General features: G+C 35.8%; 13 protein-coding genes and 2 pseudogenes across 24 annotated transcripts; 8 read left to right on the plus strand and 7 right to left on the minus strand.

The window, feature by feature from the left end:
• The first annotated feature begins 265 nt into the window (after positions 1-265).
• LOC108989164 (transcription factor TGA2.2-like) lies at positions 266-7,781 on the plus strand. 4 transcript variants are annotated; one of them, XM_018962685.2, is made up of 11 exons: positions 266-476; positions 1,826-1,929; positions 2,420-2,496; positions 2,616-2,813; positions 3,094-3,165; positions 3,253-3,312; positions 4,131-4,208; positions 4,455-4,506; positions 5,512-5,783; positions 6,590-6,838; positions 7,211-7,781. In XM_018962685.2, the coding sequence occupies exons 1-11, from the start codon at positions 400-402 to the stop codon at positions 7,355-7,357; spliced, it is 1,386 nt and encodes a 461-aa protein (XP_018818230.1). In that variant the 5' UTR covers positions 266-399; the 3' UTR covers positions 7,358-7,781. The 4 variants fall into 4 exon arrangements, with proteins under 4 accessions (XP_018818230.1, XP_035546344.1, XP_035546345.1 ...); XM_035690451.1 differs by having other exon boundaries at positions 269-517; positions 7,211-7,726; XM_018962694.2 differs by having other exon boundaries at positions 338-443; positions 7,211-7,726.
• A 2,178-nt stretch (positions 7,782-9,959) lies between these two features.
• On the minus strand, positions 9,960-13,696 carry LOC108989188 (peptidyl-prolyl cis-trans isomerase CYP22). Of its 2 annotated transcripts, XR_004801597.1 has the most exons (8): positions 13,464-13,696; positions 13,343-13,366; positions 13,080-13,167; positions 12,180-12,272; positions 11,585-11,617; positions 10,893-10,949; positions 10,283-10,462; positions 9,960-10,152 (listed from the first exon to the last, which is right to left on the minus strand). XR_004801597.1 is itself a non-coding variant. In XM_018962725.2 (7 exons), exons 1-7 carry the CDS (start codon positions 13,622-13,624, stop codon positions 10,352-10,354), a joined length of 567 nt encoding a protein of 188 aa, XP_018818270.1. In that variant the 5' UTR covers positions 13,625-13,696; the 3' UTR covers positions 10,187-10,351. The 2 variants fall into 2 exon arrangements, 1 of the variants encoding a protein (XP_018818270.1); XM_018962725.2 differs by lacking the exon at positions 9,960-10,152 and having other exon boundaries at positions 10,187-10,462.
• A 987-nt stretch (positions 13,697-14,683) lies between these two features.
• Positions 14,684-20,708, minus strand: LOC108989177 (probable LRR receptor-like serine/threonine-protein kinase At3g47570). 2 transcript variants are annotated; one of them, XM_035690450.1, is made up of 3 exons: positions 17,903-20,708; positions 15,876-15,935; positions 14,684-15,189 (listed from the first exon to the last, which is right to left on the minus strand). In XM_035690450.1, the coding sequence occupies exons 1-3, from the start codon at positions 20,568-20,570 to the stop codon at positions 14,753-14,755; spliced, it is 3,165 nt and encodes a 1,054-aa protein (XP_035546343.1). In that variant the 5' UTR covers positions 20,571-20,708; the 3' UTR covers positions 14,684-14,752. The 2 variants fall into 2 exon arrangements, with proteins under 2 accessions (XP_035546343.1, XP_018818259.1); XM_018962714.2 differs by lacking the exon at positions 15,876-15,935 and having other exon boundaries at positions 14,840-15,186; positions 17,967-20,708.
• A 3,511-nt stretch (positions 20,709-24,219) lies between these two features.
• LOC108989198 (3'-5' exoribonuclease 1-like) lies at positions 24,220-29,802 on the plus strand. Its single transcript, XM_018962735.2, has 5 exons — positions 24,220-24,345; positions 24,483-24,566; positions 26,979-27,571; positions 28,631-28,806; positions 28,897-29,802. The coding sequence occupies exons 2-5, from the start codon at positions 24,545-24,547 to the stop codon at positions 29,348-29,350; spliced, it is 1,245 nt and encodes a 414-aa protein (XP_018818280.1). The 5' UTR covers positions 24,220-24,345; positions 24,483-24,544; the 3' UTR covers positions 29,351-29,802.
• Positions 29,803-32,044: 2,242 nt separating this feature from the next.
• Positions 32,045-39,886, minus strand: LOC108989206 (retinoblastoma-related protein-like). Of its 3 annotated transcripts, none has more exons than XM_018962755.2 (19): positions 39,696-39,886; positions 39,082-39,253; positions 38,881-38,982; positions 38,646-38,788; positions 38,461-38,557; positions 38,286-38,332; positions 37,616-37,814; positions 37,119-37,185; positions 36,762-36,941; positions 36,462-36,655; positions 35,463-36,342; positions 35,002-35,158; positions 34,805-34,877; positions 34,209-34,385; positions 34,002-34,121; positions 33,782-33,923; positions 33,561-33,673; positions 32,516-32,631; positions 32,045-32,418 (listed from the first exon to the last, which is right to left on the minus strand). In XM_018962755.2, exons 2-19 carry the CDS (start codon positions 39,178-39,180, stop codon positions 32,268-32,270), a joined length of 3,057 nt encoding a protein of 1,018 aa, XP_018818300.1. In that variant the 5' UTR covers positions 39,181-39,253; positions 39,696-39,886; the 3' UTR covers positions 32,045-32,267. The 3 variants fall into 3 exon arrangements, with proteins under 3 accessions (XP_018818300.1, XP_018818290.1, XP_018818293.1); XM_018962745.2 differs by having other exon boundaries at positions 38,646-38,794; XM_018962748.2 differs by having other exon boundaries at positions 38,646-38,794; positions 39,082-39,333.
• A 543-nt stretch (positions 39,887-40,429) lies between these two features.
• On the plus strand, positions 40,430-48,602 carry LOC108989243 (annotated as a pseudogene).
• Positions 48,603-49,096: 494 nt separating this feature from the next.
• Positions 49,097-53,322, minus strand: LOC108989225 (cilia- and flagella-associated protein 20). Of its 2 annotated transcripts, none has more exons than XM_018962781.2 (6): positions 53,191-53,322; positions 51,956-52,019; positions 51,789-51,820; positions 50,969-51,210; positions 49,508-49,744; positions 49,097-49,388 (listed from the first exon to the last, which is right to left on the minus strand). In XM_018962781.2, the coding sequence occupies exons 2-6, from the start codon at positions 52,006-52,008 to the stop codon at positions 49,380-49,382; spliced, it is 573 nt and encodes a 190-aa protein (XP_018818326.1). In that variant the 5' UTR covers positions 52,009-52,019; positions 53,191-53,322; the 3' UTR covers positions 49,097-49,379. The 2 variants fall into 2 exon arrangements, with proteins under 2 accessions (XP_018818326.1, XP_018818311.1); XM_018962766.2 differs by having other exon boundaries at positions 53,166-53,275.
• A 1,946-nt stretch (positions 53,323-55,268) lies between these two features.
• On the plus strand, positions 55,269-60,401 carry LOC108989290 (protein LNK3-like). Of its 2 annotated transcripts, none has more exons than XM_018962859.2 (6): positions 55,269-55,425; positions 56,266-56,673; positions 57,065-57,323; positions 58,872-58,988; positions 59,079-59,227; positions 59,699-60,401. In XM_018962859.2, the coding sequence occupies exons 2-6, from the start codon at positions 56,621-56,623 to the stop codon at positions 60,057-60,059; spliced, it is 939 nt and encodes a 312-aa protein (XP_018818404.1). In that variant the 5' UTR covers positions 55,269-55,425; positions 56,266-56,620; the 3' UTR covers positions 60,060-60,401. The 2 variants fall into 2 exon arrangements, with proteins under 2 accessions (XP_018818404.1, XP_018818397.1); XM_018962852.1 differs by having other exon boundaries at positions 56,266-56,633.
• Positions 60,402-61,916: 1,515 nt separating this feature from the next.
• Positions 61,917-62,714, plus strand: LOC108987410 (protein MIZU-KUSSEI 1). The gene has a single exon (XM_018960320.2). It carries the CDS (start codon positions 61,917-61,919, stop codon positions 62,712-62,714), a length of 798 nt encoding a protein of 265 aa, XP_018815865.1.
• A 1,624-nt stretch (positions 62,715-64,338) lies between these two features.
• LOC108989266 (pentatricopeptide repeat-containing protein At1g80270, mitochondrial-like) lies at positions 64,339-70,107 on the plus strand. Its single transcript, XM_018962817.2, has 4 exons — positions 64,339-64,532; positions 64,678-65,236; positions 66,292-67,544; positions 69,325-70,107. Exons 1-3 carry the CDS (start codon positions 64,498-64,500, stop codon positions 67,540-67,542), a joined length of 1,845 nt encoding a protein of 614 aa, XP_018818362.1. The 5' UTR covers positions 64,339-64,497; the 3' UTR covers positions 67,543-67,544; positions 69,325-70,107.
• LOC108989248 (DNA-directed RNA polymerase III subunit 2) lies at positions 68,554-113,517 on the minus strand. Of its 3 annotated transcripts, XM_018962804.2 has the most exons (39): positions 113,335-113,517; positions 113,090-113,195; positions 112,656-112,777; positions 112,269-112,361; positions 111,664-111,736; positions 111,450-111,540; positions 111,280-111,332; positions 109,053-109,117; positions 106,806-106,911; positions 106,568-106,678; positions 105,766-105,828; positions 104,825-104,863; positions 104,536-104,586; positions 104,320-104,418; positions 96,443-96,502; positions 96,248-96,340; positions 95,341-95,442; positions 94,285-94,395; positions 94,013-94,129; positions 88,694-88,810; positions 88,535-88,615; positions 87,081-87,185; positions 86,920-87,000; positions 86,693-86,824; positions 86,505-86,549; positions 85,751-85,828; positions 85,544-85,683; positions 85,326-85,416; positions 84,845-84,969; positions 84,629-84,764; positions 84,412-84,542; positions 83,744-83,869; positions 83,603-83,658; positions 82,946-83,016; positions 81,331-81,415; positions 81,141-81,244; positions 80,507-80,635; positions 79,574-79,663; positions 68,554-68,610 (listed from the first exon to the last, which is right to left on the minus strand). In XM_018962804.2, the coding sequence occupies exons 1-38, from the start codon at positions 113,382-113,384 to the stop codon at positions 79,613-79,615; spliced, it is 3,489 nt and encodes a 1,162-aa protein (XP_018818349.1). In that variant the 5' UTR covers positions 113,385-113,517; the 3' UTR covers positions 68,554-68,610; positions 79,574-79,612. The 3 variants fall into 3 exon arrangements, with proteins under 3 accessions (XP_018818349.1, XP_018818342.1, XP_018818353.1); XM_018962797.2 differs by lacking the exon at positions 68,554-68,610 and having other exon boundaries at positions 79,449-79,663; XM_018962808.2 differs by lacking the exons at positions 68,554-68,610; positions 79,574-79,663; positions 80,507-80,635; positions 81,141-81,244; positions 81,331-81,415 and having other exon boundaries at positions 82,948-83,016; positions 83,603-83,653.
• Positions 69,907-72,347, plus strand: LOC108987418 (annotated as a pseudogene).
• On the plus strand, positions 75,321-78,888 carry LOC108989282 (pentatricopeptide repeat-containing protein At1g80270, mitochondrial-like). The gene is made up of 4 exons (XM_018962841.2): positions 75,321-75,404; positions 75,611-75,699; positions 75,845-76,403; positions 77,463-78,888. The coding sequence occupies exons 2-4, from the start codon at positions 75,665-75,667 to the stop codon at positions 78,711-78,713; spliced, it is 1,845 nt and encodes a 614-aa protein (XP_018818386.1). The 5' UTR covers positions 75,321-75,404; positions 75,611-75,664; the 3' UTR covers positions 78,714-78,888.
• An 853-nt stretch (positions 113,518-114,370) lies between the features above and the next one.
• LOC108989304 (probable choline kinase 2) lies at positions 114,371-118,944 on the minus strand. The gene is made up of 8 exons (XM_018962865.2): positions 118,743-118,944; positions 117,584-118,021; positions 116,873-116,994; positions 116,544-116,739; positions 115,916-116,033; positions 115,716-115,763; positions 115,245-115,345; positions 114,371-114,734 (listed from the first exon to the last, which is right to left on the minus strand). Exons 2-8 carry the CDS (start codon positions 117,935-117,937, stop codon positions 114,594-114,596), a joined length of 1,080 nt encoding a protein of 359 aa, XP_018818410.1. The 5' UTR covers positions 117,938-118,021; positions 118,743-118,944; the 3' UTR covers positions 114,371-114,593.
• Positions 118,945-122,774: 3,830 nt separating this feature from the next.
• On the minus strand, positions 122,775-126,191 carry LOC108989314 (protein MAINTENANCE OF PSII UNDER HIGH LIGHT 1). The gene is made up of 3 exons (XM_018962872.2): positions 125,786-126,191; positions 124,739-124,873; positions 122,775-123,327 (listed from the first exon to the last, which is right to left on the minus strand). The coding sequence occupies exons 1-3, from the start codon at positions 125,963-125,965 to the stop codon at positions 122,986-122,988; spliced, it is 657 nt and encodes a 218-aa protein (XP_018818417.1). The 5' UTR covers positions 125,966-126,191; the 3' UTR covers positions 122,775-122,985.
• Positions 126,192-142,126: the final 15,935 nt, after the last annotated feature.

The following is a 142,126-nucleotide window of genomic DNA, read 5'->3' on the forward strand; positions in this document are numbered from 1 at the left end:
ATTATTAACTGTTGTCAGGGCCAAAGCATCAACAACCTGGTATTGTATGCGTGGGAAAATCTGGAGCAGGAAACATCATCAGTAGTTGATTATGAAACTAACCGCAGAGAAGCAGAACTCCCTTACTGACAGTAAGCTGTAACTTAGATTGGCTGTATTCTTACTGTGTCAGTGTCTCTGACACAGTAATCGAGAAGAAAACGCTGTGAAAATATTTAGAAATCATTAGGAAAAAAGAAAAGAAAAAAGAAATTCATGTCAAAGCACTAAGCATTAGAAGAAAGAAAGCAAATAAAAAATAATTAGTCATCGGTAAGTGGAAGATTTCCCCAAAGAAGACGTCTTGAGATTGGAATTATCCAAACGTGGCTGCTCTATTTTCCTCTCTCACTTAACCCAATGATATACAGACCCCAACCATCGTATCATCGTCAAAATCCCAGGTGGGTTTGGTTCAAACTTCGCTGTAATTCGAGGTAGTACTGATATTTCCTGCTCAAACTTCGCTGTAATTCGAGTGAGTACCGATTTTTCCTGCTCAAATTACTGCGCAACTTAAGAGTGGGATGATTTTGATCTTCTTAAGGGTTTTATTTTTTTTATTTTATTTCCGAGGATTTGAGCATTTGGATACTGTTGAGTTGAGCTCAGATTAGTCTTCAAATAGCTGAAATTGTTCGAGAGCTTTCACAGAAACTTTCCAGGATGAATTGAAAGCAAAATTATCACAGATAACACAAGTCTAAATTTTAAGATTTATGTTTATACTGCATAAGTTAATCATTCAAAGCATTTCGAGTACTGGTTTTCATATTCTGCATAAGTTCTTAACCTAAATCTGCTATTCTCCCATATTGTTTCTTGAAACATCCTATTTCTTTTGAAAAAGGTTTCATTTTAGATCTTCTCTTGAGCATTCGTTTACTTTCCAATTCCTGTTAACCATAGATTTTTGAGGGTGGGCGTCCAGATTTCCAAACTTTTTTTGCCATTACTTTGGGGTAACAGGTTTCCCTAACATAAAATATGTTGGGCTTGGCTTGGGTTTAGCTGGCTTGACTGGAAACCATTTAACGACAATTACTATGATTGTAGGTCGTGGAGTACCATCACCCTAAATTTGCATGTTTTATTGTCTGGTGTGCAATTCTATTTTTTTTTTTTTAATAATGAATAAGAGATTTTATTACCAAGAATAGCCTACACATGAAGTATACAAAAGAAATACCTACTACACTCTAGAAGCGGGAAAAAAGACTAGTACAGATTCAGTACATAATCATCGTCATTCCTTACAAAAATCTTAGCCCACAAGCACAAAGTAGAAAAGAAAAAATTCTCAAGTTCACCGAAAGAACACTCATTGTCTTCAAAACATCTCCCATTCCTTTCCAGCCAAAGACACCACATCAAACACAAAGGAATCATATTCCATCTGGCAGCTACAAATTTCCTTCCCTCAAAACCTCATTCCATAAAGACTTTGCCACCTCACAATGAAGAAAGAGATGATTTACAGATTCACCATCCTTCTTGCACATGACACACCAACCAGCAATACGCAAACCACGTTTTCTAAGGTTATCTGTGGTCAAAACTTTCCCTAGAGCAACCACCCAACTGAAAGTAAAAAGGAAAACTCTTTTGATTGACCAATCCTTGCTTTCTTTCAAAAATCTTCTTTCCATTTGTGTAGTTAGATCAAAAGGATTTCTCTAGGGTTCTAGTTCTGGAGGGATTTTGAGATTATAGCATCTCGAGATGACATTAGTACAGCATTTTGGGGTACAACTTGGGTGGCTATAATTTGGAGAATAATTTTCAGTTGCACAAAGGGAAATTCAATACATTCTTCTCGCATTTCTGATTTTGGGGGGATTGATCAATCAGTTGGATTTCACTTGGAGGATGCTGCTGACCTGACTGGAAGTAAGTATTTAGTAACCAAACTCCAATGTTTAGGAGCAAGCATACTTGGTTGTATCATTTCATCTGCAACACCATGACAACTGTTCTGTATGTGGTGGTTCTTAGTGGCACTTTTTTTCTTCAGATACCTTATCTAAAATATCAAGTATAACTGTAGATACCATGTCTGATAGCTCAATTACAACTTAAGATATCTTATTTAAATCACTTGACGGGCATTTATGTGTAGGAGGAATGATGAACCTAAACCCTATCAATCAATATACTGCTTGTAACTAAGAAAAAAATATCCTAAGATATACTAGTTGCAACTAATATAGGGCTGGTTAACGTTTCGCATAGCCATGAGCATTCCTAGAGTAGATTTGATTGTATTTCAAATTTTCCCTTATTCCGATTGAGTACAATTAAAATTATCAATCAGTTTCTCCCTCCCTCCCTCCCTCTCTCATTCTTCTGAGAAGGAACCTTGCATGATGTGTTAATACAGATACCGTGATTCGTTCGACAAGAGTAAGTGGGCAAGCAGTTGCATCCTATGCCCTTCATATTGGCACTTCCGATAAGGCGAGATATTTTATCCCTTAAAGTTGAAAACTTTCTCATTTGGTGATTTAGATCACTTGTAGTAGTTTTTTTTTTTTTTTATGTATTCTATCTATGTGTTTTTCTTTTGGCCAAAGCAGTCACCAAGTTCACTTGATATAAATCCATTTGCTTTCCAAGTGGAGCATCAGAGGTTGCCATTAGAAAAGGGTCAACCATCAAATCAGGTTTCTATATCAAGCGGTCATCTAGAGAACAGGGAAGAGCCTGCAATGGCTGATGCAAGTCCCGGGACTGATATCTCAACAGATGTGGATACAGATGACAAGAATCAGAGGGTGATGTTTTGTTCACCTCCTCTCTTGATATGTTATTCTTTACCTTTTCACTTTGAAAAATTTCACTGCATTATCTTATACATTCTGCATAGGGCTCTAATTGGCTGGTACCAAATATTAAGGATCATGTTTCGCAAGTGTTTATGGTTCCCAGTTTAGATACTTCTTTGTGCTCCTGTTTCACGAACAGAAGTATTCTTCTTTTGAAATTATTGGAAAATCCGGCAGATGATAATCAATATTGGTGGCATTTTGACTATTAATTTCTCATTTTCTGCAGTTTGATGGCCAATCTCTTGGTAATGTAGCTTCTGATTCCAGTGACAGATCAAAGGATAAATCAGATCAGAAGGTCATATGAATTAAATTATGTACATGGATTATATATGTGCCGTTTCACGCAGGGATTCATGATCTTTTGATTGATTACACTTTACAGACTCTCCGCAGGCTTGCTCAAAATCGGGAGGCTGCAAGAAAAAGCCGATTGAGGAAAAAAGTATGGGATTATATACAGTGTTGTTGTACTGCTTTTTTTGGGCAGTTAATTTCCAGCATGTAATTTCATTAGTTCCAAGCTTTATAAAGACCTAGTTCATTTACATCATTGTGAAATCTCTTCTTCACAAAACAATCACGCTGTTTCTCAGTTTTTTTCCTATCAGATTGCAGTTTATTCCTGGAATTTGGGCTTCTTAATATTCATTGATGCACATGCATGCTCGCGTGTACACACGCACACACGTTATATGATCTCAAACTCTAATGCATTGCATTTGGGAAATCCTATTCATCTCAAGTCTGTAAGGAGAGACAAATATAACCTTCATTTATAGTAAGTAATGTTTTGTTACTTGCAACTTGGAAGTAGCCTTTATGTGCAACATGCTTGCAAGTTTTTTAAGATTGTTTTTTTTTTTTTATAAGTAAAAATATTATATATATCAATAGGAGTAATCAAGTACACTGGACGTATACAAGAAAACACCTAGCCCATACTAGAGAGCTCCTAAAGACCCAAAAAGCTCGTGAAAAACTACCCAAAATACACCAAGCCTGAATTGGAATAAAAACACACATCCCCAACCCCAACCCCTTGTTTCCCGTAAGACTAATACTCCACCCGGAACTCCGTCTATTAGAATGTCTTCATGATGCCCTCCCTTTAGTCTTCCCTCGACCCCTTTTTTATGATTGTTACCTCTACCACCTAAACGTAAATCATGTTCCTACCATTTTTCCATGAAGCACAATTATTGCATATATCAACTAGTTTCTATGAGTGCCCTTCATTAAATTGCATCCATCTTGGTGCAGGCATATGTCCAACAGCTGGAGAGTAGTCGTTTGAAGCTGACCCAACTAGAGCAGGAGCTTCAACGAGCAAGACAGCAGGTTAGTCTGGGTTATCTTTTTTCATGATCAGATTGCCTAGTTTTGGCTTTATTTTGTGGTGATTAATCTCCTTGATAGATGTGGATAGCTTCTGTATCTGTTCATTTCTTTTTGATAACTTTTCGGCCCCACCTTTGGATTAGTTGGTAAAGGGGTAGGTTGGGTTGTGGTCAGTCTTAGGTTCGCCTTACCAACCAAACAAGAAAAAAAGACTTACATTTTCTCTTCTTTTTTTCTCTCCTGTAGGGAATTTTCATATCAAGCTCGGGAGACCAAGCCCATTCAATGAGTGGAAATGGTATTCCTTTCTTCAACTTGATTATTCCCCCTCATGCGTGGTTCTGTTTACACATTTTTCATTGGAACTAAGTTAGATTGGTTCGTGATGGTTGTGTGAGAGTCCCCAGTTTGTTGGAACAACAAATTCAGGAACTTAGCTATCTTGTATAATGATACTAAAACTTGGAATGACATTAAGCCGATGACTTTTCTTTTTATTCATATATTTGACAATTTTTATGTTAGTTGATGTATTCTGTGAATGCACTTAAAATAGAACTATCTTTTCAGTATGTGTGGGATAAGAGTCATTTGTTGCAAATTTTCATTGAAGTTTGTTAGATTTATTCGTGTGCTTAGTTGAGAAAAAAATACTGGTATAGTCCTTGCTTTCCTCTTTGTTTTAGAGGTAATGTACTTCTTGTGCCATTTTTTCCCCACTTAGAGTCTGTGCAAGCTCCCACCCACTAAAACAATGAAGCATTGCTTTTTGTGTTTGTTGGCTTCTCTAGTGTATCACGTTTGGATGTGTATGTGCGATGGAGAGGTAGTAGGCAACTGTTGGTCATGAAATTGTGGTGATTATGGTCAATGTAGTTGTGATGATGGTGCTGGCTGCGACATTGCAACTTGCAAGTATGAGATTGCGTTATGGCAATGTTGGAAATTCTTGGGCTCATAAATACAGAGAAAATTGGGGGAGGCATAAGGAGAGGGGAGGGGGAATTAGCACCCCTGAAATCTTTTAAATTGTTGGCAATTTCATTTAGCTCTCCTCCATTGCTTTCATTAGTCTCTAATTAGTCTATGTAAAAATTCCTTCTTGGGTGATTAATTTTGTTATGCATAACCATTGCCACCTTTTGCATTGTCAAAATATGGATTTTAAACCAGATATGTCTATGTGCACATTTGCAGTCAGAGCCTATGATGTAGTGTATCTGTCTTCGAATATGATCCCCTTTCTCTTGGTTAAGTTTCATCATGTGAACGAGATTATCAAGTTAGCTGTGTCCTTTTACAGGGGCAATGGCATTTGATGTAGAATATGGGCGGTGGCTGGAAGAGCAAAATCGGCAAATTAATGAACTGAGATCAGCAGTCAATTCTCATGCAAGTGATACGGAGCTACGAATTATTGTTGATAATATCTTGGCACACTACGATGAGATTTTTAGGCAGAAGGGCATCGCAGCTAAGGCTGATGTTTTCCATTTGTTGTCTGGCATGTGGAAAACACCTGCTGAGAGGTGTTTCTTGTGGCTTGGTGGGGTCCGATCTTCTGAGCTCTTGAAGGTGAGGTTATTTTGATGTTTTGATGGTTTTCATTAGGGTTAGTTCTGGAACATTTACTAGAATTGGAGAAGTCAATATGGTAATTGTAATCTTACCCCGGAAAAGGGAATGGTAAAAACCTTAGCGTATATTCATTTACGCTCCTCACAATTATTATAATTCAACTGCTCTATCTGTTATGATCTTCTCACAATTATAGTGTAAGTTTTATGTCAACCAATTAGTTATGCATTTCTTGGATTCAGTTTGGTTGTTTACAGAATTCTGCCTCTTTAACCATTGATACTTTTTGCCAAATAAGAAAAAAAAATTGATGCTACAGTTATATGTAGGCCTGAAACTGCACGTAATGGCTTAAGATTTTTTATATCGAATGTGTTCATCTTTTATACGGCCATAATTTAAGCTTTTAAGCATTATCAAGAGTGTTGGCTCAGTCTTGATATCTTTAGTTTTTCAGATATTCACTTTATTATCTTTGGTGTATTTTCCAAAATAGGGGCTTTATTCATGTTGTTTGTCACTTTATTTGTATATATTTCATGAGAAATTCTACAAGGAAGCCTTACACCACACACCTCCACCTACCAACATGTGATTTTTCATTTTTTCCCTTATATATTAATGCTTAAATATGTGTGTGTTTAAATAGAAGGACAAAAATGACAAATCACATGGAGGTGTGTGGTGTAAGGCTTCCTTGTAGAATAACTCATATTTCATGGATGTTTTGTTGTGTCTCACCTCCAAACCACTTAAGCTTTGCCCCCCCCTAACATAATTGAAATTACTGATTTTGGTTGCAGCTTCTTCTGAATCAATTGGAGCCTCTAACAGAGCAGCAACTAGTAGGCATTACCAACTTGCAGCAGTCTTCGCAACAGGCGGAAGATGCATTATCTCAAGGGATGGAGGCATTGCAACAATCCCTTTCTGAGACACTATCCAGTGGGTCTCTTGGTTCCTCAGGTTCATCTGGGAACGTTGCAAACTACATGGGACAAATGGCAATGGCCATGGGGAAGCTAGGGACCCTTGAGGGGTTCATTCGCCAGGTATTTTCTGCTTCTTCTTTTTGTTTTCGTTCTCTCCCTTCTTACCTACTGCTTAAACTCAAAATTCTGTCATGACCGAATCTTGTAAGTTCTTTTCTGTGCTACAGTTTTGGCTGTCATTGCCTAGAAACCAATTAGTTTTTTTTGTACGTACTTCACTCCAAAAACTGGACGTGGGAATGTTAGAAATTAGAGCAGTTAGAAGTTTTTCAAATTTCAAATTTCTGTTTATTCATGTTTTTCGTAGGAAAAATACCTATCTTCTCTTATATTTTTGGTGAAGTTTGAAGTTCTACATATATTTATTGTTGTCCAACCTTTTCATGTATTTTCTTTTCTTCCTTTTTCTCTTGGGTGAGTTATTGTCAACAGGCTGACAATCTCCGGCAACAAACGCTGCAACAAATGCACCGGATATTGACAACACGCCAATCAGCCCGTGCTCTCCTTGCAATACATGACTATTTCTCCCGGCTACGTGCTCTTAGTTCCCTCTGGCTTGCCCGCCCAAGAGAGTGAACACCTTCTGCTTCACCAACGCTGACTGGTAAAATTATGGATCCTGAAAAATGAAAAAAAAAAGAGAAAAATCTCACTACAATTGACTCTCTGATCCAGTACTGGGGATATACTCGGCCATCATTACAGTTTTTCTTTTCTAGAATTTTCCTGTGTTGTAGTCTTAGAACTCCTGCCTATCATTGATATTAGTGTTCCGTTGTCCATCATGTTCACAATCATATCATCTAGAAATGGTATGGTCGGATCGGATGAGCTGCATGTATCTTGTTTGTTGTCAATAATAATGTTATTGTTTAATTCCATGTAACCGAGCATTTTCAAATGAGTATGAAGTAGTCTTGAGCCATGACCAGTTTGACTGCTTTCTATTGATGAGACTCAATTTGGTTTCAATAAAATTGGGATATTCGTGTTTCTGTTATAATTCTTTGTAATCATTGAATCTAAATTACAATGACTTTGAGTTGTTGTGCCAAAATAGTGTTTTAAGAATGAGAAATGCTATAATCATAAAATTTATAAAATAATATGACTTATGTTAGATCTATTTTATAATTTAATGTATTATATTAAATTACGTTAATTTATAAATTTATTTTTATAATATCTCTTCGTGATTAAATATTTCTCCTCCAGAATTCGAGTGTAATGACAAACAATGAGCTCTGTAGGTGGATGGCTGAATTTCAGCCTCCATTTTTCATATGCAACGTGTAGGAAAGTAGGAGCTTTGGCTACTACTTTATTTGTGGAGCCCACATCCAATGGGAAAGGAAGCGCATTTGTTGAAGAGTAAAGATTCAGAAGTAGTTGCCCTTGTAAAAGTTCTTGAGAAAGTAGGAGATGCCATGGTCCTTGGTGCCCAAGTCCTCCACAAGCCATTGACGATCCACACCATTTAAATAAATTGATGTGATTTTTTGAAATTCGTTAAATTTATTTTATAATAAAAATAATTTTATAAATTTACATATTATATTAAATTATATCAATTTATATACTTACTTTTCTGTAATCTTTTTATATCTCAAGCATTTTTCTTTATTATATATACGAGGTTCACGGGTGAGACTTTTTCAGTTCATAATTCTTACAATGACATCTTACCTACTGTGAAGCACTATCTAAATTGTTTAAAACAATCAAAATTATGGACTCCATATGAAAAGATGTGCAAATTATTCAAGCATGCTCCATACCCCACCATCTAGTCAAGCACAGAATAAATTATTCAGTCAAAGTTATCAACTCTATTACATAAAATATAAAAGGTGGATTACTTTCAACTTCAAGAAAGAAGCTTCAAAATCCCACTTGGAACTTAATCCGAGGAACAGTCGAACCACCAAAGTTCAGATAATATTTGTTAGAGGTTCATGAAACTTTCAAGCTTGTGGTAAGTACCAATTTGCTTTTCATATCAAGCCAAGGGCATCTTCTCGAGTGCATAAACCCTGAATGACTCGTGTCTCTGTGCCACGGTGAAACTTCAGATGTTTGGGAAGTCATTCAGGGACCATTTTAACCAGCGAGGTCCCTATAATTTCTGTGGGCAGTACCTAGATTTCTCAAAACTCAAGGAAAAGATCCATACTCCTAGAACAATACCACATAAGATGTCTCCAACACCATTGATGCCATTTCTCCACAACATGAGAAACTATGGACAGCAAAGTAGTATGTTGGAAAGCGGATTGTTGTATACCCTTATAAGGAATGTGGCCCGTCTTCCAAGTATGGGAGAATTTGCCTTCCAACGCCACATTCCATAAGCTAAGCACTTATCAAAGAGGGAAAAAAACACTCTTTGAGCTTTAAAAAACACCTTGGGTGAAAGAATGCGGATGCTTCAAATGCCTACTAGGAGTAAGGGTTCGAAAACTAACTGAGATTAGTAAGCAGCAATGGACTCTCGCTAGAATTCTAGGAAGATCTGTTGTAACTTCTTCGACAATGAATAGAATAACATCTGCTTACTCGCAATCCAAGGAGGTCTTTAAGAAGAAGAAACGCCAAAATCTACACTTTTATGTTCCAACCAAAGTATAAAGCTTCAAAGGCTAGTTTGGGTAGTAGATGAGAATTCTCCACTACTATTTATTATTTTATTATTATTTTTCGCATACTTTTCACTACTATTCAATATTCTATCATTATTATTTCACTATTATTCGTAGAATATCTAAGGTCACCTTACTAAACACAACCTAAGTATCAAATATAATTACTGAGGCCTTGTACTCGTTCTTGGACTGTGACAAACTGCTGGTGCTGGTTTCTGTTACCACAATTGAAGAGATCTATCATACAAGAACAGCTGCTGATCATGGGTTTTCATCACCATACCAGTGAGAAGTGATAGCCACCAAATTGGGTTTTACGTTGAACTATGAATGGAAGTTTATGTTATCTATTCTTTAACTCTTTTATAATTATTTTACAACTTATTTTATAATCAACCGATTTCATTGTACCATTTCATATCATCTCAATTTCACATAAGAACCCTCTATTCGAAGTAGAGGTGGAAAATAATTACAAAAAAGTTGCAAATTTATCATTTTCCATAAATTAAACTAAAAAGGCAAAACCATTATTAGACAAAGATGCCATGCAGTGGCCATGGAGGGTCAATCCCAAGTGCATGGAGTCAAAAGAATAGTTCATTGGAAAAAAAATGGTTATGTCGGACTTTTATCCAAGCCACTTCAAGATCCCACTCATGTAGAACCAGCATTGGATAATAGAATAACCCCCACAGAGCCAGAGGACAAAGGACAAAAACATTCTATCTGCACACACAAATAGGATTGAGACGTCTATAGCTGAGTGAAGAAAAAACCATTTAGCAGAAACGTGATATTGAGATTGATAACATGTTTTCCATTAATTGAAGGAAATCACTATTGATAATGTTCTCACTTGATTTGGAGAATCAGCTCTCTATGGGTTGTGGAGATAATTTATGTTAGGCATGTTTCTCAACTAAGTTTACATTTCCCCACACTCAGCAATAATACATGCGAGCTTAGGCCGGTTGTTGGGTCCCGTAGCCACATTCTCAATCTTCCTGACAACCAAAAGACCATCTCCGAGTACTCTCTGCATAGAAATTGACAAAAGTAAATAACATGCCAAAAAGACTATTCCATCTGGGAAAGCAGCCAAAAAAAAAAATACAACAAAAAATGTTTTGTCCATCGCAACAGAAAATAACGACTCCAACTTATACACAAAGAAAAGATCAATCATTTAAAAGTTTGAAAGCAATTGATAAGTGTTCCATGAAGATCTGAACGGGGTAACCGAACCACTAGATCTTGGGTGTGTTTGTCTAGTTCTTGGGTTAACTAAAATCATTCCAGTTTTCAGATCAGATCAGTCCTAATACAGATGCCAAGTACCTTGATTCACTTCAATAGCATGCCAAACTGACCCAACCAACAATAGGGAACACTCAATTATTGTGTGCAATTTTGGTATTTTTCATGAATAAATTGTACAACAAAATTCAGCAAGAGTTAGAGCATACCCCAAATACAACGTGCTTATTGTCAAGCCAGTCGCATTTTGCACAAGTGATAAAGAACTGCAGTAAATGAGAATTTTAGTCAACACAAAATACAACAGTTAACAGCAAAAAAAATTAGGAAAACTTCAACGGAACTCATATGAACATAAGTCAGTCTCCTGTTACTTTGAACATCAATGAAGGGGTAATGGGGCGACAGGTTTAAACTCAAATTGTGTGCCCATAATACCAAATATGCAGGCACCAACACATATAACATGAGATAAAGAATACTTGATCAAGAGATAGAAGGACTTCCTAGTTCGGTTACATCCTTTCTAAGACTAAAAAACTAAGGTAGAGGGGCCTACAAAATTAGTAACTTCAGTGGTAAGGCTGTCAATAAAATAATCTTACTGAAATAATATCAAAACACCCATTTTATGAAGTACCCATACCGGCATGCTTGCTATAATTTGTATTTTGTAAAGGTGATCTACCCAACCCTTGAGCGGGGGCAGGGCTGGTTTCTAGTTCCCCATCTCAACCCACCTAAATGAATCCCATACTTGGCAGGTAACTGAAGTGGGGCCAATTATTGCTGCACATCATATTATGGCCCAAAAAGATGTCCCTGCGTGCGTGCGTGCATGCATGTGTGTGCGTGTGTGTGAGAGAGAGAGAGAGAGAGAGAGATGAAGTTGATGAATGACCTGACTACCATTAGAATTTGGCCCGCTATTTGCCTGCAGAAAGAGGAGGAAAAAAGATTATCCTTCTTAGCATCTTGAATACGCTTATATCATAACAAAATTTTGTACTAAATTCATGGAAAGAACATGAGGTTTCGTAAAGATATCAGCTCATACACAAGCAAATTGTAAGAGCTTATTTCCATTAGCCAACTCTCCTCTAATCCTGTTATAATGAAGTCTACTGAATTCTTTACAAGCCTCACAAAATTCGATGAATTAAATCAACTTTAAATTATAGTATAGTTTAGCTGTTTAGCATGAGAGTCTATATAAAGTAGATATTATAAGAGAATTCATAGGAAGTTCTCCAGACAGCATCATCAGTGTCCCAACAAAAGCGGCAAATATGTTTATGTCCTCACAAGTGTGCGTTTTATTTGTTAATGTATTGGGAAGCTGTTTTCATACAAGTCCAGGATGCAAGCCATAGATGCTATCCCAAATCTCTAAAGATAATAAGTTACAGCTAAGATTATGAACACTCCAAGAACACAGGAAAGGCACAGCCAATAGTTTATCATGGCATATAATTTTCAACAAGACAGACACATACCATTGATAACAGACCAGGACCAGTGTGTTTGGCAACAAAATTTTCATCATCAAACTTATGTCCGTAGATGGAAATACATCCACTACCATCACCCTGCAAAGAATACTGTAGTAATAAGAATTGCACATACTGATAAAAAAAAAAAAAAGAATTGCATGACTATAAAACAGGTCTCAGTATTATTCATGTGATAAAATAGTATATGATTGTAGAAGTAGAATTTTTAAGGATTACAGGTGCAGGCGTGTCTGTGCGTGCAGGTGTAGATGGATAAGTGCTACAGCAGGAAAAGCCTTTTATCAGGCTCGCTAGTTTCCTAAGGAACTGCTCCAGCAGCTTTGAAACCTTAGTTCTAGCAACAGGAGTCTTAATGCAATATCCTTGTACTGGTCTAGTGGATGTGTTGTTATATAATAACAGGATAGCAAATAAAGGTGCGTTAGTAAAGTGTGGCTGGTATGACTCTATCAATAGTTCCTCTCCTTTCTATCTCTGTCTCTCAATCAACACTTGAGCATCCCTCACTCAAAAGAAAGAAGGGCTTTTATTGGACATATGTCACGAAATACCCAATCCTCTAAAAGACTAGCCCACTCTCTTCCTGACCCAACTGACCAGACAATTCTCACGCTTCAAATGAGAAATTGTGCTTTCAATCTTGTTCTCAGCTCCAGTTCCCTTTGTCTTTCGGAGATTCCTCAGCTTCAAATGTGTTCGTGTTCGTGTTCGTGCATGGTAGTGTAATTGTATCACCATATAGGATGTAAAGAGAGAAACAGATCAAATACTCAAAATACTTGGTGTAACCCATTTTACCATCAGAAATATACGAAATCTTAAACAAAAATGATAGGACTTTGTAGACTTGTTACATTTTTAACAAATGAGGGTGCTACCGACCTTTAAGAAGTCACCAGCCTGAATCATGAAATCCTTAATCACTCTATGGAACTGGCATCCCTTGTAACCCACAGGCAACCCGGCTTTCCTGCCAATTTAGCCCCACTTAAGCTAATATTTTATATAAAATCCGAAATTGAAACGAGTAAACTATAAACCCAATAACCAGGTTCATGCATATGATATATATATATATATATATATATATAGAGAGAGAGAGAGAGAGAGAGAGAGAGGGAGAGTGAAATTTACACTATTTTTACCTGTACTCGCCGGTGCAGAACTGCCTGCGGGGTAACACAAAAATACAAAGTAAATTCATTTTAGTAAACTTAAGCAAAAGGACCATAAGAGAGGGAAAGTGTGAGGGGGAAGTGGCAAGACCTGAAATTTTCTGCGGTTTTGGGAGCGATATCGGCGAAGAGCTCCATCTTGATGCGGCCGGCGGGGATGTTGCCGATGGTTATGTCAAAGAATACGATTGGGTTCTTCGGGTTCGGCGGCCGCACTTGCCACTCCACCGTGTTCCCTCCTCCTGACGCCATCAATGTCAAACGAGCAGCTTCTTACTCCTGCTAATTGATTTTCCTTTCCCTCTTCTCAGGTTGGAGTCTTATGGATGGCGTGGTTATGCGTATATTTGAAGCAAATGGTGTGGGCTTCGGCTCGGCCCAATTTATCATATCGTTTATCAAAATAATTTCTATCGACTTATTTATTGTTTTTTATGGCATTTGATTTTTACATCAACTACTTAAATATAAATTAATTTGAAACATATCGAATTATTTAAAATGAATTATATCAATCAATGTGATAAAAAAAAAATGATATTTACAATTCTAAAATATGTAGTTCTCACGTAATACTCCATTTAAAATAAGTAGGTAAATTTGGAACCTAGATAAAAAAATTATTTTTTAATTGTGATCCATTTTTTTTTTAAATAGAATACGTGGAGACTGTATGATCCAAAATTGTATATAACATTATCTCATAAAAAATGATAAAATTCTAAGATAGAAAATTACAAAAATAAAGATAAAAAAAAAATCAAATCAATATAAGTATAAAGGAAACTCTAGTGAAATATGTTTCAAAATTATGTCACTAAATTATTACTTTTTATGTAGGCTTATATCTACTAATTGAATCTATGGAAAATTAAACAAGAAGATAGTAGTAAGTTTTTAAGAGTAATGTTAGATACAATTTTAAAATGTGCAAGTCGTGGGCACTTTTTGGGTCTAGATTTACTAACAATTTTCAAAAAGTAATGCTAGATATAATTGCGTAATGCTACATACAGTCGTTGAATGCGTAAGGACTGCATAATCGTTTTGAAAAAAAAGTAGGATCTACTATTAAAAAAATATTTTTTTTTATGATTTATTTATTTATTTTTAAATCACACAATATTTACGTACTCTACGACTGTAAATATCATTTCTCATTTATTAATATAAATATGATACTCATATTTACTGCACATATTTGTTCCTTTTTTCTTCCGATCAAATATATCGTCTTACATATATACTTCTTTCTTCTTGTGTATTAGGATTGCAATCCCTCCCTATTTCTCTAAAGAAATTGAACTACTTACAAAAAAGAAAATACGTGGCAATAGAAAAGTATAACAAATTCTTTTTTTTTCTAAGCAAAAGGAATTGCTAATCAATCGACCCTTTAGTTCTTTCTCTATGCGTAGTGCGTATACCAATTCCAAGAAGTTTTTCTCGGATCGAATGCAACTCGGCCAAGACATCCTTGATATTCATCCTTTCTTTTGGAAGTTCCATGGAACAAGCTACTCCGACCCCAAGTATCAAACTCAAGCATTCTTGGATGTTGGAACTTGTAATTTGACTCTGGTCGGGAGCATCATCCGATCTTGACGCTCCATGATCTTCTCTTTCCCAAAGAAGAACAGGATCAACAACATCAACCAGTCGTTCAGGCAGAGCTGCCTTGACAAATTCATGCAGCAAAAAGCCATCCTTGAACATGTCATCCGTTGGCCTTTTACCGGTGAACATCTCCAACAAGAGTATGCCATAACTGTAAACATCTCCATTTTTTGACACCTCATTTCCCATTCCGTACTCTGTACATTCATACACAACATATTTTGTTTTCTAATCACTGTTTTGTACTTCTAGTTAAAAAAAAAAATCGAAAATATAATCTTGGAATTTGGAATGGTCGTCTTAGGACGATCAGGGAATTGAATTAAAGAACTGGAGATGGAAGGAAAAAAAATGAGATCTAAGAAAAGAAAATACCAGAATTTAGTGTGGTTTGGTTGTATAGTCATCAAATATCTATGATCAGTTGTATATATAGTCTATGATGACATATAAACCAAGATCAACAGTATCAACAATGTTTGTTTCTTGTTCTTTTCTTGGTAGCTCGATGGGAAGAAGACCTTGTTAAAACTCAATCTTCATGATTTTTGTCATCTGTTTATACTGGTTGGTATGGTGGTTGCTGTTATGGATGGATTTACATGCTTCTTTGCATTGGTTGGTTATTGTTCTGGCTTGGTTATGCCTTTCTGTATCTTGTGATGCCTTTGTTATGGTTGCATCTATGTTTCTGTGAACCTCCATTTGCTTTTTAAGTTGGTGTAATTTGTGGCCAATGATAAGCCTTTGTCATTTGGTGTTCTAAACTACCAGGGATCTATCCTAACTAGTATTTTAGAACACAAACTGAAAATACTAATGCTCAATTTGCATAGTCAAAAAAATATCTTGATTTATTTCAAGCTAAATTGAAAATACTCATCTGGAGGAGCATAACCCACTGTTCCTCTTACTCCAATGGAGCTTGATTGATCAATTGAATAATCTTGAGTGATCATACGCCTTTTCCATATCTATGATCACTCAATGGTAGGATTACTCCATATCTTGGTTTTGGTGAGAGGTGGAGGTCATGGATCAGATGGTGTATTTCTACGGTACGGTTCTCGGTGTTGATTAATGGTAGCCCAGCGGGTTTCTTCCCAAGCTCTCGTGGTTTGAGACAGGGGGATCCGTTATCTCCTTTACTTTTTGTCATTGTTATGGAGGCACTGAGTAGGATGATCTCAGCCTTAGTGTCTAATGGTTCCATCAGTGGATTCCAGATTGGAGCACCGAGTAGGGGGATTACAATTGTTTCACACTTGTTGTTTGCAGATGATACGCTTATCATGTGCGAGGCTGATCACGCTCAGTTGAGGGCGGTGAAGGCTTTGCTGCTGTGTTTTGAAGCAGTATCTGGCTTGAAGGTGAATTATGATAAATCCGAGTTGGTACCGATTGGAGAAGTTCAAGATATAAGGACTTTGACGGGCATTATGGGGTGTAAAATTGCGTCTTTACCTATGACTTACTTGGGATTGCCGATGGGTATAGCTCCGAAATCTCGTTTGATATGGGATACAGTGATTGAAAAAGTAGAGAAGAGATTAGCAGGGTGGAAGAGAATGTATTTGTCGAAAGGGGGTCGGACTACTTTAATCAAAAGCACACTTTCCAACCTCCCTACTTACTTTTTATCCTTATTCTCTATACCGGCAAGTGTGGCGGGTAGACTTGAGAAGTTACAGAGAGACTTTTTGTGGGAGGGCTTGGGAGATGAGTTTAGATTCCACTTAGTTAAGTGGGAGATGGTATGTCGGCCTATCTCCAATGGCGGTTTGGGTGTCAGAAATTTGAGAGTTTTTAATCGGGCTTTACTAGGCAAATGGTTATGGAGGTATACCAAGGAACCAGAGGCCTTATGGAAGACTGTGATTGCAAGCAAATATGGTGATCTAGGGGAGGGGTGGTGTTCCAGAGAAGTTAGAGGAACAGCGGGTAAGGGGTTATGGAAATACATTAGAAGAGGATGGGAGGTTTTCCAGCGTTACACTAGATTGCACTTGGGGACAGGTGCCAAGATCAGATTTTGGAAGGATGCATGGTGTAATACCAGTGTTTTACTCGATCTGTTCCCGTCTCTTTTCTTGATTGCAAGTAACAAAGAGGCCACAGTGGCGGAGGTTATGGAAGTCTCAGTATCAGGTAGAAACATTCACTGGAACATTAATTTCAACCGGGCGGCACAGGACTGGGAGATGGAAAGTTTTGCAGAATTCTATAGCCTCTTATATTCTGTTAGACCGAATATCCAGCAGGAAGATGAGTTGTGGTGGCATCCTGCAGGAAAAGGGGTATTCTCAGCTCGCTCTTTTTATAAGGTTCTCACACAAGAACCAGAGGTACAGTTTCCTTGGAGAAAGCTTTGGCGTCATAAGGCTCCTCCCAAAGTCTCTTTCTTTGTGTGGACAGCGTCTTTGGGGAAGATCCTCACTACGGATAATCTAAGAAAGAGGAGGATAATTATTGTAGATTGGTGTTGTATGTGTAAAAGTGGGGGTGAGTCGGTAAATCATTTACTTTTACACTGTGAGGTAGCTAAGGCTATTTGGGACTCGGTGTTTATAAGGATGGATATGGCGTGGGTGATGCCGGAAACAGTTTTGGATGTATTGGCTTGCTGGAATTCTATCCGTGGGGTGAAACAGATTAAAGCAGTATGGAAGATGATCCCTATCTGTATTATGCGGTGTCTATGGCAGGAACGAAATGAGAGGACTTTTGAAGACAAAGAGAGATCTGTGGAGGAGCTTATATTGTTATTTTTTAGAACTCTTTGTACTTGGGCCATAGCTGTAGACTTTAATGGCATAGACTTTCACGAATTCCTAGTTTCCAATATGCCTACATAAACAGGGCATTTTCTTTGTATCGTGTTACTTTGGTGATTTAATAAAGTCTTATTTTTACTTATCAAAAAAAAATAATCTTGAGTGATATCAATAAGGAATCTTGCCAAGCCAAAGTCACCTACGTGTGCAGTCATTTCTTCATCGAGAAGAACATTGCCTGGTTTGAGATCACAGTGAAGGATCGGTGTAGCACAATGGTGGTGAAGATATTCCATAGCACTAGCAATATCAATGGCGATATCTAGCCTTTGAAGGAGACTCAAACTCTGTTGTTTTCTAGAAGCCTCGTTTGTTCTTGGGGTTGGGTGCAACCACTCATCTAGGTTGCCGTTTACCATGAACTCATACACCAAAGCCTGGAAATCATGACCTTGATAGTCAACACTTGAACAAACTGTAAGTACCTTCACAAGATTCCGATGCCTAATATTTCTCAAAGCCTCACATTCAGCAATGAAACTCTTTGAAGCTCCATGGCGCAAAAGGTTGAGGACCTTGACAGCAATTGTAGATGTACCCTGATCAAGAATTCCTTTGTACACAGATCCAAAACTACCCACACCAATTAAATTAGCCGAGGAGAACCCATCAGTAGCTTTTAGGAGACTTTGGTAAGATACATTCAAAAGCAAATTTTCTGAGTTTTTTGGACTATTTTCTTTTCTTTTCTTTTTTAAAGAAATAAGTAGACACAACAGAACCAAAGTTACTCCAAGAAGTCCAGAAAGTATAGAGATTATCAACTTCAAGGTAAGGGTCAACTTCTGTCTCTTCTTAGATTTTTCATGTTTACATATAGGAAGCTGAAACTCAGTTATGCCACCACAGAGCTCACCATTTCCCTTAACTGAAGTTTCACTTGCGTTACTGAAAACACCCCGTGTTGGTACCTCCCCTCTAAAATGGTTGTAAGAGAGATCCAATATATGCAGGAAGTTGAGATGTTCCAAAAAATTTGGAACTTCTCCAGACAAATTGTTGTTAGAAAGATCTAAAAGTTCAATGCCTCTTAATGATTCAAATGATGAAGGAATGGATCCCTGGAAGAAGTTTTTTCTCATGGCAAGAACTTCTAGTTTTACACAGCTGCCAAGACTTGCTGGGATTTCACCGAATAACTTATTTGCAGAAATAATTAAACTTTCTAGATTTTTCAAGTTTCCTATTTCCATGGGGAGAATACCTGTAAATAGGTTCTCAGACAAGTCCATACCAATTGGTGAGAATGAGAGACCCATGACTTGTGGGGGTATTACACCACTGAGCTTGTTCCTAGAAAGAACCAAATACAGCAAATTTTGGCACTTGGCTAGGCTTGGAGGGATTCGACCACGAAGATTATTCCCTCCTAAATACAATTCCATCAACAATGTTAAGTTTCCTAAAGAGGGTGGAATGTTTCCCGAGTGATTGTTTGCAGATAAATCCAAAATTCTTAACTTCTCAAGATATCCGATCTCAGAGGGAATATTACCTGAGATTGTGTTCTCGGCCATCTCCAGCGTCTCCAAGTTGATGAGATTTCCTATACCTTTAGGAATGCTTCCAAATATTCTATTATGTCGTAGAAGCAATCTGCTAAGAGTAGTTGAGAAGTTGCCAATGCAATTAGGTAACACACCGCCAAGTTTATTGGAACCTATAGCCAATATGCTGAGATCCGTGGCATTCATTAGAGAGCAAAGAAAACTCAAGTCATTTCCTCCACTATTTCCAAGAAGATTGGAGTGAATGACAAATCTCTGAAGTCTGTACAGCATTTCCAAAGAAGGGACTTTCCCAGTGAGTTTATTTGACTGCATTTTCAGGTCATATAGATGGGATGCATTAGCTATCGAAACAGGGATAGATCCAGTAAATTGATTGACGAAAATGTTAAAACTTTTGAGATTGGGTAAGGTGACGCCCAAGTCCCAAGGAAGACTCCCTTGTATTCTGTTGTCTCCTACATCAAAGACTGTGATAGAAGAGAGATTAAAAATTGATCGAGGGAATGTACCAGAAAACCTATTTGAACCCAAACTTAAAAAAGTTAATTTCTTTAGCTGGTCAAAAGAATCCGGAATACTTCCACCCAATTCATTAAAAACAACATCCAATGCTTCAAGAGATGATAAGTTTCCGAAAGAAGATGGGATACTTCCTGTTAGTTCATTATTGTAAATATAAAACCATCGAAGCTTGGACAAGGAGGCAAGCTCTGCTGGGATTTCTCCAACCAACTGATTATAATGAACTCCCATGTAGATGAGGTTGGTGCAGACGGATATATTGCTAGGAATTTGGCCGCTGAGACTGTTTTTGCCTAATTCCAAGACTTGCAGTCTGCGCAAAAGGCCGACTTCTGGAGGGATTATATGAATAAAACTGTTGTTTGAGAGGTTTAGTTCTGTGAGGAAACTCAAATTTCCTACTTGTGGTGATATGAAGCCCCCTAGACTTTGGAATTGAAGGTCCAACTTTGTGACCCTCTGATGTTGCCGACGGCCACATGAAACCCCTTGCCACCGGCAGAAGTGAATGCTATCATTCCAGGAGCTCAAAACGCCAAGTGGGTCATGTACCTTGGCCTTGAAGTCCAGCAAGGCCAATCTGTCCGTCTCGTTGCCTCCGCCAACCACAAAGGTGATCAACGAGCCAAAACACCATAGGAAAACAAAAGCAAGCATAATGCGAAAAGATGAGGATGCATGCGGAGGAGCCAATGTAAGGCAAAAAAGTCTCATCAATATGGCTGAAGAACGGCCTTTAGAAGCTCAAAAGTTATATAACAGAAAGTTCTTGGCAGGAATTGGGGGTGAAAATTGAAGACCCCAGGCCGGTATTATCAAATTTGCTCAGTTGTAATGGAGGTAGCATCAGAAAGAAACATGCAAGAAAGAGCTTGGATAGGTAAAATCTCAAACTGTTTCTTTTGTACTGTTCAAACTTCAGAGTCATAAAGCAGGCAGGTGCTGGTTGAATCAACAATTCAATAGAAAAGTCTTTCTGATGCTACACATTTTGGCTTGTATGGGAATATAACTAGTCAGAGAAATCATACTTAACGTGAAAGTTTGTAAGATAAGTTGCCCTTTTTATTCACCGCGGCCGCCACCCAACACAACTTGTGATCTTTTATCATTTTCTATATAAAAAATGAGATTTTTTTTTTTTAATTGAGTACTGTTTGTTTTACCTTTATAAATGTAAGAATTTATGTAAGAAAGTAAAAAATAACAGTCATTTCTAATGAACCTTTTTAAACTTTAATTACAAAGGGAATAAATAATACTTGTCAAAGATTCTTTAATATGGACAAGTTTGGGGGGTGAGATAAAAATTTTATGTTTTATTTTAATGTTTAAAATATTATATTTTAGTATTATTATTGTATTAGGATTTGAAAAAAATTAAATTAGGATTTGAAAAAGTTGAATTGTTTATTATATTTTATATAGAAAATTAAAAAATATATAATGATAAAATGAGATGAGATAAAAATTTTATGTCTCATCCCACTCCTAAATCTGCCTATAGTCAAATTGATTTTCTTTTTAAAATACAAAAGATCTCACTCCGCATTCTTATCCATTCTAAGTTGATCTAAAAATATATATAATATAGATAATATTTTTTAAAAAATATTTAAATATATTTAGACCATATGATTTGACCTTTGAATCTATTGAATCAATATGAATCTGACTCGATTAATGTCATGTCATATTCGAGTTGACCCAAATTCACCCAAATCATTTTGTACACAACCTTAACTCTATTTTTTCTTGTTGTGTTCACGAAATTTTGTGTCAAATACTATAACCCTACATGAATGTCATTTCAACTATACTTATAAAAACAAAATGTCATTTCAACTATGTCCAAGTTGATTGCTACCATAGAAACTTATGGATTCTACAGTTTATAATATCGTGTAATATCGTGGTGGTCTAGCTCTAACCATGCATGCATGCATATATAGAGTTTTGTTAGATACAAGCGAGTTCGTGTACCATATCACGTACTAATAATTTTTTTTTATTTAAAAAAAATGAAAAAAAAAATTTGTGAGAGAAGAAGAAAATCTCCTATATCATAAAAATTATTTTTATCTTTAATTCACATCGTTTCGTTAAACATATGTATCACATATCAATATTGATACACGAATTGATGTACAAACTTACTTGCAATAAGATTTTTCCATATATATATATATAATAATTATTAGTAATAGCGTACTTTAATTATCAATCAAAGGCAGCCCTGTGCACCTTTGTTGACAAAAAACTTTCTCCAGGTCTCAATCTCAGCACCTATGTCATCTTCGTGCAAACTCTAGTTACTAGCGATCAAGGCTGAGAGGGTGATTTTTTTCTTACGTAAATTGTTGGCACTAGTATTACATTTTGTCTCTGTATTTTAAAAAAGTTACAAAGGTTTGTATTATTCAATGTTTTGAATACCATGTTGGTGATTATTTTGATCGAAACATTAAAATGAAATATTTCAATACCTACACCGTTTCGGATACCGTTTCAAAATAATTTATATATGAATAAATTATATTTTAAAATAATAGTTTATATATGAAGAAATTATATATATATAAATTATAAATAGTCTGATCTGAATTAAGAATTAAAAAACGAAACTATACCATTTTCTATACCCGCTACGCCATAGAAACGGTATATTTCAACCGTACTAACTAGTATGATATGAAATTCAAAACTTTGGTATTATCTCTAAATATGTTGTCATTGGGTCTTCTCCATGTAAATATATGTTATAATTCAAAGTGACATACATGATCCATTAATCTTCAAGGATAATAAATTCTACCCAAAAGTTACCATCCATTGATACATCTTTTCTCTTACCATACTCTGTAAGTGTACATAGATAATATATAAATTATATATTTTTGGAAGTCTTCTTATTTAAGTCTCGTTTGAACAGTGAGATGAAATGAGATGAGATAAAAGTTTAAAATTAAATAAAATATTATTAGAATATTATTTATTAATATTATTATTGTTTTAAGACTTGAAAAAGTCGATTTGTTTATTATATTTTATGTAAAAATTTAAAAAAATTATAATGATGAATGAGATGAGATGAAATCGTGTTTGTATCCAAAAGAGACTTTACTCATTAAACTCAACAGTAATATGTTTATTTTTTATTTTTTTATAATTATTCAAAGTCTCACGAGATATATTTAAGTAAATTGCATAACTCATTTTTGAATAATTTTATAAGCTTTTTGTGTATCCATAGAAGGGTCTATATATACATATTAAAGACAAATTGGAGTACATATATTTTTAGATTTATTTTTTTAATTACATTTTAAGTATTAACACCAGTATAACATAAAAAATTAGAGTAATTTTATATATAACCGTGAAGTGCGTAATCGTCGCGTAATCGCTTTGAAAAAGAGTAGGGTCTACAATTAAAAAATTAATTTTTTTTATGTGGATCCCATATTTTATTTATTTTTTTCAAAACGATTACGCGGCAGTTACGCAATTCACGGTTGTAAGTATTTTTTCTCAAAAAATTAATACATCTATCGTCTCAAACAAAAAAGAAAACAAAAATAACGGCCAGGATATCAGGAGTTGCATTTACGTAAGAGCGGATATGTTAGGTCCCACCGTTGATATCCATTAAGACCGGAACACGTATAACTGACAAACTGCCTAGGACACTGAAAACCAAATCACCCAATCCAAAGGTCAGCAAAACAAACGACACGTGTTGTCTCAAAACAAAGTAGAGTTTTTTCTGTCTTGCGTGGGGCCCAATCTTCTCCCAATTCTTTCTTTCCTTTTTGTGGGGCCGAGAAACATAAACTGATAAAAGATCTGGGTGTTGCACAGAAATAAATAATATATATACATTAGGCTTATTACCTTTTATTTACTATTCTTATTATTTTATTTTTATTTTTATTAACATCCTTAATTATTAAAAAAATATAAAATTTTATTAATAATCATTTTTTTAATTATTAAATAAAAAAAAATAAATAGTAAATAAATGGTACGAATTAATAAATCTATCATTATCTAATATTTTAAATATAAAAAAATTTTATAAAATAAATTTATAAAATAACATAGTTTAATATAATATGTTAATTGGACAAAATATTGCATAAATTAATGATAAAACTTATAAGTGTGACATACATATATGCAAAATTGAGTATTTTTAAAGTGAGATGCAATCAAGTTTATCATTTTTTTATTATTATTTTTGTGACTAATAATTCAAATTTTATTATTTTAATTAAAGTATTATAAGTAGTTAGACTCTGAAAGTATTTATATTAGGTTAGTATTATTATGTACATAAAATTAAGGAAATTAAAAATAATTATTTCTTTTAATTTTTTTTCCTACAACAACAAAATAGAAGACCTTATTTGCAGAAGGAAACTGCTCATCCCCTCCGTTTTATTTTATCTTTCTCGCACTCTTCCTCTCACCTCCCCGGAGAGACAAGGTCCTCTCTCTTGCTGTCACATTCTTTTTTTCTCCCTTCTGATTTCTACATACCCATATGTATGCTTGTATTATATTCAATATGTGCGTATGCGGGTGATGTTTATCTTTCCAATTCTGTTTGTGGGATTTGTGTAGGTGGGTATTTATTGAGTAAGATCTGATGTACTTTCCGGTGGATCTCGCCTCTACGCAAGATCATGATGGCCCTTGAAACTAAAGGTATGCATTTATTTTTTATTTTTTAAAATTAATTTTGGTTGTTGATCTGACGGTTACTAGGTCGGTTCTGTAAAGTGTTATGGTGGTGTTTTTGATCGGTTTTAATTAATTCTTTTACGATGTTGTTTGATTGTTTTATTTGGTTGCATGTTCTTTTGAATTTCATTAGGAATCACTAGTCTGTGTTTGATAAAAAGGAATCTCTCACTCTCTGTGACGTTGTTTGAATTTTAATTAGCGAGGGGAATGTGGAAAATAGTTGTGATCTGGGTCTTGAGTTCTGAGTCCCTATGAGAGAATTCAAGTCAGTTTTGGGTTTAAATTTACGAGTTAGCTGCTTAAGTATGCATGGCAGTGGACTCTGAGAAACATATTCAAGTGTTGAATTGAGATGTGGAAGCTATGGGATAACAAGTTTTTCTTTATTCGTTCTTTTTTAGAATGTGAGATTTGAGCTTAAGCCCTAACCCAATCGCTATAAATGAGGCATATGTGGTGACTTGGAAATTTTCAAGGTGGATGTAATATTAAATAGTTCAAATAGTTGTGAGTTTCTAAATAAATAAGATAATTTTAATTAATGATCAAAGAAAAGATTAGATAGCATAATCACACCTAGTAATAGGCATCATCCAACCAAGCCCATAGAGGCTGAAACAGCTCTCCATAATGTCCTAGCCACCTGCAATGGAGTAGAAGATCCACACATTCTCAATTCCCACACTTCTTGCACATACAACACAATTCTATAACCATTACATGTCTCTTCCTTAGGTTGCCGTCAAGGGAGCCTTGCTTTTCCAAATGGTCTTCTATGGAAAATTAATATTGTTGTGGGGGACTAATCCCCTTTATTTTTTTTTGGGGGGGTGGAGGCAAGAGGTGAAATATCATTTGGTGAGTTGGGCTAAGATGCGTTCTCCGATCTTCAAGCGTGGATTGAGGTTTCGGAATATGCTAATGTTTAATCTTGCATTATTGGGGAAATGAATCTGGCATTACTAGAATGACGGAGAGGCTTTATGGAAAGTGGTAGAAGATTACAAATATGTATGTCTCTGGGGTTGATGGTGTTCTAATGAGGTCCAAGGGCCTCATGGGGTGGGGCTATGGAAGATATAAGGAAAAATTGGGGGGATTTTATAAAAACATCATAGTTGAGGTGAAATATGGATCCAGAATCAAGTTTCGGCTCCATCTATGGTGTGGTGACAGGGCCCTCAAGGAAGTTTTCCCCAGTGTTTATAGTGTTTCTTGTAACAAGGATGCTTCAGCAACAATCAATTTGGAGATTCATATTGATTCCATTCAATGGAATATATGCTTCATTAGAGCAGCTCAAGATTGGGAGGTGGATGCGTTTAGTGGACTTTTTAATTTGTTGAATTTTGCTAGATTGCAGAGAGAAGGTGGAAAAGATTCTCTGGGCCCCATCAAAAAAAGGAATGTTCAGTGTTCGTTCCTTCTGTAATACCTTTATTGTTCTTTATATTAATCCATTTCTATGTGAGAATATTTGGAGGACAATGCTTCCCTTGAGAGCTGCATTCTTTGCTCGGATGTGCTCTTTAGGGGAGATTCTTACCATGGAAAATCTAGGGAGAAACACATCAGGATGATCGATTGGTGTTTTGTGTGTAAGAGGAGTGGGGAGTTTGGTGATCATCTTCTACTTCATTGCTAGACTGCAAATGCAATGTGGAGTGACGCTTTTAGTTGGATTGGTTTGGCTTGGGTCATACCTAGAGATTCGTTAAATCTACATGACTTTCTTCTATCTATATCTTCTTTTGGATAGGCGTCTCCTTTGTATACTTTATGTGTGTTTGTTTTGCACTTATTAATGGAGAATTATTACTTGTTAAAAAGAAAAGACTGATGCCTTATAGGAGCAGCTTGTAGTTTAGGTTTTTTTACCTTTTCAAATAAAGCATCAATTCACTGTTGGTGTGACTAAATACCTTGGATTGAATGACGAACTTGAAGCGTAAATGAGAGCGGGTTTTGGTGGTGATTCCTAGCTGGTGGCTGCAAAGCCCTGTAAATTCTCTCTCCAAAATGGACTGAATGATGACCCTGAAGCATAAATGAAAGCCTGGTTTTTAGAGTGTCGTTTGGCATCCAAGATGGCCACACGATTATGCTTGCAAAGAAATGATGGTGTTTCTAAATAAATTTTGATATTTCTCTTAATGGGATTTTAATTGTAGTTTTCTGTGGATCCTAATCTTAGTAGAATTTCCTTTCATAGCCATGACATTTGCTTGAACTAGAAAACACATTGGTTATTTAGGCTTCATGGTGCAATTTATATTATGTACATACAGCCATGATTTTACTGATAAAAAAAAAAAACATACAGCCATGATTGCCACACTAATAACATGCTCGCTGCTTCCCATTTTACTGCAGAAACTATGCAAAGGAACTGTGAGGCATCCTTAAAATGCCTCCAGAGCCCGGGAGTCCCTTACAAACTGCAGTGTAATGGGAATTCTGTAGATGGATTTTCAGAGCTTAAAGATAAAATAAGCCCTCACCAAGGTGGGGATGTTGAACCAGACCGCCCATTGGGTTGCGAGTTTCCTGAGCCACCTAATGATCTTTACAACAAGCCAACCTACCAGCATGATTTTGGCAAATGGTCAACCTTCCATTTTGATTCTCAAAAGGTGCAGCGGTGCCACATTAACACTTTTGAGAGCCAGTTTTACCCATTCCCTGTGGAGAATCAGTTTCAATATGTTCCATTTAATAGGATTGCTCAAGGTCACCCCTATGATTTCCAATTTCAAGATTTTCAGTATTTTGTGGTCATAGATTTTGAGGCGACCTGCGATAAAGATAGAAATCCTCACCCACAAGAGATAATTGAGTTTCCATCTGTTATCGTGAGTAGTTTAACTGGCCAGCTGGAAGCATGTTTTCAGACATATGTGCGACCAACTTGCAATCAACACTTGAGTGATTTCTGCAAGGGTCTAACTGGTATCCAGCAAATTCAGGTTTGTTCTGAACTCAGTTTACCTACAATTATAGAAAGGAAATATGGTACATGGATTGATCAGTTGCAGTTTACAGTAGATTATTTTAGTGGTACTCAAGAAGTGGGCTCCCCCATCTCCCCCAAATTGTGATGCTAATTTATATTTTTTCTTAGTATAGTCAGCTTTAGTTTGCTTTACACTTTATGAAGGAGATTTCTACTTCAGACTTGTATAGCTATCTTTGTTTGTCTCTAAGTTGTGGATTTTAGCATCTGAAAATATGACAGATGGTTAAGGTATGTTTGGTTTTGTATTGGGATTTGTGAAAGTCGATATAGGTGGAGTTAAAAACATTATGGGACTGTATGCTGATCAGGCCTCCTGAGAAACCTATGTTGGTGGTATCAGCATTAGGTTATGGCCTCTTCTCAATCATGGTTTTTCATGATGAATTGTAAATTTAATCTTTTTTATCTGCACCTAAAAGAATAGTTGAAAAGGAGGAGACTCCACAATCAAAGCATTCGGTTGAGACGTATAATCCCTTAAGAACATCAAAGTTGTGCTTGTGTTTGTGTGCATTATTGAGTGTATATGCCTGTATGGGATTTAGAGACACACGAGAAGGAATAGATCTAAACTGTGCTTATATGGACATAAATGCATAGATCTAATTTTTTTTTTAACAAAATCTGAGTATAAACCAAGAATACCATCTTACTAAACTCAATTCAACTAAGCCTCCCAACTGAATGGGGTCAGCTGTAAGTAAATTAGTTTTATAATTTGAATTACATAAAAAAAATATGATAGGAAATGGCAATTTTTTGAACTTGGATCATAATTACTGAGAGAAGTATCTGAATTGAAACTGATGGAATATGTGACTATATATGGATGAACGTACAAAAAAAAAATATATGGATGAGTTGGAGGCGTGTATGAGAACCACACTGAATTTCTCGATCTATACAATGGTGTTATAACCATGATTATTAATAGTTAATATTTGTTTTTGTCTTAAAAACTTGGACCATTTAGATTTAATATTGTTCTGACCATATTGTTCGGTGCCAGGTGGACAGAGGTGTTACTTTAAGTGAGGCTCTCCTTAGGCATGACAAATGGCTTGAGAAGAAGGGGATTAAGAGCACTAATTTTGCTGTGGTGACATGGTCAAATTGGGATTGTAGGGTGATGCTGGAATCTGAGTGTCGATTTAAGAAGATTAGAAAGCCTCCTTATTTTAACCGGTAAAATAACAGATAATGAAAATACTGTTATTTTGAAATCCCTACGTCTGGATATAATCTGGTCTGATTTCTGTGTTGATCTTTTGTTAGATGGATCAACTTAAAGGTTCCTTTCCATGAGGTTTTTGGTGGTGTGAGGTGCAATCTTAAGGAGGCGGTTGAGATGGCAGGCTTGGTATGGCAGGGCCGTGCTCACTGTGGCCTGGATGATGCGAAAAACACTGCTCGCCTACTTGCGCTCCTCATGCGCAGGGGTTTTAAATTCTCCATTACAAACTCTCTGATGTGGCAGACTACTGACCGCTCATTGATGTGGAAGCAGTCCCCAGAGCCCCTGTCCTTCTCCCCTCATCAGCCACAGAAACCAAAGGATATTCATATTCCTGTTTTCCCCTATCACCCTTATTGTTTCTGTGGGGTGAAGAGCAGCAGAGGAATGGTCCAGAAGCCGGGGCCAAAGCAAGGGAGCATCTTCTTTGGGTGTGGAAATTGGACTTCCACTAGAGGAGCCCTCTGCCATTACTTCGAATGGGTTGCTACCTGAATGGGAGTATGAGAAGACTTCTCTCAATCTCCCCACATGTTATCCTAAGTCTTCATAAAATGTTTTCTGTAAAAATTAAAAAAAAAAAAAAAAAGGGATAGATTTAATGGGTTGTCTCCTAGTAAAGCAAGTATGCCTTAGGTGCTTGGTGAGGTTTCTGCTTCTTACAGTATACATATAAATAGTTGGCTCATTTGCTTAATATTGTGTCTGCTATAGACCAAGTAGTCTTCTAAGGAAAGGGAGCTTCAACCTGTAAAGCTGACTTACTGTTGACTGGAGAACAGCTCGGAATGCAAGGATGGGTAGTTAGGATGGTGCTTTTACATGCTCTGGCATGCTAAGTTTATCTTAAATAATTTGTGAGATAGAGACACTTATCTGAATGCATTTTTAATTGGAATCAGTAGATTTGCACGGCCTGGTCTGCTGATTTCATTTGTTTGATATTAGTTTCCTGTTGCAGTTTTCTAGTTTGGATACCAAAATCATCTCAACCATCTCATCTCATCTCATTATTACAATTTTCACAAATTTTCACATAAAAAAAAATAAACAATTCAATTTTTTCAAATTTCATCTAAAATTATTTCATCTCATCTTACTATCCAAACTCTAGTTCTTGTCTCATAGATCCAGTTTTCTCTCCTTGGCTCATTCAGGAGCCCTCGACTTAAGAGGTGCCTAATGTTGAAATAGTTTGTGAATAATAGTGAGATAGTTTGAGTTATGTTTTATGAAATTTTGGAAAATGAGAAAAAAAATTGAATAAAAATTATTATAAAGTTAAAATATTGTTAAAATATAATTTTTTAATATGATTTTTTCTTGAAAATTTGAAAAAATTGAATTATTTTTTTATTTTTTGTTTGAAAGTTTAAGAAAGTTATAATGATTAGTTTGAAATAGTTGTAATGATTGATTTGAAAATATTTGTGTTTAAGTAATGTTTGAAAATTAGATGAGTTGAGAATTTTGGGATGAAACCTTTTTTCAAAAAGTCCGGTTCGGGCAAACGATCATCGTTTGTTTTCAGAGATGAGATGAGATGAGTTGAGATTAAAATTAAAAAGTTGAATAAAATATTGTCAGAATATATTTTTTAATATTATTGTTGTTTTGGGATTTGAAAAAGTTGAATTGTTTATTTTATTTTGTGTGGGGATTTGAAAAAGTTGTAATGAAGATGTGAGATGAGATGAGATGAGATGAGATGTTTTTGAAAAACAAACAAGGCGTTAATCTTTAACTGTTTGGATACAATAAATATTTCATCTCATTTAATTATTATAACTTTTTCAAAATTCTACACAAAATATAATAAACAATTCAACTTTTTCAAATCTCAAAATAATAATAATATTAAAAAGTAATATTTTGATAATATTTTATTCAACTTTTAAATTCATCTCATCTCAACTCATTATCCAAATTGTATCTAAATCTAAATCAAACCATACTATGTTTACATTCCACCAATTTGTGTTCAGAGTGGAAATAACTGTACTCTCTCTCTCCTCTCTCACTCATTATCCAAGAACTCAATAGTCCATGGTGCGCAGCCCAGTCAAATATATCTGAGATAAACGTTTTTACTACAAATTCAAGGGATATGAAATAATTTATTTGAAAAGGTTGAAGAAGTTTCTTTTAGTCAAAAATCTTTTAGGTGCAATTTGGATAATAAATTGAGATAAATTAAAATGAAAATTGAAAATTGAATAAAATATTATTAGAATATTATTATTATTTTGAAATTTTAAAAAAATTAAATTATTTATTATATTGTGTGAAAATTTAAAAAAATTATAACGTTAAGATGAGATGAAATGAAACACTTATTGTATTCAAATGGAGCCGTCTTTGCAGGGGTTTACCAAAAATTGCTGGGTACAAAAGTCATCACATACAGATTTAAGATGTCACATATAAATAATTAAATCTCATTCTCATTAATTTTTGAGATAAGAGATAGTTTAATACAGAATGGTATACATGTTTTGAATTCGAAACTAAACTCTACATTCACCTAATTGAATTAAATATTCTCTATATTGGTCTCACTCGTAAAATTAAGAAAAAATTTGACCCATTCGTAAAATTAAAGAAGAGTATGACCCACACGTGATGAAAGTTAAGATATAATATAAATATTAAAATCCATCTCTTCAATTTTGAGCAAGACACTACCACAATTAAACTTATGTCATCCCATCCCATTGGAGTTGGCTCAAGTGGTAAAGGCTTTGAGCTTGGGGATATGCTTCTTTCAAGTCTAAGGTTCAAATTCCCTTAATGCAAATAATCTCTTAGGACCATCAAACTGAAAATTTTCTTTTGAATTACCCGAGGTGCACTTACAGAAAATTTCTTGCCGAGGGTCTATGCACTCCCGGGATTAGTCAGGATGCTAGGATGCTATTCCTGGACACCCTATGCCAATAAAAAAAATACTTATTTCACCCTACGCATATTTGGAATGGCCGAAATCACACCCTCAGTTACATATCCAGCGGAAACCCCAACGATACATATGGTTACACCTCCCAAGACAACCGGGGAAGAGAGGTAGAAAACAAGATTAATGAAGAACTCCGAAGAGAAGTAGAAAACAAGATTAATGACGAACTCCGATGCAGGTGATAATATCAATGTATAGGCACAGGCGGAAGATCAATAAGGACTTGAAACAACTATAAGAACCAAACAATTTTATAAAATTAGTCAGTCAGAGCCAACTACATTTTTTAAAGCTCCATATCTACCTACCTATATGTGCAAATGGGGTGGTGGCAGCCATTCCTAAACCGCTCATACCACACACCTATGTCACAAGCTTAAAACAAGTGTAGATTAAAATATATAAAGAATGAGAGAAGAACTTGAATTTACATATAGGGTCATCATGACCACCAGATTAGGAGTCGGGTTGCTCAGTTTTCAGCGGTGCACCTGATGAGGATGTGCAACTCCCATTCTGAAGGTATAGGCTGTTGGCCACCATAGAATCACTAACCAACCCAACATCAACATCATCGAAGTTAAGGGTGCCTCTAAACTTTCGGGTGCTGCAGGAAAAAAGCAATGCAGATGAAGATAAGTACAAGGAGGGAAAAAGAGAAAAGGCCAAACCTCAGAAGTTGGAAGGCATGTAGAAAAGCATACCCATTCAAGCGGTTATTGATGGCACTCAGGTCTTTTGAAGGGCTCTGATATGCATGAGTGCTCTCTCCAACGCAAGCATAGTAACTTTTTGAGCTATGTGAGATTAGAGCATCCATCTGTACAAATATTCAAAGCTTAATTTTGGAATGAGGAATTGATAAGTAGATCCGCAGATACGAAGAACCTAACTTTAACTTAAGAACTGAGCACTCCACTAATTCAACTTGTTTTGATGCCAAGTTCATGCATTGAGATCATCATCTCAATCTTTTTTCAATCACATCAAATATATCATGGAGCCACCCAAAAACCCATAGCAAAACCAAATAAGCAACTCATATACAAGGTTATAAAAATAACACCTGCTCAGAAAAGGCCAAGACCATGGTTGAAATCTATAAACTCATGTAATTTGGTACTGAGTTAAATTTGTTTGCATGATGTTTTTAAAGGCATCATTCTTTGGTGAACATTCAAGCAACAAGTTTGACAAATGTATCAAGTGATTATCTGTGTGTGCATGTGTATAGAAAAACTGATAAGAAAACTGGTAGAACTCTCAGAGCAAAATTAGGTGAAACATCAAAGTCACCTTTACAGGAAGAGGGCTTTTTAGTTGTGTTTTATTTGTCTTGTATTTTTCACGGAAAACTAGGCAAATAATTGGATGAAAAAAAAAATTCGGAGAAATAATTTTTTTTTTGAGATCTAAAGATGTTAGGATTGAAATTGAAAACTTTTTGTGCAAAACTTTGAAACTTTCTTTGTATCCAAATATGCCAGGTTCCATCAAATTGAAAATGTAACGGACTTGCATTACTCTGATGGAGATACGTACTAAATCAACCCACAAATGGGATCCCGCATAAAATAAAACAAGCATACTTCAAATATCTAAAATAATTTCACATAACACGTGAAGATCCAAATTCTTTTTTGTCCTTTGCTCTAGTAGGCTTGTAAGTATGTGACATTGACTAATTTGAAAATGAAGAGGTAAAGGAGCAAAGCCCATAAATATGAACACTAACAAAAACACAAGTACCTTTGATGATCGCAATGGAGAGACATATACATTGTGTGCTGCTGATACTTTCTTAGGGGACATATCAGGGAGACTTGGAAAAGGAGACATTTTAGGTGATCCAGGACATTGAGCTAATCAGCCAGAAAAGAGAGAAGAAGCATATCAGGTAATGGCTAGCACGATGCAAATTGCAATTGATGAGCATGATGATAATATATAAATTCGCAACAAAAGCATACCATCGTTATTGTTGACTTCAGGAACTCGGTTAGTTTTTGTAGTTGCTCCAGCAGGGCTAAGCTCAACCAGCAGAGGCTTTACAGCAGGAACAAAGATTTTATTGTAAAATGTAATGATATCAACATGTTCCTGTGATGTTCTCTGTTTCCAAACCACTCAGTGTTAAAACTTTATCCAGAAGACTTGACTGACAGTTAAATAGAGATTAGGTGACAGTACCCCATTGTGCCGTGCTGATGACCAATCAACAAACACACTGCGGAAAACTTGTGGTTTACATTGTGGTTGTTTGCTATAGTTGTAAATAATTTCCCTAAAGGTCAGGGCGAGTTGAGATATCTGCACTCCAGAACATGGCAAGAGTGAGAAAAAAGGAAAAGGATTGAACAGCATCCCAAAAACTCTCACAAGTTCGTCATAGCAAACCTTTGCAACTCCATAGAAACAACAAAGGATGATCTGGTCAATGTGACGGTTAAAAAATAGAGATGTCCGCTGACTTAGGATTTGTTGAAAAATAGAGTAGACATTCTCTCTGATCTGCTGAGATAGTTGTAGCCTTTCAACCATACCATTGATTCTGACAGCTGCCAACTTAGTTATCTAGAAATCACATGTACAATATGTAACTGTTAATGCAACTAAAAAGACAAAGCAACCGAATCCTAACTAAATCCACAAAGTGAGGTGAGATGGAAAACAAGTACAATTCATGACAGGAACAGATGTTTACCACTTTACTTCATTTGTTAAATTACAAAAATAGTACGTTTGACCACATATACAGCACAAAGAAATGGGGGAAAAAGCACTACAGAATAAATCCACCTCAGGATTGGTCTCCAATATCCTCATTGTACAAACAAATATCCACAACAGTTTGATCTATATATCATCTACACGAAGAATTATAATCCTAACACAGAAAAGCTTCAAATTGGATGGCTCCAAGCAACCAAAACCTTACATAATACATCCAACAGAAAAATGCAAAAGTGATTCCTCATAAATGTGCCTAATACCTTGCTAAAGAATATATTGATTCCAGTTTCGGCACACGTCTCCCCTCCACCACCTGGATTTGGCCGTGTTGGACTGCACACATGAATATCCAAAGGCAGAATCCCAAGTTAAAGAAGAGCTATAAAAACGAAAAGATGAAAATAAATTAGATCCATCAGTTCTCGTCTTCCAAGACTACATCTACATCAAATAGTACCTAGCAAATGCAGACTGCAAAGCAGGGGGTGTTAGCTTCAATTTAATGTTGTTCAGGAGGCGATCCTTGACGGGTGATGTAAAGGAATTCCGCTCTACTAATACACTTCGGTAATCTGTGCACGGTCTTTTTGGAGACCTGATATCCCCATTCTGACCTGAATAGCAATAGCAATACAGTATATATTAATTAAATCAGAATCACATTTTGTTTCAACAAAATAAAGCTATTCCAACTACTTCTATGCATGCCCCCATGCATCTTAGCTTTGTAGTTAGGGCATATATATAATGGACAGACGTCATGAGTTTAAAACCTGTATTTGCCAAAACTACTCTGCCAGCCCATAATGGCTACCATGGTTTAACACTCCATTCATAGTACAACCTTTTTTTATGTCAAATAACCTATGCATTGCACATAATTATTTATGTGATTTTGAACAGTCGACAAATCATTACCTAGTGAAGTCTCATGTTTCTGCAAAGAAGCCACGGGAGGTACCCCTCCGCAAGAAAATTTATTATGCATGGAAATTGCATCTAAAGATGGCATCGGTTCTGCCATTAACCCAGGACGATTTATTTCTGCAGAGAGACTAGGCCTTGCAACTATCAAAGAATTATACATTGAGGAACCCTTTTCCCACACCATGCTCTCCAAAAGTCGTTCTTCCAATGAGTTTAGATGTCGCCTCAATTCTCTCGGGAGGGATTCCTCATGTCTAATGAAACTCTCTATGACCTTGCTAAGATCAAAAGATGTAATGCCGGTCCTCTCCAACACTGCAGGAAACAACATTGTGACAGTCTTATGTGTTGCTAGAACAAGTTCGGCAGAACAGGCAAGCATACATCTATGGAACCTCTCATTAGTTAACAAAGAGGTCAAATTATTTGCGTGAAGTATTTGGGCCTCTGCTCTACACATTGCTTCCAATACCCTATAATATAATTTGAGTGCTTCATGTTTTCTTTGTTCTTCCCAGATGTTGTCCATGAGGTTTGCGCTTTGAAGATTTCCAGTCACACAGCGCTCTCCCAGACCACTGTTTGGAAATATAGCCTGCAATATTACTTGTGCCCTGTATGCAACATCCTCAGTTACATCCCTATCACATGATGCCAGGAAACGCTCCAGCTCTACTGAGGGTTGTGATGGAAGTGGAGAGATGACAGTCCTAAGCCACTTTGCAGTTGTCATTGCTGTGCTTACAGGTGTAGCTGCCATCTTTGAACTAGCACCACCAAGAATACCACTTGCATAAGATGCAGGAGAGCACTGTGGAGAGAATTGACTAGTAATTGTTTTGGCTGGTGATGCTATTGAATCAAATTCTCTCTGTAAAAGAACAAATATCAATATCAACTATTTTTCTTCAGTACACAATAGAAACGGTAACAAATATTTGCACCACTACAATGACTTTAAATAATGCACATTCTTCACAGAAAACATACCTTGACACCACTCACGTTCACAGCACCTCCAGACAAGCTTCCAGAAACAAGTTTGATGTCCTCATCATTAATGAACACCCTTTCATCCAGTTCGCCCTTGCTACGAATAGCATCATCATAATTCCTTTCCAAATTACCTAAACTGGATGATAAGGATGAGTCCTCCAGTAGGTCTTCAAAATATGTCAAACCATCTGCACAAGTATTGAGATTTTAGGAATATAAATAAATGAAACTCGGTAACCTATTCTTATAATCAGTAATTATAGAATATCTATCTGCAAGGAAATTTTCAATAACCTGTATCAATGTTCTCCAAGTTTTTGCTTCTGCACTCAGATGCTGGACGTGGTGTTTTCTTCAAAATATCCACTATTATATTATTGGCCTTTTCCATTGTTTTTCTCAATTCATGTTCAGAGGTATCAAAAATGTTGCAAAGTGATGCAAGGATATCCACCTTTGTCCCATCTTTCTTAACTGAACCACATATTAATAGAATCAGCACAAATGAAGAATGCCAAAGTCAAACTCCTCCAAAATTTAAGGAAAAAAGGGTCTAAATAACCATGAACAATGTAATAAAAGGACCGCTGTTCTAGAAAAAAAGAGAACATTTAATGAATATGCCAAAAGAGCAAAAAAATAAAAAATTACCAAAACGTTGATTATCATGGATATTGAAGTTTCTGAAGCGAACAGGAACATGAATAATTAAGATAGCCTGTCACAGATTTCAAAAAAGGCCGTGAGAGAATATTCTTAATGAAATTGCTATTATCTTTATTACTAGACAATAATATTGTTCTTCTCTTTACTACTAAATGTCTTCTAAATGTTCAAGGTAACGTGTGTGGATGAAAGAATATTATCAATGTGGTGAAACTGCCAATTCATAATGTATGATATGTTAATTGTTTTTTCCTGCCTTTCAGATTGTGTGAAATTGCCAATTCGTAGTGTATGATACGTTAATGTTTAACTTTCATAATTTTCAGATTGTCCTTCAAGTTCTGAACTTATTGCACCAACCATTTCTCATCATTTGAAAAATAAAAAAAGAAAAGCAAAACATGTTGTGCCCATAACCAGACCACTGTTGCAACACTTAATTAAGCAAGCAAGAAATTAATTAATGCAAGAATGTAACTCACCAATACAGAAACCAAACCGTTTGTGCAGGTCACCAAGTCCTTAAAACGGCTGAACACATGTACACGGAGTGCCAAAAACAGCAACCATCCAAACCGATGGTAGTCTGAGACATAACCAGATACACTGGTAACAGCTGACTGCTTATCAACATTTGCTTCATTTGTGACGAACAAATCCCGGTACACACGTACGTAGTGCCTTGTATCATTGTTTCATGAGACATTTATGTATATAAGTAATAAATGTGTCAAATTATCAAGAGATGACACTGAAAGTGCAGTTTCTTATTGCCTTGATAAGAATCAAATGAAGTGCAATTGCTTATTGCAAAAAATTCTAATGTGACGTCAGAGTCATGTTATAAAGATAATCTACAATGCATACCTCCCTTGCCTGGACATGTTTTAGCAGACATTTACAACTAGCAATTAGATTAGTATAGTTTACTTTAACTGAATATTGATGTAACATCACTAGTGATCTCTCTACTTTCTCAAGTACAGCATATTCCACCCCAGATTGTCTAAAAATTCACAAAGCTCTAGTGGTAAATAGCTTTTGTTCAGTTCAATTATTTATTTAAAAGAACTTTCCAAGTAGTTGATAATGCATTAGATACCAAAGACATCTTTTGAAGAAAAAAGAAAAGATACAGGAGAAGATACCCACTTGCTAAGAAGACTCAAGTGCACAAAATCAGCCTGCAACTCCTTCGCCTGATTCGACAAAAATGAATACAGAACCATTAAAAAGTTCAATGAAATAAAGGAATAACTATACAGAATAGAAGCATATCGACATGACCCTCTTAAAATATGAGCATAATTCTTTATCACATTAATACCTCGAGTCTGTTCTCCCAATCTGCACCATATAAATTACTCAAAATTGGACCGACCTTAACAAGGAAATGCGGAAGCTCCTTGAAGAAGTCCACAATGCTGCGAAACAAAAAATAGGATGCTGATAATCAAAGAAAGCAATCGATCACCAACACTAAAAATAAAAACTGTGAGACTAAAGTCGTACGTCAGCTTTGCTGCTCTCAGTATCCGACATAAGGTAAACCTATTATCATCAGACCCTCGCTGCTCGCTATCTCCATTCTTCTCGCTTAGCCTTTTCACAGAATATAAAACAAATGCAAACCAAAACCTTTCTGCTTCTTCAGGCTGGCACTGATAAACACAATTCTGTTAATGTCACATAACAATCTTTCTTCCTTGCAACTTCCACGTGAACAAGAAAAATTAACAGAATATACCGTTCCATTTCCAATAACTGAACTATTAGTCAGCAGAGGTTTGGTTTCTTTCAACAGCTTCATAGCTTTGGTACAAATGATCTCATCCAATGACAGTCCATTCTGTCACCAAAACCCATATTTAATTCACAGGAAACCGACTCTTGAAAAATAAAAAAGAAATCAAAATGAAACTGCAAATAACACAAACAAAATCAAGACCTTGCAGAACTCTGTGAATCGAGCTTCAGCGGGGTCCATATTGCCGCTACTGGAATGCAAAATTGTAGCTGTTGCGTGCGAAAGTTTAGCGTCTTCCATCTTCTCTAATCTAGTTCGACTTGTCCAAACCCTGGCCGACCCAATCTAAGCCAATGATGCACCAAGCTCAAACCTTAAAAAAAAATCTCTATTTTCAGTTTTGATTTAACGCAAACTTTGGACTTCCGAATTTCCTTCAATCAATCTGAAAACCTACTAACGCAAACCAAAAACTTGAAAGTCAAACACACAAACCAAATTTGCAAATACCAGTAATGAAATATCGAATAACAGCAATTAACGTAAAGTTAATATAACGTATAGAAAGAAATTCTCTTTGCTTTCTCCGGGAAAAAAGCTACAGCAGAATTTGCTTCCGAAATACAAGGCAATTACTTTCAAATTGTTAAAAACAAAGACAAATATGGCATTGTTGCTTTTGTTTGAAATAATTCACACTAAAAAAACAGCTAGTGCAAGAACTTGAACAAACAACAAGGCTGAGATCTCAATTGAAAAACATAAAAATCAAATTCGACAAAAGAAATAAAAGGACAAAAAAGAGAAAAGCTTACGACTTTCGCCTGGCTTATCTCTCTTCCCAAGCGAATAAACCCTACAGATCAAGAGAAGAAACCCGAGAAACAACGGCGTTTCTCGTTAGATCCAGAGCTAATCAGAGAAGGTTCTGAGCTCTGAAACCTATCTTTCTTTCTCTGTCTCTCTCTCTCTCTTACTCTTCTATTAGGAGTTCTTTTTGGGGAAACCCTGCTTGAGGTAGCGCGGGAAAAACAGCATGGCCATGCGCATCGTCGTCATCATCATCCCCGACACAGGGCACATGCAATAGGAGTTCGACACGTCACGGAGTTTAGCTTTTTTTTACCGCCAAAATTTAACGCCGTTACGGGATTTCCTTGGGCAGTGAAGATCTGGCTGATTCTGGCTTGAAAGTCGGCCTGACGTTACGTGCGGTAACTAACGGAAGAGTAATGTTAGGTACGGAGTGCATTAATCAGTATAATTTTTTTAGAAAAAGTTATATTTACTATTTATTATTAAAAATTTAATTCTATTTCACATAAATTTTGTATTTATTTAATTAAAAAAATTGTATAATATTTACATATTTTAATAGTTATAGAATATTTAAATACAATATAATTCTTTCAAAAAAATTAAAAAACTAATTTATTTCATATAAATTTTATATTTATTTATTTTTTAAAAAATTATATAATATTTACGTATATCATTTATCTGCCGTCCTAGCTTCGGTAAACCAAACAAAACGGCCCAGCACGCACTTGTGTCCCCGTGGAAGCGTCGGAAATCCCGCGCACAACCAGATCTTCAACGTCCAAGGAAATCCCGTAACGGCGTTAAAATTTGGCGGTAAAAAAACCTAACTCCGTGACGTGTCGAACCCTATTGCATGTGCCATGTGTCGGGCATGATCATGACCATGGCCATCCTGTTTTTCCCGCGCGGCCACACGTAAAGAGAGAGAGAGAGAGAGAGAGAGTGGGGGAAGAGAGTATAGGATTCAGAGCTCAGAGCCTTCTCCGGTCACGTCTGGATCCAACAAAAAAGGCCATCATCTCTCGGGTTTCTTCACCTGTTCTGTAGGGTTAGTGGGGGAGCTTGGGACTTGGGAGAAGAGATCAGAGAGCCAAAAGTCGTAAGCTTTTTTTTTTTTTCTTGTTCTTTTTTTTTTTTCAATTTGATTTTTGTTTGTTGAGATCTCAGTCCTGCTGATTGCTAATATTCGTTCTTGTTCATGCGAATTGTTTGAAAAAAAAAAGTAAAAGAAAAAAGAAACCATGCTCTATTTGTTCCTATTTTTAACAATTTTGAGGCATTTGCATTTTTTTAGGAAAGTTTGCTCTTTTTTTTTCCAGAGAAAGAAAAGATAAGTACTTTCGATATGTCAAATTTAATAATTGTTGTTTTTAGATATTCCATTTCTGGTCTTTTGTGAATTTGGTCTGTGCTTCGAAATTCAGATTGTCGCGGAACTTACATCGTTTTGGTGTGTTTAATGATATGTGTGGCCTTGCTTTATACATAATCTTTGAGCTTAATTAGTTCCATATTTGTTTCCTTTCAGCAATGACTTCAGTCAATGTACGCTCACTGCTTCTCTTTTCCGCAATTTTTCGTGTCATTCTAATCGTCTATGGAGAATGGCAAGATAGTCATATGGAGGTTAGATACATAGGATGTTGATTACCTTGTCTTTTCTGATGCTGCTGCTTTAATGGCTTCAGGAGATTCCCCTTACAAAAGAATGGCATATCGTTACTTTCCTTTGCTCGCTTTCGTGCTCATTCCAAATACAATCATTCATAGATCATGGGGGAAATTTCTCTTCTCAGCTTCTGGTATTGAACTTCGCTCTTCATAATTATATGCCTAAAGGGTGTGTGATTTGTAGAAATGTCCTTTGGCTGGTCTCAAATTTTTTGCCTTTTAGATATCAAAGCAAAAGGATATCACATGCTGGCTATGAAATTGGACATGGATTGAGGCTGCTAGCATATATGCGTTTTTTTTCATAGATTTTATCATTTCCTTTTTCTCCTTTTGTTGTCCTGAATCAGTATAGTATTACTCTCCATCGTGTTTTTCCCTCTCTTACATAAATCCATGTGCCACAAATAAAGAGTTTGGTGAAAGGATTTTCGCACTAAACAATATGTTTATGGTCATGTTTCAGATTTACTTGTGGGCTTGTTTATCCGATCTATTTGAAAGCTACTCAGGGTGCCTGACAATATATGCACCTATTCTGTAATGGTATGGCTCCTCGATCCATTTACCTTCACCATTGGAACCCGTGGGAACTGTGAGCCCATTGTTTGTGCCTTGATTCTATGGATCATTATCTGTGTTATGAATGGTATATATTCTACTTCCATTTCATTAGATTGCACCATGGTGTTTGCTACAAAGATGCCAGATTGTTAAGTTTCTGAATTTGTGTATTGACTGCTCAAAAGTGGTTAAGGGGCACTTACATGTCTGTGTGCCGGCAATATATATTAGAATAAAGAAACTTTAAATATTTCAAGGAACAATTCGTCTCAGCATGTCTTTGGGTGAGAATTCGGTTGTCTATAAACAAAACACTTGAGTCTCCCCTCCCCCTTTCCATTTTGTTTCACTAGATGCCATTTCGAGAGTTAAGTTGTTTTGAACTTGTAAATTAACGTAGGCATAAAGGTATATGTTACTGTTTCTGGGGATTCTAATTGTAGTCAATTTCAGATATAGGTGGAGAAGAAAGCAGAATGCTGGGGTTAAATGAGGAAAGTGTTTTGAGGATGTTAGTTGGCTTGGAGGAGAAGGTTGGCAGCGTGTTAGATGAAATCAGCTACCTAAAACGCTGCGTTAAGGGTAAGGCTGAGCTGACGGAGGTGGTGGGCCGTAAGGATGGGCCTGGAATGGGTCACGGCAGTGTGTTGGGCCTAGGCAAGAAGGCCGCAGGCCCTGTGAACGGCAGTGAGTTGGGCCTTGGCAAGGTTCAGGCCGCAGGCCCTATGAAGGCCTGGAGGGCGGTGGCTCCAGTTGGGTCGGGGAAATCTATCGGACCTGAGATATCGGATCAGAGACGGAACTTGCCGATAAGCCCATTACCGGTAACCCTGCCCGCACAGAAGTGGCCGACGACCTCGGTCGACCACTCTGGTGTGATGGTAACGAAGCTCCGACGGGAAATACCTCTGAGTCCGAGAAATACCTCTGAGTCGATAGCGGTAGAGAGTCCGAGAAATACCTCTGAGTCCTTGTCTCCAGGGATCTTGGCGGAGAATGGGCCTTCGGAGCTAAGCATGGTGGTCGAAGATACTATAGCTGTGCACGAGCAGCCTGGTCCGTGGGAAAGTGAGAAGTCCTTACGGGGTGAGGAGGTTACGCGGGAAATTTCTGATGAGGTTCCGTATGTTTCTCCACTGTTGGTGATGAGTAATCCTGATGAGATAATTTCTGGGAATGATATTCCTTTTAATAATATGGTTTTAAGTGGCGAAACAAATAAGTTGGGTGTTTCAGAATTGATTTTGTTCCCTAATAACAGTATGGGGGAGGAGGGGGCTCTTACTCCTCTATGTACACTCCCTCCCAGTGATTATGGGAGTTGTTCGACGAATTGGATTTTTAAAAAGGTAGAGGAGTTACAGAAAATTTTTGGGTCTCTTTTGGAGCTTATGAGGAACAATTTATGGCCCTCCTTGTGGCTATTGAAGCTAGTCGTTCGAAATTAGCTACAAAACAAGATAGGGAACTTAAACGCTTAACATGCTCCATCAATTATGATGTTAAGGATGGAAGTAGTGGAAGGGTTAGATCAAAAGGGAGGGGAAAGTTAAGTTTTAATGAAGCCTAAGATTGTTTCTTGGAATGTAAGGGGTCTCAATGATAGGGACAAACGTCTTAGTATCAAAGCTTTATTGAGATTGTGGAAGGGTGATGTGATATGTTTGCAAGAAACAAAGTTGGGTTTTATTGATAGAAGATTGGTGCGTAGTATTTGGGGATGTTCTTACATGGGTTGGTCCTATTTGGCTTCTCAGGGAGCATCAGGTGGTGTGTTATTAATGTGGGATAAAAGAGTGGTTGAGGCGATTGAGGAATGTGTTGGAGAGTTCTCAGTGTCGGTGTTATTCAAAAATGTGAGCGACGGGTGGATTTGGGCTTTTGCAGGGTCTTATGGTCCCAACATAGATAGAGATAGACGACGGTTGTGGGAGGAGTTGGCGGGAATACACTCTTTATGGGATGTGCCGTGGTGCATGGGGGGTGATTTTAACATTATTCGTTTTCCTAGTGAACGATCGGGGCATCATCGACACACTCAGGCCATGGTGGAATTCTTTGAGTTCATCTTTGATATGGATCTTATGGACCTCCCTTTGGTGGGGGGTGAGTACACTTGGTCTAACGACCGTGCTTGGTCGAAGTTGGATAGATTCCTTGTCTCGCCGCTATGGGAAGCCCACTATCCAGAAGTAAGTCAGAAAAGGTTAGCTAGAGTCAATTCAGACCATTTTCCCATTCTTTTAGATTGTGGGGGCATTCACGGGGGTCGCCGGTATTTCAAGTTTGAGAATATGTGGCTTAAGGTGAACGGGTTTGTAGAGATGGTGAGAACTTGGTGGACTTCGTACCAGGTTAGTGGCACTCCGAGTTTTATTCTTGCAGGAAAGCTGAAGGCTCTAAAGCAAGACCTGAAGAAATGGAACTTGGAAGTTTTTGGTCACACTGACAATCAAAAGTCTATTTTGTTGGAGGAGTTGCAGGAATTTGAGGATAAGGAATTATTGGGAAGGGCCTCTGATGAGGAGTTATTGAGAAAAGTAACGGTTGTGGCAGAGTTGGAAAGGGTTTTATTGTTAGAAGAGACTTCATGGCGACAAAAATCTAGAGCCCTTTGGTTGAAAGAGGGTGACAGGTGTACGAAGTTTTTTCACAAAATGGCTAATTCTCATCGACGTAATAATGCGATTGAGCTGTTACATTCAGGTACTCAGGTGCTATCTTCTTCCGATGATTTAGAAAGTCATATTGCACAATATTATGAGACTCTTCTTACCGAATCAGCAACTTGGAGGCCGAAGCTTGATGACTTACCGTTTGAGGCAATTGATCCGCAGCTTGTGAGTGTCTTGGAGAGACCCTTTGAGGAAGATGAGATTTTCAAGGTCATATCTGGTATGGCTAAGGACAAAGCGCCGGGTCCGGATGGTTTCTCAATGGGTTTCTTCCAAACTTGTTGGGATGTGGTGAAAGGTGATATCTTGCGGGTGTTCAGTGAATTTCATGCTTATCAAAAGTTTGAAAAATCACTTAATGCGACCTTTATTGCACTCATTCCTAAGAAATATGGGGCGTTGAATATTGAAGATTTTCGCCCAATAAGTTTGGTTAGCAGTGTCTATAAGATTATTTCTAAGGTCCTTGCTAATCGGCTCAGTCCAGTACTGGAAAATATTATCTCCAAGCCTCAGAATGCTTTTATTCGTGGGAGATATATACTTGATTCGGTGCTCATTGCAAATGAGTGTTTGGATGCTAGATTGAGGGAGGGAAGTCCAGGTATTCTTTGCAAGCTAGACATGGAGAAGGCTTATGATCATGTGAACTGGGATTTCCTTTTGTATTTGTTGAAGAGGTGTGGTTTTGGAGATAGGTGGATTTCTTGGATGCGTTATTGTATTTCAACGGCCCGATTTTCAGTGCTAGTTAATGGCACTCCTGCTGGCTTTTTTTATAACTCGAGGGGATTGCGACAGGGTGATCCGTTATCTCCCTTTCTTTTTGTCTGGCTTTTTTATCTGGTTTTCAAGTGGGAAATGGCTCTAGTAGCCCTTGTATCATTTCACATCTCCTTTTTGCAGACAACACTGTTGTTTTGTGAAGCGGATAGGAGTCAGGTCCAAACTTTGCGTGCATTACTACTTTGTTTTGAAGCAATATCAGGGCTCAAGGTGAAGCTTCACAAGTCTGAGTTGGTTCCGGTGGGTGTGGTCCCTAATATACGCAATCTAGCAAGTCTTCTGGGTTGCAGGGTGTCCTCGTTCCCAATGAAATATCTGGGTCTTCCGTTAGGTGCTACTTTCAAGAGTAGAGCTATATGGGATGGGGTGGTAGAGAAGATAGAGAAAAGATTGGCTGGATGGAAAATGGTGTATCTATTGAAAGGGGGTCGTCTCACTCTTATCAAGAGTACCCTCACAAACCTTCCCACTTATTTTTTATCTCTTTTTCTTATGCCTGCAGGGGTCGGGAATAGAATTGAGAAACTCTTTAAGGCATTTCTATGGGGAGGCTTAGGGGAGGAGAAGAAAATTCATTTGGTTAATTGGAAGACAGTATGTTCTCCAGTTGAGTACCGGGGGGTTGGGTGTGTGTAATTTGAGAACTTTTAATAAAGTGTTGTTGGAGAAATGGCTTTGGAGATATCATGTGGAAGGGGGTTTGTGGAGGGAAACTATAGATGCTAAATAGGTGTTGCTTGGGGTGGTTGGTGTTCTAAAGAAGTGAGAGGGGGGCATGGAGTGGGGCTATGGAAGTTTATAAGGAATGGGTGGATTAGTTTTGTAAATCATATTCGTTTTGTCGCAGGTGAGGGTAACCGAATCAGTTTTTGGCGGGATGTGTGGTGTGGAGAACATGCATTGGAAAGGGTGTTTCCAGCTTTATATCGTATTGCAGTTAATAAGGAGGTTTCTGTGGCGGATGTGCGATTATTTGCTCATGGTTCGCATCAATGGAATATTCTATTTAATAGAGATATTCATGATTGGGAATTATCTATGGTTTCAGATTTTTTCAGCTTGCTACATTCTGTAGGGTCTACTATGGTGCAACATGATAGCTTGAAATGGAGGTTCCAGGATCACAAGAAATTCACAGTAAATGCGTATTACAAAATTTTGATTTCACAGGACCATACCTCATTCCCTTGGAGGAACATCTGGAGGTCTCGCGTGCCCTCTAGAGTTGCTTTCTTTGTTTGGAATGCCGCCCTTGGGAAGATCTTGACCACGGACAATTTGAGGAAGAGAGGATGTGTTGTGCTGGATTGGTGTTATATGTGTAGAAAGAATGGAGAATCGGTAGATCATCTTTTACTACATTGTGAGGTAGCAAGAGGGTTGTGGGATGAGATTTTTCGACGGGTCGGTGTGGCTTGGGTAATGCCTAGGAGAGTGGTGGAGTTGATGGGTTGTTGGAGAAAATTGCAGGGCAGTCATCAAGTGGCAGCAGTTAGGAGAATGATTCCGTTGTGTATTATGTGGTGTATTTGGACAGAAAGGAATATGCGATGCTTTGAAGACAAGGAACGAACAATGATGGAGCTGAATAATTTTTTTCTGCATACTTTATTGCTTTGGTTTTCAGCTATTGTATTAAATGGGGATGATATTCATGAATTATTATCTTTAGTTCATCACTCATAGAATGTATTTAGGTGTTCAACAGTATACTTCCTGTGTACTAGGTACATGCCTATTTCATTCACATCAATAAAGTTTATCTCTTACTTATCAAAAAAAAGATATAGGATTCATAAGATATTTTTGAAGAATGTTGGGATTACCCTCCTATAATGGCTTGAAAGATTAGGATGAGAAGTAACCCTTGATGTCTAATGGCGACCATACATGAATCCTAAAGGCTTTGTAGTGTTTATTTGGGAGAGGAGAGGCAGGACAGGAAATGGCAGTGAGAAAGCTAAGGTTTGAAGATCTCTTTTCCACAGTTTGGTCGATTGGAGGTAAAAGATAGGATGCGGATGGTATTAGTTTCCAGGGCTGTCATTCTGTTGCCATCCAAATTTGTTTGGAAATGGAAGGACAAGAAAGGATCAACTCTGTTGCAATTACTTCTATGGCCTTTGACATTTCTACTTCTTAACCAGAGATGCATGTTCTATGAGGCTATAAAAGTCTATAAACTTAAAATGGTACTCTGTTTTCTCTTGTATTTAGGAACTGAAACAAACAATAGCCAGAGGCTTCTTCACTTTTCCTTCCTTTCCTTGCATACAATAATTTTTTTTTCTCTTCCCCTTCCCCTTTCCCTTTGATTACCAAACACAATGTTTTGTGGAGGCGGGTTGGGGTGGGGAATCTTTTTTCAACAAAGAGGGCAGTACCCCATGATTTTATTAAAAAACCCTCACTTATGGTAGAAGAATTTTGTGGTTTCAAATCCAAATACCTCGGCGGTTACATATGAGCAAAATAAGCTTCATCTTTACCTGGGATCTATTTCTTTATATCAGAAAGCTTGGTCTGAGGCCTTTGATGGTTACTTGGCACATTGTTTAATTTGTGGATCGAATAAATTTTTGTCTTCATGTAGAAAAAATTCTATATGTTTGCTTCCTACACTCCTGATGGTTGAATGTTTCTGGTTTACAGGTGATGTGTTACAAGCTGCATTTTGGTACGGGCTTGTTGTCCATTTTAGAATTTATCCCATCATCTATTCACTTCCTGTTATCCTTGTTCTTGATCCACACTTGTTCCATTCTGGTCAGAAGCCAGTCGTTAGTAATTGGACTGGCTAGTCAAGGAAAGTCAACCCGCAGCTGAACGGATGTGACCTATAACTACAATATAAGGCAAGAGATTTACGTTTGGGTTGATATCTGGGATTGTTTTCCTCTCTTTCACTGGTCTTTTCTTCTACTTAGATGGGTGGGATTTCTTACATGAGGCACTGCTGTACCATCTTACTCGTACAGATCCAAGACCAATTTCTGATCTACTTCTATCGCATATATCTCCATTATGAAAATGAGATTTCCTTGCTGGAAAAGCTCCTCTCTTTTTAGCCTCAGTTTATGGTACAACTGGTTTTCATTTTCTGCTTTGCGCAGGACTTGCTATTCTGTTTTTTTGTGCAGACGGTGGCCTTTGTAGCATGTTAATTGATTTCTAAATACATGTTTTATACTTATTTTGGTGGAACCTTGTGATACTTCCTTTTATTTTCTTTACCTTTGGATTTGAATGCCACCTAGTATTTCCCTTGACTAAATTTGACTTCTGTAAAGTTATCTAGCATAAAAAACAGAGCTTCAAAAGTCACATGCATGATCCTCACATAATTGTTGGATGTGTTGCACCAATTGTCTGGGCAGGCAATCATGTCCAACGTTGGGGATATTGACCGGACTTGGCTTACAAAGATAACCAGGATAAGCTAGAAAAAAGCTTTGAAAAGGATCAAATTTAGCGTACACTCTTTCAAATTCAGAGTCTTCTTCGTTGGTCAGATGTCCTAAATTTGAAAAAAAGTTTCTGATGTTAACGAAGCATCTAAAATAAATGCTAATAAGATATGGACTTCTCTCTAGTGGGCAATGGTCACCTAGCACATGCCGGAGGCGTTTGTTTCTCTACATTTCAATGCCAAGGGTTGAAACCTAGATTAGTGAATCCATTGGCACAAGCCACCAAAGTGTAAAAATTCTTTAAATGTACACGTGGTAGAATGCCACTAGAACATTAACAAAGATAAGCAAGGGAATTCAGACTTAAAATTCCAAACGTATAGCATGCACATGATCAATCCAACTCATGCTCCTATATTCAGATACGGCAGGTAAGCTCTATCTGTGGATCATCTTATAAAGATAGATAAGAGGAGATTAATTGGCAGTAAAAATGGTACATAATATAGATCTCAAAATCCAACTCTTTCCGCTATAACCGCTTGTGGAGCCTCTCCTGTCGTGAAATTTGTCATGCTTTCTGCAATATGATCATTAAATAAAAACTGTCGATTTCAAAAAGAAATAAGAAGGTACAAAACGTACATATCATATTCTATAAAAAAAAATAGTGAGAGCATATAATTGATTAGTTATTACCTGCATGGGCAGATACAACTTAAACTCTGGTGGGAGCTCTTCCTCTGAGTATAGGCGGTCGGAGAAATATATCCTCCTCAGGCGGCAGTTTGCATGAACCTGAACACGCAAAGTCTCGACATAGTTGGTCCCATAGGCTCTCCTGGTAAAATCAGCTAGATTCAACTGAATTTGATTCCAGCCCTCGTCCATCCTCAGTGGCATGGTGCAGATATATGGTTTCACTCGAGTGACAGCCTACAAAAATAAAGAAAATAAGCACTCCACATACTTAGATTTATTAAATAACATACATACTTTATTACAGATGGGAGCTCTACATCACCAAGCCAGGATGTTACAATTAGCATTCAGAGTCGAACCATTTAATAATGAATTTATGAAAAGAAATCCACATATATATTTCCACATATACTCGCAATAAGTCCATGCTTCCCAGATGATATGCAGCAAACACCAATATTGAGTGCCTTCATAAATTTCCATGCTTCCTAGGAGCTACCTCTAAAAACAATAATGAATTATTTACCAAAACTGTTCATTGTCCAACATCTACATCCAAGTTGCAGGAGAAAAAAATAACACAGCGGTTAATGCAACCATTAAAATTTAGATCACAGAAGACAACTTCAAAATGCTGCCTAGGAAATCCTATTTAAATTATGTTTTTCCAAGTGGGTGAATCCACTAACCCCATCATGCAATCTCCAACTAATGAACAAATGGTTTAGCTATGTGATAACAACAATGTTCCAGTAAATTTAAACGTCAATAAATCTCAGCACGATCTTAAAATCTTCCCATTCCTCACTCACCGACAATCCAAGCTCGAGGTAAACCTAGACACCTTAGGTCTCACCAAATTAAAATGAATGGACCAATTAACATTTCTCAAGATACTCTCTCCATACAACTAACATATCACTTCAAACAGCATAAAATATAGTACTAGTCTCATATCTTATTATCTAGAAAAGGTAACAAATTCATATACAGAGAGTAAGGATGATTATATAATTAAATATGACGAGAACTGCCAAACTTAGAGATGGAGATGAAATATAACATTGCCAATTCCATGACCCTCTCAAATGGTCCATAGGCCTCCCGGTATGAAATAGGGTATACTATATGAACTGGAGAGGTTTAATGTCACCAAGTTCACAACATGACTACCAAAATCAATTTGTAATGCCAAAATACTACATTAGCTACATCTAGATATTAGCTCAAGGGTAAATCGTTACAACTGAACTAACGATACATATTTTGTACTAATTATTCTTATCACTAACAACTATTTCTTCAGAACAATTATAAACAAAAGTGGTCACATCTTACCAAAATCTTCTCCAGAATGGACAACGTACAAGCAAAGGCAAATAAAGAAGAAGGGGTAGGGGTTGGGGAGGCTATATGGAGAAATAAATAAACCGCAAAAACATGGGCAGACTTACACACTTGAAAATTAGAAGCTCGGAAACGCCGCCTGACATTCTTATCATCCAAAACTTGAATCTCAAATGTAAAATATTTCTTTAGATTCTTCACAATCACGACCAAAAATGGTAGTTTTATACCAAGTGTTGCAGATGGGTCAGCTGGGCATGTGATGTATGTGGATTGTATATTTGATCCAACTATTTCGAGGACATTGGATTGTATGTCTTCATCCTGCAGTCGCTTTACATGGCCATTGACAACTGAAAAAAAAAAAACAACACAGATGGTGCACTTGGCATATTAAACTGAAGAAAAGAAAAAGGTGCTCACCAGCAGATGACAAGTGATCCTAGGAGCCAAATTAAAGGCCTCATGAATAGCGAACTTCAAAGAAAAAATCTTAAAATAACTACCACTCCAAACTCATTAATATGCACAAGAAAATATCATGCCTTCAGACACTTGGCATACCAAAAAAAAATGTAAAGGAAACAATGATGCAATGCAAATCTCATCGAAAAATTATGCATGGAATGTTTTCTAACAGTAGAAGGAAAAGATATCAACCAAAGCCACATCTTATACCACCCACTAGCCTAGTGGTCAAGTGAAGAGCTTGTGAGCTGTAGACAGAAACATCGTGGGTTCAATTTCACAAGAGCAGTTCTCTTGGATTACCTCAATTCGTTTACTCCCTAAGTGTGGATCTGAATAATAGCCTTGCCTTGGTGACATCTATGTCATTAAAAAAAAGCTACAACTCCCACTAAATTTCAGCTTGCAACCCACAAAAAGCTAAAAATATCTTAGAACATAAAACTTAGCAAAACCCACCCACCTTCTTTGTCCCATATCTGTAAAGGTTTGCTCCTGTAATATCAAACAAAGGAAGAGCTTCAGAATCAAAATTTCAGCATAAAAACTTTAATTTGGATAACAAGAGTTTCTTTTAATCAGTAATTTGGATAACGAGACATCAAATAAAGAAACAAGAAAGCAACGTACCCAAGGCTGTATAGAATGGACAAAAATCCAGACTGGAACGTGTTCTTAAACATTTTCACTTGATCTGCAATGAAAATATTAAAAATGTAGAAGTGCACATACACAGCCAAAATACCGATGTGTGAAGTTCTTTGATGAGATAACGAATTGATTCAAAACAAATCTAAAAAATATAACAAAAGTGCTTCTCAAGCTTATACAAATTTGGAAGGCACATCATTACAATGTGCCAAATCACAACTTTCAAGTATCAAAACTTTTTCTGCAAACATTCATGCGTTACTCTTTCCATAACAGTGTCGAGCCTTTAAAACCCAAACATTATAGAACACACTTATAATTGCGTGTGGCCACAAATACCGAGTGTCATTGTATGAAAATCCCACAAATCTCAACATGAGGATACAATTACATATTGGCGTTCCATGTCTAATATAAGCACAAAATTACATGCGCTTTGAGTTTCTTTGTTTATAAATGTTAAAACCAAAATGAGAACCGTATGTATAAAGATTTAAGCATGGGTCTAAAATGGCGACTCTCCACCCTTTTTCCAATAAATAAAGCTGCACCCTTTACGGTCCAAGATTATGTAAAATATAACCATCCATCGCTGGAGTTAGTTTGAGCATCAATTCCAGATACTATAGCAAAAAAAATATGGTTTCTCCTCATATGATAGATTTCCCTGTCTCTACCTACATGAACAGATCTTCAATGAAACAAAGCGAGCCATCAACCACACCACAAGTTGAAAGATCACAAGCTATAACTAGAGCTAGTTGATGTACTAGAAAAATAAAAAATGGCATAACTAGAACTAGTTGATGTGGTGATAAAATAAAATAAAACCCCACTACCAAGACGTTCTAATAAGTGTATCAACAAAATAATCCAAGCTTAATAAAAAAACTGCGCGTATTCTTTTGTTAGAAGACTATTCACAACCGGAAAGTATAAAAAGTTACGAAATACTATAGAGATTGTTCAAATTGGATACGTAACATAAATAAGAAAAATGGAGGGGAAAACTATGAGATTTTGAGAAAAAAATCCAAACATTGTTTGTAAAGAACAGATTATAATCATTCAAACCCAAGTTTCATCAATCCGTCGATGGAAACCTAGCTGCTACATGCAAAAACTTGATATGCAAGGCGTAAGAGAATATGTAACAGGCGAAAAGAAAGAGAGAGACGAACTGAATTACATAAATGTAAGGTGAAATCATGTACCAGCTTGTTTGATTCCCAGTAAAAGACTTTATCGGGAAAGAGTGCCGCGGGGTTTGGTTGGAGACGAGAGAGAGAGAAAGAGAGAGAGAGAGAGAGTTTTTCTTTTTGAAAAGGCTCACTGGAAACTAGCATGGGCTGGGGCGGGCTTCCCTGGTTTTTGGGCCTCCTTAAAAAAAACCAAAAAAAATGAATTAGTTAAAGTTTTATTTTTGGGCTTATAGACCAACGACTGATCTTGATAATAAGATAAGATAAGATAAGATAATTATAAATAAAATAAAATAAATATTATTAAAATATTATTTTTAAAATTATTAATCCAAACCAATCCTAATTTTACTTTGAAAGTCCAAGTAAGCATAACAATGCACTCCCCATAAAGAAAAGTTGTAGCTATAAAAGAAAATTTATAATTTAACTAATGTATTTTATAAAGTATATTCATGTAAGAAATATTTTTTAAAATTTTTTCTTGATTAAAAAACTTTCTTATAAAATAAAATAACGTACAACTTTTATTTTACGAAACATTTATAATAGAGTAATAATAAATATAAGTTTCAAATAGATAAATTTCATGCATTCTCTTTATAAAAAAAAATAGATCGCATTAAAATATAATAAGTTTTTTATACTTTTTTTAAATAGGGTTTACTTTGTTACAAAAGGATTTTAAGACACTTGTCTATTTTAAATTTGTACAAATCATTCATATTTCTTATAATTGAAAACATTAACATACTAATTATTTCATGTGCATGTGACCCCAATCAGATGATATGCAAAATTGATTATTAGTTCTTGATCTCCTTTTTTTTTTTTCACAAACATATACGCTTTTTACACTGTGAATATCATAAAATCTAATTTGTAAAAAAAAAAAAATTCAACTTTTTTTTTTATAAATTTAATATTATTAGATAATGTGAATGATATAAGTAACTTTTGGACACTAATTTGCAAATAAAATATCTCTTAAAATTGGTTTGGTGGGCGATCATGATGAGTGGTATATGATTTTGTACCAAAACATAAGTGTCGGTCGTATAAAAACAAAATGCCCACGTGTCATACTTACGTGTGTATATGATCTTCATCTAATGCAGTGCGGGTCCCAAATAAAATGTCTAGGCTTGTCTGAATTGAGACACAAAATTTTTATTTTATTTTATTATTATAAATTTATGAAATTTTTATATAAAATATAATAAATAATTTAATTTTTTTAAATTTTAAAATAATAATAATATTAAAAAATAAAATTTTAAACTTTTATCTAAAATTAAAATTCTCATCTCACTATCTAAATCTACATTTTAATTAAATTTAGATAGAGAAACAATTTCAACTCATTTAATCTTATCTTATTTTATTATTATAATTTTCTTAAATTTTTATATAAAATATAATAAATAATTTAAAATTTTAAAATTTTAAAATAATAATAATAATATTTTATTCAACTTTTAACTTTCATCTCAACTCATCTAATTTCAACTTATTTTCTTAACCCAATCTTAAAATATAATAGGTGGGCCACCATGATAGTGTTGTATGATTTTGTACCGAAACATAAGTGTCGGCCCTATAAAAACAAACAAAATGCCCATCTGTCATACATACGTATGTATATGATCTTCATCTAATGCAGTGTGGGTCCCAAACTCGTGTAGTGTAATCCTCAGGCAGCACCGTTTTGCCTGTCCCACTGTTTCAGTTTGCTGTCCCTCCTCATGTGGCTTAGCGTAACTTCGTTGTGCTCAGACTCTCCCGTATTCAACCACGTGTCATCTAGACCCATTTTGGCGTCGCCGCGTGTATAGAAGAAGTGACACGTGGACCCATGTTAAACCTCTACGTACTCAAGCTGGTGGTCACGGATCCTCATACCAAAATCCATGTTGATCCTTATCTTCATAAAGTGGGACTGTTTTCTGCCACGTGGACCAATGATAGTGCAGTTTTCTAGGGAGGGTTCTCAGCCACCAATCTCTGCTTACTCCTCAGCCACAAACACATCAAGTTTCTCTTTCCTTGTAATTGGAATATAAATTTGGCCTCAAAAGCCACAGCCGCCTCTGTTTTTAGTTTCTAGCTGGTACACGCCAAAGCTCATTCACCAAGTATAATCATATCTTGTGTCACTCATTTCCACCAGTTTTCTTTCATCTGGGTTGATTCTTTCTCTGAATCAGGAACTGGATCTTTCTCATTTTCTCAAATAAGCTTCCCAAGGTGAGTTTTTTCCTTCGAATATTTCATCTGGGTTGCTAATCTATGTTCAAGTGCATGATAAAGTAATGAATCTTGTACCGTGATATTGTTTTGAGCAGAATTTCGATTCTTTCAGAGTCTTTGATTCTGTAGACCTGGAGACTTTTTTCCTTCTTTGTTTTTTCCTAAATCATTCTTCTTAACTTATCTGGTGATACATTGCTTCTTGTGCTATATTTTTCTTTTTCAGTTACATGAAAAGTGTAATATATATATATATTTTTTTTTCCCGAGAAAAAGTAGGGAAAGGAAAGAAACTAAGCTTCCAAAGTACTTTAGAATTATCATCTGAGAACAGATTATTTTTCAACCTTTACTCAACTGAGCAGCGTACAGATGCCTGGTTAAGTGAAGGCCGGCTATTTTTTGTTCCTTTTTATAAAAATAAAGAAACCGAATATTACGAGTTTTTTTACTGAGAAGACACTTTGTATAGCGGTTCTTGTTGTACCATGATTCTATAAGTACTAGGTTTAAACTGGGTAATCTTTTACTCATTTTCTGGGGTTCTCCCTTTTAGTAGAGTTGAAAAGGTGTTAATTGATTTTACATCGTTTACCGGTTGAAGAAAACAGAAAGGAAGCAAAGTATAGAGAATTTCATATATCTCTGTGTGTGTGGGTCTAATCCCTTAAGGCTAGATCTGCTTGATCACCACTAATACATTATCTCTTAAGTGACGCTTTTGTTCAGTTACTTATTAAAAACATGCTCTTTTCTACAATGATAATTTGATTTGTAATTGATGGAGTGCATGATATATGGTTCTTATGCTCCTTTCCTCTTCTTTTTTAATCTCAGATCAATCTTATGGATTGGTATTTTGGGAGTGGGATCAATGAGCTTGTTGTCCCCAAATACCAAGAATTATCAGATAGGCTTCCATCACCAGACAGCTGGTCAAAATGGGGAATAAGTGCATTCAGGTCACCTAACAAATGCTTTGTCATGGATTCAAACTTGAAGGAACAAGAACTCGATTTGGATGCTAACAGTTTATGCAACCAAGCTGAGTTGGATGATCTCCATGATAAAGATCAGTCCAGTGGTTCAAGCATATGTGAGGGATTGTCGGAGAAGTATTTTCAAAGGAGATCACTTTCAGATGATCGGCCCGACTTCAAGCTTGAGGACTTAGCAGGATACGAACAGATGAATGACATTTTCTTGTACAAGCGTAACTTCTGGGATTTACTTGAGTTACTGCATGTAGGAATTTTGTTAACAGCTTTGACTTGACATATTAATATATGGCATTGTGGGAAGCCCAATGGAAATTAGATTTCTCCATGTTTATTTCTCCATGTACTGCACGTACCCTTCCTCAAGATTTGGGCCATTTCAAACCATGGCAGCACTAGAATGATGGTTAAGATCTGCAAAGCATGACTTGATCAATTACCATCAGTTTTAGGGCTTTCCATTCTCTTTAGTTGTCGCATTTTAAAAAATATATTTACATATTATGTGCCATTTGCAACACAATTGAGCCATTTTCAATGTCCGTCCATTGTCCAAATTCATGCATGTTTGGTGTATGTGAGTGATGTATTCATCTTCTTTTTTTGACTTCATCTCTTCTGGTTTCCATTTAATGCAGGAGTTCCTTACTTGAAGATCTGCCGGAGACGGAAACTTTAGATGAGCCATTTTACTTTTCTCCTGTATCCCAATGTGGTGTGATGTCTGGGGACAATCTAGATTCAGAAAGTGTGCGGACCGATGATAATGATACTGTGGGAAGGTCAATGCATCTCAAAAGAAATGCCTTTTCTTCATTAATGGGGTGGGATAATCGAGAAACAACTGCTGTGCATATTCCATGCTACTCAGATCAAATAGACTGTCCACCTGTAAAGGTTAGATTTTTCCTTCTGCTGGGTGAAGCGCTAATTTATCAATTGACATTGGTGTTTGTAACAAAATCTGGACCAACATGCATGGTTTATGTTTTTGGAACTATCAAGTGGTCTGGTTCCAGGCATGGACTGTTGGTCTGCAGACAAGCCTGATTAGCGAAGAATGTATGTTCCTTCATCTCTTGAAGAAAATGCATATTGAATGTACTTCACAGATGGTATTAGCCTTGCAATACTAAGTTTTTCTTCTGGTATTGCTGAGGTATGTTGATGCTTGGACAGCTGAAAGTTCAAGTTTTCTGCCTATTAGCTTGACTTTATTGTTTCCTTCAACATTAGTAGCACGTAAACTCTCTTTATTCTGTTTCAGACGCAAAACCCATAAATTTGGATGGTGTAAAGTATTTCCTGTACTTGTTTATGCACGAATAACGAGTTTGTTCTTATTACTTGTGTGTATTCTGTTTTTTTTTTTTTTTTTTCCTTTTTTTTCCCTTCTAAGTATTATATTAGCACCTTGCTCTTTATTTCAACATCTTGATCTACAGGGTTATTCGCTTCAAAATGAATCTTATACATTCCAACATTCAGTGATTTTGTTATATCGTTTTCTGGTTTGAAAACTTTAACACTTTGCTGCAAAATTGATCGGGAGGTTAAAGTGGGTATTCAAATTGTGGTTACTTTTTTGTTCATTTTCAAATACCTCTAGCCAATCATAATTGTCCATGTTCAATACCTTTGCTTAAGATTTTTGTGAAGAAAACTTTTAGCCAATTATTCGTTAGAAATTCAACTCAACTTGTCAATCCAACTACTTTGGATTGCGCAAGTTAATTTAGAGCTTGGGGATAATTCAAATGTGGAGCAAAACTTGGAGGTTTTGTTCACCTCTGTAATGCTTTTCAGAGCATTTTCTGATTCCATTGGCTTTCAAGCACATGTGCATTATGATAGTTTTGGTGGTGAGGCGTGTTTTCTCTCAATATTTTTACACATTGCCCTGTCAAGTAACTGGTATCCATGTTGGATGCACCTCCAAAGGCTGAGATTGATGATGCTTTCTAGTATAAAGTTTACTCAAAGATCCATAATCTCATAGCAACGAAATCGAGGACTGAGTACTCTTTGCCTCTTGGTCAGGTTATTCTTTGGGTTGAACTCTGTTGTGAGCGTCAGACTTTTATAATAGCTACTATAATCCTTAGATTTCTACTCGAACTTGAAAAATGAGTATACCAGGTTTTGTGTAAGCAGGATGATGTAGTAGATTCATTTTGTAGAGCATGCAGGATTAACCTTGCAATGCCTAGGTGCTAACTGAGAATTTCTACAGGAAATCACATTCTAGAAACAGTGTCTTTTGAGTGAACTTTGCATGCCACATGTTTTATTTTAGTCTAGGGTGCAAAGAATGGAATTGCAGAGAGAGAGAGAATATGTTCTCTCCACTATTATTTGTTCTGCATTTACTGCAAATGTTGTCTTTTTTTCAATACTTGTTTGAAGACACGCAAGATTAGTCAATCATCTTAATTTTCTTTCAAGGGGCCGTTTGGAGAAGACATGGTCTCTTGTGAGCAGCACAGCATGAAGGGAAATTTTGGTGAGGAAACATCTCCTGAAGAATCTGTATTGCAGGAGCTTGAGATGGTGATGGTACAGGTGAAAACTAATAACTCAAGCTTTTTATCTATATAACTAGGGGAAACTCCATTATTGCTCATCAAAGTTCTCTCTTTCACTTTTAAGTAGTTGACGGAGAAGACCCGGATCTGCTTTCGAGATGCCTTGTTTCGCCTTGCAAAGAACTCGAAACAGCACGGCATGGCAACGGAGAGGGAAGATGGATACATTGCCATGGAAAAGCCCCCTCCATGGACACCCCATGATATGACAATGAGGTACGGTATAATTTCGCTGCCTTTTTGTTGTATATCAATAGTATACTCCCTATGTATTTGGACTGTGCCTACTTTTCTATCAATAAAACTTTATTTTTACCTATAAAAAAAATTATGTTGACTGTGTTCCAGAATCCCCATGTAAGTTATTCACTGTCAATGATTTTACAACGGTGGAATTACAAGTCAGAGGCATCATCTATGGCAATAGGACAAATCTCGTTTCTTTAATATATTTTAAAAAGTTCGGGAAGTTCAGTGATAGCCAACTGTTCCTTTGATTCCTGAAGAAATAATCTTATTCCAGCAATAAGACAAATCCTACCTCGTTTGGTGTTCTAAAAGTTCCTTCTACCCTTGCATGGATTTAAATTTCCGTGTGGTATTAACGGTTAACCCCATTATTAGGACAATCTCTTTAATATGTTTGCAGTTGACCTCTCTTGATTCAAACATATATTTCATATTCAGGACTGGAGGTAAGAAAGCAATGGAATCTGAGACTAATGCCATTGACCGAGCCATTGCAAACCTCATGTTTAATGAACTGAACTTCAGTACAAGAGAACATTCCAGTGCAGCATCAGTAAACTCCAATGGAGGCGTTGTTGGAGACAACGCACCACCAGTAAACTCCAAGCAAAATGTCGCCAGATCTACCAGACCAACGAATTACAGCTTGAATCAACCCAAAGTCCGACATGTTCCACTCCAATCAATTTCACCAGATGATGCTGAAGTTCCAACGCTTGCTCAAACAGACCTGCTGCAAGCAACGAATTTACACACAGATTTCTCAAGAAATACTACAGAGTATACTGAAAAGATTTAAATAAGCCTACTAAACAAGTGCTGCAGAGAAGGGAGATCTTTGATACTGGAGTTTGGTTATTTGACATAATGGTGAAGGCGATCTGCATGTAGATTGTCACGAAATCAGACCTTTGTGTAGCAAGAGAAGAGAGCATGAGACAAATTCTATAATTTGCGTTTTACGATTTGCATGTGTATATACATATACCCTTTATAGTTATTTTGTGCACTGCACGATAGCCAAGGTCTTATTGTACCAGCCCTAGCATACTGATGCAAATAGTGTAAAATGATGACTGCTACAACAGCATCTTATATTAACCCCCGATATAAGAACATTACTAATATTGCTTTGATTTTATTGCAACTTAAAGTACCTTAGGAATGTCCCCCATGGATCATACCATGCATGCCTTGAGAGAAAAATCTTATGAGAAATTCTGTGTCGGCATAATGACCCCCCAGTACTGACCAAAGTTTGCATCTTGGAGCTGTTCTTAGACTTTTAGTGCCTATCCATAATGCCGGTCTGCCGGTGGTCCATTAATTTGGCCACCTCAACGTACAGATACATCGTATGTCAACCCCCACTAAGGTTGACCCCAAAAAGTTGGAGTTTTCACAAGTACATAAGCCAACAAGTCAACTCGAGGGCAGATGCAATCTTTCAAAAACCAACCTTTTTCATCAGAGCAGTATACTGGGAGATTCAATAACCAGGGAAAAAAGTAAATGAAAGCAAAAGAACAGGTTTCTAGGTATTTTTGAAGTGGAAAGTAGATTTTTCGTCTGCCAGATTTAAAATTAATGAACTATGTCACCCGCCATATGCAACAGCAAGGCTACAAAGAAAGCCTCAAATGAATGCAGAACTCTGAGCTAATTGTATCTTGAGCTAAACAAATCGATCCTTTTCATTTACCAAAACTGAATTACAGCCTAACCATAAGCCAGAGCAATAGTTATATCAAGAAATATAGACACACTTTCCACCTTAAGAAAAGAAAAGTAAAGAGAAACACCAAGCTTGCTAGGGTCCGAGGTCAGTCCCAACGTGCATCCCACAACTACTTACTCTTCATATATCCCACCCCCACGTACGACCCCCCAACAAGGCCATCCATTCCACCCACCAAGCTAGTGCTTCTGACCCCCTTTTGTGAACAAAGTTGATAGCTATATGTTATCAACTCATATATATTTAACAGCAAAAACGTTTATACTGTAGGTATCTGGTGCATGTATTGCCATCATGGAACTGACGATTTGTTAAAAAAAATATATGGAAAGCCTTTGGAAATCATAAAGCTACGTTACTACATTAATGAATCATGAGTTAACACTTGCATGGATACATAAATATTATTTATGTAATATTGGTGATGGAGAATGAGAAATTCGAATTGATATATAGTATTCAGATGAATATGACTTTTTTTTTTCTAAGCAGGATGAACATATCATACATACATACATATATATTATATATATATATATGGTATAAGAATGTGAGGACTAGCTTTGGGAATGGCCAGTAGGCATGTTTGCTGACACTGCAGCTAGCACAAGAACCAGACATGGGCTCACACGTCGAAGCCGTTTGTTTCCCATAATATATTACTTGCATTGACATAAACCAATTTAGCTAATTACTAAACTACAGCCTAACCATAATCCAGAGCAAAAACAACAACATTTGTCCACCTTTAAAATAAAATAAAACCTCAAAAGGTGAAGGGGCTGTCCCTACGTGCATCCCACAACTATTTCTTCTTCATATACACCACCCCCACGACCACCAACAAGGCCATCCACCCGCCAAGCTCATCTCATCAAAGACCCACGCGCGCCTATACAATTCAATTATATCGCATACATGGCGGCGCCGCAACCACATGAATCGCAACTATCACCAAAGCTGCCACCTCCACCTCGATTGAGAGCAAGTAGTACTAGTACTAGTTCCCCAGCCACAACAACAGCACCATCCCCAACGCGGCCGCCGCCTGTCTTCCTCCAGCCTTCCCATAAACGAAGTCCATCCAAATCCACTAGGCTTCTCAGACGTTTTCGTTCTGTGTTTCGGTCATTCCCGATAATAACTCTCCCGTCCTGCAAGATCCCCATCTCGTTCCACGTAAGTCGGCTCCATGACCACAATGGCCACATTCATGGAGGGACGCACATGACCGGTACCATTTTCGGGTTCCGTAAGACTAGGGTGAACCTTGCAATCCAAGAAACTCCAAGGAGTCTTCCTATTCTTCTTCTTGAGCTCACAATACCGACGGGGAAACTTCTACAAGACATGGGAATGGGACTTGTTAGAATTGCATTGGAATGCGAAAAGCATCCCAACGAGAAGACCAAGATCATCGACGAGCCGATATGGTCGTTGTACTACAATGGCCGAAAATCGGGTTATGGTGTGAAGAGGGAGCCAACAGACGATGATTTGAACGTAATGCAAATGTTGCATGCAGTGTCAATGGGAGCAGGTGTTCTACCCAGCAAAGTGATGACTTCGGATCATCAGGCGCAGGATACTGAGTTGATGTACATGCGAACGCAATTCGAGCGGGTGATTGGCTCAAAAGACTCCGAAACATTTTACATGATGAATCTTGACGACAACAACGGGCCTGAACTAAGCATCTTTTTTGTTAGGATCTGATGATCCCATATATGGAAATCGAGAGCTAGGCAATTAAGTTATCATGATTTGCATCAAAAAGTAAACTTTTCATGCAATCGAGATTGATCATTGTATCATAGCAAATGATATTTAGTTATAACATTCTGTGTACATCACATGACATGCATCATGCATGTAGTGCCAAGAAGGATATATATATATATATATATATATATATGTTGAAAGTAGCTGTGTTGGTGCCAAGCAGATATGTTGCTTCTGGCAATTATCAGAGGCCCCTGCAGGCTAGCCAGGGAATTACCTCAAGAACTGAACTGTGCCATAATATTGTTAATTATTACCAGTGTTTCGTTAGAGTTTTTGTTGTCTTTGGGAACAACGGAAAAGAGCCAAAAACAAGTACGTACTTTGAAACATCCATTTTTATTTTCCTTTTATAATTGACGAACTGTACGTACATTTCAGTGAACGCGGACGAAAGTTCTCAGCCAAAAAAAAATAATAATAATAATATTAGATATAGAAGGTATAAATATCGTTTAATTATTTTAAAAAAATAAAATTTAATAATAAAAAAATAATTTTATGAGATGCCTAGTTTGCATGCTCAAACATTATATGTCATATATTATCAACAATTATCGTAGTTTACTTTTCAAATATTACTCAAACAGTATAACATATTTTTTAATTTTTAATTTTCAATATTTTTATCTGTTCATTAGTATCTAATTATTATTCAAGCATAAAATTCAATAAATTTTTTTAAAATTTTTAAATAAAAAAAGTACATGCAATTTTTTTCCAAATTTCAAAATAAAAAATAATATTAAATATTTAATTATATTTAAATAATTTTTAACTTTATAATATTTTTAATCATTTTTTTTTCCTTAAAATCTTATAAAATATCGTAATTAAAACTATTTCACTGCTATATATTCAAAAACTATTTCATTACTATTTATATAATTCATGTTTAGCTGTAACAGTACCTTTTTGAAACATTTGACAATCTGTGTGCCAGCTTTTTGTTTTTAACGTTAAAATATTTAATAACTTATAAAATTTGAGAAATATAATTTAATTTTATAAATTTTTATGAGTATATTTTTTCATTTCTTTAAATTTTAGAGATTAAGTTAATTTTTTATATATTTTAGATTAATTTTAAGAGAAATAATTTATATAAATTTTAAATAGACAAGTCTCATACAAGCATTTATAAAAAGTAGATCTCACTTTAAAAAGTATAAAAAAATTATTATTTATTAGTGAGACACATTATTTTACAAAAAATTTATATAAAATTTGTCTATTTAAGATTTATATTTAATATTACTCTAATTCTAAATAAGCGACTGGTGAACTAAAAATAAAAAAATAAATTAAAATGGTATGGGTCCTGGTCCAGTAGCCCTGCTATTAGGCCGTCTGGAATGTATTTTTGGACATTTTTTTTTCTTTTATGTATTTTTTAAAAATTTATAAATATTATTTTCAAACTTACAGTTTTATTTACTCATTTTATTAATTTTTATTTTAAATTTAAATTTTAAATTTCAAGATTTTCAAAACAAATAAATCTCTTATCAATTTTTCTTAAATATATTTAACACTGAAAAAATACACAAACACAATCACTTTCACTTCCTTAATTAAAGAAAAATAAATAAATGCACAAGCAGAGAAGATGTAGCAAACTATAGCATCGGAGATTTGGGAGAGTACAGAGGGTTTTCGTAGGCTTAGAAGGAAGTCCCCTTTACGTGACTGCTTGGGTTTATCTCCGTCTTTGATCATGTGGTGTCTCCGTCGAGCAGCTCACCCTTTCAAGTAACTCTTCGTCTCTTTCTTCGATTCAAACACTTACAGAAATGTGGTTTCTTTTATCTGTTTATTTTCATTAAATAAAATTTTCTGATTTATAGCTGCCACCAGTTACTCCTCGGAGTGCCTAATTTCTTTCTTTGATTCCTAGGAAGCAAGGTTACTGCCTTGAGGCTTCAAGGATTTTTGGTTCAAAATCGAACACTTCAAGTAATGTGAGAGGCGATGGAGGTAGTATATGTTGTCCTGCACAATCAATTTCTCCTAAACTCCTTTCGGTAAAGTTGTTTCACCTCACTCCAGTTCTTGATAGAATCTTTGTGGGTAGTCATAGTCTTTGTTCACTTGCGGATGAATGTAGCGGTGGGAAAACCCTTGTGGAAGATAAATTTCTGGAACCTGAAACAACTGCAACAGTCGATGTAATTGTGGGCAGTAATGCCGAGGAAGAAGGTGGGGAAGTTTTAGCTTCAGAAACAGTGCTTTTGGATGATGATTTTTCAGATACTGAAAAAGGTGAGGGTGGTGAGGACTCTCACAAGAAAAAGGCTTATTTAGAGTTGTGCAAGGCTATAATGGATAGTCCAAGCCAATCTGTTGCCAGTATTCTTGATAAGTGGGTTGAGGAAGGGAATGATTTGGAACAACTCAGGATTTCTGGGGTTATGATTAGCCTTCGGAGGCGTCGGATGTATAGCAAGGCATTACAGGTACTTATGTTTTTTCAAACGAACACTTCCTTAGAAAAGAATTGTCTCCTGGTTTTCTTGAACGGCATATCTTTTGCTTGCACATTGCCTGTGACAATTTTTTCCATTAAAAGTTGAAATGAAGACGCCTTTTGTGAGTTTGTCAGTGATTATCTTAAGGCTGTCTGGCTTGATAGGCAAACATGCCTTCATATCCCTTTTTGTGTAATGATCTTAGTGCATCAAACTTTGAAGTCAATTTATTTTTATAAGAACAACCAGCTCTCTCCACTAGGGTAAAGGTGCATGCCAGATCTGCTATTTGATATTTTTGCTGATCCTTAACATATTGCTAAAATATTAATAACAACTGATAAAAGAATTGCCAAAAAATTAAAAATTGTGGTTACCTCTCTAATCACCATTGGGGGACCATGTATATTTCTTACATTATGCATATCACCGCCAAGACATCTTAAAAGCAGAGGAACCTCCATGGAATTTTTTTTCTTTTCTGATTGTTTGATGTCTGTCATCATTCAGATTGTGGTTAGAATATTTTGCATTTAACTTAGGCATTGGTTTTGTTTCCTGCTACTCATCAATGATGTCTTATTCCTGAAGCTACAAGTTAAAAAAATGAAACCAAAACTTTTGCATTGCAGTACAGTTCTGATCCATGGAAATTGCAGTCTGTAGGACATACATTTGAATCTTGTTGCATGGTTGTGAATGGACAGATCAGAATGTAAAGCACACTTATTTTATACCCTTTCAAAGTAAAAAAATATATATTTTGTTGGGTTCCTGTGTAGTTTTCTGCCTAGGATGCAAAGCAGTCTTGGCCTTTTTTTTTTTCTGAAAATAAACAGTCAATTAACAATAACCGCTGCTCCCGGTGCAGATTAAACACTTGGCCAAAATTCTACCATGCCTTGTCAGTAACAATCTGAGATAGTCAAATTATTAGCTCAGTGATGGTATAAGTGATGGAGCATAGGCAAAATCATGAATATTAAAGCAGGATATGGTGGGAAATATTCATGAAGCTGACTCTATGTTTGTTCTTTTGCTAGTTCTCAGAGTGGTTGGAGACCGCTAAGCAAGTTGCTTTTACTGAACAAGATTATGCTGCTCGCCTTGATTTGATTGTTAAAGTTAAAGGTATCCAAAAGGCAGAGAAGTACATTGAGAGAATCCCAACGTCGTCTAAAGGGGAATTAGTATACCGAACCCTCCTAGCTGGCTGTGTCCATCTTGTTGACATGAACAAAGCAGAAACAGTGTTTGAGAAAATGAGGGAGCTGGAGTTGCCAATCACGGTCTCTGCTTTCAATCAAATGATAATTCTCTACAAGAGGCTTGACAAGAGAAAGATAGCTGATGTATTGTCTTTAATGGAGAAAGAAAATGTCAAGCCATCGCTTCTTACATACAAGCTCTTAATAGACATCAAAGGTGAGTCAGGTGACATTGTAGGAATGGAGCAATTGTTTGAGACTATGAAGGCTGAAGGAGTATCACCCGACATCCATGTTTTAACTGTCTTGGCTAAACATTATATATCTGGGGGATTGAAACATAAAGCTCAAAATGTCTTGAAGGAAATTGGAGAGGAAAAGCTGAAGGGAAGTTTTGGGGCTCGCACAGCGCTGCTTGGTCTCTATGCTTCTCTTGACAATTCTGACGAGGTGGCTAGAATTTGGAAGGAATGCGAATTGGATCCCAGGATGAGTGAGTGCATTGCAGCTATAGAAGCTTGGGGCAAGCTGGGAAAAGTTGAGGAGGCAGAAGCAGTCTTTGAAATAATGCTTCAGAAGTGGAAGAGACTCTCTTCAAGGCAGTACTGTGCACTTTTGAAAGTTTATGTTGACCAAAAGCTTGTGACAAAGGGGAAGGAATTTGTGAAGCGGATGGAAGATAGTGGGTGCTGGGTTAGCCCTTTGGCTTGGGACGCATTGGTGAGACTCTTTTTGGTAGCTGGGGAACTGGAGAAAGCTGACTCCATTTTGCACAAGGCAACTCAGCAGAACCGGGATAGGGCATCATTCAGAACGTACCTGGTTGTCATGGAAGAGTACGCAAAGCGGGGTGATATACATAATGCTGAGAAATTGTTCCACAGAATGAAGCAGTGGGGGTATACCCGCCGCCTCAAGCCTTTTGATATTCTGATTCAGGCATATATCAATGCCAAAGTTCCTGCATACGGGTTTCTAGAGAGGATGAAAGCAGAGAACATATTTCCAAACAAAGCATTTTCCTTACAGTTGGCCCAAGCTGATCCGTTCAGGAAGAACAGGGCATTGGATTTGCTTGATCTATAAAGGTTAGCTTTTCTGGAGTTTGCAATATTAATGTCTAACTTAATGCAAATTTTAAGTAGTTTTATTTTTGGGGCGGAGAGAGAGAGAGAGAGAGAGGAGAGAGAGTGGATGAAATGGACTCACAGTTTTTGTAATTGTGACCTAGGAATTTTCTCAAAGAGTGGTTGATACTTTTTGAAAGGCCTTTTGTTGAAGTGTTTTTATTCTTTTGCATTTCAATCCATATTTTATTAATCAGTTCTCAGGTTCTTCGTCTATGGAATCAACAGTGCAACAGAAAAGCTTGTTATTGGGAATGATACGAAAATTGGAAAAAAAAAAAGATACAAATCTAGCGGATGCATTACAATCTCAACGTATTTGGCAACAATTAGTTTGAGGAGTTGAGATGAAAGTTGAATAAAATATTATTATTTTAGGATTTGAAAAAGTTGAATTGTTTATTGTATTTTGTATAGAAATTTGAAAAAGTTGTAATGATTAGATGAGTTAGATTAAATACTTTTTGGATCCAAACCTAGCCTTGAACACTTCTCAAACCTTGTTTATTCAAGTAGTATTTGATTTAGGTATGTTTGAGCCTAAATAATGTCATACCATTTCCAAGAGAAAATAGCAATATTAGCGAAGTTTTATTTTGAAAATAATACCATACGGTGGATTTGAATTATCATAGCTCATTGTTGTAATGATTGCCTCTTCCTTTTAACCCCTATCTTCCATTTTGAAATTATGAACAACCAAGTGAGTGTCTCGTTAATTTTTCCTTTTGGGTATCTGCCAAAGTTTGGCACTAAATTGACTTCACCACAGAAAATTGAGAATAAATGACCAAATATCAAAGCCTAGGCAATTGAGTTATACCCCGGTTGTTTTGGCAGTCTTTAATGAAACAAGAACAAAAGCTATATATATATACATGTAGATATATATATAAATTAAGGGTAATTAAAATTTAAATGTCTGACCATACATTGCAGTGAAGACTCAGCTGGATTGTAGTAGAGGCCAAGTAATTTTGTAGCATTTTTAAACGCATTACAAAAGAATATTTTTCTTTCAATTTATGTACAATAGGGGGTCTAGAAGGAAAATTCTATACACCACACCACCATCCCACTATACATGATGTGGCACATTTATCACCATTGAATGATAATTTATTATATGATTTTTTATCATCTAATGGTGATAAATATGCCATATCTTACATGGTGGGATAAAAGTAGGATGATGGTGTGGTGTATAGCATTACTCGGTCAAGAATATCTTTCAACTCATGCCTCTGCTAGCTTTAAGCGAGGAACAATATTCATTGATTGGAGCTCCTGAAAGCATGCCATTGAATGGTGGAAATGTCAGCATCATGGAACTCTCAAAATAAGATCACTAAAAACTGAAGAGCTAATGGAGATGCCAAACATAGGGCACTAGATTTTCTAAAACCGTGGACATTGCCCACTCTTATTTGCAATATTAGGTTTTTTCTCTTGTATTAGGACAATATGCCTATTCTTCTTTTGATATTAACAAATTTTTTTACATATGAAAACAAGACAAAAAGATTTTCCTAAAACCATTGCAGCTTGTAGATCCACCTCGTCCCATGACACCACTAATTTATGCTCATATATTTTGACCTTCAAGTGTTTATAAGCTTTATGCATCTGCGGTATGACTTATATTCACCTGAACAAAATTCATGCATGTTTGATGTATGTAAGTGATGTATTCATCTTTTTTTTTCTGGACTTCATCTCTTCTGGTTTCCATTTAATGCAGGAGTTCCTTACTTGAAGATCTGCCGGAGACGGAAACTATAGATGAGTCATTTACTTTTCTCCTGTATACCAATGTGGTGTATTGTCTGGGGACCATCTAGATTCACATGGTGTGCGGACCGATGTTAATGATACTGTGGGAAGGTCAATGCATCTCAAAAGAAATGCCTTTTCTTCATTAATGGTGTTAATTATACTGTGGGAAGGTCAATGCATCTCAAAAGAAATGCCTTTTCTTCATTAATGGTGTTAATGATACTGTGGGAAGGTCAATGCATCTCAAAAGAAATGCCTTTTCTTCATTAATGGGGTGGGATAATCGAGACACAACTGCTGTGCATATTCCATGCAACTCAGATCAAATAGACTGTCCACCTGTAAAGGTTAGATTTTTCCTTTTGCTGGGTGAAGTGCTAATGTATCAATTGACATTGGTGTTTGTAACAAAATCTGGACCAACATGCATGGTTTATGTTTGGAACTATCAAGTGGTCTGGTTCCAGTCATGGACTGTTGGTCTGCAGACAAGCCTGATTAGCGAAGAATGTATGTGCCTTCATCTATTGAAGAAAATGCATATTGAATGTACTTCAAAGATGGTATTAGCTTTGCAATACTAAGTTTTTCTTCTGGTATTGCTGAGGTATGTTGATGATTGGATAGCTGAAAGTTCAAGTTTTCTGCCTATTTGCTTGACTTTATTGTTCCCTTCAACATTAGTAGCACGTAAACTCTCTTTATTCTGTTTCAGACATCAAAACCCATAAATTTGCATGGTTAAAAAGTATTTCCTGTACTTGTTTATGCACGAATGACGAGTTTGTTCTTATTACTTGTGTGTATTCTTTTTTTTTCCTTCTTCTAAGTATTATATTAGCACCTTGCTCTTTATTTCAACATCTTGATCTACAGGGTTATTCGCTTCAAAATGAATCTTATACATTCCAACATTCAGTGATTTTGTTATATCGTTTTCTGGTTTGAAAACTTTAACACTTTGCTGCAAAATTGATCGGGAGGTTAAAGTGGGTATTCAAATTGTGGTTACTTTTTTGTTCATTTTCAAATACCTCTAGCCAATCATAATTATCCATGTTCAATACCTTCGCTTAAGATTTTTGTGAAGAAAACTTTTAGCCAATTATTCGTTAGAAATTCAACTCAACTTGTCAATCCAACTACTTTGGATTGCGCAAGTTAATTTAGAGCTTGGGGATAATTCAAATGTGGAGTACAACTTGGAGGTTTTGTTCACCTCTGTAATGCTTTTCAGAGCATTTTCTGATTCCATTGGCTTTCAGCACATGTGCATTATAATAGTTTTGGTGGTGAGGTGTGTTTGCTCTTAATATTTTTACACATTGCCCTGTCAAGTAACTGGTATCCACGTTGGATGCACCTCCAAAGGCTGAGATTGATGATGCTTTCTAGTATAAAGTTTACTCAAAGATCCATAATCTCATAGCAACGAAATCGAGGATTGAGTACTCTTTGCCTCTTGGTCAGGTTCTTCTTTGGGTTGAACTCTGTTGCGAGCGTCAGAATTTTATAATAGCTACCATAATCCTTGAGTTCTACACGAACTTGAAAAATGAGTTTACCAGGTTTTGTGTAAGCAGGATGATGTAGTAGATTCATTTTGTAGAGCATGCAGGAATAACCTTGCAATGCCTAGGTGCTAACTGAGAATTTCTACAGGAAATCACATTCTTGAAACAGTGTCTTTTGAGTGAAGTTTGCATGCCACATGTTATATTTTCGTCAAGGGTGCAAAGAATGGAATTGCACAGAGAGAGAGAGAGAGAGAGAGAGAGAGAGAGAGAGTATGTCCTCTCCACTATTATTTGTTCTGCATTTACTGCAAAAGTTGTTCTGCTAGATTGAAAATTAATGAACTATGTCACCCGCCATATGCAACAGCAAGGCCATCCATTCCAGCCACCAAGCTACCCCCTTCTGACCCCCTTTTGTGAACGAAGTTGATAGCTATATGTTACCAACTCATATAATATTTAACAGCTAGTTTTTGCTGTGGCTTATACTGTAGGTATCTGGTTCATGTATTGCCATCATGGAACTGACGATTTGTTAAAAAATTATGTATGGAAAGCCTTTGGAAATCATAAAGCTACGTTACTACATTAATGAATCATGAGTTAACACTTGCATGGATACATAAATATTATATGTATGTGCACGCGAGTATATACAAATAAATTATATCGCATACATGGCGGCGCCGCAACCACAATCGCAGCCATCATCTTGCTGCCACCTCCACCTCGATTGAGAGCAAGTAGTAGTACTAGTTTCCCAGCAGCCATAGCAACAACACCATCCCCAATGTAGTTGCCGCCTGTCTTCCTCCTGCCTTCCCACAAACGAAGTCCATCCAAATCCACTAGGCTTCTCCGACGTTTTCGTTTTGTGTTCCGGTCATTCCCGATAATAACTCTCTCGTCCTGCTAGATCGCATTTTCGTTCCAAGGAAGCTGGCTCCATGACCATAACGGCCACATTCATGGAGGGACGCACATGACCGGCACCATTTTCGAGTTCTGTAAGGCTAGGGTAAACCTTGCAATCCGAGAAACTCCAAGGAGTCTTCCTATTCTTCTTATTAAGCTCGCAATACTGACGGGGAAACTTCTACAAGACATGGGAATGAGACTTGTTAGAATTGCATTGGAATGCGAAAAACATCCCAACGAGAAGACCAAGATCATTGATGAGCCGATATGGTCGTTGTACTTCAATGGCCGAAAATTGGGTTAAGGTGCGAAAAGGGAGTCTACAGAAGATGATTTGAACGTAATGCAAATGCTGCATGCAGTGTCAATGGGAGCAAGTGTTCTTCCCAGCAAAGTGATGACTTCGAATCGTCAGGCACAGGATACTGAGTTGATGTACATGCGAACACAGTTCGAGCCAGTGATTGGCTCAAAAGGCTCCGAAACATACTACATGATTAATCCTGACAGCAACAACGAGCCTTAACTAAGCATCTTTTTTGTTAGGATCTGATGATCCCATATATGGAAATCAAGAGCTAGGCAATTAAGGCCTTGTTTGTTTTCCAAAAACATCTCATCTCATCTCACCTCATCATTACAACTTTCTCAAATCTCCACACAAAATAAAATAAACAATTCAACTTTTTCAAATCTCAAAACAACAATAATATTAAAAAATATATTTTAACAATATTTTATTCAACTTTTTAACTTTAATCTCAACTCATCTCATCTCATCTCATCTCATCTCTGAAAACAAACGGGCCTTAAGTCATCATGAATTGCATCAAAAAGTAAACTTTTCATGCAATCGATTGATCATTGTATCATAGCAAATGATATTTAGTTAGAGCATTCTGTATACATCACATGACATCTTGCATCATGCATGCAGTGCCAAGAAGTGTATATATATATATATATATATATATACACACACACTAGTAGTGGAGCAATGTGCTAGGCATGTTTGTCTGGTTGGGAAAAATTCTTTTTAAAAATTAGTAATGTTCACAAAAGGCAAAAATAATATGATTTTTTACTTAAAATTGATTAGTGAGTAGTTTAATGTATCGAAACAGAACAACAACCAGACAATGGTCGTGAAAGCTAAAGATAGCTTAAATAGGTATGACATTTAGGATTAATTCAATTTTCAATCTAGAGCCATGATATAATATTGTTGGTGAAGATATATATATATATATATATATATATATGGAATTTCAGGATTATCATCATTTTAAGCAATATATATGTGCTTAAAATATTTTTGCCACATTTGACCTATTTATACCAAAAGACAAATAAATCCTCACTTAAACGGACACAAAGAACATAACACAATGGTAAAAATGACATAACACACAAAACATGAACTATTAACACGTATAAACAAAAACATAGATGACCCATTGCCTAGTTTGTTTTCGTATATGAGTTGAGATAAAAATTAAAAGTTGAATAAAATATTATTATAAAATATTTTTTTAATATTATTTTTATTTTAGGATTTGAAAAAGTTAAATTGTTTATTTTATTTTATATAAAATTTTGGAAAAGTTATTATGATCAAATGAGATTAGAGGAGAACAACTGTGAAAACAAACGAGGCATTAACACAATATGACTGATGTATTAACACAAACTGACAAAACAAACAAAATGGGGAAAAAAACAAGATTTTTCAATAGGGACAAAAATGTAATAAGATCAAACAAGAAAGGGGCATAAATGGAAAAAATAGAGAAAAAAAATTGTCAAACACTAATTACTATTCATATATATAAGGGATATATATGGAAAAAATGGTACCCCAAAAAATTGCCACTATAAGGGATATATATATATATATAGTAATGTTATATATAGTTGTGGAGTGCGCAAACGCTGTGCAGTCGTATTAAAAAAGAGTAAAGTCTATTTTTAAAAAAATTATTATTTATTTATGTGAGTCTCGTATTTATTTATTTTTTTTAAGTGATTGTACGATATTTATGTATTCACGATTGTAATTATCATATTATATAAATATATATATATATATATATATATATATATATATATATATATATGTTGAAAGTAGCTGTGTTGGTGCCAAGCAGATATGTTGCTCCTGGCAATTATCGGAGGCCACTGCAGGCTAGCAAGGGAACCTCAAGTATTGGATTGTGCCATAATATTGTTAATTATTACCATTGTTTCATAAGAGTTTTTGTTGTCTTTGGAAACTTCGAAAAAGATCAAAAAACAAGTACTTTGGAGCATCCATTGTTAGAATGGAAGATGATAGTACTATCATTTATTACTTATTTACTACTTATTTTATATTTGAATTTTTTTTAATTTTTATTTTATTTAATGATTAAGGAAGCGACTACTAATAAAATTATATATCTTTTTAATTTTTTCTTAATAATTAAGAATGTTAAAAAAATACTTAAAAAAATGATAAAAAAATAAAAGATTTGAAATGAACTATGAATAGTAAATGAATAGTGATAGGGTATTACCCTTTTAGAATTGACGAACTATACGTACGTGAACGTGGACGAAAGTTCTCAGCCAAAAAATAAATAAATAATAATATTAGATATAATCGTGGAGTATACAAACGCTGTATAATTATTTTAAAAAAGAGTAAGATCTATTATTAAAAAATTAATTTTTTTATATAAGTCTTACATTAACTTATTTTTTTTAAACAGATTGCACAATACAGTTTGCATATTCTAGTATTGAAAATATCATTTCTCAAACAACGATATTACGAAATATTTTTTAATTTCAAATTTTTTATTTTTTCATCTACCCATTACCTAATTATTATTCATGTACAAATTAATACAACTTTTACAACTTTTTTTTTTAAAAAATAATCATTTTTTCAGATTTTAAAATAAAAATAATATTCAAAAATTAATTATATTCAAAAAAATTTAATTTTATAATATCTTTTTCAACTTTTTCTCTTCCCTTTCTAAAAACTTTATGAAATATCTTAATTTAAATAATTTTACTATTATATATTTATAAATAATTTTATTACTATTTGTGATTCGCTCTAACACTTTTAACATCTCACAGTCCATACCAACTTTTTGTTTTTAATCTTAAAATATTAAAGAACTTATAAAATTTGAGAAATATAATTTTATTTTATAAATTTTTATGAGTATACTTTTTCATTTCTTTAAACTTTAGAGATTTAAGTAAATTTTTCATATATTCTAGATTAATTCTAAATAAGCGCTTGGTGAACTAAAAATAAATAAATTAAAATGGTATCCATCCTGGTCCTGCTATTTGGCCGTCTGGAATATATTTTTGGACGTTTATTTTTTTTTCTTTCATATATTTCTTTAAAAATTTATAAATACTCATTTAAAAAAAAATACGAAAATACATTCACTTTCACTTTCTTAACTAAAGAAAAAAAATTAAATTGACAAGCGGTCAGAGAACATGTAGCAAAGTAGCCTCTCTTTTCCAAATGGTATAGGCCCATACCATTAGACATTAGCATCGGAGATTTGGGAGAGTACAGACTACAGAGAGTTTTCGAAGGCTTAAGGGCTTGTTTGGATTCGCAAGTTATCTCAGCTCATCTCAACTCATCTCAACTCATTTCACTACTATTTATTACTATTCAGCAACTTTAACTCATAAATCTCACTACTATTCACAACTCATCTCATTACTATTCACAATCTATCTCAACTCATCTCAGCTCATCTCAAATCATCTCAAGTTATCTTCGAATCCAAACATTTCCTTAGAAGGAAGTCCCCTTTACGTGACTGCTGGGGTTTATCTCCGTCTTTGATCATGTGGTGTCTCCGTCGAGCAGCTCACTCTTTCAAGTAACTCTTCGTCTCTTTCTTCGATTCAAACACTTATAGAAATGCGGTTTCTTTTATCTGTTTATTTTCATTAAATAAAATTTTCTGGTTTATAGCGGCCACCAGTTACTCCTCGGAGTGCCTAATTTCTTTCTTTGATTCCTAGGAAGCAAGGTTACTGCCTTGAGGCTTCAAGGGTTTTTGGTTCAAAATCGGACACTTCAAGTAATGTGAGAGGCGACGGAGGTAGTATATGTTGTCCTGCACAATTAATTTCTCCTAAACTCCTTTCGGTAAAGTTGTTTCACCTCACTCCAGTTCTTGATAGAATCTTTGTGGGTAGTCATAGTCTTTGTTCACTTGCGGATGAATGTAGCGGTGGGAACACCCATGTGGAAGATAAATTTCTGGAACCTGAAGCAACTGCAACAGTCGATGTAATTGTGGGCAGTAACGCCGAGGAAGAAGGTGGGGAAGTTTTAGCTTTAGAAACAGTGTTTTTGGATGATGATTTTTCAGATACTGAAAAAGGTGAGGGTGGTGAGGACTCTCACAAGAAAAAGGCTTATTTAGAGTTGTGCAAGGCTATAATGGATAGTCCAAGCCAATCTGTTGCCAGTATTCTTGATAAGTGGGTTGAGGAAGGGAATGATTTCGAACAACTGACGATTTCTGGGGTTATCATTGGCCTTCGGAGGCGTCGGATGTATAGCAAGGCATTACAGGTACTTACGTTTTTTCAAACGAACACTTTCTTATAAAAGAATTGTCTCCTGGTTTTCTCGAACGGCATATCTTTTGCTTGCACTTTGCCTGTGACAATTTTGTCCATTAAAAGATGAAATGAAGACGCCTTTTGTGAGTTTGTCAGTGATTATCTTAAGGCTGTCCAGCTTAGTAAGCAAACATGCTTTCAGATCCCTTATTGTGTAACGATCTTGGTGCATCAAACTTTGAAGTCAATTTATTTTTATAAGAACAACCAGCTCTCTCCACCAGGGTAAAGGTGCATGCCAGATCTGCTATTTGATATTTTTGCTGATCCTTACCATATTGCTAAAATATTAATAACAACTGACAAAAGAATTGCTAAAAAATTAAAAATTGTGGTTACCTCTCTAATCACCATTGGGACCATGTATATTTCTTACATTATGCACATCACCGCCAAGACATCTTAAAAGCAGAGGAACCTCCATGGAATTTTTTTCTCTTCTGATTGTTTGATGTCTGTAATCATTCAGATTGTGGTTAGAATATTTTGCATTTAACTTGTTAGGCATTGGTTTTGTTTCCTGCTACTCATCAATGATGTCTTCTTCCTGAAGCTACAAGTTAAAAAAATGAAACCAAAACTTTTGCATTGCAGTACAGTTCTGATCCATGGCAATTGCAGTCTGTAGGTCATACTTTGCATTTGAATCTTGTTGCATGGTTGTGAATGAACAGATCAGAATGTAAAGCACACTTATTTTATACCATTTCAAAGGGAAAAAATATATTTTTGTTGGGTTCCTTTGTAGTTTTCTGCCTAGGATGCAAACCAGTCTTGGCATTTTTTTTTTCTGAAAATAAACAGTCAATTAACAATAACAGCAGCTCCCCGGTGCAGATTAAACTCTTGGCCAAAATTCTACCACGCCTTGTTAGTAACAATCTGAGATGGTCAAATTATTAGCTCAGTGATGGTATAAGTGATGGAGCATAGGCAATATCATGAATATTAAAGCAGGATATGGTGGGAAATATTCATGAAGCTGACTCTATGGTTGTTCTTTTGCCAGTTTGCAGAGTGGTTGGAGACGACTAAGCAAGTTGCTTTTACTGAACGAGATTATGCTGCTCGCCTTGATTTGATTGTTAAAGTTAAAGGTATCCAAAAGGCAGAGAAGTACATTGAGAGAATCCCAACGTCGTTTAAAGGGGAATTAGTATACCGAACCCTCCTAGCGGCCTGCGTCCATCTTGTTGACATGAACAAAGCAGAAACAGTGTTTGAGAAAATGAGGGAGCTGGAGTTGCCAATCACGGTCTCTGCTTTCAATCAAATGATAATTCTCTACAAGAGGCTTGACAAGAGAAAGGTAGCTAATGTATTGTCTTTAATGGAGAAAGAAAATGTCAAGCCATCGCTTCTTACGTACAAGCTCTTAATAGACATCAAAGGTGAGTCAGGTGACATTGTAGGAATGGAGCAATTGTTTGAGACTATGAAGGCTGAAGGAGTATCACCCGACGTCCATGTTTTAACTGTCTTGGCTAAACATTATATATCTGGGGGGTTGAAACATAAAGCTCAAAATGTCTTGAAGGAAATTGGAGAGGAAAAGCTGAAGGGAAGTTTTGGGGCTCGCACAGCGCTGCTGGGACTCTATGCTTCCCTTGACAATTCTGACGAGGTGGCTAGAATTTGGAAGGAATGCGAATTGGATCCCAGGATGAGTGAGTGCACTGCAGCTATAGAAGCATGGGGCAAGCTGGGAAAAGTTGAGGAGGCAGAAGCAGTCTTTGAAATAATGCTTCAGAAGTGGAAGAGACTCTCTTCAATGCGGTACTGTGCACTTTTGAAAGTTTATGTTGACCAAAAGCTTGTGACAAAGGGGAAGGAATTTGTGAAGCGGATGGAAGATAATGGGTGCTGGGTTGGCCCTTTGGCTTGGGACGCATTGGTGAGACTCTTTTTGATAGCTGGGGAACTGGAGAAAGCTGACTCCATTTTGCACAAGTCAACTCAGCAGAACCGGGAAAGGGCATCATTCAGAACTTACATGGTTGTCATGGAAGAGTACGCAAAGCGGGGTGATATACATAATGCTGAGAAATTGTTCCACAGAATGCAGCAGTGTGGGTATACCGGCCGTCTCAAGCCATTTGATATTCTGATTCAGGCATATATCACTGCCAAAGTTCCTGCATACGGGTTTCTAGAGAGGATGAAAGCAGAGAACATATTTCCAAACAAAGCATTTTCCTTACAGTTGGCACAAGCTGATCCGTTCAGGAAGAACAGAGCATTGGATTTGCTTGATCTATAAAGGTTAGCTTTGCTGGAGTTTGCAATATTAACGGCTAACTTAATGCAAATTTTTAGTAGTTTTATAGGGGAGAGAGAGAGAGAGAGAGAGAGAGAGATGGACTCAGTTTTTGTAATTGTGACCAAGGAATTTTCTCAAAAAGTGGTTGATACTTTTTGAAAAGCCTTTTGTTGAAGTGTTTTTGTTCTTTTGCATTTCAATCCATATTTTATTAATCAATTCTCAAATGATACGAAAATTGAAAAAAAAGTAGATACAAATCAAGCGGATGCATTACAATCTCAACATATCTGGCAAGGTGAGTGTCTCGTTAATTCTTGCAATTACAATCCCTATCTTCCATTTTGAAATTATGAACAACCAAGTGAGTGTCTCGTTAATTTTTGCTTTTGGGTATCTGCTAAAGTTTGGCACTAATTTGACTTCACCACAGAAAATTGAGAATAAATGACCAGACATGGAAGCCTAGGCAATTGAAAAGTGATCTCAACTCATCTCATCATTACAACTTTTTTAAATTTTCACACAAAATATAATAAAAAATTCAACTTTTTCAAATTAAAAAATAATAATAATATTAAAAATTAATATTCTAACAATATTTTATTTAACTCATCTAAAACTATCTCATCTCATCTCTCTATCCAAACGGAGCCTGAGTTATACCCCGGTTGTTTTGGCAGTCTTTAATGAAACAAGAACAAAAGCTATATATATATATATATAAATTAAGGGTAATTAAAATTTAAATGTCTGACCATACATTGCAGTGAAAACTCAGCTGGATTGTAGTAGCCTCTAGAAGTAATTTTGTAGCATTTTTAAACGCATTACAAAAGAATATTTTTCTTTCAATTTATGTACAATAGAGGGTCAAGAATATTCTTCGACAGTTCAACTCATGGCTCTGCTAGCTTTAAGCGCGGAACAATATTCATTGATTGGAGCTCCTGAAAGCATGCCATTGAACGGTGGAAATGTCAGCATCATGAAACTCTCAAAATAAGATCACTAAAACTTAAGAGTTAATGAAGATGCCAAACACACGGCACTCGATTTTCTAAAACCATGGACATTGCCCATTCTTATTAGCAATATTAAGTTTTTTATTTGCAATATTAGGTTTTTTTCTCTTGTATTAGGACAATATGCCTATTCTTCTTTTGATATTAACAAATTTTTTGAAAACACAAAGATTTTCCTAAAACCATTGCAGCTTGTAGATCCGCCTCGTCCCATGACACCACTAATTTATGCTCATATATTTTTACCTTCAAGTGTTTATAAGCCTTGCGCATCTGCGGCATGACTTATATTCACTTGAACAAAACTAGTGCTTCTTTTTATTATTTTCCTCTGTTATCTTTGGTATCTACACTCCTAGTTCATCATGACGACTAAAACAAGAGAGACAAATTCTACCTGCCAAGGCTCTGGCTAACCACAGTATGTTGATTTAAGTTAGGTGAATAATGGTTTGAGGCGAGTTTAGTAGGAGATGGGTTTGACAAGAATGGCTTTTGATTAGTGGTGGAGTGCAGTGGAGCTAGAAAGCATGGATTTCTCATCCAGGTGGAGCAAGGACTCATTTGAGTTTGAAAGGGTTAACTGTTGTAGCATGTGAGATCTCAACCGGGTTTTACTCAAGATATCAACATAGAATGTCTGGGAAATTACTCGAATATAATTCATCTTTAATCCGTGCACAAGAACTTAATGAAGGACATTCTTTGATAAAATCAAATGAGAGCTATGATGGGGATAAAACCAATCAACACAATGTCAAGTCATACCTGGATTAAGAGCTTGCATGCATATGGAAGTTTCATAGTAGATATATTATCCCCATTTTTACACGATGAACAAATTGCAGTTTTCAGCTTATGGTTGTAATATCCTAACAGACCGCATACTCTGCAAACCTGGGCAAAAAGGTAAATTGTATGAGTTGTATTGAAGTACTTGAAAAAAAAAAAATTAAACAAATAAGTTCTCTGAAATCAAAGTTCTGGTATGGGGTTATTACTTCATTCCATATAAGATACACAATAATATGTAGAGCTAGAATAACACAAATTCTGTTCAAGGCCACATACTTGCGATGAAGCACGTGGCAGTTATATGAAAAGCCTTTTACGTAGTGGAGGTTTAAAGGAAATTGGTTAATTAGTATAAAGAGAGAGTTCTCCAAACATATTTGCAACAATCTCCAGAAATCTATTGGTTAGTATCGCCTGAAATGTTGGAAATGAACTTCCTTCTATAGATTCAAGCGGTTGTTCATTAATTCCTTGTACTACCTACCTGTTGGCGGATGAACTACAGCTGTTGAGACAATAATCACAATGACTAGTGCCACAAGCAAGCATTGCAAGCCATATTCGGCAAACAATGTTATCATGGAGTAGCATAAAAATGAACTGATACCTGAACTTCGAAAGGATCACTAGAGATCATTAGGCGCTCAAAAATTAACATACTAGCGCCATAAGCAATCAGACAATCGCGTTCCATTTCTCCGACCCGTAGTCCTGGGACACAAATGGTTAGAAGAATATTAGAGCCCCATAAGGTGAAATACTTTCTAATAAATGTCTAAGAGTGAGAAATTAAGGACCTCCATTTCGAGCTCTCCCTTCTGTGGGTTGTCTTGTTAGCATGACACGGGGCCCACTACCTCGAGCATGCATTTTATCTAGGACCTAGTTGTCACAAAACTATTGGTTATAAAAAAAAATGAATATCTAAGATAGGTATTTAAAAGGTAAACTTGATATGACATTCCATGTATACGAAGAGAAATGGTGTGAAACATAAAATATTTACATGCATTTATTATGTGAAACCGCAACCAAATGAAGGCATTTCTATCACAGTAAGTTATTGAAATGAAGCTGCTATCAGTAAAACAGTAATAAAATAATCTAAAGCATACAAATAAATCCTCAATGATTAGGGAACAATGAACAGCAGATATGCATAAACAATAAAAAGCTGATGGGTCAGGGTCTTGGATCATTTTCCACAATTTAAATTGGCAAAATTTCTTCTAAAAGCAAATGATTGAAAAGTGGTTTGAATTGAAGCCCAAGTGCTCATTTGATTAAATGAGATGGAGAATACAATAAGACAATTTGATAATATATTTCTTTTTTCATAAGAATACCACGTATTGTTGAAAAGCGCTGAGGGCGCAACCCAAGTATAGAGGGGTACAAAGGGGAATGCCTAATTTAAGGAAAGTTAAGGAAGCAAGAGCTCGTAAAATCTAAGAAGGATTTGAAATGGGAGTCCTTATGAACCATAGTCCATTCATACAAAGATCCAAGCATGAAAGTAATCAACTCTGGCAAAGTTCTTTCGCAATCTTTGAAGTTTCAGGCATTACGCTGCTTCCAAAATCCAAATACTCCTCATCAAGCACAAAGGCACCATCCTTTCAACTTTGTACCCATGAATCCACCCAGCATACCTCCCCAAGCCTCCTTTAGCTCCACCATTCAAAAATTCATCCCCCATTCTATCCCAAGAAGTTGTAAGATTGTTACCTACAAGACACTAGCCACTTCATAGTGAAGCAACTGGTGATCAATGATTTCTCTACTATTCTTGCACATGCAACACCAATCCATTACCATTTTGTGCCGCCTCCTCAGATTGGAGATAGTAAACTTGAGCTTCTGTGTTTCGTGAGTAGGACTGAGCCATATAAGTGAAAATTTTCATGATCAAGCGAGAAACACCCTTACGTTAAAAGCAGAAAGATTGAGCCTGAGGCAATTTATCTATACCCTTGGTGGCTAGTTGTATGCACCCTTTTGAATAGTTCGTCTGTGGTCAAACTTAAGGGCACATATGAGTTGAAAATATAATAAACAGGGTTGAGACAGAAAAGCAGACAGTCAGAAAAAGAGGACCCAAATGAATTCGGTGCTCCTCCTGCTACTGTATTATTTATCGTAGTGCCATAAATGTAAGGTAATTGCCATTAATATCAAATTAATACAATGTGTCAACAATACAATCACATTTAGCTGCTGATAAGAGTCGTATGGTGTCTAAAAAGGTCTAAAGCGACTTGAGAACTTCTCAACCCTTGGTAATTTATGTTTTAGAAACCTGACCGGCCGCACAACAAAGTAAATCATAGTAACATCTAAAATTAAGTAGAAGCTAAAATTCATAAGCAAGACTGGAATTGGGAACATTACAAAGAAAGTTCAGTTTCTCACCATATGTTTTAACTTTTGGTAATAAATTGGCCCCATGAAAATATATGCTTGCAGTGGGCAACCTGTGATACCTGGATAAGAAAAGGGACGTCCGTATGTTTTACTTCTATGCAAGTGTGAGCATACAAACGCACAATAGTTATCCTATTCCAAGATCATCTTTCATGTAAGGAATTAGCCAATTAGGTAAAGCAAAAAATTTTAAAAAAAAATGCTGCTATTTGTAAGTTGCAGTATAACTTTATAAGTGGTAAAATGAAGGAAAAATCAACACCCACTTTCATAGTGGCAGAAAAAGAATGTCTCACGTGTAGCATGGGATAGGATCTGAGATGAGGGAATATTTTCATCTGTCTCTTTTGCATAAAGGTCAAAAGACATTTAAATATCTATATGGTCATATAAAAGATTGCATAATTTGATTACTCTTGTTAACGGAGATCCCACTAATATAAATGATAGTACCTTCTGCATTAAATATAGAATTCCAGGGTCTAATTTAATTGAAAACATGCTCACTTCACCCAACAGTTCAAGATTCTGAACCCACTGACCAACCAAGGTCCATGAGAAGAATTAAAATGAGTAATTTCGATAGGATTCAGAAACGACCATATGTTGCAGTGTAATAATTTTAAGAGGGCAGGGAAGAAAAACCTGAATAAAGGAAGTCCTTGCCATTGTAGCTAAAACCTTTATTCACAAGGGCTTCACTGACCCACAGCAAGAACAAAAGTCAGCAAAATGAGCTCTGGAAAACAGTATAACAGCATGCCAAACTGAAGAGGAAGAAAGCACCTTAGAGCTTCAACCGTATCTGCATGACCACTTGGTTCCCCAAACGCACTGCCATAACGAAACCTACCCCATGAAACTCCAGCTTTACCCCCAAGAAGCTCTATCATCTTACCTACAGTCATTCGGCTGATGACAACAGAATATCAAACAGTTAACATCTTGAGAGGTTGCAATGTTACCAATGAGAAAAAATATGGAAGTTGCATGTTTAAACAACTGAAGAAAATAATGGCAAATAAGCGACAGCAACTCCCAAAGCTTTTGCAAATAGAAAGTTCGTTATTTGTTTCCTCTAATCGACAAAAGCACAGCGTACCCACATTTCTTTGCATGCCAAGTGAAAAGGACAATGGTATCAGACTTCATTGTTCTCAACACACAGAGGCGGGAAAAAACAAAGACAACAAAGTTCCCATGGCCATTATTATGTACTTTGAACTTGTAGTTTTCTAATAGTGAATACACCTCAAATTCAACCTCTGGAATTCAATTTATCAAAGGTAACACTACCAAGCTTTCCACCACTCAACTTCTAATTGTTCTTTCTTTTGTTTGTCAAGGAACTACTAATGCTATTAAAGAAGAGGAGACCGCAAAATCAAGCATGAAAAACCTGGAAGCAAGAAAAAGGATGAAAAAGGTGGAAAAAAAGATAACACAGATGGTACCTAGGAAACCCATGAGGATTCATAATCAAATCAGGGCATATGCCACGTTCAGAAAAGGGGAAGTCTTCCTGCTGGATAATGGTGCCACAAACACCTTTTTGCCCATGTCTGCTGCTAAATTTGTCACCAACCTGAGGGGACATACATAAGAAAGAGGTCATCCAAGAATATAAGATGATTGCAGCATCCATAGGCAGGATACATTAGAAACCTTTACCTCTGGCCTACGAGTATGACGGATTAAGAACTTGATACATAAATTATTATTCTTCTCGTTAAAAAGAGCAACTCGATCCACCACACAAGACTCTCCTTCAGAACCCTTGAATGTTTGTATACTGGGCCTATATGCTCTGGATTTTAAAACAAAAGTAAGCAACCTGAAGCTAGCAGAAACCTAGCAAGAACTTTTGCCCAGAAGTGAATAACTAACCTATCTGGTAGTCCAGCTGGAGAAACCATTGGCCCCCTTGTAATGATGGGGGACTCCTTATTGATATAAATGTCCCCTGGCCGAATGACTTCCCCAGGTGCAGCAATCCCATCGTCATCTAGGATCTAAATATGTACAAACCTATCAGAAGAGATGAAAATACAGGAAGTATTCAAAGAATAAATTTGTACTTGGGCTATGCCTATTCTCATTAATACAATCATTTACTTATAAAAAAAGTATTCATAGAATAATTTTTCCGATAAGTATAATTTTTTTTTTATCGGCAAACAAAATTTTTTATTGATCAAAAGAGTAGGCAAAAGCACCAAGTATACAGGATATTTTTCCGATAAGTATAACATTAAAAGAATATCATAACAAGAAAATAATCAAAGAAAAATGATAAAGAATGGTATCATAAGGACTTGCAGAGACAATATGGCTTCCAAAGAAGCTACACTTGTTACAATGATATTACCTGCATCCTTCCTGCACCGTCTCCCTCTCTATTGGGTCTAATTATCCTGTCCTCTGTGTTATTTTCATACTTTTGTCTAATGGCAGAGCACCTGTTTGTAAGAGAAACATCTGAAATAAGCAACCGCAGCTATTACAATTACTTGGGCAATAAATAAAAAAATGCAAGGTGACATTTTGACAATAAATTCAGCAATCACTAAATGATATGACTCATACCTTTTCATAACGATACAGCGACCAAATCCACGATCTAAAGATGACTTGTTCATGACAATTGCATCCTCTATATCATAGCCACTATAGCTCATCACAGCAACAGTGGCATTCTGCCCCGCTCCAAGCTTATCATATCCAACCTAAAAGAAAGGTGATTAGTTCATAGCCAATGACGTCCTGAAATACTCCAAAATAATTCATACCAACCAGCTCAATTGTCTTTGTTGTCAACAGAGGTCGTTGAGGATACACCAGTAGGTAAAGTAAGGTGTCCATCCGAGACAGCTACACACAAGAGATTAAGGCTGTTTTAGTTATACGCCAAACAGAATTGCCACTATAAAAGTGTCTCTCCGAGCAACTATGCATGACCAGAGAAGGGATATGACAAAAAAGAAAATATGAAGGGTTGTTACAACGCCACCAAGCAACCAATGTATCAGCTAACTTTATAACTTCAAAACCCAGAAAAGCCATAGGAAAGTGAAATGATCACTGAAAGAATAAAATAAATTGAGAAGATCTGCCCAACAAGGTCAGATGGAACTAGAAAATAACTAACGACGCGTGCCAATAGAACAGGCAGTATAGGATTGATAATGAATACTCGTAAACCCTCACCATTTATACTGAATTAAAATGGTTAAACGAAAAGCTAGTAGACGTTACATGTATTAGATCCAAATACATGAATCTGCCTGCTCGTATCTATGTGTACGTATATATATTTGCATTATGTCATAATTTAAACAATTCAACATACATGAACAAATAGCCTTGTGATATCTTAGAGAACAACAATGCTATCAGTAACTTCTTTACGAACAATTTGTTAATCTCACAATCAACAACATGCCGAGAGGCAAAAGAAAGACCAGTCGGACGCAGCTGAAAAAGCACAAAAATTGACATGACAAGTGATTTAAAACTCAAAATAAGCAGTCAAGAATAAATATCTTGCCTGGTTATATGCAATATTCCCCATGGCTTGCTTCCCCATTGCACACTGTAGATGTATAGGAAGAAATTTAAAAATACATTGGAAGATCTTAGTACACATTGAAATGCAGATTTTTTTTTTTTTTTTATAAGTAACATTGAAATGCAGAATTTAAGAGATCATTAGGATAAATTAGTTATTAAAAACACCTGATAAGTATTTCTGGGTGACTGGTTATGATGAGGAAATGGAATAAGCCCAGCACAAACACCTAAGATGGTGAAAGGCTCTATTTCAATATGTGTGCTTTCTGGTGTTGCCTCTCCCTCATATAAAGCAATCTATGAAGCAGATAATTATGCAATAAGAGACATTGTATATCAAGTATAGCAACAAAACACTGCAGGAGTTTGAAAGTTTTTTAGAAGTATCAAACCAAAGCATTGTTTTCCTCATTAACATCAAGATACTCTATCAAACCATCTCGTAAAAAATCATCAAAGGTGCGAACTCCATCCTAAACAGGAAAAAAAAAAAAAAAAATCAGTTTCGAGATACTCATCCTTTTATTTAGAACAAGGCATATATCACACTTACCAACAACTCTTTCATATGATGTTCTTTGATCCTTGATATGCCCTTGTCAGCAATGACAAGTGGACGACAAACTCTTCCTCCATCAGAAGCAATGTAAACACAGCGCTGAAAACATTTTTTCCCCTCAATTATGATTATTTACCGGAAAAGCAATGCACCAAAAAAAGTAGCAGAGGGAAGTAATGAAATAAAATGTTATCTCCTTTTTATGTAACTAGGTGTATGCTGTTTGTATACCTCCTGTGTACTTGAGCTATGCCTATTTACTTCTATTAATAAAATGTTATCTTATAAAAAAAAAGTAATGAAATAACCCCCCTTGAGATTATATAGGTAACCTAATGGATTTGTTTAAAAGCCAATAAAGACAGATCACAGTGAAAACAGCAAAACAAAAGTAGATTATTTTTTTGATAAGCAAAACAAAAGTAGATTATAACCAGAACCAAAATGTTGCTACAACGGATATTTTTCATTTACAGAATGAATAATGAAAAACACTTCCAAGAATGTCTTACAGTGTTTGGACAGATAAGAAGAAGAGAATCGTCGTATTTTTTTTTTTTTTTTTTTGGTAAGTAAAAATTTCATCGTATTTTTTTTATAGGTATGTAAGGATCCATTATAAGGATGTTATTGATCTTCTATACCAGTTTGAATGTATTCAGCATCAGGATTAAAAGTTTCTCCCATATTTTCACATCCATTAATCAACAGCCGTTTTGGTGGATCTTGAATAGCATAGGATGCCATTTGGGGGCATATACATATCAAAACAAACCCCAAATCCACTGCCATCCCACTTTTTTAATCTGTCAATGCAATAGGATCCATTTCTCTATGAGATAGCACATCCATGCTGCTATACTCTTAACATACATAATCGAAATATTTCAAGTCCATTTGGTATTTGATATGAAAACAATATTTAATTTGCATAACAGATCATTCAGAATTGAAAAGGCAGTATCCAAGCCCATTTGGTATTTGATATGAAAACAATATTTAATTTGCATAACAGATCATTCAGAATTGAAAAGGCAGTATCCCTTGCCAAACTAATTAGGGCCCTATTTATGGCCCTTTTAACCAATGACAAGAACTACACTTGGTGGCCTGTTTTCAAGGTTATTTGAGGTAAGATTTTTTTCACCCAATTTTGTAGGCTAAGTTTTTGTTCTCACCAATGTTTTGGTTATGTGGCACTATCTGAAACATAAACTTTTTACACCTTTAAAGAATGAAAACATATCATCATGTAATGAAATATACAGGACAACACAATGATAAACCTACAACTCCATACTAAATGAAGGGTAGTTCCATAAAATTGAAATTCATTTTCAATGTAGTGGCATGCTGGCATTGATTGATTATGAAATGAGTTGTAAAAGAGTGGTAAGAGGGTTGTAGGTGTATCGTTACCCTAAAATGATAGTTTCAGAAGAACTTACCTGCTTCTCATTGACAAAGACACTTACGAACTCGCCAATTTTGCCAGCTCTCCGTAACTTTCTCATAACTGTAGCAAAATGCTAAAAAAGAACTAAAATATTATAGGTATGAGAGAAGAAAACTTTACAAATACTCCTCTTGATAGAATACAGCAATACCTGTGGCCTCCGATGCTTGCCAAGGATCAGCCCATTAAATATAACTAAAAAGGAATTCGGTGCATGAAGCTCTTCTCCAGATAGTAGTTCCAAGTCTTCAACTCCCAAACAGTAGCACTATCACAACCATTAATTAAGGATAAAAATGATAGGCAACATAAAAACAATTAAAGCTTATTTTGAGTAAACTCCATATCACCACGGTGGATTTTATCATAGAAGCATAACTAGTAATCAAGTAATTGCATGGACTATAGGACTATGTGGAAGCTCCCTTCAAATCAAAATCTATTTGGGATCGTATCATTGAGAAGATGGAATGCCGCTTGGCAAGATGGAAGGGTGGTAGAACTAGATTTATTAAGAGTACAATATCAAACTTGTCTACCCATTATGTCTTTCTCCCCCTCCCTGTAGGTGTTTGCAACCGCTTCAAGAAGATGTAGCGACATTTTTTGTGGTAGGGGCAGGTTTAGAATTCCATGTGATGAAGTGGTTCGGGGTGTGTTTGCCAGTTGCAGAAGGTGTTTTAGGGGTAAGATTTTTTTTTTTTATATATATATTATATATATATATATGTATATGTCGGGGAACCTCTCCAAGGCAAGGCCCTTCGGATCCACCCCTACAGAGTAAACATCAGTCCCTTGCACTGCACCCTCAGAAGTTTCCTTACAAGGAACTGGTTAAATCGCTGCCTTTTCACCAGGGGGTGTGGCCCTAAAGGATTATTTGCACCTATGAGGTGTTGAATCTTAGACCTTGAAGGAAGTGATATCCCAAGACCAAGTCCTTCACCACTTGGGCCATCCCCTTGGGGTTGGTAAGAAATTTAATTCTCTTCAATTGAGCACTCTTGGCTATGGCTATATGATCATGAAAGAAAGAGCCTTTGGAGGATGCTAGTGGACACAGAGTGCAAGATTTTGGAAGGAGCTTGGTGTTCTCGATAATTATTGAAAGATGTAGAATACTATGTACAAATCATTAAGCATTATATTCCATGCACAAATCATTCATACATCTAAGTGGTCACTTCAAGATTAAATGGGTAGTTTATGTGTCAGCTTCACATAAAACTAGTAGAAAGTGGCCTAGTTGTTGAGAAATCCCATTCTGTCCACTCAGACAGTGTGGGAGGCCTGGGTAACTTAGAGGAGGGTACACTGGACAGGGCTCTGGTTGTTTTCAAGGCTACAAGGGGAGAGGTGATGATGGTTGAAAGTCGGGTGGACACCAGAAGGGGCAAGTCCTCTGTTGAGGGGACAGAACCTCCTCCATTAAACTTGTTTCATCCGAGGGTGTCAGATTGGATAATTCAGAAAGCCATAGAGATCAAGCATTGTGTGGGGATAACATGTGAGGGTTTTGAAGAAGAATTCTTGGCGTTACTCACAATTATTGAAGCTGGAGGTGCGCAATCTATAGCGGATCCTTCTCTTAATTTGGACAAAAAAAGAGAGAGAACTCAAAAGGCTAACATGGGCTATGAATGATGATTTTGGGCGTCTCAAGGGATGGGTAACGACAAATCCTATATGAAGCCAAAAATAATATCTTGAAACGTAAGGGGGCTGAATGAGCACAACAAACAGCTCCAAACCGGAAATTTACTTCGTCAATGGCAACATGATATCAGACAAAGCTAGAATTTATTACAAGGAAAATAGTTCCAAGTTTGTGGAGGGAACATCATGTTGGATGGTCGTATCTGCCTTCTAAAGGAGCATCTGGAGGTTTTCTTATTATGTTCGATAAACGGGTGGTGGAAAGGTTAGAGGACTGTGTGGGTGAATTCACTGTGGCATGCTCCTTTGAGAATGTAGAGGATGGTTTCTAGTGGGCTTTCGCAAGAGTCTACGGTCCTAATATTGATGCAGAAAGAAGGTTTTTGTGGGAAGAACTGACGGGACTTCTTAGTTGGTGGAAGTTACCAAGTTGCATAGGGGTGACTTCAATGTCTCTCGTTTCCCAAGTGAGAGATCAGGTATGTCCAACATCACACCCACTATGAGGGATTTTTCTGACTTCATTTTAGAACAGGCCCTTATGGATATTCTATTAACGGGATGGTTGTGCACTTGGTCTAACACTCGTGAACACCCATCCTGGTTGAGAATTGATAGATTTTTGCTAACTCCAGAATGAGAGTTACATTTTCCGGAGGTAACTTAGAGAAGACTACCTAGGGTATGCTCAGATCACTTCCCCATCTTTTTAGACTGTGGAGGCATCCAAAGAGGCAGAAGGTATTTTAAATTCAAAAATATGTGGCTTAAATCTTATGGTTTTGTAGACAGAGTATGACAATGGTGGTCTTCTTATGATTTTCAAGGCTATCCAAGCTTCCTAATGGCAAAAAAGCTAAAAGCGTTGAAACAAGATTTGAAGCAATAGAATGAACAAGTATTTGGCAATGTAGTTCTACAGCGATGTTCCCTTCTAAAGGAGCTATAGGGGTTGAAGGGAGAGGAGGAAGCTAGAACTCTTTCTGAATCCGAAACAACTCGCAAGAGTCAGATACTTACAGAACTTGAAAGAGTCATATAGATAGAAGAGATCTCTTGGAGATAGAAATCAAAGGTAGTATGGCTTAAGGAGGGAGACAAGTGCACAAAGTTCTTCCATAGAGTGGCTAATTCACACCAGAGGAACAACGCTATTGATATGTTGATGATAAATGGAGCAATTCTTCGGATTAGTTAATCATCAAGAACTACATTGCACAATATTATGAACCTCTACCAGCTGAACAACAATCATGGAGACTGACAGTAGGTGGTTTGACTTTTTTTGTACTAGATCCACAATGTGCAGGGTGGCTTGAGAGGCCCTTTGAAGAAGAAGAAGTATGCAAAGTTGTTCGAGGTATGGCTAGTGACAAGGCTTCAGGCCCTAATGGTTTCACAATGAGCTTTTTCCAAACCTGTTGAGAAGTGTTAAAGGGAAAATTCCATAGTAATGCTAGTTTTAAAAAAAGCCTGATAGCTACCTTTTTAGCAGTTATTCCCAAGAAGGTGGGATCATTGGATCTTCGAGACTATCGTCCCATTAGCCTCGTGAATGGGGTTTACAAGATTTTATCCAAGGTGCTAGCGAACCGATTGAGTACGGTGATGGAAAAGTTAATCTCGAAGGTGCAAAATGCATTTGTCAAAGGCATACAAATTCAGGATTTGGTCTTAATTTCTAATGAAGTGTTGGATGGACGACTCAAATCTCGAGAACCGGGGTTACTTTGAAAACTAGATATGGAAAAAACCTATGATCATATAAATGGGAAGTTCTTACTTTATGTACTTACAATATGTGGTTTTGGTGAGAAATGGCAGAATTGGGTAGAATTTTGCATGTCAACAGTTCGCTTTTCTATTTTGGTAAATGGTTCACCAGTGGGTTTTTTTTACTCATCGCGTGGCTTGAGACAGGGGGGTCCGCTCTCTTCCTTACTCTTTTTATTTGTTATGGAAGCTCTCAACAAGATGATTGTGAGCCTTGTGGAAGGTGGGTTTCTTTATGGTTTTTCGGTGGGGAATGGTAATTATGGCTCTATTAATGTTTCTCACCTCTTGTTTGCAAATGATACTCTCATGTTCTGCGGAACAAATCTCGGGCATATCCAATCTGTGAGGGCTCTATTTCTCTGCTTCAAAGCTGTCTCAAGTTTGAAAGTTAACCTCTCAAAGTCTGAACGGGTACCCGTGGGGACTGTTCCCGAAGTAGCAGTTCTAGCCTCCCTCTTGGGATGTAGGGTATCTTCTCTACCGCTGAAGTATCTTGGCTTACCTTTGGGTGCTCCCTTTAAAACAGAGCAGATTTGGAATGTAGTGATTGAGAAAGTGGAACGTAGACTGGCATCTTGGAAGAGGTTGTATTTGTCTAAAGGTGGTAGGCTCACCTTGATTAAAAGTACTCTTACCAACTTACCCACCTATTTTTTGTCCTTGCTCCCGCTACCAGCAAAGGTTGCCAACTGTATTGAGAAGCTACAACACGACTTTTTGTGGAGTGGTTTGGGAGATAAGTTCAAGTTCCATTTGGTTAACTAGTCAATGGTTTGTACTCCAATCTCTGGGGGTGGATTGAGGATTCGTAACTTGATGAAGTTCAACCAAGCTCTATTGGGTAAATGGTTGTGACAGTACAACAAGAAAGCAGGGCCTTGTGGAAGACTGTTATAGATGCACAGGTTGGGGAGGCATGGGGTGGTGGTTGTTCAAATGAGGTACGTGGCCCATATGGGGTGGGTCTATGGAAATACATAAGGAAGGGTTGAGAGTTCTTCTAGAGACATACACATATTGTAGTGGGTGACAGCTCTCGTGTCAAATTTTGGTATGACAACTAGCATGGCGAACGAAGTCTCCAAGACACTTTCCCTGCCATATATGGGCTTGCACGAGTGCAGGATGCAACGATAGTGAAACACTTCCTTTTTTCTCGTAGCTCCCCTCAATGGAATGTTGATTTCATTAGGACAACTCAAGACTAGGAGTTGGAGGAGATCATAGAGTTCTATGCGGCACTGTATTCCGTACGTATGAACGAGGGTACCATGATCGGATGATTTGGAGCCCTTTCACGAAAGGTAAATTCACAGTCAGATCACTCCACAAAGTTTTAAAGAGTCTAGGCATGCACACATTTCCATGGAAGAGCATTTGGCAGACGGAAACTCCTTCCAAAGCCGTTTTTTTCGTTTGGACAGCAGTATTGGGCAAAATTCTCACCATAAATAGCTTAAGGAAACGTCGGATAATGGTGTTGGACTAAGAAAGAGGGTGAATCAGTAGACCATCTGTTTCTACACTGCAAGGTGGCGAGGACCTTGTGGGATTATTTTTTTACAGGAATTGGGATATCTTGGGTCATGCCTTTTAGATTGGTGGATTTTCTAGCTAGCTGGAGAGGTCTCCGAGGGAATTCACAAGTCGCAACAATTTGGAAAATGGTCCCTATTTGCATGTGTTGGTGTATATGGCAGGAACGAAATGATAGAAGCTTCGAAAACTGCGATAAGACAATGGAGGAGCTGAAAGTCTTTTTCTTTAAAACATTGTTCTCATGGGTGGGGGGGCCATTGTTTGTAATGGACTAAGTGTCCATGACTTTTTACTATCAATTGTAAACTCTAGTTAGGTATTTCTCATGTATAGTGTATACTCCCTGTGTACTTGGGCTTGCCTACTTTTATGAATAAAATACTTTGATTACCGATTAAAAAAAAAAAAGAAGCCATCACTTTCATCTGAGTCGATTTAAGCAAACAAATTTTACATGATTAAACTTTCCAGCAAATCTTCACAAATAAAAACATACCAGAGAAATTAATGGGCCCTCCTCTTCATCAGTTGTAACATGAGTCATCAAGGCCAAGTTTTTTACCAGTCCACAAGCTTCACCTTCGGGAGTATCACATGGGCAAAGCATGCCCCACTGTAACAAAGTGAAATAGCACAGAGAAATATTAATGCTTAAATATACAGTTACAGAAATCGAACTAACAATTTATGATGCAAAACCTTTGCCACCACAAAATATTGAATTAGTGCTGAATGCTTTTAACGTCAACTCAAACATTTCAAGCTCACCTGACTAGGCTGCAAAGCTCGAGGTCCACTTACTTTTCTGGACTTCTCAAATTGTGGTGAGATTCTTGTCATGTGTCCCAAAGTCCCAATAAAGGATAGCCTAGCTAACACCTATAACCAGATAATTTTTCTCAGTCCAGGATATTTAAATAAATTTGTGATAGCCTACAAAAGAAAATATAAATGAAATGCGATATGATATACGACAAAAGCTAGGATAAAAATTTAGGACAACATACGACAGGAATGTGTCATGCACACACTCATTAATGTGGTAAATTATTGTCTAAAATATATATCGAACAACACAGCAAGGTTTGAATAAATAAAATATGAATATTCAGGACTAATGCCTAAATTTCAAACTTCATCTAAGCATAGTACAAGTTTTAAGTGTGTTCTTTCTCTATGGCTGCTACCAAACAAAATGAACATAAAAACCTAGTGGCCGATATCTTGACACGTTAGTAGAACCCAAACAATGTCAACTTCTTTTTCTCTGCAACCGTTCAAACTTAAAGAGAAGGAGACAGAATGCAAAAATACTTAGACAGGAAGGAATCTAATTCCACCAGAAACCAAACAGAGCTTGAAAAAGAAAACTAATAAATCTGATCCTTCACATGCTTGGACAATTAAGTGCTGAGCATTACTAAACCATGTTATTCAGGAGGATGAAATCAAATGGAGAGGAAACAAAGCATCGGCCCAAGATGCTCTCCTTTAATTTCTCATTTACTTTGACCATAACAATTTATGTTAACATCGGTATGCCTATTGCAGAACATAACAAGAAATCCAAAATGCACCTACATGTACCCAACATATCCCTGGACTACGTGCCATATCCTATAGAAATCTGAGAGTAATACCATTTTTATTGCTTTCTATTTTTTAATGACATGGCAGGTATTTGACACATATTCCGCATATATAGGTCACATGGTACATGGTACAGTTGCACAGAAGGGCAGTGTTTGTTGCACCTGCTCTTGATAGGAAGGAGCAGGCATAAAAAAATAATGAATATAAAAGGAGATGTGGGATATAAACAACCTGTGTCATGCCTTTCCTGTCCATCCTGAACCGTTTGACATTGAAGTTACCAGTAGAAAGAGTCCTTTCTAGGCCAGCAGAAATACTGTCTCCGCGAACATACTACGCAACATATCACCAAAAAAAAGTAAGAAAAAGAAACAACACGAGAACTTTTTTTATAAGGACACATCAGAAAAAACTATTCCAAGAAGAATTCAGAAACTTGCCATAAAATGGAATGATAAAACTGAGATCTTGATTCCAAATAGAAATAAGATGACTTATATCCAAAGCATTTAGACAGAACTAAGATGCAAGTACTGGCATGAAATCATAATCAATGCAGATGACACCTACATAACAATACAGGAAGACACGCTATTGTTTAAGCTAAAATAGTCTAAGGAAAAGATGTAACAACCACATTAACAAAATCCTCTCTCTCTCTCTGATATCCCTGACTGAGTATATGAGAGCAGTGAATGTGATACTACATTGCCTGTGAGAGAGAAGTTATTGCCCTTTATAATGATTCCAAGGAGCTTCAGCTGTAAAATTGACTAATCCTTTTAGAGTATAAGCCCAGATGTAAGAGAAGTTATATTGGATTTTTCTGATGTAAGAGATCTGGAGTGCATTCGATTACCTAAATTACTAACACAACCTGTTGCTTTATGTGAAGGGGCATGCATCATCAATCTTGACAAGGCATCATATTCCATCATAGACTGTCCCTAATAGATAAAGACACCCAGTATTCCCTTACAATTCACCTAATTTTAATTAAAATGAAAAAAAAATTATGAAATCTAAGCCTCATGGAGATCATGTAGCATTTGCCAGTTACATTTGATCTAAAAATTTTAATCGCAGAACAGCTTATCACAAACAAATACTTGATTTTGGCACAATTTCCAAAACTTACTTGCAATGGGTCAAATCGGCTAGACCTGCTCAGTCTTGCCATATTCATGTCCATCCTCTTCTTAACTTCTTCAATCATCGACTTGAACAAATCCTATATACCAAGAGAGATAAGAAACAAAGAAGAAAAAATTGGTAAAAGGTGACCAATGGTGTATATAACATTCCAGCTATATATGAATCTGAATACTGGTACCTCAAAGAGAAGAGAAATTAACTGGCCAGATAATTCCAACCGTTTGTTTCCCACATAATCCTACAAGAGCAACGAAAACAATCCTTTTAGGATCTATTCACACGCCTACCTAGCATACAAAGATATATCAGCCTACATTACCATGCTAAAACAGTTAAATATAATAGCAGACAGGGACGATGAATAAAATATCAAAGTACCTAATTTGAAAGGATAGGGCAGTATCAGCATTTTTTGCTTTTACATGGCAAGATTTCAACCAAAGACATGCCTCAGCCCCAAATGCAACCCTTTAACATGTGAGCCAAAGCACAATGACACAGATATCAACATGGAGAAGTGTTCAATGTTAAAAGTTTTTTGGAAAGCTGCAATTGAGAGTTTAATGGGATAGAGTGGATTTGCTGGGGAAGTTCCATTGTGTTTGTAAAAAAAACCACAGAAGTAACAAACAAAATTTCAAATTGTTAGAGCTTCCAACCTCTTTTTATTTTTATTTTTTATAAGTAAACGATTGAGGAGATGCAATCAGTGCTTGGGTTTTCTTGTGTAGTCTTTGAAGAACAGGTTAGAGCCCTTCTCATAGCCATTGAAGATAGTCGTTCGAAGTCGGCCACGAAGCGAGAAAGGGAACTTAAAAGGCTCTCGTGCTCTATTAATTATGAAGGTAAGGAGGGGGCAGGCGGAAGGGATAGATTGAAAGGAAGGGGCACTCTTTGTAATTATGAAGCTGAAGATCCAATCATGAAATGTGCGGGGGCTGAATGATTGTAATAAGCGTCTTCGCATAAGATCCTTATTGTGGTCATGGAGGTGGATGTTGTGTGTTTTCAAGAAACAAAGTTGAGGGTTGTGGATAGAAGAATCATCCGTAGTTTGTGGGGGTGTTCGTATGTGGGTTGGTCTTATTTGGCATCGTTGGGTGCTTCCGGTGGTGTCCTTTTAATGTGGGATAAAAGAGTGGTAGAGACGGTTAAGGAATGTGTTGGGAACTTCTTGATTGCCAGTCATTTCAAAAATACGATTAATGGATGGGAGTGGGCGTTTGCGGGCATTTATGGTCCAAATTTGGATAGAGATAGGAGGCGACTTTGGGAAGAGTTGGCAGGGCTAATTTATTTATGGAAGGTGTCACAGTGCATGGGGGGAGATTTCAATATTGTTTGTTTCCCTAGTGAGCGTTTGGGGAGCCATCGCAACTCAGCAACCATGGAAGAGTTCTCAGAATTTGATTTGGATCTTATGGACCTCCCTCTTCTAGGGGGCAAAAGTTCACGTGGTCAAATAGTCGAGGATGGTCGAGATTGGATAAGTTCCTTGTATCTCTGTCGTGGGAGGCGTACCTTCCGGAACTTTCTCAAAAGCGGCTGCCCCGAGTGTGTTTGGATCACTTTCCTATTGTTTTGGATTGCGGAGGTATCCTTGGAATACGCCAGTATTTCAAGTTTGAAAATATGTGGTTAGCGGCGGATGGTTTTGTAGAAAAGGTACGTTCTTGGTGGTCTTCTTATATGTTTACAGGCACGCCCAGTTTCATTCTAGCATTTAAGCTTAAGGCTTTGAAGTAAGATCTTAAAAAGTGGAACTTGAAAGTGTTTGGTAGTATTGACAATTAGAAGAACACCCTTATGGAGGAACTACAGGAATTAGAGGGAAGGGAATTGACGGGAGATCTCTCGGAGGAGGCCTTAGCAAGAAAAAGGGTGGTTGGGATTGATTTGGAGAGGGTGTTATTGATGGAAGAGATTTCATGGCGACAAAAGTCTAGGGCCTTTTAGTTGAAAGAAAGTGATAAATGTACAAAATTATTTCATAAAGTTGCGAATTCTCACAGATGCAGCAACACTATTGAGTCACTACATTCAGTTACTCAAGTGCTCTCTTCTCCTGATGATCTAGAAAATCATATTGTGCATTATTATGAGAACCTCCTTTCGGAACTGGCATGCTTGAGGCCGAAGCTCGATGGCTTGTTGTTCAAGTCTATTGATTCACAAAGTACGAGTGGTTTGGAAAGGCCTTTTGATGAAGACGAGGTTTATAAGGTTATCTGTAGTATGGCAAAGGATAAAGCACCAGGCCCGGATGGCTTCTCAATGGGTTTCTTTTAGGCTTGTTGGGACATTGTGAAATGGGATATTATGAAAGTTTTTATGGAATTTTACTCTTTCCATAAATTTGAGAAAAGCCTCAATGCGACGTTCATTGCTCTCATACCAAAGAAACATGGGGCTAAGGCAATTGAAGATTTTCGCCCCATAAGCCTTGTGAGCAAAGTATACAAAATCATTTCAAAGTTCCTTGTTAATCGGCTTAGCCCCGTGTTGGAACACATTATCTCTAAGCCTAAAAAAACTTTTATTCGAGGGAGACAGATTTTGGATTTGGTGCTTATTGCCAATGAGTGCTTGGACCATAGGATGCGGGCAGGAGTCCCAGGTATTCTTTGCAAACTTGATATGGAAAAAGCTTATGATCATGTGAACTGAGATTTCCTTTTATACTTGCTCATGAGGTGTGGCTTTAGTGATAGGTGGATTTATTGGATTCGATATTGTGTCTATACTGCTCCTTTCTCAGTGCTAGTCAATGGCACTCCTGCTAGTTTTTTTAACAGTTCACGCGGTCCGAGGCAAAGGGATTCTTTGTCCTCCCTCCTGTTTGTCATTGTTATGGAGGCACTTGGCCGGATGGTGAAGGTTGTTGTTGGTGGAGGGTTCTTTCCAGTTTTTCGGTGGGTAATGGCTCGAATGGCCCTATTTCACTCTCCCATCTCTTTTTTTTTTTTTTTGATAAGTGTAAGTATATTAATAAAAGAATAGGCAAAAGCCATGTTCAGTACAAAGAATGTCCTAGCTAAGTAGGAACATTGGAAATAAGGAAAGCATGAAAATCTTGGCCATTAAAGTTAACAGAATTGGCCCAAGTACAAAGAGTTCTAAAAAAGAAAGCCTTTAGTTCCTCCATTGATCTTTCTTTGTCTTCAAAAGTCCGTTCGTTACGCTCCTGCCATAAACACCACATGACACAAATAGGCAACATCTTCCATATAGCCTTGATCTATTGGTTACCTCTTAGATCTGTCCAACTAGCCAACATCTCCACTACAGACTCGGGCATAACCCACCCCAAGCCTAGTCTTCTGAATACTTCATTCCAAATCCCTCGACCTATATCACAATGTAGTAGAAGGTGGTCCACAGATTCACCCTCGTTCCTGCACATGCAGCACCAGCCTCGTCTTCTCAAATTATCTGTTGAGAGTATCTTACCCAAAGAAGCAATCCACACAAAAAACGCTGCTTTAAGGGGCGCCTTGTGTCTCCAAATCCTTTTCCAAGGGAATTGGGTTGGATGTTCTTGTGATAAAGATTTATAAAACGAGCGAACCGAGAATACACATTTTCCCGTGTGTATCCACCACAACCTATCAGCTTGATGGTTACTACGTTTGAGTGAATATAAGAGGCTAAAAAGGGCTGCAAAATTATCAACTTCCCAATCATGTGCCGCCTGGCTAAAATTAATGTTCCATTGAATTTGTTCCCCCATGATCACCATAACTTCTGCCACAGAGACATCATTATCACTTGCCACCCTAAAAAGAATAGGAAATAGATCCTTTAAAACCCCATTGCCATTCCAATTATCATACCAAAATTTGATCCTAATCCCATCTCCAAGACAAAATCTTATGTGCCTGGTAAAGAACCCCCCATCCTCTTCTTATATGCTTCCACAAACCCACACCATATGCCCCACTCACTTCATTAGTACACCATCCCCCCCATAATTCTCCATATTTACTCTCGATCACCAGTTTCCATAAAGCCTCAGGTTCTTTATGGTATCTCCACAACCATTTCTCAAGTAATGCCCGATTAAAGATTCTCAGATTTCTAATGTCCAAACCACTAGAAGAGATAGGTCTACACACATTTTCCCACCTGACTAGGTGGAATTTAAACTCTTCCCTCAATCCTCCCCATAGGAAATCTCGATGTAGTTTCTCAATTCGAATTGCCACTTGCTGGGATAGGGAATAAAGACAGAAAATAATACACTCTTATTTTGTGATTGAAACCCTAGTCAAATTCAATCTCTGCGAGCTCTTTTGTTATGTTTTGAAGAAGTGTCAGGGCTCAAGATGAACCTTGGTAAATCTGAGATAGTGGCGGTGGGTGCGGTACCCAATATCAACAGTTTGGCGCAATTTTTGGATTGTAAGGTGTCCTCCTTGCCTATAAAATATTTGCGACTCCCTTTGGGGGCGACTTTCAAGCTCGAGCTATATGGGATGGGGTGGTGGAAAAAGTAGAGAGAGAGCTTGCGGGGTGGAAACGGATGTATTTATCGAAAGGGGAGCGACTCACTTTAATTAAGAGCTCTTTAACTAATCTCCACACATATTTCCTATCACTCTTTCCTTTGCCTGCAGGGGTGGCGACTAGAATTGAGAGATTATTCCGAGCTTTTCTCTAGGGGGGAGTGGGGGAGGAAACAAAATTTCACCTGGTTAATTGGAACAGAGTTTGTTTTTCAATTCCAAATGGTGGCTTGGGAGTATGCAACTTGAGGACTTTCAATAAAGTTTTGTTGGGAAAATGATTATGGAGGTACCAGCTAGAGGGGGACGTGTTTTGGAAGGAGATTATTGTTTCTAGACACGGGAGTGCGTGGGGAGGATGGTGCTCCAATGTAGTAAGAGGGGGGGAGGGGGTATGGCGTGGGTTTATGGAAATTTATTAGGTAGGGATGACAGTGCTTCGAAAGTCATATACAGTTTGTCGTGGGAGAGGGGTCCAAAATCAGGTTTTGGCATGACGTTTGGTGTGGAGAGTGCGCTTTGTACAGGGCTTTCCAGCACTCTATCGTATTGCAGCTAACAGTGAGGCTTTCATGGCAGATATGCGGGTATTCTCTCATGGTTCTTACCAGTGGAATGTCCTCTTTAATAGGGATATTCTGATTTTTTCAGGTTGCTTTATTCCATGGGAAATACCACGACACAAGAGGATAAGGTGCAGTGGAGGGCCAATGATAGTAAAAAATGCACAGTCAGGACATATTACAAGATTTTATCAGCCCAAGGCAATGCTCCATTTCCATGGAAGTGGATTTGGAGGTCCCAGGTGCCTACTAAAATAGCTTTCTTTGTTTGGACTGCGGCTCAGGGGAAGATCTTGACTACAGACAATTTGAGAAAGAGGGGACTTATTGTGATGGATTGATGCTATTTGTGTAAAAAACATGGAGAATCTATAGATCACTTACTTTTGCATTGTGAGGTTACAAGAGGGCTATGGGATGAGATCTTTAGAAGAATGGATATTGCTTGGGTAATGCCCTCGAGGGTGGTAGATTTATTAGCATGTTGGAAGGAGCTTCAAGGCTACCCTCAAGTGGCAGTAGTGTGGAAGATGATCATGTTGTGTATCATGTGGTGTACATGGTCGGAAAGGAATGAGAGGTGCTTTGAAGATAGGGAGTGCACAATGGCGGAGTTCCAGAATTTTTTTATGCGCACATTAATGCTTTGGTTCTCAGCTATTGTACTTGATGGAAACAATGTCCATGACTTTCTTTCCTTAATTTAGAATGTATCTAGGTGTTTTCTTTTGTATACTTCTTGTGTACATAGGCTATGCCTAGTTCATTCGTATGAATAAAATTTACTTCTTACTTATCAAAAATAAATAAATAAATAAATAAATAAATAAATAAATAAACAATTGTATTACTAGAATAGGCATAACCCAAATACACATGATGGTATACAAGAGAAAACACCTATTTAGGAAGGAGAAGGAAATAAGAAAATCATGTAGGTCCAAACCATTAAAATCTATAGCTATGGCCCATATGAATAACATTCTAACAAAAAAAGATCTAAGATCCTCAAATGATCGCTCCTTGTCTTCGAACGTCCAATCATTCCGCTCATGCCAAGAGCACCTCCACTGTGGCGGGCATAACCCACGCTACCTCTAATCTGCTGAACACCTCAACCCATAACGCTCTAGCAACATAACAATGCAGTAGAAGATGATCCACAGTTTTACCGCTCTTCTTGCACATGCAGCACCAGTCTATTATGATCACCCCGCGTCGTCGCAAATTATCTGTCGTCAAGATCTTTCCTAGTGAAACTGTCCATGCAAAGAAAGTCGCTTTGGGAGGCGTCTTATTACACCATATCCTCTTCCATGGAAGCTGAGTGTTTGGCACCTGTGTGAGACACTTATAGAATGATCGAACTGAGAATGTGCCTTTACCTGCCGGTACCCACCACAAGTTATCTTTTCCTTGGATGCTCGGTCTCACAGAATACAGAAATCAAAAGAACTCCTCAAAACTACCAACTTCCTAGTCTTGAGCCGCCCTGCTAAAGATTATGTTCCACTGTATTTGATCCCCAGCTATCACCATAAAATCAGCCACTGAAACTTCTTTCTCACATGCCATCCTGAATACTGAAGGGAATAAATCTTTTAGCGTATTATTTCCACACCATATGTCGCTCTAGAATTTTATTTTAGAACCATCTCCCAACACAAGTCTAGCGTGACAAGAGAACACCTCCCATTCCCGACTAATATGCTTCCAAATCCCCACTCTGTGAGGCCCATTTACCTCTCTACTACACTAACCCCCCCTACACACTTCCATATTTATAATCAATCACCGACTTCCATAGAGCTTCTTGTTCCATGTTATATTGCCACAACCTGAGCTTCCAACATCTTAATAAGCATTAGTTCCTATGAGCTTTAAATGCAGCTTTCAGTCAGCATAATTATGCATCTTCTCATTCTTCATAGATTTATTGTAAAACCTCATGCTTGATGATAAAACTGTTTTGCCTTCTGCTTAGATGCTTTCTCTTGTTTAAGCTCTGTGGCTTGAGCTAGGCCCCCTTTTCTGTAATCACACCTCCCCAAGCCAGGCTGGTCAAATTGGCTAACAGATTACTTGGAACCAGACCAGGCCAGTTCTCGAGTTAGAAGTTGGACCGATTGGGGTCAACACTAACCTTTTTTCTAGATCCACCTAACATCAATAACTCAACCGCAGCCACCTTTACGCAGTTTTAGACAAGTTTCCATATGTGAAAAGAAGTATAAATATCTGACTACTAGAGTTGTCCTGGTTTAGAAAGACCCACCTATGCCAAATGCGTTTTAATGAAGTGAATGCTGAATTTTAACTGAAAACTAAATTCTATATTTTACAGTGCATAGACCAATACTGAACCAGTGAATCTTTAGGCAATTAATAATTTAGTAAACCTGATGATCATTGAGCTAGATTTTTAATTAGTAAGCTATTACAGCACTCGCAATCAAAAGTTGATTTTTCTATTCTTCGGACTTCTCGTAATTTCCACTATTTTAGTACACATAGGAACAGATCCACACAAAAAAGACATTTCGTTTGCAATTATTGAAATTGCCTTAACTTTTTAAAAAATGATTCATATGTACACTAAGAAAAGAAATTGTCACCCTGCAATTGCAAATATCCATACTGTACCACATATCTATATGCATTTCTGATTCTCTTACATGGATTACTTCATTTACATTTACTTTTCCTTTGTTTCTCATCATTCTCATATATTTCTTTTGATAGGTAAAATCAATTAAATAATAAGATCCAGGAATTCTTTATCATTTTCATATATTTTGTCATCATTAAATTGATATTTAAATTTTTTAACTTTTATCTTATAAAACAATGTATTTTTTATGACATCAGCTCAGACCACTGATCCACTGGTTAAACAACTAACCAGGCTTAGTTAGAGTCTAATAACTATGCTTACCACTCCGAACAAAAGAAAAAGTTCACTTAGGTTTGGAAGTGAAACAAATCACCTTGTCATCCATTGTGTCCTTATTCAGCACTGCATCTATCATGCGTCTTAACATTACAGCAACATATATACATTTTGCACGAAAATTATCCTGCCGCACCTAGAAGAAATTAAAAAAACAAGAAGAAGTATGATGAACCATCAAAAGTGTCGAATTGGAAAATGTTTTTTTTATAAGTACGAATTGGAAAATGTGAAAAGGAAAAAAAAAACTTACCGGAACGTTGGCAAGAAATATATGTCGCAGGATGGATAAAGCTCTACCTTCCTATTCCAAAAAATCAAAGAGCAGTTAGAGTTACAATTGTCAAAGCAAAAACAAAACAAAACAAAAATGATTGAAATGGACAAGAAATCTATCATACACATAAACAAATAAATATACAGTAAAATATGTGTGTACATGCTTAAAGGTGCCATACACACATGTACCAAAACAAATACAAAGTCCCCTGCACACACATACACACACACACACACACACACACACATAAGAGAAAGAGGACCTTCACTGATGAAGAACCAGAATAAGTGGACTTCTTCACCTGCAACAACAAGATTATATGGGGTTCAGAGACGTACAACAACCACCGATAACAATAAACATTAAAGAACACATCAAGAATTTGCCAATTTTTATTTTAGTTTCAGAGAGAGGGAGAGAGTACTCAAGAGTCAAGTCCATAAACATGAGAAAGCTTCATTGGAGTTGCTAGAAGTGGACCAGAGTGAAAAAAAATGGATTCATTATAAATTACCCATGATACTCAGAAACCAAGAATCAAAATAAAACCAGGACACCTTAGACAAAACCAGAGAAGCAGAAATTTACTCCATGGACCCTAAAGCATAGAAGTATCTCATTGAAAGTATTAGAACAACGAAAACCTATAAAAATAGTGAAGGTCGATTACAGATTTATAAGCTCAGATATTGATTAAAATGTCGCCATTCCCTCTATGTGAAGCTTAGTTATGGAGTAAAATTTCACCATGGTTAGCTTCTAACTTTGTTGACAGTTTGAGATTCTTTCTCTCAATTCATCAAAAAACCATGCATATGAAATTATCAAAATTCCATAAGTAGACTCAAAGCTTTAGCTAATCTAAACCAGATGTCTAACAACAAAGACGCAAAATAATCTGGCCAAAGATTTCAGCCAGTGAGTCTACATTGCCACAGACCAAGCTGTCTTTTATGATAAGCTGATCTCATAGAATTTGCAATGAAAGCTACAGAAGACCATTTCAAGCCAAGAACAGTCAACGGTAATCAAACAACATGAATTATTTGACCCAACAATTGCATTGCCAATTATCATATCAGACAAGTGTTGTGTCCACACCATCAATAATGGTCAGCAAAACGAGAGACCTTATGTTTGAACAAAGAAGTAAAATGCCAAAATCATGAAGTAAACCACACTGAATACAAAGCAGTATCACACCTTTGTCTCAAGATGCTCTAAGGCTTGCTGTTTCGTGTATACACCATACTTTTTTGCACATTCCTGAAAGTTGGGCAACAAACTGCAAAGGTAAGATTAACAGGAGAAAATGGAAGGAATTGTAAAAGAGAAGTTCTGAAGGCTAAAAATATAGATATAAGGGCATAATTGAAAAAAATAGTCTGTCAGCCATCACAGGTATCGGAAATAATCAACCACCAAAACATTTTACAATAACTCATAAAAAGGCATAAATCTCATTTTCAGTATTAGTTACCAGTTAGATTATTTAGTTAAAAAACTATTACTTACCTTTTTAAAGTATGCATGCAAAACTCACCATTCTCTACTTTGGTAGACAATGAATCACCACATGAAATAAAAACACACACAAATAAATATAATGCCAAAACATTGAAGGTTGCTTGATAATATAAAACCTAGTGGACAGTAGAGACAATAAAACAGTGCCCACAAAAATGAACTGCTAATTTTTGTCCAAAGACCTATCCCTACTACAGGTCCCAAGGAAGAATGAAACGCCCAAAAACAAGAGCAAAAAGGAACAAACCTCCAGAATTATTTAAGCAATAAAACCATATTAAGAACCTAAAGCACTGCATAGCATGATTAGAGCAAATCAAGGTAACTTCGTATAAGAAAGAGAAAATTGACAAAAGGAATTTCATGGGATCTAAAAGCCCATCTTGGGGGCCCAAGTATCTCCTTTCTACACTACAGCTGTCAAGAAACAAGAAAAGGCGAAAAAAATTCAGAAACAAATCATTGGCATATTGTTTACCTCTATAGATGGCAAAAGTAGGTCACTGTATCGAGGATCTCTTCCAACCATCTGTACGACTTCTTGATCACTCTCCATTCCCATGGCCTTCATGACCACCAAAATAGGAATCTGCAGAAGGTTATGAAAATTTAAAAAATAGCAAAGCCTAATCTTACAACAAGAAACGAGAGAAGCAAAAAACAAGATTAGATTGGAAAGGGGTAAGAAGAAAGGAAAATGGTGGTCATATGAATACCTTGTTTACAAACTGATTTAAATGCAAATACATCTTCCCTTTTTCCATCAAAATAACAGTTTTGCTTTTTCGTTCCTCGGTACTGCTTGTCACAGATGCATTTATGCTGAAACCCAGTGAAGAGAACCACAAATAGATCGTCAGTAATTTTTTTAAAATAGTCAAACAAAATATAGGAAGAAAACAAAGTCAAACACTTTTTTTATATCATCCCTCGAGGAATGGTGCATGTGCCTCAATCATTGCATGATCATATCACATTTATCTTAAAAAAACTTCTTCAAAAAAAAATTTGATAATTAATACAATAATAAAATTTCTTTTAAAAAAACATGAGTCAAAGTCACCAGACAGAAACATATATGTAAGTTTCAAGAAGCAAAAAGCACAGTATGATTAATAAAGTTAAGAGTGGCATTATGGTACCGACGTTTACATATCAAAAGAAAGAGACAAAAAAAGGACCAGCTAGAAGTTTATATGGCACTTCAATTCAAAGAATAAAATACTTTATAAATTATTTGTCAAGCTATAAGATTCATATCTTGGATCAGAAAATATGGAAGCCATTATCTGCCTTACACTCCTCCTGCTTAACTCCTTCAGTATGTTTTTTCATCTCTACACTTTTTTTCCAATTAGTTCTTCCTAACACCTTTCTCTCACACTAGAGTATAGAATCTTCTTACCTGTCCTTACCTAACATTTTGTGTTAGAACTACCAAAAAAAATCATATATCTTTTTTTTTTTATAAGTAAAATAAGAATTTATTAAGCCACCAACTGTCAATTACAAAGATAGAAAAGCCCTAATTATGTAGGGACATTAGAAACTAAGAAGTCATGAAGGTCCATGCCATTAAAATCCACAGCAATGGCCCAAGTACAAAGAGTCCTAAGAAATAACAGTTTTAGCTCCGCCAAGGATCTCTCTTTGTCTTCAAAAGTCCTCCTATTGCGCTCCTACCATAAACACCATATAATACAGATAGAGATCATCTTCCAGACCGCTCTAATCTGTCTCACACCTCGAATTGAGGTCCAGCAAGCCAATACATCCAAAACAGTTTCCGGCATAACCCATGCTAAGTCCATTCTTTTAAACACCTCATCCCAAAGATTCTTGGCTACCTCGCAGTGTAGAAGTAAATGATTCACCAACTCACCCCTACTTTTACACATACAACACCAATCGGCAATGATTATCCTCTTTTTTCTCAGATTATCCGTAGTGAGAATCTTGCCCAAAGACGCTGTCCACACAAAGAAAGAAGTTTTGGGGGGAGCCTTATGACGCCGAAGCCTTCTCCATGGAAACTGTATCTCATGAACTTTTGTGAGAACCTTATAGAAGGAACGAACATTGAAAACTCCTTTCCTTGCAGGACTCCACCACAAATCATTTTCATGTTGGATATTTGGATGGCAAGAGTACAAGAGACTATAAAAATCTACAAAACTCCCCATCTCCCAATCCTGTGCCGCTCGGTTGAAAATGATGTTCCAGGGAATACTCCTACTTGAGACTTCCATAACCTTCGCCATTGTGGCCTCTTTGGCACTTGCAATCAAGAAAAGAGTAGGAAACAGATCTTGTAGCACACTGTTACTACACCAAGCATCCTTCCAAAATCTGATCTTGAAACCTGTCCCCAAGTGCAATCTAGTGTGTCGATGGAAAACCTCTCATCCTCTTCTAATATGTTTCCATAGCCCCATTCCAGAGGCCCCTCTAACTTCTCTAGTACACCATCCCTCTCCTAAATAACCATATTTGTTCTCTATCACAGTCTTCTATAAAGCATCTGGTTCCTTGGTATATTGCCACAACCATTTGCCAAGTAACGCCCTATTGAACAATCTCAAGTTTCTAATACCCAAACCACCATTAGAGATAGGACGGCACACCATCTCTCACTTGACTAAATGGAATTTAAACTCATCTCCTAGACCCCCCCACAGAAAGTCTTTCTAAAGCTTCTCAAGTCGACCCGCCACATCACTTGTGCTCTTGCTAAGAAGACATGACCTGTCTTTCTAAAATTAACTAGAATTATTTTTAACTACTGCCACCAGCATTTAAAGTTAGCATCTGGATGACTCAATTCATGCTGATGCAATTGAAAGACTAACCAGATCACTTGAATGGCGCCAAAAGATAATGAGAGAACAACAATCATGTTAAGCAAGAGGAACACGGAATGAAGTGGAAAAGGCTGTCATAAAAAAGCAATAAGAAACACTTACTTTCCCTTCTTGTCAGTATCAATAATAATCCTATTCTTTGATAGTTGTTCCTGTATCAACATCACCTGGAGATGACTGGTAATGTCATGATATGCTAAAAACTGGAAACTACCGAGAAAGAAAATTGGAACAGAATAATGTTCATTTAAAATGGAGTACATAAGTATTAAAAAAATGTCGTCATCACTATAACATTAGATAGCAAGACCATACAAAGTTCTACAAATGAGATAGATGAAAATAGCATAAACAAGATGCCCAGACATGTATATGGGCACCATACACTAGGATCAAAATTTACAACAAATGTTAATGAAAGTCCTTGTGCACCAAACTTGTATCTGTACACATGTACTGGGATTCATTCCTTCTAGCACACTATAACATTTGGTCTATTTTTTCAGTAAACAAGATTTTATTAATCATAAGGATAGGCCAGAGCCCAAGTAGATGGGACATATACAAGAGCAATGCCTAGGCGTGATGTTCTAGTGATCCAAGAAATTCATAATTGTTCATGCCATTAAAATCAATTAAAATCAACCAATGGAACAATGTATACTATCACATTGGGTCCATTATACTACACAGTTTTCCATGCTAGAATTGAAAAAGAGTCAAAACATTAAATAATGTCGTGCAGACATCAAGCAAAAAGTCCAACAATTTAAGAAAACAATAAAAGGATCAGAATGAGTTTTAAAATGTTTGCATACAAACATGAGACTTAGAAAAGGTGGATCTATCCCCCTTTTCATCTAAAAGGCCAAGTTGAACGACAGTAGGCAGATTCAATAAGTTTTTATAGGTAATAAAGAAGTTCAATAAGGCACTATTAGGTAAATGGTTGTGGCGTTACAACCATGAGAGGGGAACTTTATGGAAAGGGGTGGTTGATATGAAGTATGGTAGGGAAAGGGGGGGTTGGTGCTCTAAAGAAGGGAGGGGGACGTATGGTGTGGGGCTATGGAAGTATATACGAAAAGGTTGGTGCTCCTTTGTTAGTAATACTCGGCTACGTTTGGGAGATGGTAGTAGGATTAATTTCTGGCAAGATGTGTGGTTGAGAGACACGGCCTTGAAGGATGCTTATCCTATGATTTTTAGAATTGCACGGGAAAAGGAAGCTATGGTGGCAGATTTGCGGGTTATTAATCAAGGTTCACAGGAGTGGAACATCAGCCTTACTCGAGATGCACATGACTGGGAAGTGACGGTGCTGATGGAATTTCTGAATTTGCTGTACAACATCCCTGTTGCTGTCACAATGGAAGATATGATGGAATGGCGACATTCTAGAAAAGGGAAATTCTCAGTATGCTCTTTTTATGACTCTATTACTATGCATCAAAGGCACAATTTTCCTTGGAAGAATATATGGAGGACTAAAGCACCTACAAAGGCTGCATTTTTTGTCTGGACGGCAGCTCTAGGGAAGATCTTGACCATTGAGAATCTTAGAAGACGCGGCCTTATTATTACGAACTGGTGTTGTTTGTGCAGAAATAGTGGTGAATCGGTGGACCATTTACTACTACATTGTGAGTTTGCCCAAGATATTTGGACTTATTTTCTTAGTAGAATGGGTATAGCATGGGTGATGCCGGGTAGGGTGGTTGATTTGTTAGCAAGCTGGAGAGGGATCACAGGGACACTACAGATTGCAGCCGTGTGGAAGATGGTTCCTATATGTATTTTCTGGTGTATTTGGAATGAAAGAAACGAGAGACTCTTTGAGGACCATGAACGTTCCTTGGAAGAGTTTAGGAATTTTTTCTGGAAGACTTTGTTTTTGTGGGCCATTGCTATTGATTGGAATGGTCGCAGCTTCCATGATTTCCTTGTAACTGTTCCTAGTGCTTAAATAGGTGTAATCACATGTATACTTCTAGTGTACTTGGGCTATGCCTACTTTTATTAATGAAATAACTTATTACTTATCAAAAAAAAAAAAGAAGTTTTATTCATAGAAGTAGGCAAAACCCAAGTACACGGGGAGCATACATGAGAATAGCCTAATTAGAGTTTACAATCAAAAGTAGCAGATCATGGACATTCAGCCCATTACAAACAATAGCACCCACCCATAAGAACAAAGTGTTAAAAAAGAGAACTTTAAGTTCATCCATTTAGGCAGATTCAATAACTCAATAGAACCAATTTTCAACTTTTTGCACTGAAGTACTTTTAACATTGTTGCCTAGTGTAATACAAGTCAGAATGGCACCTTCTCTGTCCCTTTGATAATAAAATATCCTCCAGGATCAAGGGGACACTCACCTGCAGTCAGCAGAAAAATGGAAAGAAAAAATTCATGTAAATGTAAGAACAAAACATGGAAGGAGCACAAAAGAAGGGGGAAGACAGAAGTAAATATCTGAATTTTTGAAAACAGACCAAGTCTTGCAAGATCAGCTTCATCTTTTCCATATAAGACACAGCGGCAACTCCGTAACATGATAGGCATTCTTCCAATAACAACCTCATTCTGCAAGACACAGTTTATGTAATATTTAAATACATGCCACCAAACTTAACCTACAGTTGTTTCTAGAAGTACCTTCTCCATCAATTGATACAACCAAAATTGACTTAGAATTTCTAGAAGTACCTTTTCCAATCTTATCTTTTGGGTATGACTTCCTTGAATGTACTCTACACTGATCAAAATTGGAGCAGAATACCTTGAATTTGCAACACATCAATGCAAAAAAAAGTTAGTGTATAAGCCAACAGTTCTCAAATAGTTGTATGAACCACATTAGCTTCATGTCACAGCAATGGTATTATGGTATACTTCCGTACACAGAAATCCAATCCTAACAATCAAAGAGAAGCCTATTCCATGAACCCAATAGTGTTTAGGGACTATGTTTCATTATCAACTGCATAGCTTTGTATCTTATTAAAAAAACTGCAGCCTTTGTAGGTTACTAGAAAATGACATTCTTTGATGCTGTTGGGTTAGGAGGGCAAGAAGCAAGTTCTTCCAAGGATGAAACCAAAACTGAAATAAATTATAATATAATCATCAAGATCATTATGGGTTGTGCTCAAGATTCTTTGCATCGTCATGCAAGATGACACATCATTCCCTTTTCACATTACATCTTTAAAATTCAGCACCATAATGCTAATAGCAGTCCTATGAATAGGAGAGTAAACTAGATCTAAAATGCAAAATATATGAACATGAAGTGGGCAAATGGACTGTACGTCATATCAGATAACCGGCACATTTGGGGATTAATTTCTTCGCTCACACCATCCCTTGGCATTGAGGGCTCACCAATTCTAACATCTTTGAACCTGCATAACAAGGGACAGGGGAAAAGACTCAGTTGCAGGAACTGAAACTACAAAAAAGCCTCAAAAATTGAATCTTAACACTCCACTTCAAACAAGATCTCCAACAGAAATTCCTCACTATAATCAAACAAAATAATTGGCAGCCATTACAGCAAGTGATGGCAGAATGCTAAATGGAAGCATCAAGGACATTAGTCCTACACCACCATACTCATCCCAGAACAGCCTCAATTTAGATTTTAGCCACAACAAACCAATTAATATCAATGCAACCCCCAAGATTGGATAACTCACCAGATATAGATACTCGGGTCGACACTGGATGCTATACGATCATTAGCACGGACAATCTTCTGGATCCCGTGATTCACAAAGTAATTAAAAGAATCCAAATGTTGTTTCACCAGTCCTCTCACCTACAATTCTCAGAATACCATTCTAATAGTTATACCTACATATAAACTACAATACACGCGCATATGTTTATAATATATGTATATATGCATATAGTTTTCTTAATATAAGTAAAACCTTATACGTAATAAATTTCCTATATATATTGCGCACACGCAGATACTATATTACTCATACATGATATTACTTTTTGATACGCATTACGAAAATTCGTATTTGTATCTGCACAGACACAGCGATACTCCAGGAGAGTGTACACAGACATATACATGCGTACATATGCATACAGGCCTACCTAAGTGCATATGTAATACCTTTAGGAACTCGGGAACAAGCTTGTATTTGTCAACGGCGGACTTGATAGGGGCGGCGAGGAATTGCTTTTCGATGCCGTAATAATCGGGCAGCTGCTTCCCAACGCTGAACCATTTTTTTGTGGATCACGCAAATTATCAAAAATAGATGCAAATCGAAAATCGAAAATCGAAAAAAATTCCCGACAACTCGTAGTAACAAAAACAGTGAAGATGGAAGCGAACAAACAACAAAAATGGCGTACTCTTTGTTTTGCTTCGTATGCTCTTCCAAGGAATCCTGCTTAAGGCCCATGGTGGATGATTACACTTCGCGGCGGTGTGAAAATTTAATTGCAAACGAACGCGCTCGGGACAGTGAGGACACAAGGCCAGCATACAATTCGCTCATTCGCGTTTGAACTTTAACCCCTTCTTAAACCCCTACTCGGAACTGTCCCTTTTGGGTTAGGATTCTTAAAAATTATTAAATAGTCTTAAAAATTCATTATATTAAAATATTTTTTAATTTCAAATAATTTAAAATATATAAAAATCCGAATAGAATAAATCTATTTGGAAGTCTTATTTTTTACACATTCATATTAGTAATATATTTAATATCTCAATATATAAACTTATAAATAGATTTTATTTTTCACGTTATAAAATTGTGAAATCCATTTTCATCATCGTGCTGTGATCTACATCTTTAATATGTGGCAAGTTGTTCTCAATTTGGAAAATCCTACTTGTGTGTGTGCCTAACATGATGAGGATTCCATTCTTACGGATTCATATCATAGCATCTTTCTTTAATTCCTATCCTAATGGCTTGATCTTGTTGATCAAACAAATTTTCCATACATATCGGTAGTTTATTTCTCCATTTTAGAAAATTGTCTACTTCGATTTTCATGTATTTCACTAAACTTTTGCCTTGGCCATAATGATTTCTTATTCTATAAAGGGAAGGGAATACACAACCTATTATCAAGAGTAATGATTTGTGCAAGTCTCAAATATACAAGTCTCGTACAAGTTTTTTATAAAAAAAGGTGGACTCCTACCTTGAAAAAGTATAAAAAAATTATTTTATTTTGGTAGGGTCTACCTTTATTGAAGGATTTGTGCGGACTTGTTCGCTAAGAGTTGTACCTAACATTACTCTACTATCAATTCCTTGCACGTTCCATCGTAATGTCCCAACCATGAAATTTTAAACATGTTAATTTCATTGCCTATGATTTAGGATAAAATATATTCCACATTTATAACGCAAAATCCACAGGACCACAACTCTTCATCAAATTTAAATTTCATAGCAAGAAAATACAAAAATGACATGTTTATAACTCTAAAGGCAATGAATCAAATGCCTAAATCGTGCCATACGTGCATGCGAGCTATATGATAAAAACAGCTAACTCTTCCAATTTAACGTTTTAACATCATACTTGAGATCCTTGAAATGTTTTTGCCTTTTTGGTTCCTGAGAGTAACTGTATATACACAATAAAGAGACCTAGGTAGCACAGCTGCCATCAGTCACACTTTCAGAGGAAGCTCCAACAGAGCCCAAAAGAGCAGGCCTCCTTGACCAGTATTGTTGAAACCTCTGTCTTGCATATTCAATATAAGCGAAGTCGATTTCATTCACATGTTCCTGAACAAGATAACAGAAGATGAAACTAAATGAACTTGCAAAAACCGAATGCATGTAATTTTAACCCTAGCATTTTCCCATAACTTGTATAAATATACCATACAAATCAACAATTGACCCAGATGGCAAAAAAATTTCCATTGCAAGGCAATTTTTGGAGGGTCCCCATGGCACTTGGCAAGTTATTAAGAGGCTAGAATGCGACTTACGTGAAACTATAAAAAAAAACAACCAAAACTTTAAAGAATAATAGAAATGTAGAAGAAGTCCTAAAAATGATATTTACAGGAAAAATGATATTTAAATAATAATGTGCACATGTATTCAAGTGGTAGAACAACTACCCATTCAGCAGCAATAAGAGCCAGACAGATATTTTTAGTGGTCGAACAACTACCCATTCAGCAGCAATAAGAGCCAATTCTGGTATCAATGGCATGACCCCCTCTAAAGTGAAAAAGCGTTCAAGTTCTAATGATGAAAGCTAACATGGGAAGGTCAGAACAGTACCGATATTATTCCCCATAAGCCCCAAAAAAGATGGCTCACTAGAGTATACTTCTCAACATCTTGAAGCAACAGCTCCACTTCATCGTCACTAGGTTCATTACCTGCATTTGAATGAATGAATTCAGAGGACAGTATAAACATAACGTGAATTCTCAGGCGAAGTATAATTATAGTCATTAAAACAACTTTGTCATATGAAGAGAAATTGTTCAACAATTACAAGTATTTTTTATATAGGATGAAATATGAGTATTCAGAGGTCAGTCAATTGAACAGAGACACTATTGGGCTTTTCCTATTGCTGAAATGAAGACCAATTGCAGATTTTAACAGTTGTAATAGTGACCATCCTCATTAGAAGCCATAGTGAAAAGTATGTAAATATAATTATAAACCAAAGCAGAAAGAGGACAGTATCCTAGTGAAGATATCTTAAGCAAAACTATGGAAGGAAGTACATGGTTATATTACCTGAATAACTCAAATATATGCGCACAAATCTTTGACGCTCCTCCAAACCTGGCTTATGCCACAGGTAAAGAGAATTCCTTTTTAATCAGAGAAAATAAAGCAAAGCAAAACATGAGCAAAAGGAGGGGAAACCAAACAAACAAACCGAAAAAATAAAACCAAACGAAAAGGAAAAAAAATGAAATTAACAAGTTGCACACCAGGATATTTACTGAAGTCCAGAATATGAGGTGTTTCCGTGTGATAGTCAGCAGCCATCTCACAAAAATGATTTGCTATGTCAAACGCAACAGGATTATAACTTGCATACTCATAATCCTGATAATGAGGATAGAATTAAAATCAATTATGGCTTACTATATCATAATAAATTATTTGAACAGTTGGGAAAGAAAATCATTAATTATGTGAAAAAATTAAACCAGATAGTTAAGTCCATATTGAATAAAATCGCTTCACCATCCATATATAAAGGTGATGAAATATTCATTTCTTACATGACCAAAAAATTGTTGTCCTGGTCAAAAATTCCAAAAAGCAAACCGAGTGAATAGATGCTGGCATAGGAGCTGCATGCAGATTTATGGCTCCAGGAAAGATAAATGCACAGCCAGGGATGACAAGTTCCCATTATTCATGTTCTCATTTTCAATTGAACTGGAAAAAAAAAATCCCCTTTTAGAAGGATCCCATGACTTCACACATTTTTGGCTTTTGATTTTTGAAGTTTGAGGATATTGTAGAGTTGAGTTTAAAGAGAGAAAACAGGGAATAAAAAAAGAAAAGGTAAATCATAAATCTAGATAACCAGCACAAAGGGGAACTTACAATGATGGTTATAGAATTGGTCTCTTCATCAATCATTATGTTGCCATACTGCGAATCATTGTGGCAAAAACCTATACATTGATAAGCTCGTGAAAACTCCTTCTCCAATATAGGGATCTCCTCTTCTATTTTATCCAAACAAAAGGCTTCAGCTTCTTCAGGAAGAGACAAACTCTTAGCCACACGAATCCAATTTCTGAAGCAATATAAATAAAAAATAAAAAAAATATTGCATCTAGAGATCATACTGTAGAACCAACAATGTGCGTGAAAAAAATAACCTTCCTTTGTCAAAGAAAATAAAAATTATGTACCGAGGGAAGACATACCGTAATCTCTCCCACAGGTAGACATTCTTTGGACCTGGCATATCAAGATCATGAAACTCCTTCATTTTAGACGCTATAAGAGCAGATATTTCTGGGTCAAGCAGATCAGATGCTGATAGTGTCTGAAAATCACAAATACAGAAGACTGAAAACATAAATTTGATGAAGGGAATATTAATGTTTTCTTTTGTATACTTTCCGTGTCCACAGGCTTCGCCTATACATTTGTTTCTAATAAAATTACTTCTTACTTATCAAAAAAAATATTAATGTTTCAATTTGTATAAAGAACAAAGCGACACGTTTCTTATTGACCGACTTAAGAAAATAAAAAGATAGGCGACCCACCAAAAACTGTTACTTCCACAGCAGAAAAAAAAGTGTCCATGATAGGCATGTTATTTCAATAATCATGGCAGACTTGATCTATCAATGTCTCGGTCCCTCTTATTTATCCTCAGATGGATATGCAAATTCGGATCTTAAATCTTAACGCAAGAACTGTATTATTATTTTTTATATATCAGTCCAATAAGAGCATTACACTCCTGGATGGAATTTCAAATACATAATAACTTATACTAGAAGTTGAATGAAGCAAGAGCCTCTATACAGTTAGTTAAAACAAAATAGAAACTGGGAATATCTAATGCATTTCCAGGACTTTCAGAATTGAGAAGAATACGGTTAAGAAAATTGAAAATATAATACCCGAGCATGGATGAACTCTTCAATACGCCCATTCGGGAACCGACCAAGAAGACGAGGTCCCTGCCCATGCTTTGACATGAACTCAAATGTCCGGATCTCATCATCTCGATCAAAGAACACTTCCACACCCTCCCCATAGATCCTAACAAGAACTTTTCTCGATACATCCTCCGTCTTCGTGGGCCACTTTATTTGGAAAACCTGATTCGTCATTGCACCCTTAAGACGGATAACCTGCAACTCATTTGGGTCAAGTACATCCCCCCAATTGGTAGCCAATGATTTTAAAATATCCACTGCTTCTCCTGGTAGTCGATGTTCTTTGTTGTCTAAGGCATTTTCTACAGCTCCCATGATAAAAGATCCACGATTTCCCACACAATAATTATTACAAAAATTCTGGGCAAATCAAACTTTTAAGTGTGGAAAAAATCCGATCTGCCATCAGTAAATAATTAATTAGATACAAAAAGAACAATGTATATATACAACTACCTAACTTTCTCAAATATAAGTCTATTGTGAAAGATCCCCACTCTTCAATGCACAGACAGAATGTGTACCTGCATACAAATACAGCCTCGCAATTGAAATAAAAGTCTATCTATTGGAAATAAAAAAAATAAGAATAACATAGCAAATTTAAGCCTGAACCAAGATTCCCACACCCCACCTGGGCACCTCATTCTGTTCCCAACCAAAACAGGATATGCATGTGCAATTTCCATGACATCTATATAACTTCATGCAAACCAAAACAGCATCAATAAAATTCCCAATGTGAACAGAAACTTTTCAGACCACCTTACAATCAGGATTAAAAGAACCACTTCAGGCTTTAGCTTCCTTAATCAAATTTATTCTCTCTGTTTCTTTGTTAGGTTCTCTGTGGTTGCTGAATACAATTGCGAGCCAACTAACCACCACATATATTCCATTCCCATCACCAATTAAAATGCAATAAATGATTCCAAACCGTCAGTAACATGCAAAACGTAACCAAAGAAAATATCATCACTTCCTTTTTTTTTAAGAATTCAAAAATTTTCTGATCAACCAAACAGTTCCACACAAATTTCCGAGAAACCATTTAAACACAACGGATTCTGTCAGTTTATGGATGCAAACAGAACAAAAACAACGCCGGATCGATCCGCACCTGAAGAAGAGCTAGCACGGAGGATTCGTTCACTGATGCGGACGATAACTAGACCTGATGAATCTGAGGGTACGGGAACCGTAGGAAAGAACCGAACGGGACAGGGAGTGACGGTGCTTGGAGAATTTCTTTGGAGCGGGAGTCCTCGTTCTTTTTCTGCCGTACTGGGAATTTTCTGTTATGTCGATTATGGGGTCGCCGTATTTATTATCGCTGAAAATATTTCGTTTGATCTTATATTACCATTATAATTTTTTTAAATTTTTATATAAAATATAATAAACAATTTAATATTTTAAAATATTAAAATAATAATAAAATTAAAAATTAATATTTTATTTAATTTTTATTTAAAATCGTCTTATCCGAATATTCATTCCGCAAGTTAAGATCCGCTCCGTTTGAGTCTTGACAAAGTCAGGGAGAGCGACCATTTTTGTTTTTTGAGATATGTAATTTATCCTCTGATTTTTATAATCTTTAATAGCATTTTAAATTAATTTCATCTCATAATGATTTTAAAAATAATAATTTAAAACATATTAAATCAATAAATATAATTAAAAAACCATGATTCGAGCCAAATTTTCGATCTATGAGGAGATCTAACTTGGAACGAATTTGATTTTTTTTTTTTTTTTCTAAATAGAATTGGATAGTTGAATTCTAACTGGATATAAATGCAGCTTGCCAGTCTTAGGTTCGTTTGGACATTTGAAATATTTTAAATTTATGTGAATAGTAGTAAAATAGTTTAAATTAAGATATTTTATTATATTTTTAAAAATTATAGAAAAAAATTAAATAAAAATATTATAAAATCAAAATAAATTATTTCAAAAATATAAATTTTTAATAAGATTTTTTTTTGAAATTTAAAAAAATTGTATTGATTTTTGTGTTTAGTTTTGAAATTTGTAAAATTTATATTAATTTTTGTGTTTGGATAATGATTAAATAATGATTGGATAAAATATTAAATATTTGAAATAAAAAAATATTTTATGTTAAGTGATGTTTAGTAATAAAATTGTCAAAAGGTTTTGAAAGTTTTAAGAATTCTCTCTCTCTTCCCTTGTCCGACCGAGCCTTATAATATTTAGTATTTTTTATGTAAAATTGTTTAATTTTGCATATATCTCAAAAGAAAATGTTATTAACCCAAGTAAAAATAATTATACCAAAAATGTTAAAAATTACGGGTAAAAAACCAATAATAATTCAGCCGTCATAATAATAGCACACGATTCTAACTATACCAGCTAGATGCTGCCCATTGCGCAATATCATGGGTGCATCAATTCTGAAAACGATGTATTTTTTTTGCTTCTCAAGCTTCAATCTTGTCCAACATTACTCTTGTGTCCCTCATGGCACTTCCTGCAATCCAGTCGTGTGTGATTTGGTCCTTACAATGCTGTTATTGTTCTCAAAGAATCCTCTTCTAATATGATGCTCTTAATATGTTTGAATTGTGCTTCTTTGACTCATATAAATGTTGTCATCACTTCACCTAAGTTTGGATTGCAATTCTCAATATGGTCTACTACTATGAAAATTAAATCTCCATTGTGTCATCTGCAAGTCGCAACTAAAGTCCTTCCATTTGGTCTCACCGCCACATCAAAATTAATCAAGACTGTACCAACTGGTGGGTGGTTCCAATTTTTCTTTAAAAAATAATTTTTTCTTTTATAATCCATGCATTACAATGGTCACTAAAGAATCTTCCTACTTTAATAACAAATTGTTCTATAAAAAGATTTGTTATAGACTTATGCACAATTTGATTTCTATAGAATCATAAGTTATCTATGGCAATCATACCAAAAATTTGAAACCTATGGACTTGATTTTTTGGGAGATAAGAGTTTAAGGGCCGGATCCAAGATACAACTAATCCAATCTTGAAGATTTTGACCAATAGAGGAGATGTTTATAGGCCAGGAAGATTGTCTCTAAAGAATTATAGAGACATCGTACTCATCTATTAATGCAATGTTTCTTTTCTGAGAAAAATAAAAATAAAAATAGCAGTCCACGGGCAAAAGCCTTGATAAGCACACCTCTACAAGAGCATCTTAAGCTGGATTACAATCAAACCAAGACAGTATATAGGAAAATGTTAGTTTATCGTTTCATTTTGTTCGCTCATTTTGACCGCTCGTGTATTTAAATTTTATTTTAATTTTTTTACTTAATAATTAAGGAAGTAAATTTTAGTGTATTGATATATTTTTTATATATTTTAAAAATATTTAAATATGTTAAAAAATATATGAAAATAAAAAAAATAAATTTGTACTATGCGGAACGCCCAGTAAACATGACTCTTATCCATATCTCTTCACCATACCAGTCCACCCACCCAGTTTTATTTTATTTTTATATATATCAAAATATGGAATCTAGCTGTTCATAAATAAATAAATCATGCTTATTCTTCTTCTTCTTATTTTATTTTATTTTTTATATATACATATATATTTATATATATAATCTAAGGTTTTGCAACCTCATTCTACTAGTTACTTTTCAGACATTCCAAAATTAATGTTTTTGTGTAAGCTGAGACTTCACATGTTGTCTGGCACTTAGAAGCCAAGATCGAAGAGAATTTCCAACTTGGAGATGCAGTCACTGATCAAATTGTTTTGCTGTTTCATAAAAGTTTTGAAATAACTAGAAAGATAAGTACAAATCAATTTGCATCTCGCAAATTTTCCTTTTTGGAATCTTCGATACATCTTAAGTTGTGGACGATAAAGTACCCGTCCTCTTGAAGGCTAGGCTAAGCCTACCAAATCACACTAGAGGACAAGATGGAGAGAAAGTAAGTAGGAGACTAGAAGACAAGAAGTGAACATAGGTATAAGAGATGCAAGAGAAGAGTGTCAGAAGGAAGTGGGAAAAAGAAAGGATGCTCAAACACATCAATGGTTAGACCTCACCTCTGCTGATAGACATGCAAAGAGACCGGTCACATCATGGCAAGCAGGCACGCTTAAGAGGGGTGAAATAAAAGCAAGGGACCAGATGACTAATGGGAGCCTTTTTTTCTTCAACCTCTCGAGAGAGACATCTTCTCCAACAAGAAAATTTCTAATTTTCTTTGTATAATGAGAAATGAGAGGTTATAAAAGACTGTAAATAAGTATATTATAGTAAATTTTTCCTCCCCAAACGCCTGTGGACATAAGCAACATGTCGAACTACGAAAATTTGTGTATTCATTTCTCTTATTTTTTCTGCACTTATTTTCCATTCACCACTATTGATGTACGCATCGACACCATACAGCCACACCAAAATACTGTCAGGGACTCCAAATAATACCGATCAAGGCCCAAGTCGACCAGTGGGCCGAGAATGACTCTTTCTCTCATTCGGACCTATTTTGCAATTTTTCCAGCATCAACATAGGTAGTCTGAAACACGGACACATGATATTCTAATTATATCATGGGATATCGTGTCATTTAAAATTAATAAAAGTTAATACTTACGTAAATCATTTTAATGTACCCAATAATTTTCCAATGAGATTTGCTGGGCATCAGCCCGTATCCGCTGCACACCTCGCATAACTTTTTTTTTTTTTTTACACTCAATATATTGAGTGTGCAGCGGATACGGCTGATGCCAATATTTTTTCTTTTCCAATATACAGCATTCTTTGTACTTCTCCTTGTGTACAGTCATTCACTTGCTCCATCCTTCATCCACTGTGAAATCCAACTTCAAGTCTTCAACACCATACTTTTTTACTTTACGGATAAAATAAACGAGAATTTTCCTGAAGAGAGACTCAAACCCTCCCAAAAAACTAAAAGGTTTTATAAATCGGCTGCCATTGACAGACATTATTAATCTTTTTCTGCTACTTGTACCTAAGAAATAATTCCCATGATGGAATCCTAAAGCAATATGTATTCAACACCTTACCAAGTTTCTGCGGCTTCAGAAGAGAACCATGGCACTACATTACTTCAAGCATCACTCAAATATATACAATTAGATTGAAAAAAATGGTAGAAAACTTTCAAACATTTAAGATATGGCATAAGCAAAACTGGATTTCTAAGCATGCTCCTGATAAATGTGATATACATCTCAGTAAGGTTGCAGAACATATGTCTTAATCATAAAATTAGATACATTTATAAGATGAAGCAAAAAACTGCAGCAAGATTTTTCATTTCAAGAATCATACCAACCAACTTTAATAACCAAGGAGTCCTTCTCACGACTCAGGCTGAATTTGGGAGTTGACATCAATCTGGGGTGCTTCCATGTCAGGGATATCTTCCCGAACAGATGAGAGTGATTCAGTCTGGCTTGGTGCTGAGGCTTGAATAATTTCTTGCGGTTTAAACTTGTTGACATAGTAACTTAGCGATGGCCCAGAGTATTCTACCGTCAGCACTTGAGGTGGGTTTTTACCAACTTGAAGGAGTACCGTTGAAGCTGCAGCAATAGAGATGAGGGCAAGGCCACCAGCAATTGCTGCAGTGTTCTCAGCTCCATTGGAAGAAGAACCAGCAGTACCAGAGCTGATTGCAGTTTCCGCCACGTAAACTGCCGGCTGGGAGGTTCAGAAGATATTAGATGCAAAATGCCACAAAACTGAAGTACTGAGAGAGAAGCAGAGAAGAAAGAAAAATACAGAAGAAATATGTACCAATCCTAAGAACAGATGGCTGCAATAGTTCGTTTAGAGTTTTCTTCCTACCTGCTGTGTGTACCAAAAATTCCATTGTTTCAACTTGGAAGTTTCATCGAAAACTCTGTGCTTAGGCCCTAGAACATGGGCAGCTATTGGGCGGGGGGACACATGATACTAACTCTTGATTCAGCACACTTCTATTGCAGTGTTTGAGTCAATATTATTACTTTCTGTCTACTCATAGTAATATTATTCTTTTTCAAATCACTAAGTAGTTATTTCTCTTGAAATATTTTGTTTATGTAGAGACGAGCCTTTATTTAGGAGGCCTACAGCTAGTGGTAAAATGGCTACCTCTGATGGTCCAAATGGAATTGCAGGCTGTGGTAATTAACTCCTCAATCAATCTTGCAGGATTCTCAGATTTCTTATATACAAGAGACTGACAATTCCCTTGAATTCCCATCCAAAAGGACGAGCCAGGATTCACAGCCTAATTTGGAACATATCAGAAAGAGTAACAGGGGACAAATATATTATTTTCCAAGTAGGTAGTATAAGGCATATGCAATCAAGATGTTGACAGAGGAACAATTTCATGACAACAAGGCAAAGAGAGTAGTTTTGCATTTTCATGAATCAGCCAGTCCTCCCAGGCTATCAGGAAGATACACTCAGCTATAAGATAGGAGGTTTGGCATTTTCATGAATCAACCAGTCTCCTATTCTATCATGAAGACACTCAGCTATATATGCACCACTTTTAAGCACTGTTCAGTTGATAAGAATTTGATAGATATGAGTGGCAGATATTCTGAAAAAGTTTTACTCAATTCATTTACTAGCATGTTGATGACAATTTATTTCAAATCAATCATGCCATGTAGTTGGTGTGCAGTGTAGAGGCTTTAGAATAGAGTTATTCTATTTTTAATTATAATAAAAACATGTCGATGAAAATATCCTTGATGCAATTAAATGCAGTTTCTAGTACTCTGAATTTCATGGATAGGAGGAAGAGGTCAATTGAGTGAAAACAGTTTTGCTAACTAACATCGATTTCTTTGCTAAGGCTATCATATCTTGATTATGATGATAGCATTTATATATACCGAATTATCTCTCAAAATAAAATCAAAATAAATATTTGTACAAAGTTATGCTCATTATAATCATTTTTCACAAGATTCTTCCTTTTTTGCACATTATTTTGTCCTTCAACCAAATAAAATCTGTTAAAACACTCTTTTGTTAAAGTCCATAATAGCGTAATTAAAAAAATAAAATGAACAAGAAACCTTGAAAATAGTAAGAGCTTAAAACCACCAACCTCAACTGAATATATGTTCGTTTGCCCAGCAGTGTCTTTCTCAACATAACCTGTCCAACCCTGTTTGCGAGGTGGAAATGTTCCTACCACTTTGGTCTTCTCCCCTGCTAACCACTCCATGCTGACCTTCCCGACCTAATTTTACAGTAAGAAAAACACCAAACTTATTATGCCAAAAGCATCCACATGTTCCTGATATTAACTGCACTTCTATTTGACAAAAGCATAAATAACACAATTGATAAAGTAGGCAAAATGATATGAGTGAGTGAGCAAGCTCTTCTTTCAGAAAACCCATGTCACATCGAGACTTAAAATTTCAAAAATGAAGTGAATCCTTAGTACTCTGACATGAACCATAGTATGCAAATCTTGTGAGGAAATGAGGCTACCACATCAGTTTAGCACGGCCATGAATCCTGGTTACCAACTTGTTAAGCTGATAAAGTAGCCGCAATTATATTGTCATTATGCCAATGGCATATGTGAAACTAGACAAGAACAATTGCCAAGACGAAGTAAACACCTTGAGAATCTTTAGTTGAGGCCTCGCTACATGTGCAGACACCTACTTAAGCCTAAAAGTTCAAGTATATAGAAGGGACCTGATCATGTATCAACCCTTTTACTTTAAAATTGTGCAACTCAACACTCACATATGTACCATAACAAGGTCAATAGACCTGGAAAGAAAAACAACTTAAAACAGAAAATCTATGGAAAATCTAGCTAATACTACCGCTCTTTATTATATGATAGATAAAGCCGAAGGAAACTTTTAGAACTGAGCATTATAACAAAAATATTTAAATTGACTGAAAAAACTAAAAGTTTGTATCAATCAACAAAAGCTAAATTCATCACGTCGATTCAACATATTTTCTAATGGAACATCTGAATCAAATTCCGAATTCTTCCAATGAAGTAAAAGTAAAAGTCACTTTTTTTTTCCCTGAAAACACCCATATATCTGATATCTAATAGTTTTCCATATTTCTTAGCACCAAAAGTCACCAAAAGTACAGAAAGAGAGAGAGGGCTAATCACCTCCTTATCAGGAGCACATTCTTCAACATTGCAGTCAGCGTCTTCAGTGGAAGCCTTGACAGTGAAGAGGCTGGAAGTCCGTACTTTACTCACACTCTGGTACTTGTTGTTGAACCACCTTTGCGTTGGGAAGGTGCAGGTGTTGGCTGCAGCCATCACTGCTTGTGATGCACATGCCATCCTTTAAAACAAGATAACAGGGCTCAGAAAGACTTGACAAGTAATGAGACCTGACCTTGCAGAGGTTGTATATATGTCTTGGAAAAAAGTATATGATTTTCTTTGTGTGTTTTTTCTGGGGTTGGAGTTTGAGAGAGAAGTTTGGATTTTGCTGGGGGTGATGGAGAGAGTGAGAGCGAGACACGAAGTCGAAGGGATGATATTTTAGTGTTCTGTGGTGGAGTTTGAGTGTGGCGGCTGTGTGGACTCGATCTTTACATGCAGAATCTGGGCCGGGCTTGTCAGACTTGGACTGTCGACTGTTGTTTCAACAGAAAAAAACCGAAGAGATATGGTTGCAAACTAACCTTAAAAGTTTTAGCAAAATCAATATCAATAATATTATATATATATATATTTATATGAGTGATGATACATGTAATCGTAAAGTATATAAGTATCGTATAGTCATTTTAAAAAAGATTGATATTTACTATTAAAATTTTTTTTTTTATGTGAGTCTCATATTTATTCATTTTTTTCAAAATGATTGTATGACGTTTGTGTATTCACGACTGCAACTATAATTTCTATTTATATATATATATATAAATTAAAAATGTCATCTTAGAAAGTGTTCAATCAAGAGAGTAACAGATCAAGAGAGCGATTCGATTGATTACTTATGTAGTAGTATTAGGAAGAAAAGGTTCATTGAAGAACTTGTTCGTTGAAAGAAATCGCAGATTATTTTAATAACCAAAGTTAATTTTAACATAATTTACTTCAAGATGCACAATTGAAACATAATCCAGTGCTTGTGACACTCAATGTGCATACATGCTAGCTTTTGTATATTAATGTGGATGGATGTGGTTATTTTAACATATCAAGTTGCCTATTGGCCTTATAATGGATAACTAGCATATGAAAAATAGGAGCCAATCCACATCATTCACTAATGGAAGTTTTGATTCTTTTATCCAATTAAAGATTCGTAGAAAATATTGATAAAAATAACAATAATAAATATTGTAAGATTTATTATTCTTTGAATTTGAAAGAAAATTCTTCCTACCTAATACTAATGCTTGCTTGCATCAACCCACGAACTCATCCAACCCAAACCTCCACCACATACCTCGATTAGGCTGAAAACTAGGCTGATGACGGACGACCCAACAAAATGCAGCCCAACACATCAAATGTGATCATTAGTCTATTGATTTTTTTATTGGGTTTCTTTGTAGCCAAGTCGATCCATAATGCAAAAGTATTGAAGGGTGTTCTAACTTCTAATACCTCGCGATGAGTATTCTATTGGTTATTTGAGCACTTAGGTTGAGTTTGAATGTTGAAGTGAGTTGAGTTGAGATTATAAAATATTATTAGAATATTATTTTTTAATATTATTATTATTTTAGAATTAAAAAAAATTAAATTGTTTATTATATTTTGTGTTGGAATTTAAAAAAGTTGTAATGATGAGTTGAGATAGGTTGATGATCCAAACGAAGCCTAGTCTCCATTTAGATAGTAAGATAAGATGAAATAAGACGATTTTAGATAAAAGTTAAAAGTTAAATAAAATATTATTAGAATATTTTTTTTAATATTATTATTGTATTGAGATTTGAAAAAATTGAATTATTTATTATATTTTGTGTGAAAATTTGAGAAAATTGTAATGATGAGATGAAACCGTTATTGTATCCAAACAGGGCTGAATCTTGATCTTATGTTAAGGTAATATCAATCAGCTGTCACACTAATTATATATGTATTGTTTGAGAAACCCTTTTAATTCCCAAAAAAATAAAAAATAAATATTTTTTTCAGACTGCAATTTTTGTGGGAAAGCTTATAAAAGTTAAAATATAAACTTTATGCATGCACCAAGTAATTATTATGCAATAATAAAATAGGAAGTTAATTAAATAAGTCGGTCCAACTACCCAAATTAATGATCTTTAAAGCAACGCACTTCTATGATCATGATATTAATGGAAATACTAATGGATCCCTAATTAGACTTGATCTATTCAAAGTCCACTAAAATTATTGGTGCGTTTATATTCAATTATATATGCAAACTAATTAATCAATTAACTGGTCCCACTGACATATATAATAACTTCCTTAATTATAATATAATTAGTTTGCGAGTAATTAGGTGGTCTTCCAATTAATGTTGTATTGATCTGGATTATAAAATTATTGAACACTTTTTCTTGTATATTTTTATAGCTATATATATAATTGCATGCATGAAAGTTTTACGTGAAAAGGCATTTGCTTTTTGTAATTTTCCTGGCCCGATGATGATCAAGTGGTTCTCCGAAATCAATTGGTTTATATATAAACCATACATCATGAGTCGGCCAAGGTTCATCATTCATGTGAAAAGCTGTACGTAAAGGGCTAAAGCCAAGGCTGATTTCACGTAAAGATGCAAAGATCATATATATGTTGGGATCGTTTACAAAGTATACGCGATGAATCTTTGACCAGTCAATAAAAATGAACATGATTGGTCTTAAGGATAGTCGGTAATAGAAGTCTAGCTTTTTGGTCAATAAGTGTAGGCTTTTTTAGAAGCTACAAAAAGCTAATGTAATGTGCACTTTGCTTTGCTTAATGGGATCTGATCGATCACCAAGAGCAAGCTGCTGCATATCGATCGTGACCTTTTCTTTTGTCTAAATTACAAAGAGATCAGCTAGCTAGCTAGCATGCATGAAAGTAGTTTTTGGTGGAGATAGATATATATATATGCAGTGGGAGACAGAACCTTTAGCGATTTGGATTTATGGAAGGCAACAATATTGGCCGATGAGTGAATGCATATACATATGTAGATCATTTGTTGGACTGAAAAGGCTACGTACGTACGCCAGAAGACTGAAAAATTAAATCACTCGTTTCCTCCAGTTAAATAATCATCACTTCATGTGGAAATTAGAATGAAACGCGATTTACGCGCTAATGGAATGTCCCAGCTGGGCCTATATATATATTGAGGCTTTGATAATATTAATATTGCTGCATATTTCAGTCCTACTTGCAGTGTTAATTATATATCATGTTGTCGGCCTGCATGCATATTGGTTCTTATTGATCTCGATCGTAGTTGTACAATAAAGGGAGATGATGATCTTTTGCATGAATCGATGCAAGATATTCGAAGAAATACTTTGTGATGTCATCGTCATGCATGCCTGCCTGCCTAGTGGTTATATGATTTTGCAGTACTGAATCTGAAAGAGTTTTGAATAGCAGCCAAAACCTGATGATATTCATCTGGATTCTGAATAATGCCCCCATTTATTTCCAAATTAATAGCAATATATTTATGTATTAATTATTTACACGTACTATAGTACTTGCAAGAAAAAGGGATTGGGAATAATTAAGGATTATTTTAATCTCTTGGTTAGCATATAAAAGAGATCACAAAAGAAGATCAGCAATGGGTTATGAACAAATCCTGTCCCTAGCTAAGTTGTAGGCAACCTGATTGAGTAAGCTGCTCACTGCTAGCTAGCTAGTCTAGTAATCACAGCTAGGTCAGCCCTTAATTACCAAATAAACTGACAGTTTTAGGTAGATCGAGGAGGTTTTGCAAATTACAAAAACCTAGCTATGTCTTCACACATGATCGAGCATTACGTACATGATGTGTAGCAACAAATTAACTTGTTCTGTTGCTAAGAACATTATTGATCAAGACTTGAAAGAACTAAGTCAAAAGGCTACGTACGTACCATAATTAATTAATGTTTTTTCGTTTTGATAAAGTTAATTGTTGTATATTTAAGAGCATGCACAGCTAATTAAAGGGTGCCTGAAGAGACGTTTGAAGGTGATGATTGATCAATAATCCTTCAATTCAATGTCCAATTGATATTTGAAATGAGTGGTGCATGTTGCTTTCCCGGCCTGCATTGTCTGCATCCTGGGTGGCCATTTACTCATGAGGGGCCCTAGTCTCTCTCTCTCTCTCTCTCTCTCTCTCTCTCTCTCTCTCTCTCTCTCATGCTAATGAAATTCTAAACAAACGTTCGTATAATTAAGAAAAAATATACTTACAATCGTGAATTACGTAACCGTCACGTAATCACTTTAAAAAAAATAAATAAAATATATGATCTACATAAAAAATATTAATTTTTTAATAGTAGACCCTACTCTTTTTCAAAACGATTACGCGACGGTTACGTATTTTATAGTTGTATGTAGAATTACTCTATAATTAATATAAAAAAAAATCTTTAGAATTTCTTAACACTGCATTCTATATTATTTTTATTTTTTATTATTATTTTTTTATCAAATATTTATTATATAAATAATGAATAAAAATTTTGAAATAATTTAAAAAAGAATAAACTCAAAAAAAATTTTAAAAATTTAAAAATTTTAAAAAAATGTGAAGTGTAGAGTGTGATTGAAGTTGTATAGCAAAACTCTTAATATAATGACCATAAATAAGTACTCACTTTTGCAGGCCTGCATAAATAATATTAATGAATCTTCATGCATTTCTAAGGCATTAATATTAATTAATGCCTTAGAAATGCATGAAGATTCATGAAAACACACTGCTGGCTAGATAAAATGGCATGGATATGAGCTAGAGAGTGTCCTAGCTGGCTGCTTAATTACGTACCTATTGCCAATTTGCTACTTGCTGATGGAAACTTTAGATATATATACAGGCACCATATCTTCAAAATGGCTTTTGCTTACACGTCCATTTGCCACTAGCTAGATTATTCATTCTCGATCTCTTCGATCTTTGTAGCTACAACTTGCATGGGATATACATGAAGTTTTTTCATGAGCAATATTTATGAGGATTCTAATCGGCTGGGCTTAACACATGATCAGATACATCATCACTCTTGGCTTCCCTGAAAAAAGGGGCATGATCTCAAGATAAGAGTTTAAAATAAATCATGTAATTAAAGTTGGGAAAGTAGAAGGAAAAACGAATACACGATCGATGAAAAACCAAAAAGAGAAAGGAAAAAAAAGAAAAAAAAAGAAACAGACACTACAAGAAAACTGTTTATTTGTGGCCAGTTAATTCTAACGAAATGACTATTTACAGCTAAGATGAGTCTGTTTTGATCACAAATAATCTTGTCGCCACAATTAAATGGCCATAAAAATCTATTTTTCTTGTAGTGAGAATAGACAAAGAAGGAAGAAGATGATCAGCACAGCTAGCTAGCATGCATGCATGCATGCATGCTTTTCTCCCACCTTTCCACATATGACGATCGACTGCCTCAGAAGTTCCAACACATGATCCGCACCATGTGGGACACATATAAACTCCTCCACTTCGCCCTGCACCTGCACTTGAGTCCAATCAAACATTTCTTTCTTTTTTCTTGCTTTCATCATGGAAAACAATGACAATTCCTTTGCCGGCCCCTTGGCAAGGCCATGAAGCTACTGTGTATATATATATATATATATATATATGTTATACCACAATTGCCTAGACAAACTCCCATTTCCTTTTCATTTCACATATATATGTAGAGAAACAAAAAAGAAAGAGCAGACCATTGATAACATATAGAATAATGATATTATTATATACAACAAGTCTCAAATGTATAAGTTTCGAACAATTCTTTTATAAAAAAGTGAACTTCATTTTAAAAAAAGGTGAAAAAATCATTTTCTTTAGTAAGACTTATTATTTTATAAAAAAATTATATAAAATTTATGCATTTGAGTCTTAGTCCCTCGTTAATCTAATGTATATGTGGTTGGTTTGTCCATACATGTCAAGAGTTTAAAATATGCCAACTAGGGAGCGTGACGCACAATGTTATAAAAATAGAGTAATGTTATATATAATTATAAAGTATATAATTATTGTATAATTATTTTAAAAAATAATAAAATTTATTATTAAAAAATTAATTTTTTTTATATAAATTTTATATTTATTTATTTTTAAATAATTATATAATATTTATAATCGTAAATATTAATTTTTATAAGCAGTATCTAAATCTGTGATTAATTCGGACGTACAATCCACGCACGCACCTTATCTCCATGCTCTTCTTCTAAGTAGGTAGGCATTTAATTTGGAGCAACTTTCGGCCCTGCAAGCTGCTCTCGAATCATGCGAGATGATTGGGAGGGGATCATGATTAGACAGCCCATTTTATTTTGTACGTTGCTCCACTTGATCAAAGAGATATTCTTTAATGAGTGCTACTAGGCTGCGGTTCAACAGGAACAGTTCATCATGTCGTTTAAATAAAATTTATTTTTTTATTTTTTTAATTTTTTAAACATCTTTAAATTTTTAAAAAATATATATATATCAATATATAATTAATAGTTAATTCCTTAATTAATAAGTAAAAATAATAATAATAATAAAAAATTAAATACATAAATAATCAAAATAAGAGAATAAAATGAGAGGACATATAAACATTATTATTCTTTAATAGACCAACAACTTTTTTTTCCTAAACAAGCAAATTTTCTTTCAGATAAAGGAAAATTAAATCTATGAGGAGGTGGTGAGATTTTCCAACAAATACCACATTACAATAACTTCAGTGTAAAAGTGAATTAAAAAAAAAAAGAAAAAAAAAATCTTAGGATCAAATACTTTATCTCCACCTATGTCTTACAAAGAGGACACCGTCTTAAAAGGCATTTTTTTACAGTTCACATAGCTATGCGAACTGTGGAGACACCTTTGGAAGAAGTGGAAGCTGTAGGTGCATTGCAGGTTATTGTCTTGAAATGTTTCTTGGAGAGATTCATATTCCCTTCGTCAATATCATCAGTTAGGAAAAAGGAAAATATAGTAGGAAAAAGGGCATCGGATGGACTGGACTGCGACGAACCATTTTTCTTCACGTGCACCTGTGGTGGCGTGTGGAGGCCACGCACCGATGATTGTGAGATGAGGTGGCCAGATCTAAAAGATCTTGAGATGAGAAATCTACTAGTGCAACACGTGTAGTTGACAGACTCATCAGGGCGTGACGGCGCATGAAAACCCTGCGCGGAACATACCGCACATGAGGGTAACGCGTCGATATTTTCGCCACAATTCCGCTTCGTCCCAATAGATCGGCAGTTGTAGAGTTGCGTGGTGGGACGCGTGTCAACTGGTGGTCGCCAGAGTGCGGTAGATTTGACCAAAACCGAATCAGTGGAAAAGAGAAAAAAAACACTGTCATGAAAGCACATACACAAAGCGGTATGTAAAAGGAACAGAGAGAAGGGTGAAAGTCACGGCTCCACCTTCATTTTCAGCGGAAACACTCGAGAAAGATTGAATTTTGTTTCTAGAGAAAATGAGGAGTTTCTCTTTTTAGAGCTTCTAATGGAAATTAATAGACCAACAACTTAATTCATTCGATGATCAGGATGATCAACTTTACCCCGTTTATATAATATAATTGAATCATCAACGATTATGACTTGTTTTGCTCTTTTTATATTGTGCGTGTAAATTATATATTGTTCTATAGTCTTCCCCTAATTTGTTGGATTTGATACTCACTCCTAAACACTAAATTCATATATACACCCATGTCAAATTCAATAACCAATAGTTTTTATTGTTTTTATCTTTTTAGTTGTTTTAAAGAAGATGATAGTATTCTAATTTTATTGATAACCCTCACTTATAGAAGATGAATATCTTATATAAGAGAGAACTTGGGGTTATATTTAAAATTTCAAAACCAAACTCATAAAAACTATGTGAAAATTATTTATTAAAATAACAATAAATTCATAAATAGAAATCTAAAAAATAGAGAAACAATCTAGATTTTTCTCTTTCCTCTAAAGTTATAATAATAGACTAAATTAACTAACTAATTTTACCTCAAATACATTATTTTTTCTTTGGTCCTCCGTCTGCAGTAATAATTGTTAATGACAATTAGGAATATTTGTTCGTACCACGTAATTAATTATATGCCCTTAATTAAAGAATGCAATAATATAAAGTATGATGGATCCAAATCAATTTTACACCCGCCGGCCATGCACTAGCAAATCGTGAGTACTTGTGCATGATTTAAAATGTAATTATTAATTAATTATATATATATATTAATATATATATATATATATATATATATATATATATACTAGCAGTAGGGTAATGTGCAAGACGGTAATGTGCAAGACACGATTGCCTAATTGAAAGAAAAAAAAGATTTTGCAAAAATATAAACCTTTCTTGTCGAACAAGAAAATAGTAATGATGCTGTTTTTGTTTCAAGTATAAGCTATGAATGTTTGTGATTAGAGAATTTCGTAGGTTTCTTAGCACAAATGTAAGCAATATGTCACACCACTTGGTATGAGTATAAAAGGAAAAATGAAAACTAACCAATTTTTTTATATTTTTTCTATGCAAAAGAACATGAACCATGGCCATCAAAGCATATTAGAAATTAATGATCTCCAAGGCCAAAGAAAAATGTTTGACGATAGAGTTTTATTTTATACTGATAGAAATGATTCATTCTAAGTCATATTAAAAGTGTTGTGAGAAAAATTAGATAAAATTAAGGGAAGCACACGAAAGTTCATTCTATCGTCTTTAAGCGAACAGCTCATGACATGAGTACATGATTGATAGGGATCATGTATATGGATTTTTTCATTGCTTATGTTGGTTATAAATATTTCTAAACCAAAATAGACTGACCATATATAGTTAGTTTACAGACAATTAGCCTGATGGGCCAACACATAGCTACCATTGGCTATTTCAAATGAACAACAAATCATATACGTTGGAGTGCCACATGCAACAAGAACATCATAGAAAACATCATAGGAAGGTAATCAAGTAGGCCATAATTCATTTGTTGGTCAACAAAAAAAAAAGAGAACAACATAATGATAGCAATGAAACACAAATACATACGATAACCGATAACTTTGATTGTTATGCTGCTGATAAATAACACTTTTGAAGTCACCACAATTATCACGTGCACGTAAGTTAATGAGGAAATTGCTTATGTATTGTTATGATAGTAATACAGTCTATATGATTTTGGTCTCCCATAAGTTTAATTATCATTATTACTATTTTAGATTTCTCAAAAAAATGACCAATAATATAATCTCCATATACCTTAAAAGATGAAGGTAAAGCACATGAAAAGCATAATAAATGAGAAATGCCAAGAAACAAATTCAAAAGAGCTTCATGTAAATATTTCTTATCTAAATTGGTTGTGAGCTATTTTTTTCTTATATCTATGGTCTCTTAATGAGACCACATTAAGGTTATACAGCAAGAAGATGTTGATATATGAGAAGCTACTGTCATTATTCACATTTTTTGTTGCCAACCACACAATTCTAAATCAGATCTTCACATATCTATGCCTCACAACGAAACTCCACGAATTGACGACAAGATAAAGTCCGTCAATCTTGTAATTTAGGCTTCAATTTTTTGGGGGTTCTTTAACTCTTGATTTTGAACACACATTTCTAAATAATGTGATTCAGAATATATGCCACAAAGATTAAGCTTGCACTCTATTGACTGCGAGAGTGCTCTATAGGAAAGCACAATGGGAACATTCATCTGTTTTTTATATCTTCTCCACACAATTCAAAAAGATGTTATACACGTAATCCAGACTGATTCCATCCAAGCAAAGTCAACAAAAGCATGCCCATCACAAAGTCAACACAACACCATCTATATTCTTAAGGTATATTTAACACAATTTTAACAAAACACCATCTATAGTTGAGCAGTGGATTGGTCAAAATGTTTAACACAACACCATCCATAGTTATTATAACCAACAGTATGTAAGGCACACAATTGTAAGTTTAACACAACATATGACTATAGTTAAACTTATTATAAAGCATCTATAAATGATGTTGTGTTGAACTTATTGGATTAGCGAAACTGACTCCATCTTAGAATTAAACCACACAATAAGAATGTTAAGATTAGCCAAATTGTCTCCATCTATATACTGTCTCAACCTAACACAACATCATACACATAATTTGTACAGATCCCATATGTACATACTCATTACAAAATGATCAGCAACATACTGGCTTAAAACAAACTGAAACTTATAATATATAATTACCTACATGTAGTGGATTGGCCTTTAAGCAACAAAAAAATGATCCTAGAATGATAAGAGAATATCTGCTGAATAAAGAAAACAGGAAACAAATGAATAAGGGAAATAATGATGCCGAAAGATAATCAATCACAATACAAATCTCTGACTTTATAAATTTGACAATAAGGACACTCTTGAATCTAGGGACCCACGAATTGCTCAAGCTCTAATGGATCCTTGACAAATTGATATTACTATACACTAATATGAACATCTAAGAGAGGAAAGACAACAAAAATAAAGTATGAGATAGCAGGTTGTATTGGGTATAATATTAATTTTTTTACAATCAATCCTTAGCATCATCATTTTCTCACAATGCAAAGTGGGTACTCTGCACCTGTATATTTCCCATTTCGTGACACCACTTATGTGTTTTCATCTCTTGTGAGCTTAAGATGAGATTGTATGCCTATATGATGCCACGTTTGTCTAGTAGCAATCAATTAAAAATCTGGGAATAAAAAAATGTTACATTTGATAAAATATTCAACAATTGTTTAGAGACTGGATAATCATTTTAAACTTGTAACCATATAAAGTAAGTCTCTATGCCATTGTTTTCATGAATTACATTAAACGGATCATTATGCATCTAACAACATAAAAGGGTCAATTGCTAAAAATCTAGAGGATAATACTTATAATAACCTACCTAGTTTTAAAGTTGTACTTTAATCTCCAAGTAATTATCCCAATCACAACATATAGGTTAATACATAATTACCTACATGCAGTGGACTTAATTTTAAGCAACAGAAAAGTGATCCTAGAAATGATTTGCATTGAAAGATTTAAATCTAAAATCTACTTCCCAGTTATAACACCAAAAACTATTACCAGTTAAGTTGGCTTAAACCCTCTCACAAGCACAATATTAACCAAAAAAAGTTTGTTTTGGACTCTAATTCTAGAATTCTCAAAAGCAATCCAGAAATTCTGAGACAAAATCTCTTCTAGACTTTCATCCCCAGAAGTCCTTAAAGGCCAGAGACTTTGGAAAACCATCCAGAAAAGCCCATCTGACATGATTATTAAAAAGTACATGAACATGTTTGAGCAAATATATTATAGAAGTTGTGTTACTCTCATTTATACTCCACTTGCCAAGACAATGGCCCCACTTAACACCTAGCACAAGCATCTCTTGCCCTACATCACAAAGTTTGAAAATTCATTCACATATTTGCCTCAAGTCAAAAAATAAAGTCATCTACCATCACTTACACAAACAACGGTTGAAATAGATGTAATTAATTATAAAATCTTTAAAAATGTGGCATGTATTGAGAGGAAGAAGGAAAACCTCATTTAGTAACATATATTTTTGAGATTTCAACACTATAATCTTACAACTACAGATTTCTCTCAAAATTTCTCTAAGATTCATTCACATGCTTGAGAGAAATCTTTGCACCATCTGGTTTATGTTCCACGGGGAAATGACACCATTAAAAAAAAAAAAAAAACCAATCCCAACCTGTTTGTAATTTTTGCTAAAAAAATGACGATCACAAAACCAACACCACAACCATCACAAATAGCAGAAGCAAGAACAGAGGAAAATACACAAACCATGTACTTCATAGTAAATGTAAAGCATACCAGGAAAAAAATCAGAGTCCAAAAACGTGGGAGACCCAATCCAATCAACTCACAAGATGAACCCACCTAAGAAAAAAAAATGAAAACTCAATAGCCAGAAAAAAAAAATGTTCAACACAAACTCAACGATCCTAGAAATGATTTGCACCAAAAGATTTAAACCCAAAATCTATTTCCCAGTCACAACACCAAAAGCTATTAGCAGTTAAGGTTGCTGAAACCTTCTCACAACCATAGCTTAAAAAAAGAAAAAGTTTTTTCTGGACTCTGTCCTAGAATTCCTTAATGGGCAGAGATTTTCTAAAGCTATCCAGGAATTCTCAAAAAATATTTCTTCTACACTTTCATCTCTAGAATTCCTTAGAGTCTAGAGACTTTGAAAAGCCATCCAAAAAACTCCATCTAACATGGTTATTAAGAAGTACGTGGACAGATTTGAGAAAATATATTATAGAAGTAATTGGTTTACTCTGATTTATACTCCACTTGCCAACACAATGACCCCACTTAAGCTAAACATGCCAACCCAACACAAGCATCTCGAAAATACCTTGCTCTCCATCTCAAACTTTTGAAATTCATTTACATGTTTACCTCGAGTAAAAAAATAAAGTCACATACCACCACTTACACAAACAACGGCTGATATAGATGTAATTAATTACAAAAATTTTAGAAATGTGGCATGTATGAGGAGGAAGAAGGAAAACCCCATTTAGAAAAATATATTTATGAGATTTCAACACTATAATCTTACAACTACAAATTTCTCTCGAAATTTCTCTAAAATTTATTCATATGCTTAAGAGAAATATTTCCACCATCTGGTTTATGTTCCACAGGAAAATGACACCGATTTAAAAAGAAAAACCAACTCCAACTTGGTTGTAATTTTTGCTCAAGAAAGGACCACCACAAAACCAACACCACAACCACCACAAATAGCTGCAGCAAGAACAGAGCAAAATACACAAACCATGCACTTCACAGTAAAATGTAAAGCATACTAGGAAGAAAATCAGAGGCCAGAAATGTGGGAAATCCAATGCAAGTAATCCACAAGACTAACCCACCTGAGAGAAAAAATGAAAATTCAATAGCTAGGGAAAAAAATAAATGTTCAACACAGACTCAACAATCCTAGAAATGATTTGCACCGAAAGATTTAAACTCAAAATCTCCTTCCTAGTCACAACACCAAAAGCTATTAGCAATTAAGCTCGCTAAAGCCTTCTTATAACCACAATTTTAAAAAAGAAAAAGTTTGTTTTGGACTCTATCCTAGAACTCCTTAATGGCAAAGATTTTTTGAAGTTGTCCAAAAATTCTCAGAAAACGTATATTCTAGACTTTCATCCCTAGAATTCCTTAAAGGCTAGAGACTTTCAAAAGCCATATAAAAAACTCCATTTGGCATGGTTATTAAGAAGTACATGAACATATTTGAGCAGATATATTATAGAATAATTGGTTTACTCTAATTTATACTCCACTTGCCAACACAATGATCACACTTAAGCTAAACATACTAACCCGACACAGGCATCTTGGAAATACCTTAAACTTTTGAAATTCATTCGCATGTTATCTCAAGTCAAAAAAATAAAGTCACCCACCATCACTTACACAAACAATAGTTGAAATAGATGCAGTTAATTATGAAATCTTTGAAAACATGGCATATATCAGGAGGAAGCAGGTTAACCACATTTAAAAGAAAATATTTCCTAGATTTCAAGACTACAATCTTGAGAGAAATCTTTACCTCATCTGGTTTATGTTCCACAGAAAAATGATATTGATTTAAAAAATTAAGAACTCTAACCTATTTGCCATTGTTTGCAATTTTTGCTCAAGAAAAGACCATCACAAAACCAACATCACAGTGTCAACCACCACAAACAATAATAGCATAAACACATGAACAATATACAAACCATGCAGATCAAATTAAAACCTAAAGCATACCAGGATTCAAATCGGAGGCCAGAAACATGGGAGACCCAATCCAAGCAACCCGCAAGACCAACCCACCAGATAAAAAAAAAAAATGAGAACTGAACAACCAGGGAAGAAAAAACAAACTCCCGGATGCAAATACAACCATAAAGGAGAAAGGAACCAATAGTGGCCCTCAGATTCACGCCGCACAAAAAGAAGAGAATGGGGATCGTGAAGCACTGTACCCACAATACAGCAGCAACCAAAACAAAGAACAACAACCGTGAAATATACTGTGCTAGAGGAAGTTTTCTTCATCGTCACGCTTCCCATCTTTGGAGACCTCTATGATAGATGAATAAGAAACGACACTAAAGACTATGGCCCCCACCCATCCCACCAGCCGACCAAAACACCCCTAACCTTGACAACATCACACCGCGGAACAGTGGAAGTAACCAGATGTAAAAAACCCAACTAAGAAAACCCAAACTCGATGCTTTAAAAACCAAACAAACGAAAGACTCAACAAGAAGAAACGAAAGAAATAGAACTCTGACTCGGTTAGGGGAGGGGACAAGATCACACTGTAGTGACCAAACATAGAACACAACACTGATCAGGGACACAGTCATAATAACACTCAGTTCACACAGAGGCATCAATGGAACAGAAAGTGTCAAATAAAAAGAACTGTTCATTCCTATTCATATACTGATAGCGGCTTTTATAGTATAAGAGATATATTTGCATATATAATCCTCAATTAAAAAAAAAAAAAACAAAATTAAGCATGAGGTGTACATCATGCATGCATGCATGGTGGGAGCCAATATATATTTCTTCATGAATTAATGAAATGGTTGATGATCTATGTCGTGAGCTTTTTACTACATGACCCTCACCACCATGCATGATGATGATGATGACTCAGATCCCCCATCATTATTTATGTTGCCATGCATAATCCACTTCTCTCTCTCTCACACACACATAGTAAGAAACCCAATTAACCCTTGAATTAAGCATCATGCACGTACGTAATTGTATCTAACTAGTGGATAAAGGGTGTAAATTTAAATTGAAAAACCAGACCAGATCGGTCTGGTTTGGGACCGGTTCTTGTATAAGTTTTATACAAAATTAATATTTCCCGGACCGGATCCTTTGATAAAAACAAATATATAAAAAAATATCTTATATATAAGTTTATACAAAATTAATATTATACAAAATATTTTTTATATATAAGTTTTATATATAATGTATAATTATATGTGGAATTTTTATATATAATATATATACTAATATATCATATATGAAATAATTTCATATTATAATTTATAAATTTTAACATAAAATGTAAATCTTAAATGTGAACATTTGTAATTTTTTTGCTCATATACTGTTAATATAATTATATATAAGATAATATTATTATAAAATAAAAGTTTAATCTTAAAAATAAAAATTTAATTGATCATGTATTATATAGCTATACTAATATATAGTTTATAACTAATACTAATATATAGCTATAATAATAGTCTAATATTAATACTATTATATAGTCTAATAATTTATATAGTTATACTAATATATAAGTTTATAACTAATACTAATAGTCTAATATAGACTATAGATATACTTATAATTAATATAGTTATACTAAATCACTAAAATTTTATAACTAATACTAATATATAACTATACTAATAGTCTAATATAGAATATAGTTATACTTATAATTAATATAGTTATACTAAATCACTAAAAGTTTATAACTAATACTAATATATAGTTTATAACTAATACTAATATATAACTATACTAATAGTCTAATATTAATACTATTATATAGTCTAATATATTATATAGCTATACTAATATATAAGTCTACAACTATTTAACTAATACTAATAGTTTAATATAAACTATAGTTATATTAAATCACTATCACTAATACTAATATATAACTATACTAATAGTCTAATATTAATAATTAATACTATTATATAGTCTAATATATTAGACTATAGTATATTAAATGTAGAACAAATATATATATCAATGATTCAATATATATATATATATTATATAGTCTATATATATGTATTACAAATATAATATAGACTATAGTATATTAAATGTATTTAGTATTGGCTTATACTGTTCATAATGTTCATGTATTATTAGAATTACTGTTTTGTATTGTTCTAGTGCCTATATATAGGGGTTCGTAAAGAAAGAAGGGCATTCAAAATTTCCATCTGAAGCCTCTTCCTCTCTCGCCCAAACAGTATTACAAATATATATATTAATGATTCAATATATCTATATATATATATTATATAGCCTATATATATATATTACAAATATAATATAGACTATAGTTATACTTATAATTAATATAGTTATACTAAATCACTAAAAGTTTATAACTAATACT

The sequence above is a fragment of the Juglans regia genome, chromosome 5 (genome assembly GCF_001411555.2).
Source record: "Juglans regia cultivar Chandler chromosome 5, Walnut 2.0, whole genome shotgun sequence".
Classification (NCBI taxonomy): Eukaryota; Viridiplantae; Streptophyta; class Magnoliopsida; order Fagales; family Juglandaceae; genus Juglans; species Juglans regia.

Coding starts and splice junctions, on each gene's coding strand:
- LOC108989164 (XM_018962685.2), top strand. CDS start 400: ATGATATACAGACCCCAACCATCGTATCATCGTCAAAATCCCAGGTGG. Junction 1,930..2,419: donor TGCTGCTGACCTGACTGGAA/GTAAGTATTTAG, acceptor GTGTTAATACAG/ATACCGTGATTCGTTCGACA. Junction 2,814..3,093: donor CAGATGACAAGAATCAGAGG/GTGATGTTTTGT, acceptor CATTTTCTGCAG/TTTGATGGCCAATCTCTTGG.
- LOC108989188 (XM_018962725.2), bottom strand. CDS start 13,624: ATGGCGTCAGGAGGAGGGAACACGGTGGAGTGGCAAGTGCGGCCGCCG. Junction 10,950..11,584: donor CAAATTCTAATGGTAGTCAG/GTCATTCATCAA, acceptor CATTTACTGCAG/TTCTTTATCACTTGTGCAAA. Junction 10,463..10,892: donor ATAAGCACGTTGTATTTGGG/GTATGCTCTAAC, acceptor ATTTCTATGCAG/AGAGTACTCGGAGATGGTCT.
- LOC108989177 (XM_035690450.1), bottom strand. CDS start 20,570: ATGAGACTTTTTTGCCTTACATTGGCTCCTCCGCATGCATCCTCATCT. Junction 15,936..17,902: donor AGATTATTTTTTTTTGATAA/GTAAAAATAAGA, acceptor TGATCACTCAAG/ATTATTCAATTGATCAATCA. Junction 15,190..15,875: donor AACAGTGGGTTATGCTCCTC/CAGATGAGTATT, acceptor TGTATGAATGTA/CAGAGTACGGAATGGGAAAT.
- LOC108989198 (XM_018962735.2), top strand. CDS start 24,545: ATGATGGCCCTTGAAACTAAAG. Junction 24,567..26,978: donor GATGGCCCTTGAAACTAAAG/GTATGCATTTAT, acceptor ATTTTACTGCAG/AAACTATGCAAAGGAACTGT. Junction 28,807..28,896: donor AAGCCTCCTTATTTTAACCG/GTAAAATAACAG, acceptor ATCTTTTGTTAG/ATGGATCAACTTAAAGGTTC.
- LOC108989206 (XM_018962745.2), bottom strand. CDS start 39,180: ATGGAAGACGCTAAACTTTCGCACGCAACAGCTACAATTTTGCATTCC. Junction 34,878..35,001: donor TTGCAGTCTGCATTTGCTAG/GTACTATTTGAT, acceptor TCATGTGTGCAG/TCCAACACGGCCAAATCCAG. Junction 32,632..33,560: donor CTCCATTGCGATCATCAAAG/GTACTTGTGTTT, acceptor ATATTTGTACAG/ATGGATGCTCTAATCTCACA.
- LOC108989225 (XM_018962781.2), bottom strand. CDS start 52,008: ATGTTTAAGAACACGTTCCAGTCTGGATTTTTGTCCATTCTATACAGC. Junction 51,821..51,955: donor TCCATTCTATACAGCCTTGG/GTACGTTGCTTT, acceptor TTGATATTACAG/GAGCAAACCTTTACAGATAT. Junction 49,745..50,968: donor TCCGAGCTTCTAATTTTCAA/GTGTGTAAGTCT, acceptor TTATTTTTGTAG/GCTGTCACTCGAGTGAAACC.
- LOC108989290 (XM_018962852.1), top strand. CDS start 56,275: ATGGATTGGTATTTTGGGAGTGGGATCAATGAGCTTGTTGTCCCCAAA. Junction 56,634..57,064: donor CAGATGAATGACATTTTCTT/GTACAAGCGTAA, acceptor CATTTAATGCAG/GAGTTCCTTACTTGAAGATC. Junction 57,324..58,871: donor TAGACTGTCCACCTGTAAAG/GTTAGATTTTTC, acceptor TTTTCTTTCAAG/GGGCCGTTTGGAGAAGACAT.
- LOC108987410 (XM_018960320.2), top strand. CDS start 61,917: ATGGCGGCGCCGCAACCACATGAATCGCAACTATCACCAAAGCTGCCA.
- LOC108989266 (XM_018962817.2), top strand. CDS start 64,498: ATGTGGTGTCTCCGTCGAGCAGCTCACCCTTTCAA. Junction 64,533..64,677: donor CGAGCAGCTCACCCTTTCAA/GTAACTCTTCGT, acceptor TTTGATTCCTAG/GAAGCAAGGTTACTGCCTTG. Junction 65,237..66,291: donor TGTATAGCAAGGCATTACAG/GTACTTATGTTT, acceptor TTCTTTTGCTAG/TTCTCAGAGTGGTTGGAGAC.
- LOC108989282 (XM_018962841.2), top strand. CDS start 75,665: ATGTGGTGTCTCCGTCGAGCAGCTCACTCTTTCAA. Junction 75,700..75,844: donor CGAGCAGCTCACTCTTTCAA/GTAACTCTTCGT, acceptor TTTGATTCCTAG/GAAGCAAGGTTACTGCCTTG. Junction 76,404..77,462: donor TGTATAGCAAGGCATTACAG/GTACTTACGTTT, acceptor TTCTTTTGCCAG/TTTGCAGAGTGGTTGGAGAC.
- LOC108989248 (XM_018962804.2), bottom strand. CDS start 113,384: ATGGGCCTTAAGCAGGATTCCTTGGAAGAGCATACGAAGCAAAACAAA. Junction 87,001..87,080: donor ATCATATGAAAGAGTTGTTG/GTAAGTGTGATA, acceptor TTTCCTGTTTAG/GATGGAGTTCGCACCTTTGA. Junction 79,664..80,506: donor CATGCAAGCTCTTAATCCAG/GTATGACTTGAC, acceptor GCATGCTTTCAG/GAGCTCCAATCAATGAATAT.
- LOC108989304 (XM_018962865.2), bottom strand. CDS start 117,937: ATGGGAGCTGTAGAAAATGCCTTAGACAACAAAGAACATCGACTACCA. Junction 116,995..117,583: donor AAGAGTTCATCCATGCTCGG/GTATTATATTTT, acceptor TGTGATTTTCAG/ACACTATCAGCATCTGATCT. Junction 116,740..116,872: donor TACCTGTGGGAGAGATTACG/GTATGTCTTCCC, acceptor ATATTGCTTCAG/AAATTGGATTCGTGTGGCTA.
- LOC108989314 (XM_018962872.2), bottom strand. CDS start 125,965: ATGGCATGTGCATCACAAGCAGTGATGGCTGCAGCCAACACCTGCACC. Junction 124,874..125,785: donor AATGTGCTCCTGATAAGGAG/GTGATTAGCCCT, acceptor CTGTAAAATTAG/GTCGGGAAGGTCAGCATGGA. Junction 123,328..124,738: donor CGAACATATATTCAGTTGAG/GTTGGTGGTTTT, acceptor TGAACCTCCCAG/CCGGCAGTTTACGTGGCGGA.